Here is a 140961-nt window from a genome sequence, read left to right on the forward strand (position 1 = left end):
GGCTTGATTGCCTGCGGAAGGCTTAAGGATCTAAGTCACGCCCTGAATCAACATGAAGGGTTTTTAATCGTAAACTTGGTGACATAAAGACAAATGTCGAAATCTCAGGACCAAATTATGTCTAATTGCTGTTCGACGGGAGACGCGCCACTGAACTGCCAATTTGCATATGGGGGGAGGGACACATGCTGCATTGTTTTAAACAAGTTTACCAAACATATCATTAGCGGCAAGCACCAGGAACCCTTTTCTTTTTGTTTTGTTTTTAATTCTTAATTAGAGCTCCACTCAGCGTTGAACGGGCCAACTTCATCCTCTTCCAGTAAGTGCTTCTTTATCAGAAGATTATATTGAGCACACCGTCCACAGGGGGTAAAGATCAAATGTAAGTGAAGGCAGCCAGTTAGGGCAGAAGGGATGGAAATCAGAGAAAATGAAGTTGGAAGCCTCTGCTTATGAATCCCCAACAACGTTTAAAGGCCCGGGAACTAGAAGGGAGCGGACTACCCCGAGCCAAATTTGCATCTCTGGTGTTTTAAGAGATCTGGAGGGCTGGAAACGAAATCTTTCCTAACCTGGCAAAGCAATCCTTGCGTGTGCTTTGTAGTCTGCAGTGGGGATGAAAGAGTTCACCAGCCCCCAAATCATGTTCAGTTATTGTTGCTTTCGTTTGCTCTGTCTTGCGTTCCGCTCCGGGTCAACTTGAAGCTTAGACAGAAGTTCTAAAGCTGATTCCAAGATTTGCAACATCCCCATCAGCGTTCAGTTCCTATCAGTCCTTCCAGTACAAACTATGGTTTTCTCCTGCTTGGACTACTGCGATGCACTCTCCGTGGGGCTACCTTTGAAGGTGACTCGGAAACTACAACTAATCCAGAATGCGGCTGCTGGACTGGTGACTGGGAGCGGCCGCCGAGACCACATAACACCAGACCTAAGGGATCTACACTGTACATTCCCAAGCATAATTCAAAGTGTTGGTGCTGACCTTTAAAGCCCTAAACTGCCTCAGCCCAGTATACCCGAAGGAGCATCTCCACCTCCATTGGTCAGCCCAGACACTGAGCTCCAGCACTGAGGGCTTTCTGGAGGTTCCCTCCCTGCGAGAAGTGAGGTTACAGGGAACCAGGCAGAGGGCCTTCTTGGTAGTGGCGCCTGCCCTGCGGAACGCCCTCCCATCAGATGTCAAGTAAATAAACAGGTATATGACTTTTAGAAGACATCTGAAGGCAACTCTGTATAGGGAAACTTTTTAGTGTTCAATGTTTTATTAAGTTTTTGTATATACTGGAAGCCACCTAGAGTGGCTGTTGGGTCAGCCCAGTTAGATGGGTATTATTATTATTATTATTATTATTATTATTATTATTATTATTATTCCCTACCTCCGGGTTATAGGTGCATAAAAACTCTCTGCAAAAATGCCAATCTGCTTGGGATAATCAGTATGATCTTTTCTGTGTGCTCCTGGATATTCTGTTATTGCAATGCATTATAATAATAATAATAATAATAATAATAATAATAATAATAATAATAATAATTTATTATTTATACCCCGCCCATCTGGCTGGGTTTCCCCAGCCACTCTGGGCGGCTTCCAAAAGAATATTAAAATACTGTGATACATCAAACATTAAAAGCTTCCCTAAAGAGGGCTGCCTTCAGATGTCTTCTAAAAGTCTGGTAGTTGTTGTTCTCTTTGACATCTGGTGGGAGGGCGTTCCACAGGGCGGGTGCCACTACCGAGAAGGCCCTCTGCCTGGTTCCCTGTAACTTGGCTTCTCGCAGGGAGGGAATCGCCAGAAGGCCTCAGCGCTGGACCTCAGTGTCCGGGCAGAACGATGGGGGTGGAGACGCTCCTTCAGGTCTACTGGGCCGAGGCCGTTTAGGGCTTTAAAGGTCAGCACCAACACTTTGAATGGTGCTCGGAAACGTACTGGGAGCCAATGTAGGTCTTTCAAGACCAGTGTTATGTGGTCTCGGCGGCCGCTCCCAGTCACCAGTCTGGCTGCTGCATTCTGGATTAGTTGTAGTTTCCGGGTCACCTTCAAAGGTAGCCCCACGTAGAGCACATTGAAGTAGTCCAAGCGGGAGATAACTAGAGCATGCACCACTCTGGCGAGACAGTCCGCGGGCAGGTAGGGTCTCAGCCTACATGGGGCTTCCCTTAGGCCTGGTCTGGAAACTTCAACTGGTGCAAAACACTACGGCTAAATTGTTGATGGGGACACACTAATGCCAGCCCATAACTCTGATGCTTGCCCTGGCTACCTGCATGTTCCCAGGCCAAGTTCTTCTATTCATTTACAAGGCTCTTAACCCTTTTGGTCCAGGATACGATGAGGACAGCTTGATTCCTTATATCCCTGCCAGATCACTAAGGTCTTTGCGGGAGTCTCTGTTAGTGGTCACCCATTGCTCAGAGTCCCAGATCACACCGACCGGCTGCAGCTGCGCATTCACTATTGTGGCCCCCAACTCCCTCCTGCCTGAAATATGGAAGGTTCTTTTCCTGATGAATCATAGAATCATAGAATCATAGAATCATAGAGTTGGAAGAGACCACAAGGGCCATCGAGTCCAACCCCCTGCCAAGCAGGAAACACCATCAGAGCACTCCTGACATATGGTTGTCAAGCCTCTGCTTAAAGACCTCCAAAGTAGGAGACTCCACCACACTCCTTGGCAGCAAATTCCACTGTCGAACAGCTCTTACTGTCAGGAAGTTCTTCCTAATGTTTAGGTGGAATCTTCTTTCTTGTAGTTTGGATCCATTGCTCGTGTCCGCTTCTCCGGAGCAGCAGAAAACAACCTTTCTCCCTCCTCTATGTGACATCCTTTTATATATTTGAACATGGCTATCATATCACCCCTTAACCTCCTCTTCTCCAGGATAAACATGCCCAGCTCCCTTAGCCGTTCCTCATAAGGCATCGTTTCCAGGCCTTTGACCATTTTGGTTGCCCTCCTCTGGACACGTTCCAGTTTGTCAGTGTCCTTCTTGAACTGTGGTGCCCAGAACTGGACACAGTACTCCAGGTGAGGTCTGACCAGAGCAGAATACAGTGGCACTATTACTTCCCTTGATCTAGATGCTATACTCCTATTGATGCAGCCTAGAATTGCATTGGCTTTTTTAGCTGCCACGTCACACTGTTGGCTCATGTCAAGTTTGTGGTCAACCAAGACTCCTAGATCCTTTTCACATGTACTGCTCTCAAGCCAGGTGTCCCCCATCTTGTATTTGTGCCTCTCATTTTTTTTGCCCAAGTGCAATACTTTACATTTCTCCCTATTAAAATTCATCTTGTTTGTTTTTGCCCAGTTCTCTAATCTGTCAAGGTCGTTTTGAAGTGTGATCCTGTCCTCTGGGGTGTTAGCCACCCCTCCCAGTTTGGTGTCATCTGCAAATTTGATCAGGATGCCCTTGAGTCCATCATCCAAGTAGTTGATAAAGATGTTGAATAAGACCGGGCCCAAGACAGAACCCTGTGGCACCCCACTAGTCACTCTTCTCCAGGATGAACTTCAGGCACCCCGTTTAAGAACAATTCAGCAGGGATTTTAAGTTGGCATTTCTTGTTCAAATTGTTTTCGCTTGTGCATCTCTTCTGTAGCCTCATTGTGCGCTGCTTAGAAACCAGCAGCGTTAAGCAGCACGTTAAGTTGTCGAAATAAATTAATACTGGTAAAACCCTATTCGGAAAACCTACAGAAATCTAATTGAAAAAGCAAAACGAGACAGATGCTAAAAGACAGATGGGAGCATCTCACAAGAGCCCAAAGTGAGTCTAGTGAACCAAGTTAAATTTCTAGTTCTCAGACGCGGCTGTTTCAGTTTGTACAATTCATCGATCTTTCAGGGGTAGATTCCCTCCCCACATTTTATATTACTGGTTATGCCCCATGGCTGCTGTTATGTGTGTGGAACTTCAGCATATTTGAAGGGAGGAAGGAGAGAGCCAGGAATGGAGGTCAGGAGGGATGGAGGAAGGAGCAAAACTGTGGGCTGAATACACTAATCAGAAATTAATCAGAATTGTGCCCTGTAAATAAAAGGAAGTGTTCAGCACTGATAGCATTGTTGTAGACATTCTACATCCACCTCTTTATTCAGGCAGGGAGGTCAGCTGATTTTATTCACAATAAGTCACTTGTGTCTGGGATGCTATTTCGCTGAGACATTTAATTAAATGATCCCAAACCTTCTATTGAGATACTGTAATATTATGGTTAATCAGTTGATGAATCAATTGATCGGTTCTAAGCCAGGCAGAAAATGACATCCAACCGGGCAGGGGAGGGGGAGGGGGTGGAACAACCCAACCCTTTATCTGGTTGACTGTCCCAGAAAGGAGGAAGACTTGTAACCTGAAATGGCTTCACCCTTCTGTTTTTGCAGCTGGAAAAAAAGAGAGAAGCAAGGTAGATAAAATGTCATCTCATAATTGGCCGTTGAAGCAAGGGATGTCCACCTGAGTACAGTGGAAGTTGAAGACACTTGAACTCAGGACGCAAGGGAGAAACGGGCTAGGAGGAAGGCACGCTTGGCAAATCCACACTGTGATCGACTCCCGCCTGGAAACCCATGTCCCCACTGTGGAAGGACGTGTGGATCCAGAATTGGCCTCCACAGTCACTTATGGACTCATTGTTAAAACCGTGTTTATGGAACACAATCTTACTCAGCTGTGAGTGATCGCCAAAGAAGAAGAAGAAGAAGAAAGCAAAGAAATGAATGGTCCTTTTGTACCAGCATTATGTCAGGGCCTGGTAGAATGGAATAGAGAAAGCTTGTTGTTGTTGTTGTTTAGTCGTGTCCGACTCTTCGTGACCCCATGGACCAGAGCACGCCAGGCACTCCTGTCTTCCACTGCCACCGCAGTTTGGTCAAACTCATGCTGGTAGCTTCGAGAACACTGTCCAACCATCTCATCCCCTTCTCCTTGTGCCCTCCATCTTTCCCAACACCAGGGTCTTTTCCAGGGAGTCTTCTCTTCTCATGAGGTGGCCAAAGTCTTGGAGCCTCAGCTTCAGGATCTGTCCTTCCAGTGAGCACTCAGGGCTGATTTCCTTCAGAATGGAGAGGTTTGATCTTCTTGCAGTCCATGGGACTCTCAAGAGTCTCCTCCAGCACCATAATTCAAAAGCATCAATTCTTCGGCGATCAGCCTTCTTTATGATCCAGCTCTCACTTCCATACATCCCTACTGGGAAACTTCAATGAATTGGCTGCAGTTAATTGAACTGCATCTAGCCCATCGCCATCTTCCAAGCACTGGATGAAGTTTGTTGTGGCAAGAGCAGTGAAAAGTCAGGCTTTTGACTGGGCCTATACATTCCCTGCCATTTCTCAGCAGTGATCATGTGTCCTGGGGAAATCGCTTCTGTGTGCTGGCAAAATCTCTCCTTAAATACACAGCTCAAGTCCTTATTAGCTAGGCACAAGAAGTGGAGAGAGAGAGAGAGAGAGGCAATAAAGCAGGGAGCTGTTTAGCAATTATTCTAAGACAATCAGCCTTCTTGGCGTATCTTGAACTCTCTTCAAGATATAAATCTGAAACTCGTGCTGCCCTCTTCATGAGACTCAAATGCATGTGAATCTTGGAAGTGACTCTCGGCCGACTGATATTTTTATTCACCTCACACTCCCAGGAGCTCACTGACTGGAATTCAATAGAAACTGTTCTCTGTGTGAAAGTAATTTCAGAAAGTAATCTAGTTTATGGAAATGAAAGGCATCAAAACACAGGGCCAAAAAAAGAAGAAGGGAGGGGGAGCCCACTCTTTCTGTAGAAGTGTTCCGGCTTCAAATATTTGACATGGAAATTTATCTAATCCCTCTGGGGCACGCAGGTTTCACAAGTGTTAACGTCTTTCGAAATGAATTTCACAAATGTTTATTTGGGATTCCCGGGCATACAAATAATTGAGAATATCAAGGCACCTCGCGGAATCAGCCTTAATGATAGAGATCTCGGTGGGTTAAAGGGTATGAATTCTAATCGGGGAGGAGCGATTCCCCCCCCCAAACACACACACACCAATCGTTCAACATGAACACAGAGGGTAAATATGTCTTGGCACTTCTGAGTCCCAGCTGCCATTTTACTCCAGTACTTCAAGATGAGACCGGCGCATTTGTCACATTTTAGGAAAGGGGGCAGGCTGCAGACAGAGCAGGTCTAGCTCACGGGGGGAAGAGCACATTAAGAAAGCGTTGACAGAAAGGCAGAAAAGGGATCCATGTGGCTGAAGAGAGAAAGAGAGGCAGTCTTTCTTGGGATTAGGGCCTCCTTCCCCATTCTGCCCAGTATCTATCGCATGCAGGAGTGTTTCCATTCTTCTGCATTTCACCCTTCCACTGAAAACCACATAATTTGTCTCACTGTCTGCTGCGGCAAAATAACATAACTAACCTAATTAATTAGGACGCGGGTGGCGCTGTGGGTTAAACCACAGAGCCTAGGGCTTGCCGATCACAAGGTCGGCGGTTCGAATCCCCGCGACAGGGCGAGCTCCCGTTGCTCGGTCCCTGCTCCTGCCAACCTAGCAGTTCGAAAGCATGCCAGTGCAAGTAGATAAATAGGTACCACTCTGGCGGGAAGGTAAACGGCGTTTCCGTGCACTGCTCTGGTTCGCCAGAAGCGGCTTAGTCATGCTGGCCACATGACCCGGAAGCTGTACGCCGGCTCCCTCAGCCAATAAAGCAAGATGAGCGCCGCAACCCCAGAGTCGTCTGCGACTGGACCTAATAGTGAGGGGTCCCTTTATCTTTACCTTTACCTAACCCAATTAATTAGAGAAATTACATTGGTGTTACATTATTGCACCCCATCCATTTCAATGCAAACTGAATGCAATGCAAATTGAGTGGGGAGGGGACATAATCAATAAAGTATAATTTGTGGACGGAAAGGAACAGGAACTGCCCACTGACTTCCATTCTGTACAGTGAACAGATTAGCAAACACAGCAATTTCTGCCCCCATTCCTGTTTTTTGTAGGGATTCTCCAAGATCTTGACTTGGGAGGCAGGCTAGGCTTGGTTTATTCTTCAGGAACACAGTGGACACTCGGGTCGCGAACGTGACCCATGCGGGATGCACGTTCACAACCTGCAGCGTTCGCAACCTGCATCTGCGCATGCACGGATTGTGATTCGGTCTTCTGCACATGCGCAAAGTGCGATTTAGTGCTTCTGCGCATGCGTGACCGCCGAAACCCGGAAGTAACCCGTTCCTTTACTTCCGGGTTTCGGCGGTCCGTAGCCCAAAAAAACACAACCTGGAGTGGCTGTAACCCGAGGTATGACTGTATCCAGAAGCACTTCTGAATCGATCCAAGTCTGGCCTGCGAGTGGTTGCAGACCAGATCCAGTCACTTTGGGAAGAAATTGATTTTCTGGGTCCATTTCAATCAGGGTTTTATGCCCAGTTTGGGAGAGGGCTGTCGATGGCTACTTGTCAGGATAGCGACGCTCTACCTCCAGGGTTGCAGAGAGCAATGTTTCTGAATCCCAGTTGCTGGAAATGGCAGGAGGGGAGAGGCTCTGGTGCACAGGTCCTGAATTATTATTATTATTATTATTATTATTATTATTATTATTATTATTATTAATACCCCACCCTCCCCGGCCAGAGCTGGGCTCAGGACAGCTAACACCAGTAAAATTACAATAAGAACATAATGGGGGGGGGACACAATTTAAAATACGGGTTAAAAAAGAGTTTGGGTGTAATCTTCGATACCTCCCTCTCTATGGAGGCGCAGATTGCAGCTATAACAAAGGCGGCATTTTTTCATCTCCGCCAAGCTAAGCAGTTGGCCCCTTATCTCTCTCGCCCTGACCTAGCCACTGTGATCCACGCTACGGTCACCTCCAGACTGGATTATTGTAACTCGCTCTACGTGGGGCTGCCCTTGAGACTGACCCAGAAACTCCAGCGGGTGCAGAATGCCGCAGCGAGACTCCTTACGGGGTCTTCGCTGCGGGATCACATTCATCCGGTGCTATACCAGCTGCACTGGCTCCCGGTGGAGTACAGGGTCAGGTTTAAGGTGCTGGTTTTAACCTTTAAAGCCCTACACGGCCTAGGACCCTCGTATCTACGGGACCGCCTCTCCTGGTATGCCCCACAGAGGAACTTACGGTCCTCTAATAAAAACATCTTGAAGGTCCCAGGCCACAGAGAGGTTAGGCTGGCCTCAACTAGAGCCAGGGCTTTTTCGGCTGCGGCTCCAACCTGGTGGAACGCTCTGTCACAAGAGACAAGGGCCCTGCAGGACTTGGCATCTTTCCGCAGGGCCTGCAAGACAGAGCTGTTCCACCAGGCCTTTGGTCAGGGCACAGCCTGACTCCCTCCTTCAGCAATCTTTACAATACTTTAGTTTATGGTTGCCATTAATTTTGATTTTAATTAATTCTTATGATGTTTTTATATTGTTGCACTTTTTTAGTGTTGTTAGCCGCCCTGAGCCCGGCTTCGGCTGGGGAGGGCGGGATATAAATAAAAATTTATTATTATTATTATTATTATTATTATTATTATTATTATTATTATTAAAATGCAAAATGCAGCCTCATTTTAAAAGTAGCTCATAGATCAAAACCATAAGGGGAGGGAAACATAAGGCTCAGACTGATATTCAGTGGTACCTCGGGTTACAGACCCTTCAGGTTGCAGACGCTTCAGGTTGCAGACTCCGCTACCCCAGAAATAGTACCTCGGGTTAAGAACTTTGCTTCAGGATGAGAACAGAAATTGCGTGACAGCGGTGCGGCGCCACCAGGAGGCCCCATTAGCTAAAGTGGTACTTCAGGTTAAGAACAGTTTCAGGTTAAGAACGGACCTCCGGAACGAATCAAGTACTTAACCCAAGGTACCACTGTATATGACATTGAAATGGGAACAGTTTTGATATTGCATTTTCAGGTATCTTCATGTTTTGTGTGTGGTTTATTACCAATTCCCCCCCCCTTTTTTGGGGGGGGGGATAGCAAAGCCTCCGAGAAAAGAACTGTTTTGTCCCGCAATAAAAAGTGCACTGGCTGCTTCCCGGCTTCGGCTGGGGAGGGCGGGATATTAATATATATATATATATTATTTATTATTATTTTATTGTGTTTCTTGCATGTGAAGCTGTTGCTGACGGCCACATTGAGATAGACAGGCGACTGTGCAAGTACAGAAGTAGATAAAAAGGGCACCTGCCACTCCCAGGATTATTTTATATAAAAATCCCCACCCGTCTCCCTTTGGGTCCAGCATCAATTCCCCAGCCTGAAACACCTGCCACTGGCCTCCTTTCTGCCAAGGCCTGGAGCTCACATCTCCGAACTCATCCCTGCGACATCTGGGGCCGGCTGGCGGCCGGAGACACTCCTCCCTCATTACCAGATCCAGCGGGGAATACAAGACCCCTGTTTCCCTTCACTCTCCCTTTATGGATGGGTTGTCGGGGCGGGAGGAACACTTGATGGGCAGGCGGGGGAGGCAGGAAGAGGAGGCGTCCCACCCAGAGCATCATTTTCTCAATGGAGGGTTGAAAAGGCCTGCAGGCTGCTATTCATCCCGACTCTTGTCTCGTCCCCTCCCCATTCTTTAGGGCTGCCATTCCAGCTGTTATTGCTCTCTAACCCCGCTGACCTCTGGTGTGTCCTCAACCATGGGAGGAACTCGGCCGAGGGAGAGGGGAGTCTGCTCCTCCTACCGTTTCAATGCCAGTCTTATTCGCTACCCATCGGTTTGGCTGCCCAGGGTTCTGTCCTGACCCACAGTTTGGTGGCGGTGCTCAGGGTGGCTTGGCCATGGGTGCCCGGCCAGTCTGTGAAGTCTGGTTGCAACCGTGATGGATGGGTTGATTTGGGGGGGGGGGCGATAAATCTATTTGCTTATTTAAAGGCACAGTGGTACCTCAAGTTACATACGCTTCAGGTTACAGACTCCGCTAACCCAGAAATAGTGCTTCAGGTTAATAACTTTGCTTCAGGATGAGAACAGAAATCGTGCTCCGGCGGCACGGCGGCAGCAGGAGGCCCCATTAGCTAAAGTGGTGCTTCAGGTTAAGAACAGTTTCAGGTTAAGAACGGACCTCTGGAACGAATTAAGTACCTAACCCGAGGTACCACTGAAAAGGTAAAGGGGCCCCTGACCATTAGGTCCAGTCGTGGCCAACTCTGGGGTTGCAGCGCTGATCTCGCTTTATTGGCCGAGGGAGCCGGTGTACAGCTTCCGGGTCATGTGGCCAGCATGACTAAGCCCGTTTCTTGCGATCCAGAGCAGCGCACGGAAATGCTGTTTACCTTCCCGCCGGAGCGGTACCTATTTATCTACTTGCACTTTGACATGCTTTCAAACTGCTAGGTTGGCAGGAGCAGGGATCGAGCAACGAGAGCTCACCCCGTTGCGGGGATTCGAACCGCCGACCTTCTGATCAGCAAGTCCTAGGTTCTGTAGTTTAACCCACAGCGCCACTCACGTCCCTATTTGCTTATTTACATGTGCACAAATCTCCCTTTGTGTACTTTGTGTCTCAAGGAGATTCACCAGTGTTGAAGCAATGATTCTTCAACATCAACTTCATTGGACTGGTCATGTTGTGCACATGCCTGATTATCGTCTTCCAAAGCAACTGCTCTATTCCGAACTTAAAAATGGAAAACGTACGGCTGGTGGTCAACAAAAGAGGTTTAAAGACTCTCTCAAGGCAAATCTTAAAAAATTGTAGTATAAACACCAACAATTGGGAAACACTTGCCTGCAAGCGCTCCAATTGGAGGACAGCCTTGACCAAAGGTGTCATGGGCTTTGAAGACACTCGAACTCAGAACGCAAGGGAGAAATGTGCTAGGAGGAAGGCACGCTTGGCAAATCCACACGGTGATCAACTCCCACCTGGAAACCTCTGTCCCCACTGTGGAAGGAGGTGTGGATCCAGAATTGGCATCCACAGTCACATGGACTCACTGTTAAGACAGTGTTTGTGGAAGACAATCTTACTCAGCCACAAGTGATCGCCAAAGAGAGAAGAGAGACAAATGTACCGTAAAAAAATAATAATACCACTAATAAAGCGTGAACTCCATCTTTGGACTGGCAAGCTCCTGTGACAGCTGGGTCCATCTAGCTTACTATCTGTGAACTTCCCTGAGACCTGCGGGCATAGGATGGTATACAAATTTTAATAATAATAATAATAATAATAATAATAATAATAATAATAATAATAATGGGTCCACACTGATGGGCAGCAGCTCTCAGACCTACCTGGAGAAACCAGGGATTGAACATGGAGCCTTCCTCATACAAAGCAGGTATTCTACCACTGAGCTAGGGTTCTTCTCTTGCATAGAAGGGATGTGTACTTTGTCTGGGGGCTGGGCTGGGGGGGCTGGGGGCAGGGCAGGGGCTGGAGAAGGTCAGGAGACCCTCTAGGGAAATAGCTTGGGTAGGTTCTGATCTCTCAGCACCAACAATTCCTAGCCGTGGTGGAATACCTGATCCAAGGCCACAGGGAATTCAATTCAGGGGCCTTATTTCCCTCTTTTAACAATTTGACATTATCATTGTTTTTTTTGTTTTCCCCCAAAGCAATATTTTAACTCCAAAGTTCACCTGCTAATCCTTAAAGCTGCTGAGACACCAGAATCAATAGGATGGGATTTTGCGATTCTCATTATTGTTATGTATTGTTCTTGCTGAGCATTCTGTATTAATATTTATAAATGCTTGGGAAGTCATATATATGAAATTTATATGAATAGAAATGAGAGGGGGGGCGGCTTCCTTTCTACAGAGAACTATTGCATCCAATATACTTGATTACCTTTTCGGACAATGGCAAGGAAATGAAATGATTTGCTAAACAATCCACTTAATGCTAGACGGGGGTTGCTGAAGCGGGAATGTCTTTGGGTGCGGAGGAAGTGAATCAAAAAGCTTCAGGTAGGTTGATATGATAAGTAGAGACCTGTAGCCCAGTTAGGGTGACTATGTATGCATCACCCAAAGCAAAGGCAAGGCACATTTTCATAACATTTAGATATGCTAATTTCTGCAAACTGATTTCTGTAATTTAACTGGGTGGGGATCTCACCCTACTGGGGAGCGAGACTCTGCTCAGGAGATCTGTGCGTGCCTTCTCAGCCTGTAGTTCAGGTGCTCACAAGTTGATCGGCAACTTGAATAGCTCCTGCGGGTCTCTAATAATAACAACAACAATAATTTATTTATACCCTGCCCTTCCCGGTTCAAAAACCAGGCTCAGGGAGGCTAACAACAAATTTAAGTTACAGATAGGTAGCCGTGTTGGTCTGCCATAGTCAAAATAAAAAAAGAAAATCTCATAGTCAAAATAATAATAATAAAAAGAAATAGACTGGAAAGAGAAGCTGCTGAATTGCAACTCATTACCAAACTTAAAACCATGGAGAGACCTGGTCTGAACAAAGACATTGGATTCTTATCTCATTATACATGACTAAGCCATTTTTCACCTTCTCACCCCTTGCCTTTTCCTGTAAGACCTATTGCAGTCGTTAAGAGTCGTCAACAGGCTCATCTCAGCTATCTGCCAATCTCCCATTCCCACCACCCTTCTGAGTAATACCCCTCCCCACCTTCTCACTATATAGAAGGATCTGGCAACTTCTGTTTCAGTGTATCTGAAGAAGTGTGCATGCACACGAAAGCTCATACCAAGAACTAACTTAGTTGGTCTTTAAGGTGCCACTGGAAGGAATTTTTTTTATTTTAACAAATTTAAAACACTTTAAAACACTTAATTATAAAAGCAGCATAAAATACAGTATACAAACATGAATAACAATAAAATTCAAAATTCAAAATCAGATAATCCCCAGGGCTGGCTGGCTGAATTGGTCCTACTTAGGCCAGCGAGGAGGCCAAGGGAGAATTAGCTGTGGGGTCTCAGAGCGGGTGATCTTCATAAAAGGGGGAGGGGGAGGGAAGAAAAGGGAAATAAAAGATCAGTCTGAATTCAAATTAAAGGCCAAGCAGAATAGCTCTGTCTTACAGGGCCAACGGAAGGAGGTTAAATCCTGCAGGGCCCTGGTCTCATGGGACAGAGCATTCCGCCAGGTCGGAGCCATCACTGAGAAGGCCCTGGTCCTGGTGGAGGATAGTCTGACCTCCTTAGGGCCCGGGACCTCTAAACTATGGTTATTCATGGACCTTAAGGTCTTCTGTGGGGCATATATATTAGACTTGGACCAGGCAGCACTTCATATAGAGAACTGTCCTCAGTAAAGTGGAATATAGGACAAGCCTGTAGATGCACAGAAAAATCACCCTAACCACCATCCCCGTCACATCGGTTTGGCTTCCTTCTGCCACAATAAAACCAACCAAGAGACTAAACAGTGGGGCTGTGTCCCAGATATGGGCCGGATCCTGCACTCTGGGGCGGATTTGGGTAATATTTCATAATACGGCACCCTGCATGGCAAGGCAAAAAATTTAGATCTTATCAGTTATGGATCTTCTCAGTGTTGCACCCCCTCAGCTTGGCACCCTGTGTGGCAGAACTGCCCTCACTGACCTAAATCCTGTGCTGCATTTTCAGATCAACTCAGGATTTGGCCAGATCAGGTTGAGGCAGGGTCAGATCCCCCTGGGTCAGATTGCGTCCAATCTGGTGCCCTCTATATATTCTTGAACTATTGTTGTTGTTGCTGTTTAGTCATTTAGTTGTGTTTGACTCTTCGTGACCCCCTGAACCAGAACACGCCAGGCACTCCTGTCTTCCACTGCCTCCCGCAGTTTGGTCAAACTCATGCTGGTAGCTTCGAGAACACTGTCCCACCATCTCGTCCTCTGTCGTCCCCTTCTCCTTGTGCCCTCCATCTTTCCCAGCATCAGGGTCTTTTCCAGGGAGTCTTCTCTTCTCATGAGGTGGTCAAAGTATTGGAGTCTCAGCTTCAGGATCTGTCCTTCCAGTGAGCCCTCATTGCTGATTTCCTTAAGAATGGAGAGGTTTGATCTTCTTGCAGTCCATGGGACTCTCCAGAGTCTCCTCCAGCACCAGAATTCAAAAGCATCAATTCTTCGGCGATCAGCCTTCTTTATGGTCCAGCTTTCACTTCCATACATCTTGAACTATAATTCCCATCAATCCCAGTCATTGGGCATTTTGGCTGCAAGTGATGGGAATGGGATTCTGACAGCATTCGGAAGACACCAGTATTGCCTAGCCTGGCCAATGCAGTTTGCATGAACAAATCGAAAGACTTACTGCTGCATTTTGTTGATTCTGGCTTCCGTTACCCACCCCAAGCCTTTGGGGGTGGGAGGGCTACCAATCTAAACAAATAAATCCCGAGCCACCTAAGCCTATGTGGAACGATGGCCTCTTTATGAATATCTGGAAAGCGACCAAGTCCTTTCCGTTGCGGCTACTTCTGCAAATAAATAATAATTAGAAAAGAGATTGAATTTCTGCCGCGAGCACCTTCGCAGTACACGCAAGAAAGAGAATACCTGAATAGTTTAAGCAATAACACACAAGATGGGCTTCGTTTTACAGTTTTGCCGCCACCGCAGGGGCTGCTAATCTGAAATGATTTTATCCGGAGGAAAATGGGGTTTACCAATGGCTTTGGCCAAGAGCCTGCGATAGCAAATGCCACTCCTCTGGATGGTGGAACAACAAAAGGGGCGGTGGAATTAACTGCCCAAGTGTGTTTTTGTTCTCTTCCATCAACACATTTCCCGTGTTGTCCCTTTTTTTCAGAGGGAAAATTATATAAAACAAAGAAAACACTCTAAAGGAGCCCTTCGTGTTCAAGCTACTTATTTGTTGGGCATACGGCGGCACCGTCAAAGTGATGTTTTCTTTTTTCCCAAACCTTTGTGCTTTTCTCCTCTGGTTCAGCGCAGGTAGAGCTTTCCTGCTCACTGAGTCAGAAAACTGGGTAATCAAACCTGGAGTCTTGCCCTGAAGCACTAACCAATACCTGATACTTTAAGCACATTCGTTTCCCAATAACAGCGCCCAGTGATGAGGTCTCTCAGTGGGAGCATCGGTTTACCCCCTGAAGCCAAGGGGCTTGATTGCCTTCATTATCGGACTTTGGCGAACTGCAAAAACATTGTTCCTGGCCACCAATGAACCCAGACCTGCTTTCAAGCCAAATCATCCTCGTTTTGTCTTGAAAGCTGAGTTGTATTGGCTTTCGAGGCGGAGATAACAGACACTCAAATGGGCAGCATCGTGCAATGAACTTTTTTAAAAAAAATAATGTTTATTTTGTGGGCGAGGGAGGATTAGCTGTGCTGGAATTCTAAATGGATATTCAACTTGTAAGTTGCATCATTAAATATATATACCGTATTTTTCTCCCTATAGGACGCACTTTTCCCCCTCCAAAAATGAAGGGGAAATGTGTGTGCGTCCTATGGGGCGAATGCAGGCTTTCGCTGAAAGCTGGAGAGCGAGAGGGGTTGGTGCGCACCGACCCCTCTCGCTCTCCAGGCTTCAGGAAGCTATCCGCAAGCCTTGCAAGCCCGGGGGGAGATCCCGCGGGCTCGCAAGGCATGCGGGCAGAAGCCTGCAGCCCACAAGCTCAGGGGACAGCGGGGAGGCGCAGCGCCGCCACCCCGCTATTCCCCGACCTGATCTGGAGGCTGGCGGGGGGGGGGAGAGAAGCAAGCTTGCTTCTCCCCATCAGCAGCCCCACAAGCTCGGGGGACAGCGGGGCAAGCCGCTGCCCCACGGAGGCTAGAGAGGCTGTCCCTGAAGGCAGAAGAGGGAGACGGAGCGCTCTGTCTCCCTCTTCTAGCTTGGGGATGGCTGCGCAAACCTGGGGGGGAAATAATTTTTTTTCCCTTGATTTCCCCCCCAAAAAAACTAGGTGCGTCCTATGGGCCGGTGCGTCCTATAGGGCGAAAAATACGGTATATCAACCCACCCTATTCCCTTTATGACATCAAAGCTGGGGGGGGGGACTACTTTGGAAAGAGAGCATCATGCCCAATACTTTTTCTTCTTCTTCTTTTTTTGGCTGTGGTGATCTTTGTTTACATGTGTGAGTGGGGTGGATGGGTGTTTTGGATCAGGTTAGCGATATTGATTTGTATGCTGTTGGTGGATTATTGTCGTTGTCTTGCTGGGCTGTGTATGTGATAAAGGGGAGCCATACCGGGGTGAAGGCGTCTTCTTCTGTTTGTCCCCATGTCAGTTTCAGTTTATTGGTTAATTTTTCTAGTAGGGCTGTTTCCCATGCTATTTGGTACCATTGGTCCATGCTTACTCTTGACAGGTCTCTCCAGTGTCTGGTTATGGTGTTTCTGGCTGCTGAAAGTTGGTGGGTTATGAGTTCTTTGTGGTGTAAATGGCATAGGCGCCGACACCATGGGGCTTGAGGGGGCCCGAGCCCCCTAAAAAATTCGTTTGGGGGGGCTCCGCCCCCCCAATAATCTCCGGCGCCCCTCCAGCAGAGCGCCATCGCTGCCGCTCCTCCCCCAGCCCAAAATGCACAGGGTCGGGCTGCATGCCTCCTGCCCTCCCTCCCGAGCAAAAGCTCCACCCAATTTCCTTCGGAGCTGATTAATAGGCGCAGCACGCTCTCCCCTATTCGCTCACGAGGAGGAGGCGCCACTTTATTTGCATATTCATGAGCTTATTTATTATTCATGAGCTTTCCCGGGCCCCCCCAATATTTTTTATAAGTCCACGTCCCTGGTAAATGGGCATTGTTGTCTTGGAAGATGCTTAGTAGGGCCAATTCTGGGGTGATGTCTAATACTTGCTTAGTTATTTTACATATTTCTCGTGTGGCTGTTGTCCAGAATAGTTGGATTTGGGGGCACTCCCACCACATGTGGAGGTATGGGCCTGTGGAGGTGCACCCTCTCCAGCATTTTGGTGAGGTTCCTGGGTGTTTTAGCGCTAGTTTTCTTGGTGTTAGGTACCACCTGTAGGTGAGTTTCAGAGTGAGTTCTTTTCTTTTCATTGATATGGATTTAAGGGGGGGGGGTTAGACCACATTCTGGTCCATTGAGTGGGGTTAATCTCATAGCCTATGTCATTCTCCCATTGTTTTTTGATTGCGTCTAGGGGGTTTGTGGGATTTTGGAGTAGTATTATGTATATTGCGGATACCGTCCCTTTACCGTTTCCCTTTGTTGTTAGGAGGAGGTTTTCGAAGGTTGTCAGGGGCTTACACACAGATGTGCTTGGGACAAAGTAGGCTTTGAAAAGCTAATATTTAAGAGTTGGTATGTACAGGCAAACACTCTCCACATGGTAGCACCTGACACCACCTCCTTCTTTTTAAAAATATTTTTATTAGTTTTTTAACATATCATTTTCAAGAATAATTAAACATACTTTTATATCTTATACAATTTTTTTATGCCTTCCATCAATCACATCTGAAAATTTTCCAATCTTTTCACTTAATTTACATTTCTTACTTTCACTATTACACATTTAAGTCTCATAACTAATATCTCTCTTCTTTCTCTACTTTGCAAGTTTTCATATATTCCTCCTTACAAAGCATATTGTAGTCCTACTAGCCTAATTTTTTGATTACAGTTGCTCTTCAAATAATTTGCATATTTATTCCAATCTTCTATAAATCTCTGGTCCCGCAGGTTTCGAATCCTTCCTGCCATTTTATCCAATTCTGCGTAGTCCATTAGTTTTGTCTGCCATTCTTCTTTCGTCGGTATTTCTTCTTGTTTCCATTTTTGGGCTAAAATTACTCTTGCTGCTGTTGTTGCATATAGAAATAATTTAACATCTTGTCTCTTAATATCCTCACCTATAATACAAAGTAAAAACATTTCTGGTTTTTTAAAAAAAATGTATATTTCAACATCTTTTTCATCTCATTATATATTGTTTCCCAGATGTTTTTGACACCACCCTCCTTCTTATGGGCACCCCAGTGCCTGAGCTTAGCATCGCGCACACCCTTTGTTCTTCCAGGATTTTTCCTGAGCTCCCTCCAAGCCCCCCCATGTCCTGGGACCTCCTGACTCAGCTCAGGCCACTGCTACACTCGAACTAATGGTAGGGCCGGCATCACGGTTTGAAACCATTGATAGCACCTTGTATTCTGGATCTGTTCTTCTGATATCACCTTTCAAAATGGCTTTTGTTACTCTTTGAGAACCGTTACAGGTGAAAAACAGAATGTGATAAGAAATCTCCATCGGGGAAAAAGGAACGGTCCCAGAGATTACAGATCAGCAGATACTCATGTTAGAATATCTACAATTAGCAAAACTGACGGGAAGCAACTAGAGAATGGATTATATTTAAGAATTACGTAAAACTTTATTGCACAAATGACTCCACATTAGCAGAAATTGTGTGATATTTGGAAAGAAAAAGATCAAAGGAATGTATACAAAGCAGAAAGAAATGATATTATATAATGTAAACCTGTGAAAAAAGGAATGTTATATCAAACAGTATAATGAGAAGGATGGGAAGGATTGTGCCAATGAGTACTTTTACTATGGAAATAATTTTGTCTTTTTTATTTCTTTGTTTCTTATCTTTGCTACTACTTTATTTTTTATTTCTTTATAAATTTTCTATTTTATATAGTTTTCTTTTTTAAAACCTGTTAAGAGATAGTACATAATGTTTGTATAGACATGCATTTTTTAATCAATAAAGAATATTAATAATAATAAAAAAGAAATCTCCAGACATCTCACAGAATTACAGAATCGCAGAGTTGTGAGGGAGCCCCAAGAGTCATCTAGTCTGACCCTTTCCAATGCAGGAATCTCAGCTAAAGCATCCACGACAGATGGCCATCCAACCTCTGCTTAAAAACCTCCAAGGAAGGAGAACTTCTCTAGTGCAACTTCTGTGCATCACAGTCGCTTCTGAGGGGAATGTCCTTCTGAGGCCCTCCTTCGTTTGCCTCTTCCTCAAGAGGTCCAGAAGGTGGAGACACAAGAACGGGGCCTTCTCTCCAGTGGCTCCCTGTCTGTGGAATGCTTTCCCCAGGGAAGTTCTCCTGGCACCTTCATTATACACCTTTAGGTGCCAGGCAAAAAGGTTCCTTTTTAACCAGGCCTTTGGTTGGTCTTATTGACATCCAACACCCTTTTAGAATGTGGCTTTGGGGGGAAGGTTATTGGGTTATTGTTTTTGGTTTGATTTTATATGTTGTCTTGTTGTGAACTGCCCTGAGACCTCCAGGTATAGGGTGGTGTATAAGTTGAATTATTATTATTATTAATAATAATAATAATAATAATAATAATAATAATAATAAAGGCAATGCTCACCTCACACAAGAGAGTGAGAAAAGCTACTGAACTTAGCAGTTGGTCTCTGAATATCGAGGAAAAGTTCTGGTGGCTAAACTATAGAAATCGCAGGAGTGACGTCACATACACAAGGCCGGCCAGTATATGGACACTGGCATCAGTTCCTTGGGATGCGGGAGGCGCTGTGACTTAAACCACAGAGCCTAGGACTTGCTGATCAGAAGGTTGGTGGTTCGAATCCCCGTGACGGGGTGAGCTCCCATTGCTCAGTCCCTGCTCCTGCCAACCTAGCAGTTCGAAAGCACGTCAAAGTGCAAGTAGATAAATAGGTACCGCTCCGGCGGGAAGGTAAACGGCGTTTCCGTGCGCTGCTCTGGTTCGCCAGAAGCGGCTTAGTCATGCTGGCCACATGACCTGGAAGCTGTACGCCAGCTCCATCGGCCAATAAAGCGAGATGAGCGCCGCAACCCCAGAGTTGGCCACGACTGGACCTAATAGTCAGGGGTCCCTTTACCTTTTATCAGTTCCTTAGTAAGTGAGTCAAGAAAGTCCATCCATCAAGAATGAGGAAATGGCCTTTGCCATTTTGGTTGCCCGCTGCGCCCTGGGGCTATAATTTGCCAAGTAATTTCCCTTGAACATCTGCCAATGCTCTGTGTGGTAAGCAACAGTTAGCCAGCTAGGGATGTTCCACCATACTGGCACATCCCAGTCTACGAGAGGAGCATTTTTTCTCCTCCTCCTCCTCCTCTTCTCTTTCAGTGCTCCTCACATCTAAAATGAGCTTGTGGTAAATCCTGTCAACTCAACACCTGACAAAAGCGCTTCGACGTCAGATGTAAAGAATGCCACCTACGGCTTAATGTCTGGCTTTAGAAAATACAACTGAGAGAGAGAGAGAGAGAGATTCAGAGCGGGGATGGGGGGGAGAGACTATCAAACCACTCCCGAACGTTGCAAACAATGAGTCCTTTTGTCTTCCTCAAGCCCAGTTAAGTCAACCGAGTGGAAATGCTACTTCCATCCTTAATCGACAAATGAAATTAAAGTTGTTGAAAGATGCCTGTGAAACCAGGAAGGCCTCGCTTCTTGCTGAGAGCAGAAGAAAAGCTGAAACCCACCAAATATTTTAGCAGCTTTATTAAATTTCCAATTATATCTGGGATCGTTGCTAAGCGCATGCTTGCAGACGCACCGCGAGCATGAGACGCGCAGGTTGGCTCGCAGGAGGGAGATTTAGAGGTTTAAAGGTTTCTTCGGTGCAAAGAAAAAGAAAAAGAAAAAGGAGTGTTAATGAAGGAGGCTTGACAATCCGTGACGTTTGTGCAGAGCCAAGGAAGTCAGAGCGGTGTTTCCATGCGGTTAGAGGAGGAGATCCCAGGTCCCCAGCAGTGGAAAGAGATGACAGAACTGGTTGGCACATTGCAGTCTGCAGCAGGAGGGAGTCACATATACACCAGGCAAGCAAGGGGCCCTTAGCTATATTTGGCACCAAAGTCTGCCTGCAATCGCCTTTCAGCCAAGAAGGGGGGAATGAATAATAATAATAATAACAACAACAACAATAATAATTTATTTATACCCCACCCATCTGGCTGCGTTTCCCCAGCCAGCTCCCAATCAAGTGTTAAAAACAATACAGCATTAAATACTAAAAACTTCCCTAAACAGGGCTGCCTTCAGATGTCTTTTAAAGAGAAGATAGCTGCTTATTTCCTTCACATCTGAAGGGAGGGCGTTCCACAGGGCGGGTGCCACTACCAAGAAGGCCCTCTGCCTGGTTCCCTGTGACCTCACTTCTCGCAATGAGGGAACCACCAGAAGGCCCTCGGCGCTGGACCTCAGTGTCCGGGCTGAACGATGGGGGTGGAGACGCTCCTTCAGGTATACTGGACCGAGGCCGTTTAGGGCTTTAAAGGTCAGCACCAACACTTTGAATTGTGCTCAGAAACGTACTGAGAGCCAATGCAGATCTCTCAGAATTGATGTTATGTGGTCCCGGCGGCCATGTGGGATGTAATGTCCCACGTGGCAAAGGTTATATCTTAAGTAGTGAATCTTCAGAGCGCTGGCTTGTTCTCATGAGAAACTGGGACAGAGTTGGTTTGGGGCAGGTGGGACAGAGGACTGAGACAAAAAGGGAAAAAGCAGATTCTGATAACAACAACAGCAAGGATTCTTTATGCACAAAAATGGAAGGAAGAAGAAGTTTCCACCGAAGAAGAATGGATAAACAAGGTAATGGGCTGTGCAGAATTGGCAAAGTTAGAGAACCTAAATGATGAGAGTTTTGTGGAAGGGTGGAAAGATCCTGGTTTCACAGGCATCTTTCAACAACTTTAATTTCATCTGTTGATTAAGGATGGAAGTAGCATTTCCACTCAGTTGACTCACTGGGCTTGAGGAAGACAAAAGGACTCGTTCAGATGACATAAAGAAATAACTACAGTATGATGAATTCGCAAGCAGGATTTGAACTACGAGCAGCAGAAGGAATTAGAGATTATTGTAATGGTGTAAGAGACAGCAAAGGGGGAGAAATAAAAAAACACCGTGGAAAACGGGGTGGGAAGTCAACAAAACGAAAGAAAAAATTATTGTGGATTGGAGTGTATATGTGAAACTTTTGAAATTTAATAAAATATAACTAAAAAGAAAAACTAGATTCCCCTTTACATTTGTTGAGAGGTGGTTTCTTCATAAAGGCATGTTGTTTGCAAAGGACCACTGTGTCTATTGTCCAGATTGCCCTTCTGTTGCTATAAAAATTGTCCTGTGAGCATCACTGCCATATTTTGGAGAAGGCCTACGACATCAGCGCCTTGACATCAAATGGAACCCCCTTCGTCCTTCGTCCATGCAAGGTTTTTTTGTTTGTTTGTTTGCTGTTATCTGACAGGGAGCCTGCATTTCCAAAATTCAAAGTTGGCATTCCTGCCCCCACCTGCCTCAGGTGTCTCTGAAGGAAATGTGGTCAAGGCTGGACCCAGACATTTAGCTGGTTGAGGCCAAGGAGAAGATTGTACCCACTTCCCCATTTAAGAAGATAATTCTATGATTCTATGGGCGATAAAAGGTCTGGACTCCAAGGCTTTCGGGGAACAGTTGAGGGGGGTGGTATTTAGCCCAGAGAAGAGACGACTTGAGAGGTGATTTGAGAGTCATCTTCTCAAATATCTGAAGGGCTGCTCCATGGAAGAAGCTTGTTTTCTGCTTCTGCCAGGGGGTAGGACCCCAACAAGTGGGTTCAAATGACAAGAAAGGAGATTTCGACCAAACTTTCTGATGGCAAGAGCTGTTCAACAGTGGAAAGGGCTCCCATGAGGAGTTGTGAACTCTCCTTCCTTGGAGGTTTCTAAGGAGAGGTTAGATGGCCAACTGCTAAGGATGCTTTAGTTGAGATTCCTACATTGTAGGCGGTTGGGCCAAAAGACCCTCGGGATCGCACTGTGCAACTTGATAATTCTATGAGCTTTCTGGATGAGGCCATCTAGTCCAGCATCCTGTTCTTACACTGAGCCGAGACCTGCAGGAAGCCCACAAACCAGACATGAGCACAGCAACCTTTGATCACCAGTGGCTGGCATTCAGAAGTATGCTGCATCTGATACTGAAAGTGGGACATAGCCAGGGCCGGATTTAGGTTTGATGCGGCCCTCAGTTACTGAAGGTAATGGGGCCCCTGATGTGTCCAGCTGTCCTTTGTCAACAACAAATTGTCCCTGTTTTTGTGTAATGAATATATGCTATATCGTAATTTATGGACCTAATAGGTATCTAAAGCCATTTGCACATGTTGCCATGCGACCAGTCCATGCGGAATGTAGGCACCCTTTATATAAAAATGAGCAAACCAGTGAAATTTTAGGGAGCAGGCTAGCAGGTGGGGCCCATGACTTACATGGACTGTCTCGCCAAAGTGGTGCATGCTCTAGTTAGATCCCGCTTGGACTACTGCAATGCGCTCTACAGGGAGCTAGCTTTGAAGGTGACCCGGAAACTACAACTAATCCAGAATGCAGCAGCTAGACTGGTGACTGGGGGCAGCCGCCAAGACCACATAACATGGGTCTTGAAAGACCTACACTGGCTCCCAGTATGTTTCTGAGCACAATTCAAAGTGTTGGTGCTGACCTTTAAAGCCCTAAACGGCCTCGGTCCAGTATACCTGAAAGAGCGTCTCCACCCCCATCGTTCAGCCCGGACACTGAAGTCCAGCTCTGAGGGCCTTCTGGCGGTTCCCTCACTGCAAGAAGCAAAGCTACAGGGAACCAGACAGAGGGCCATATTGGTAGTGGCGCCTGCCCTGTGGAATGCCCTCCCATCAGATGTCAAAGACATAAACAACTCCTGACATTTAGAAGACATCTGAAGGCAGCCCTGTTCAGGGAAGCTTTTAATGTGTGACATTTTGATGTATTTTTAATCTTTGTTGGAAACCACCCAGAGTGGCTGGGAAAACCAAATATATTATTATTATTATTATTATTATTATTATTATTATTATTATTATTATTACATCATAGGAGCCTACACAACACCAAACACTGTTGCTGTATATAGGTTTTATTTTATTTGTTTTTCATCTTATATTTTGGAAATGTACATCTAGTTTTTTTTTCCTTTAGATTTTTTGGGGTGCCCCAAGAGAGTGGGGCCCTGAGCTATAGCTTGTTTAGCTTATACGTAAATCCAGCACTGGTCATAGCCATGGTGGCTTGTAGCTATTGGTAGCCCTGCCCAAAAGGAATCATCACAGAAAGAGAAAACTGACTGCTCTGGCAGTCCAAGTTGACTTCAGCACTGCTGGATAGGACAGCATCCCCACCAGCAAAAACTGAGGGCAGCAGGGAGAGGAAGCGCAGCACACAAAGCTCTGCTTCTCAGGAGGATCATAGAATCATAGAATCATAGAGTTGGAAGAGACCACAAGGGCCATCGAGTCCAACCCCCTGCCAAGCAGGAAACACCATCAGAGCACTCCTGACATATGGTTGTCAAGCCTCTGCTTAAAGACCTCCAAAGAAGGAGACTCCACCACACTCCTTGGCAGCAAATTCCACTGTCCAACAGCTCTTACTGTCAGGAAGTTCTTCCTAATGTTTAATCATTGCAGAGGCAGCAGAGGCTGTTGCCATTACCCCAGTGCCACCCCAGCTGCCTCGCTCTGCTTCATGCAGGGGTTTAAGTTTAAGATCTTACACCAAGACTTATACAACAGAAACTGCTATTTAGAATCTATTGGACTCCCTTAAAAAGGTAAAGGGGGACACGGGTGGTGCTGTGGGTTAAACCACAGAGCCTAGGACTTGCCGATCAGAAGGTCAGCAGTTCGAATCCCTGCAACGGGGTGAGCTCCCATTGCTCGGTCCCTGCTCCTGCCAACCTAGCAGTTTGAAAGCACATCAAAGTGCAAGTAGATCAATAGGTTGAGGCCAGCCTAACCTCCCTGTGGCCCGGGATCTCCAATATGTTTTTATTTGAAGACCGTAAGGTCCTCCAAGGGACATACCAGGAGAGGTGGTCCCATACGTACGAGGGTCCTAGGCCTAACCTGACACCCTAACCACTGCACCTCACTCTATCTTTAGAATACAGGTGTTTAGTTTGTTCATCCGCATTGCCTGAAGACTGACAAGAATGACACAATAGCCCTGTAAGGTCAGTCCGCATTAGCCTGGAGATTGCTTCTCCCTTTTAGAGCTGAAGGCGTTTTGAAAGAAATGTTCTTGCTTGCAGTGTGTGGACTCATTCTACTTTTGCCTCTATTTAGTCAAAGTTTTGTGCAATTCAAAAACCAGCGATTTCCACTTTCCTGAAAGTCACAGCAAGACTGCAGTGTACATTCATGCAAAGTACCACTTTCAATTCTTTTGAAAGAAATTACGTGTTTCTTATTATCCCCATGTTACAGATGGTGTGGGGACGACTGAGGCTGAGAGATAACATAGGCCTCTGCCGAGTTTGTGACGGAAGTGAGATTTGAGTTGGGGATCATTCACAAAGGACCCTGGGCTTGCCCAGAATGCCAAGCCATTGTGGGAACAAACCACCGGTTCCTCGGCCAGCCACAAACCATGGCTTCGGACCACAGCTTAACCCTGGACAGCAGCCAATAAACCGTGAGTTCATCTTAGCCGGCTTTGCCTCTTTCATTTCACAAATGTTTTGTGTCACTGAGAAGGCGGGAATTCTGTACTGATTTGCTATGGATGTTTGTATGTGATGCCAATAAAAGGTTTGATGATGATGATGAATAAACCGTGAGACAATCAATCAAATTATTTGCTTCGAATTCCCAGTCCACAGAGCCACTCCAGGAGGATACAATTGCCAATGGTATCTAAAGCTGTTGAAAGACCAGAGAGGACCAACAATGGCCACATCCTAACCTGACCTACCTCACAGGGGGGGGTGTTGTGGCCTGTGGAGAAGGGGTTTGGCTGGGGAGAGTCCCAGGATCCAGGCTGAGAGGCCCAGGAGGCTGAATTCAGCTGCTAGGAATGAGGTTCATCATCAACGAAAGAAAAAAAAGTGAGTGAGAATGACAAAAGGGGGGGACTGCCCCCCTTACCATACATGTGTATATTCTGATTATCCTAATAATACACATATAATTGCCAATAACCTAATGTGTAAACTCATTCCAAATATCATTGCATTTATCCAAAGAAAGTTTGTGTCTATAAGCTGTTGCCAATGTTGTCATGATGTCAAGCCATCAATGAAGGGGAATCATCTCTCTATTCTTCCAATTTGTCAGTTTCAGCCTCAGCACACAGAATCCATTTTCACTGCCCTGCTGTCAATTTCCATACAATGGGTATGTAGTTCAAGAGCATATTCACCTCTGAAAATCTTAATTTTTCCCTATAAACTGCTAGGTTGGCAGGAGCAGGGACCGAGCAACGGGAGCTCACCCCGTCGCAGGGATTCGAACCGCTGACCTTCTGGTCAGCAAGCCCTAGGCTCTGTGGTTTAACCCACAGCACCACCCGCGTCCCTCCATCGGAGCCTACACAACACCAAAAACACTGTTGCTGTATGTAGGTTATATTTTATTTGTTTTTTTCATCTTATATTTTGGAAATGTACATCCAGTTTTTTCACCTTTAATTTTTTGGGGAGCCCCTAAGAGAGTGGGGCCTTAAGCTTTAGCTTGTTTTAGCTTATACGTAAATCCACCCCTGAGTTGGGTATTTGATAAAAACCAAGGAACTACCTTGAGAGTCCCATGGACTGCAAGAAGAACAAACCTGTCCATTCTTCAGGAAATCAGCCCTGAGTGTTCACTGGAAGGACAGATCCTGAAGCTGAGGCTCCAAGACTTTGGCCACCTCATGAGAAGAGAAGACTCCCTGGAAAAGACCCTGATGTTGGGAAAGATGGAGGGCAAAGGAGAAGGGGACGACAGAGGATGAGATGGTGGGACAGTGTTCTCGAAGCTACCAGCATGAGTTTGACCAAACTGCGGGAGGCAGTGGAAGACAGGAGTGCCTGGCGTGCTCTGGTCCAGGGGGTCACGAAGAGTCGGACACGACTAAACGACTAAACAACAACAACAACAACAAAGGAACTACCGGTGTGTGTGTGTGTGTGTGTGTGTGTGTGGATTGACATTTCTGCTTCCCCTCTCCTCCCTGGGTCTTTAAAAGGTGGCATATTTTCCACCTTGGAAGAATGGCAGGTGAAGGTGATAGACTATATGGGACTGGCAGAAATGACTGGCAGAATCCAAGACCAGGGAAGAGAGACAGCGGAAGAAGATTGGAAGAAATTTAAGGACTATCTTAGGAAACATTGCAAAATTATCGAATGTTAGAATGACGTTGGTTTAGAAATTATGTGGTTTCTAGCTGTAATGATTAAGTAAAAGGAAAAGAAAGGTTAAAAATTTAAATGGAAAATAAGGGAGAGGATTTGCTGAATTAATAATTGGAAATTGGAATACAGAAAGGGGAGGTATGAGGAAGTCGGGGAAGTAAGTTACAAGAAAATAGGGGATTGAAACTATACTTGTTTTTGTTTTTTGTCTGTTTGTATTATTGTTTTGTCTTGTTTTTATAAAATCTTTGAAACTTTAATAAAAATCTTTTAAAAAATAAATAAATAAAAGGTGGCATATTTCCTTTTCCCCCTTCTCACCATTAGAAAAAGAAAAATAGGGTGAAGAAGAAAAAGAGGAAGGAGATGCAAGGGCTCGTTCTAGTGTGACAATTAAATCCAACCATTTAGCAACTTGCATCTGTAAACAGAGGAGAGCGCGCCTCAAAAGGCGTCTCCAGCCTGCCGGCGAGGAGAAGGGAAGTTTTAAATCTGACGCCCGCATTCTGAAACACATTCCAAAATGTAAATACGCACACGCAAGCATGCGGCTACATATTTTGAAGGAAACAATTGCAAGGCTGCCTCTGTCAAAGATGCCCCCCCCTTTTTATTTTTATTTTTGCAAACGGAGAGATGCTCCCCAGGTCTTCTCTGGCCTGCCCTCTGCTGGAGAGAAGCCGCAAGCGCAGGCCACGCTGCCTCCAATTAAAATTTGGCAGCTTCCGCTCGCATCTGCTTTAGGAATCCAAAGCGTGAAATTTGGAGTAGCAGGTTTAATATTTGATCCAGCCAAATAAATTTTGCTACAAGGACTTACCTATGGTAGGGGTTTTTGTGGGGGGGGGCGAGGGGGAGTTATTATTCTTGGTTCTCTGCGGTTTTTTTTGTTTTTTGCTTTTTTGTTCCCTTGCCACCCAGCCTGTCCAAACTCAAAAAAAAAATCTGTCACCAAAGTAAATACGTGGCAGGCATAATTTCATGGCTGTGCAAAAATTTGTTTAATTTCCCATCCGGTACAAATAATTACTTAGCATAATACCACTTAAAATGTGGTCTCTTATCAGGAAACCGCTGATGGCACATTAGAAAAAGAGAGAGAAAAGAAACAAAAAATATATAACTTGAGAAATAATTATGGTATCTTGGGGGGGGGGTGAGGTTTGCACTGATCTCCTACAGCGAGGGTCAACCTGACAGCGGACACCAGGTAATATGCAGCTAGAACGGCGGCCCAGGTTTGACCAAAACATCCATGGAGTCATAGAATTGTAGATAGTTGGAAGGGACCCCCAAAGGCCATTTAGTCCAACCCTCTGCAGTGCAGGAATCACAGCTAGATGGCCATCCAGTTTCTGTTTAGGAAACTCCAGCGGAGGAGAGTTCCGAGGCGATCCGTTCCACTGTCAAACTGCTCTTGCTGTCAGAAAGATCTTCCTAATCTCTTTTCTTGTCATTTGAATCCTTTTGATTCAGGTCCTGCTCTCTGCAGCAGTTGAAAACAAGCATGCTCCGTCACCCGTGTCCTTCAGATATTTGAAGAGAGCTATCACAGCTCCTCTTTTCCAGGCTAAACATACCCAGCTCCTTCAACCGTTCATCATATGGCTTGGTTTCCAGACCCTGGATCATCTTGGTCGCCCTCCTCTGCACACGTTCCAGCTTGTCAATATCCTTCTTAAATTGCGGCACCTAGAACTGGACACAGGATTCCAGGTGTGGTCTGACCAAGGCAGAATAAAAAGGTAAAGGGACCCGTTAGGTCCAGTCGCAGACGACTCTGGGGTTGTGGAGCTCATCTCACTTTATTGGCCAAGGGGGCCGGCGTACAGCTTCCGGGTCATGTGGCCAGCATGACTAAGCCACTTCTGGCAAACCAGAGCAGCGCATGGAAACGCCGTTTACCTTCCCGTCAGAGTGGTACCTATTTATCTACTTGCACTTTGATGTGCTTTCGAACAGCTAGGTTGGCAGGAGCAGGGACCGAGCAACAGGAGCTCACCCTGTTGCAGGGATTAGAACCGCCAACCTTCTGATCGGCAAGCCCTAGGCTCTGTGGTTTAACCCACAGCGCCACCCGCGTGGCAGAATAGAGTGGTGCTATTACTTCCCTTGATGGGGACGCTATACTTCTGTTGATGCTGCCTAGAAGAGCATTAGCTTTCTTTTGCTGCTGCATCACACTCTTGACTCGAGTTAAGCTTGTGATCTGCTAGGACACCCTCCGGGATCCTTTTTCACATTGTGTTCAACCCACATCTGATGGTCTCCAGCTATTGAGCGTTTGCCTGGTTGTTGTTTGAGCATGTGGTTGCTCACTGCTTTGAGCCATGGGGAAGATATTGGGTAGGATCCAGACAAAGGCTGCAATCCTAACCCCACTTACCGTGGAGGAAGCCCTATTGAATTGAATAAAGCTTACTTCTGAGTAGAATCGCACTGTACGTTGCTTCCACTGAGGTCCCACTGAAATCAATGGGGACTGAGGTAGATTCACGACTGACTTGTCCCATTGTTATATAATAATAATAATAATAATAATAATAATAATAATAATAATAATAATAATAATAATAATTTATTATTTATACCCCGCCCATCTGGCTGGGCCTCCCCAGCCACTCTGGGCGGCTTCCATAGAAACCAAAAATAGAGTAAAATATCACACGTTAAAAACTTCCCTGAACAGGGCTGCCTGAAGATGTCTTCTGAATGTCAGGTAGTTGTTTATCGCTTTGACATCTGCTGGAAGGGCGTTCCACAGGGCGGGCGCCACTACCGAGAAGGCCCTCTGCCTGGTTCCCTGTAGCTTTGCTTCTCGCAATGAGGGAACCGCCAGAAGGCCCTCGGCGCTGGACCTCAGCGTCCAGGCAGAATGATGTAAGAAGTCCGTAGTTCAAGAAAGTTTGGGTCTAGCTCATGGCAAATGGATAAATGCTACAGTCTAAAGAGCCCTGTGGGAAAAGACTGTAGCTGCCAGTCAGTCTACTTTGACGCTGCATAAATTTCTCCAATCAGATATTATTTCCAGGTCCTGCTATTCAAGATCTTTCCACCTGGAGACACTGGGGAACAAACCAGTGATCTCCTCCATGTTGGCTGGTACCCAGGGGAACTGGTAGGGCAGGAGGCAGGGAGCCCAACAGCAGGGGGCGCCAGAGCCGATGGCAGGCTGAGTCAGCTGTTTCTAGCTTTGTCCCCATCCGTGTCATGGACTGGTTGGGTGCAGAGGAATGGTGGGAGGAACCAGCTGGTGAACCCGAAAGGAAAGACAGCTCAGCGTGGTGGTGGGACAATGATGAACGGTCAGAAGGAGAATACTGGGAAGAGGAGGAGTCAGAAGCAGAAGATGTAACAGGGCTTAGTGAGCAAGGAGAATCGATGGCAGAGAGAAGTTCAGAATCAGAGGCAGAAGCTGAAGCAGGAGAGGAGGGAGGCCAAGAGGCAGAGATGAGTCAGGCTGGTGAAGAGGCACAGGTGTCTCCCCCTCCTGCTGCGACAGGCTCCCCGTCCCCGGTCTCCCCAGGACCAGAAGAGGCATGAAGAGAGCAGAGAAACGTCGGAGGAGTCTCAGATTGCTTGGGAAGGACCAGGTGGAGCAGGAGGCTTAGGCAGTGGACCTTTAGTCTTGGCAACTGCTTCATAGGGTCAAGGCCTGAGTTGCAGCGTTGATTAGGCCTGACAGATCCTGATTTGCTCATGAAGGACTCCTACCCACTGACTAAAGGGAGCTGCCTTATAAGAGTTGGGCCTTTTCCTTTTAGACATTGCCTGTGTATGGGTTATTGGCATGGGCTCTCGCCCAACCAAGTACATAAGAAGAACCTGCTGCCCATCAGTGGAAGCTCTTAAGTTGGAGCTGAACGCAACAGCCCTCTCCCTTCCCTCCTATTTCCTGCAACTGGTACTCAGTCTTGTCCAGTCTCAGATAGTGCTGGCAGAACATATACGTTGTGGCTGCCAGCCACTGCTGGTCTCATTCTCCTCCAAGGATCTCCTCCAGTTCTAAAGTCATCCAAGTTGGTGACCATTCCATAGTCATGGTGAAGAAGTCCTTCCTTTTTTGTCCCGGGTCTTCCAACGTTCAACTTCCTTGGATTCCCCCTGAGTTCTGATATTATGGACAGGAAGAAAAACTTTTTTTCTGTTCACTTTTCCCACATACCATGAATAATAATTTTATACACCTCTGTCACATCGCGTTGATTTAGCAGGAGGCAGGTGTAAACCTTTCTCCTAAGGCATCCTTTCATCTATCAAGCAGTCTGCTTTTCGAATGCTGTCGCTGGAGATTTTACTTTGGCTCGATAAGCAGTTGAAAAATATCTTAAATAGAAAGATCAGTGAGAATTTAAGTGCAAATACTTTTTTTACACACGTGCACACACACTTATGATCTAGATGCCAGAATTGTGACTGTACTGTCATAATTATGTACGCTAAGGATAAACTATTAAGACATTGTGTGTATTATATTATATATTTATACTCTCAATGTAAAATAGTTTTTAAACATTTGAAGATAATGTTTTATACGGCAGGCCTTATATTGTCTAATTAGTTTAACAAGATAATAAAGTTGATGAGACTTTTTTACGCAGATGTTTACATTATATACTATGTTTTAGAATAGTATTCTATTACAAAGAAAAATGAGCAAAATAATCTAACAGCTTGCCCAGCGGTGAGCTTATATGCGGAATATTGAAAAATGTGACAACAGTACTTTTACGTAGAGCAGATTTTCACAGCATCCTGAAAAATCACAGAGATTGGTGGTTCTTAATTGTACTCGGAAAAAGCGCAAGACATTTTGGCAGGAGGGAAATGAACATACTTCTCTTGGTGCCAGATTTATTTTTGTTCCATTTCCATAAAAGAAGGGCACCCGTTTTTATCTTCTGAAGCAATATTGGGTGCTAAAATGGCCACCCCAGCATGCTTACTTGCGAGCATGTCTGCCCAAACTCCTTGGGACTGAGCAACTGTGAAAGCTGTGGAGCAGCACCGCTGCCTTTTAAAAGTAGGTGCCTTTAAAGGCGAACAAACGGTTGCTTAACTTCGCATTTTTTTCAATTTTTTTATTACCAAGTACTAAGCAAGCTCTCTCTCTCTCTCTCTCTCTCTCTCTCTCTTTCTCTCTCTCTCCCCCCCTCAGATAATGCTTTTGTAGACAAGAGCGAAGGGGTGGGGAAGAGGAACGACTTGTGATTTCTTCTTGGCCCCTTCCCATGGAGAAGTTACTTTCAAGTCAGCGAAAGTCCTTAGCCTATGATTAAAAGTCTTTGCCAATTAGCGCTCGACAACTCCTATTCATCCCCTCCCGGTTCAAGATGAGTAGGAGACTAATAAGGCCGTGTGATAAAAGGGCAAAAGGCACCGAGACAGCCAAAAAAAGGTCTTAATGAGCCCTCCTTCGTTTATTTGTCCCCCTAACAGCTGAACTGTTGCACCCATTGATGCTGTTCAAAAGGCCGTGCTCTGAGCCCGGCAGGCTCCAGTGGGCATCTTCAAACCGCCGGAGAAAGGGAGCGCAGGAGTGTCTCCCTTGGTGTCACGCCAAGACCAATAAAGCCCTGGCCGATCAGTCAGCGAAACTCCAGCCCCCACCATTAGCCCCACTGCCACCACCCTCTCCCAGCCCGCCCCCCTCCCCTCTCATCCATCGCCCTTTGAGATTTATTTCCTGGCTGCAGCGGACAAGGAGGCAGATGGAGGGTTCGGGGATTGTGCAGTAGTCAAGACCTCGTCAACGGCTGTCACAGGAACCCTTGTTGTAGAGCAAACTCGGTGACGGGCACCTCTTCGTCTCAAGAAAAAAGCTCTCCATCCCATCATACAAACCCAACTCCCTGCCCTCAACGGCTTATGACATCACAAAGGACACTCGAAAACAGGGGCCCGCAATGGCATCCTGTAGCACTTTTAAAAGAGAATTAGTGGTTTTAATTATGGCCGTCGTCTGAAAGGGAGCCCAGTGGAGTTCACCAGGAGGCCTTTTTGATCAAGGACCTTGGCTAGAACAATGGTGCGGAACTGTGACTACGTACGGAGGAATAGTCGGGCTGGGGTGGGGGTGCGGGGGCTCTCTCCCCCCCCTCCGCCCCTGAATAGCTCGCCAGTGATCTTTGAATGCCAAGCGAGCTCCTAAAACCTCCCCTCTTCATTAAGCGGACATTTCTATACAGGGCCCTGTGTAAGTGCTCTGGAGTCTAGCAGCTACACAATTGGAGCAGGGTGCAGGGGGGCTGAGAATCCCTACAGATTCTGGCTACTACTTACCCAAGTGCTGAAGGGCCCTGAGTGACTTAATTCATTAAAACAGGTTGCTATTAATTAACTGTCATAATCAAATAAAGAGCCATTATTTGCATTTCTTAACGCCGTTCCCTTTTAGTCCGCAAGCGAGGAGGCGGTGCGTGGAGTGGGGAGGGATTATTTTAACACAAAAAAATATATATTAGGGGGGGGTTTAAAAAAAACCCCAGCACACGCACACAAGAGAGAGAGGAAAAAAGAGGGTGAAAAGAAAAACACTCTCCCCCTATTCGCTTTCCACAAATGCTCCCTTTCAACATGTAAGCAGCGGGACCGGCAGCTAATCACAAGGACCAGATCGGCAAAAGGAACAAACAGGGGAGGCAAAACGCAAATAGGAAAGTAATTAGGAAAATGCAGAAATGTGTTTACTTGGCAACCGGTTTGTGCAACTGAGACGAAGGGAACAAGGACGGCCCCTGGTTGTTTGAGAAACTCGGGGAGGCTGGTGGCCCCAGGAGGACCGCCGGAATTAAACTTGCCCGTTGGCTTCCTTCGAGCACCGCGGCCGCTGCAAGGAATGAGAAGGCCTCACTCCGGACGCGCTGGGTGGATGTTTGGTGGCAAGCGGAGCTTGCTTTCCAGAGGGCAAGCAGGGTCGGGCAATCAGTTCGGTAACGAAATAAGGGTTGGGGTTACTGGGAGACAGTGGCGTAGCGTGGGGGGTGCAGGGGGGCCGGCTGCGCAACACCTGGGGGTTAGGGTTAGGGGGCGCAAATCCACGGGTTAGGGAGCGCAAATCCACGGGTTAGGGGGCGCAAATTACTTGCCTTGCCCCGGGTGCTGACAACCCACGCTACGCCACTGCTGGGAGACTCAGGCACCTGGTGACATTCTACAGGGAACCAGAGAGAGGGTCTTCTCGGTAGTGGCACCTGCCTTGCAGAACACCCTTCTGTCAGATGTCAAACAGATAAACAACTACAGTCATACCTCGGGTTACAAATGCTTCAGGCTGCATTTTTTTCGGGTTACGGACCGCCGAAACCCAGAAGTATCAGAATGGGTTAATTCCGGGTTTCAGCAGCCGCGCATGCACAGAAGTGCTAAATCGTGCTTTGCGCATACACGCCGAATCGCAACCTGTGCGTGTGCAGACGCATTGCTGCGGGTTGTGAAAGTGCATCCCACAGAGATCATGTTTGCAACCTGAGCATCCACTGTATTTGACTTTTAGGAGACACCTGAAGGCAGCCCTGTTCAAGGAAGTTTTTAATGGCTGGTGTTTTACTGTGGTTTTAAGATTTTGTTGGGAGCTGCCCCAGAGTGGCTGGGGCAACCCAGTCATAAGGGGGGGGGCATATTATTATTATTATTATTATTATTATTAACCCTGTTTCAAGAGACTCTGGCCCTTTCCCTGCAGGCAGTGCTTTGGGAGCAGGACAGCACAGAGTTTCCAGGTGTGGGTAAGAGGGCGAGGGGCTGTTCAGGTGGGCCTTTTGTCCTTGCACCAGAATTGTCCCTGGACTCCCAACTCGCATCAGCTCCAGCATGCATGGGCAACAGACAGGGACAAAGATGGCGGTCATTCCTCCTCTGGTCACTGCTATGGAGAAACAACCTGACTGTTTGCAGGCACTGCAACTGTCTTTTCACTCTCAGCGATTTTGCAGTGGCAAGAGGATGCCACAAAACAGGCAGGAAAACAGGGTAATTTATCTGTTTATTCGATGAACGATCGTGCACCCACAGGTTTAAAAAAACCACAGAGCAGCTAATTCAACGAAAAACGAAAACAAAAATGAAATATACACATAAAAAAAAAGCAAATGTAGAGGAGCATTAGAAAACTGCCCTTCCAAGAGAATGAGGGAGGTGTTCACAGTAAGATCCAGCACCTCTTTTTCTGGAAAAATAACACCGGGTTCAACTAATTCGAGTTCTTGTCTCCATCCTCCTCCCTGCTGAGTTCCACAAGGGCAACTCTGAGATTAAGGAGGAGGAAGCTAACAGGCACTGGAGGTGGATGTAAGAGACAAATCAGACAGGTTGGGGAGTCAAAAACAGCACCCTGAATTAGCCCACTTACCCACCAACCCAAAAGAGATGGGGAGCTAGTAAGCTGTCTTAAAACAGCCAAAAAGCACCCAGTCCCAGTTAGCAACCTAGCGGGTGCGTTTTGTACTAACCACGGTTTCCAAACTCAACAACAGCTCCACATTCAGTGCATTATGAGCATATGAAGCTGCCTTCTACAGAGTTAGATTATTTGTTCATCTAGCCCAGTATTGCCTTCTCTGGCTGGCAGTAGCCATCACCATAAGGATAATGAATTTTGCATTGATGGTGAGTAATCCTGATTGAAGACCGAAGGCCAGAATTCAGAGGAAGATATAAGCTGCTTTATACCATACCAATGGTCCATCTAGTTCAGTATTGTCTGCACTGACTGGCAGCAGCTCTCCAGGGTTTCAGGCAGGGGGCATTCCCAGCCCAACCGACAGATGCTGGGGATTAAACCCAGGACCTTTTGCATGCAAAGTGGGCGCTCAACCACTAGATTTATGGTCCCACCCCTTTGGATAATTACAACAATCGTGGGATGCCACCAGAGAATTTGTAACTTTTGTTCGGAGGCTGCAAATGGTGCACGGAAAGGAGCGCTGTGCCGATGAGGCTGCTTGGCTCTCCAAATAATGGGCTGTACTTAGTAGCCCTCAAGAGGCTCCGTTGAAAGTTCCTATCGACTCGTTTGCAGGGGACTTATTTGGCAATGAGCACAGCTCCTCCGATCGCTCCTGATCTGGCCGAGGGGTGTTGGCACATCTTCTCGTCAAGTCTTTCCTTCACTTCTCAATGCATTTTCCTGTTGCTCTTCTGACTGCAAAAAGGCTGTTCCTTTCTGAAAGTGGATTTGTTGCACTTGGGCCACAGAACACTTCCATCTGTTTTAAACACCTGCCCTTCAATTAGTGCACAAACTACTGATAGCATTGGATGACTAAAGGTTTCAGTAAGGTAAAGGTAAAGGGACCTCTGACCATTAGGTCCAGTCGTGGTCGACTCTGGGGTTGCAGCGCTCATCTCGCTTTACTGGCCGAGGGAGCCGGCATACAGCTTCCGGGTCATGTGGCTAGCAGGACTAAGCCGCTTCTGGCGAACCAGAGCAGTGCACGGAAATGCCGTTTACCTTCCCACCGGAGTGGTACCTATTTATCTGCTTGCACTTTGACGTGCTTTCGAACTGCTAGGTGGGCAGGAGCAGGGACCAATCAACGGGAGCTCACCCCGTCACGGGGATTCGAACCGCCGACCTTCTGATCGGCAAGCCCTAGGCTCTGTGGTTTAACCCACAGCACCACCAGTACTATCAGCAAAAAGAGAAATGCTTCTTTGTCTACTTTCCCAGCTTGCACATTGTTTTGGTTTGTTTGATGCCATTTCATAAAGCCTCTATCATTTCACCCCTTTCTTAGACCCTCCCCCAGTGCCAGATTTATGGATAAGCTAGCAGTTCGAAAGCACGTCAAAGTCCAAGCAGATAAATAGGTACTGCTCCAGCGGGAAGGTAAACGGCGTTTCCGTGCGCTGCTCTGGTTCCACATGACCTGGAAGCTGTACGCTGGCTCCCTCGGCCAATAAAGTGAGATGAGCGCCGCAACCCCAGAGTCATCCACGACTGGACCTAACGGTCAGGGGTTCCTTTACCTTTAAACAAGCTATAGCTTAGGGCCCCACTCTCTTGGGGCCCCAAAACAAAATTTAAAGGGGAAAAAATTGGATGCACTTTCCCAAAATATAAGATAAAAAACCAATAAAATAAAACCTACATACAGCAGCAGTGCTTTGTATTGTGTAGGCTCCTATGATGTAAGTCACGGGCCTCGCCTGCTAGCCTGCTCCCTAAAATATCACTGGTTTGCCCATTTCTGTATCAATTACTTTGATAAAACACATATTTTTTTCGTATGTGCAAATGGCTTTAGATACCTATTAGGTCCATCAATTACCATATAGCATATATTCAACATAAAAAACAGCGACCATTTGTTGTTGACAAAGGACAGCTGGACATATAAAGGGCCCCATTACCTTTAGTAGCTTAGGGCCTCATCAATCCTAAATCTCTCCCCATTTTTTTTAAGCAACCCAGAGCTTGGCTTCACTTCCACCCATAGACCGCTCAACTTACATTATCTTCTTATATTTCATCATTTCCCCAAGAGTTATTTTCTATGTGTTGTCCACAGCTCCTTCATTTTGTGCCTTGCTGAAAAGTCTCCCTGCCCTTTTTCATTTGTCTCAACCCCCGAAGTTCCTTCTTCAGGTGTTTCACGGCTTGCAAGATGCTGCCCTGCTGGGGCTCGTCTTCCGCTTTCTCCCTGTAAAGGAGGAAGTGCTTGATGGCTTCTGACAGCAGCAGTTCTGGGTCTTCCCTTCCCGGCTGAAGGTGCAACATCCTCTCACAGGCAATTGCGTAGTTCTTGTGCCAGTTGACCGGGTGCACTTTGTGGGTGCTGACGATCTCCCTGTACAGCTAGGGACAACGGGGGAGAACTCAGTTTTGAAGGCTCTTCCGAACAGGATGGATCTGATTTAAGTCACTAGTCAAATATTTACAACCAGATGAAGGTTTCATTTTGGGAATAATAAATTTTCAGAGTAGTTTTTACAATTACAGTGGCACCTCTGGTTACGTACTTCATTCGTTCCGGAGGTCTGTTCTTAACCTGAAACTGTTCTTAACCTGAGGTATCACTTTAGCTAATGGGGCCTCCTGCTGCCGCCGCCGCCGCCGCGCAATTGCTCTTCTCATCCTGAAGCAAAGTTCTTAACCCGGGGTACTATTTCTGGGTTAGCGGAGTCTGTAACCCGAAGCGTCTGTAACCCGAGGTACCACTGTATATCAAAAATTACTGATTTTGTTATACTGTTAGAAATACATAGACCGATCATTATGAAATTATTGTGAGGTTTAGTAAGTTACCGTATACAGTGGTACCTCGGGTTACTTACGCTTCAGGTTACATACGCTTCAGGTTACACACTCCACTAAGCCAGAAATAGTGCTCCAGGTTAAGAACTTTGCTTCATGATGAGAACAGAAATTGTGCGGCGGTGGCAGCAGCGGGAGGCCCCATTAGCTAAAGTGGTGCTTCAGGTTAAGAACAGTTTCAGGTTAAGAACGGGCCTCCGGAACGAATTAAGTATTTAACCCGAGGTACCACTGTATATCCGAGTGTAAGCCAACTTTTTCAGCACATTTTTTATGCTGAAAAAGCCCCCCTCGGCTTATACTCAAGTGTGGCGGGCGGCTGCTGCTGCGCTGTGCCCCTCCTATGCCTGCTCTTGCGAGTGGCAGAGGCAGCGGCAGAGGGACAAGTGGCCCAAAAGCAAGTCCTTTTGGGCTGCTTGTTCCTCCTCCGCTGCTGTCGCCACCACCCATAGCTGTCAACATTTCCCTTTTTTTAAGGGAAATTCCCTTATTCCGAATAGGATTCCTTGCAAGAAAAGGGAAAAGTTGACACCTATGCCACCACCAAGTTTGTGGCGTGGTGAACCGGCTTATACTCGAGTCAATAAGTTTTCCCAGTTTTTTGTGCTAAAATTAGATGCCTCTGCTTATATTCAGGTCAGTTTATACTCAAGCATACACGGTAACTGTTTATATTTGGACAACTTTTCCACTGCACTTTATTAGAAGGAGAAAAATAATAATTTCCTTAATAACAATTCAAACAATCTATTTAACTAAAACAATAACATTATATAGCATATGTATGCACGTTTGTTGACTAATGTGGTCAAACTTTTTTATAAAAAAAACTTAGACTGAGTTTTAGCACACATGAAAAACTTAAAACAAATTCTTATTTCCTGATGAATAGCCTTTGGACAATAATGTAACTTAAATAGAAAACTATCCGTAGAAATATTTTTCCTCCAAAAGCATTTTATTTTAAAAATCCAATTTAAATTTAAAAAAATTGATTTAAATAGAAAAAAATCTGATTTAAATTTAAAAACTTTTTTAAAAAATATTTTTTGAAAAAAACATTGATTTATATCCACCCTGCTTCCAAAACATTTTCAGAAAACCCGCAGAAATGTCGCATGTTCATACCACGCCCTCATTCTTCTCAAATTTTAAACTAACACTCACTTAGGGGTTTTTTTTAAAGGTCATGCTTGATGCACCAAAAATCCATAAAAAATAAGTTAAGTATTCGTTCAAAACAGCAGAAAAGTAGTACATGTTCAACAAACACACATTGTAAGACACAGCTCAATCTGATGCATATCTATGCAGAGGGAAGTCCCGCTGAATTCAACAGGACTTACTCCCAGGTAAGTGTGCACAGGATTGAAACCTCTGAGGTTTTGTGCCCGCAGCTGACAAAGCCTCAGGCAGTAATTGGCTGTGCTGCTGTGATGCCACAGGAAGACTGGTCCAGCAGAGCGAAAGGAAGGGAAAGGAGAGAGCTTTGGAAAGGAAGATGCTAGGGAAGGGAGCGAAGAATGGAAGTTTCCTTGGGGGTCCAGGTCAGAAAGCAGGACAGCACTCCATCATACACACTAAGCCTCCCTCTCTGCTTCTTTAAGTTAAAGAATACAAGGTACCTACCTTGTAAGCGAATGTATAAAGCTGGGCTTTCACATCCGTAGACACACGAGCCGTTTCCGCTAGGTCAAAAATGAAGAAGGCTGTCTTCATCCTGCAAAAAAGTGGAAGCTGTTAGGAGCTTGTCCTACACTCGAGTAGGACCCTGGCAGAGACACATGCCCGACTGGCATGTTCTCTCCCTCCTGGTCGATCGTTCGGGAGCTTCAAAAGCTTTCTTCAGCCCGAACATCACAGCGACTGATGCCAACCGACATAGGCACACTTAGGGATCCGCAGAGTTTGCGCATAATGAGTAACAGACCTCAGCAACTCAGCATTTGGGCTTTTTTAAGTTGTAATCATTCAACTTGTTTTTATTATTGCTTGTTAGCCGCCGTGAGCCTGGCCTTGGCTGGGGAGGGCGAGGTATAAATAAAAATTATTATTATTATTATTATTATTATTATTATTATTATTATTATTATTCTACTTTATTTACATATGAACACACACGGAGCACTGCAACATGGCTCCCTCTCTCTCTAGCATCAGACAACAAAGAGAAAGAACAAAGGACAAAAGTCCCACTTCACAGAACGCAGTAACACAAACATCCTGTCTCCGTCACTTCCCACTCTGTGGAGTCAAAATATATACCGTCATGTGATAGACAATAATCCCATGACTGCAATCACAGAGCAGGAATTCTAACAGAAGCACATGACTGTCAGGGTTAAAGGTTCTTTAAATACCAGTTGGTGCCCATGAACCAGGGTTGGCTGAGGACACAGAGCCAGAGAAACTATGCCAGAGGTGTGGTGCCCAAGATGGTGGCAGTATAGAATAATAAAATTCTAGAGTTGGAAGGGAACTCCAGGGTCATCTAGTCCAACCCACTGCAATGCTGGAACCTCAACATGCAGAGGGGCCCATCCAATTTGAAACCGTACAGGACCCTGCTTAGCTTTGCCAACAGGCTAGCAGTTGTACTGCTGTATTATTGCTGGGTTGGGGCTAAGCAAAGGAGGCTTCCAAGCAGCCTTCCTCTGCTTGACGGTGTTGGACTACAACTCCCATCATCCCTAGCTAGCAGGACCAGTGGTCAGGGATGATGGGAGTTGTAGTCAAAAAAACAGCTGGAGACCCAAGGTTGAGAAACACTGCTTGAAATTATTTGCATTCACAAAGGTTCACGCAGACACTATTTGCATCTGACTGCAGGTCACCAAATGCTGCTTCCTATATTTCTCCAATGCCTTCATTGTGTCACCTGCTTATTAATTACAGAAATGCAATTGCAGAGTTGGAGGGGACCCCAGGGTCATCTAGTCCAACCCCTGCATTACCGGAATCTCAACACCCAGTTCCCCCATCCAATTTGAAACCACTGCTTAGCTTTGCAAACGCAAAAGGAGTTTTACTGCTGCAGCTTCTGGCGCAATTACCGTATTTTTCGCTCTATAACACGCAGATTTTTTCTCCTAAAAAGGAAGGGGAAATGTCTGTGCGTGTTATGCAGCGAATGTGTGGTCCCTGGAGCCGAAAAATAAGGCAAAAATCAAACCGCGCTTCAGGGAGAAGGGAAGCCTGAAGGGAGGAAGTGGCAGGTTTCCTGCATTCTGCCTCAGGGTCTTACTGCCCGCCCTCTCTGTTTCCTTGCTGTGTTTGCTCAAACGGAACAAAGAGCAGGGGAAGCCCCTCCCCTCCAGGCAAGTAGAGGGGGAAGCAGAGCGTCCGTCCTTCTATCCTCTCCCTGCTCCGGAGGAACAATGTTTGTGAAGGGAAGAGAGATTACAGGTTCGGCTTAAAATTCTGATTTGACTTCCTGCTTTTTGTTTTTGGAGACACACAGCATTCAAATATGCTTTCTTCCATTTAAAGAGAGAGAGAGAGAGCACGCTGGCTGGCTTGTGTGGGTGGGTGGGGGGAAACTTTTGCCTTCCTTTCCTCACGTTATAGCCCTCTCCTGCATTCTTAGCCTTCTGTGTTTTTCCTTCCCTCCCCACTTAAAATGTGGTTACAAAGCATGGATCCACATGGATCCTCAGGATCTTTGCATTGGGTCAGCCAAAATTCACCATCAGAGCACATAGCATGTCCATGACTACAGCCTGTCCCCCCCAAAAAAAATCACGCACCCACTGTTGCCTGGGGCTGCAATGGTGCAAAAACGTGGTTAAAAAGTATGGGTCCACATGGATCCTCAGGATCTTTGCATTGGGTCAGCCAAAATTCACCATCAGAGCACATAGCATGTCCATGGCTACAGCCTGCCCCCCCCCAAAAAAAATCACGCACCCACTGTTGCCTGGGGCTGCAATGGTGCAAAAACGTGGTTACAAAGCATGGATCCACAGGGATTCTCAGGATTTTTGCATTGGGTCACCCCAAATTCACCATCAGATCACATGTCTGTGGCCACAGCATGAAGCAAAAAAATGATACGTCCACTGTTTCATTCAGAATATTTTTTCCCTTGTTTTCCTCCTCTAAAAACGATGTGCGTGTTATGGTCAGGTGCGTGTTATAGAGCGAAAAATACGGTATCACAGGAAGGTAGGAAGCTGCCTTATGGCTGGACCACTGCCCCACCTAGCTCAGTATGGTCTACACTGAACGGCAGCAGCTCTCCAGAGTTTTAGGACAGGGGATCTGGAGATGCAGAGGATCGGAGCTGGAACCTTCTGTGTGCTGCACCACTGAGCCATGGCCCTCTCCTTAAAGGAAGCAACCTTACACTGCGTTGGGCCATTGGTCAATCTAGCTCAGGATCGCTGTCGCTGATTCGTGGTGGTTCTTGGGGGGTTTCAGGAAGGAGCACTCTCAGTCCTACCTAGAGATGCTATCAGGGACTGAATCAAAGACCTTCTGCAGGGGCTCTTCCACTGAGCTATAGCGATTCTTCAACATCAACTTCATTGGACTGGTAATGTTGTTCGGATGCCTGATTATCGTCTTCCAAAGCAACTACAGTCATACCTCGGGTTACAGACACTTCAGGATGCATTTTTTCAAGTTACGGACCCACCGAAACCCGGAAATACCAGAACGGGTTACTTCTGGGTTTCAGGGGTCACGCACGTGCAGACGCGCTAAATCACAACCCACGCGTGCGCAGACACGGCACTGCAGGTTGTGAATGCTGCAGGTTGCGAACGTGCATCCAGCACGGATCACGTTCACAACCCGAGCGTCCACTGTACTCTACTTAAAAATGGACTGCTTAAAAACTACTTAAAAATGGAAAGCGTAATGCTGGTGGTCAACAAAAGAGGTTTAAAACTCTAATCTAAAAAAAAATGTAGTATAAGCACTGACAACTGGGAAACACTGGCCTGCGAGCGCTGTAACTGGAGAACAGCCTTCGCCAAAGGTGTCATGGACTTTGAAGACGCTCGAACTCAGGACGCAAGGGAGAAACATGCTAGGTGGAAGATACGCTTGGCAAATCTACACCGTGATCAACTCCCACCTGGAAACCCATGTCCCCACTGTGGAAGGACGTGTGGATCCAGAATTGGCCTCCACGGTCACTTACGGACTCAATGCTAAAACCCTGTTTTGGAAGACAATCTTACTCGGCTATGAGGGATCGCAGAAGAAGAAGAAGAAGAAGAAGAAGAAGAAGAAGAAGAAGAAGAAGAAGAAGTCGTTTCCCAAATGAAGGCCCGTGTGGACACCATGGTGTCTCCCTTCCTTTTAGAACCCATTCAGAAGGGGAAATGTGGGGGGTGGGTGCATTGGGGGCTCTCACCTGGCTTGCCACATCTCTTCGTTTGCCACCAACTCCCATGAAGATGAATCGAACCTTTAAGAAGTGAACAACAGGAGCTGATTAACTGGATCATCAGACATGAAAAGGTCACAGAGAGACTGAGAATATTAAACAGGGTCACGCTGTACAAACACTGGAATCTGGCGCTCAAAGACATTCTGCGTCGGGGACAGCAGAATTCTGTGGGGCGCCTGAACTGTGGGATGTCGAGCACATTTGCACACCATGTCTCATTCTGCAAAGCATTCTGGTTATGATGGAAGAGCAAAGAGCAATACGGGACAAAAAAACACCCCTCCCTCTAATTCTTATTTAGTTGCCACTCCAGCTCCTGAGATTTCAGAAAGCACAATCCACGTGCCCACAGACATATCTTCACAATTAGAAGGACTAGAAGCTTGATTTTTAAAAACACCTTTAATGTTTTGCCCGTAACCTAGCCCTATGGATGCTGCTGGGCTACAATTTCCATCACTCTTGACCACTGGACCATGCTCGCTGGGGCTGATGGGAATTGTAGTCCAAAGCTCCCGGGGAAGTCTGGTGTAACGCACCGTATTTTTTGCTCCATAAGACGCTCCTGACCATAAGACGCACCTAGTTTTTAGAGGAGGAAAGGGGGAAAGCCCCATTTTGGGGAGCTCTGCTCGCAGTTGTGCAGCTTCTTTTGCAAAGGGGGAAAGCCCCCCTTTTTAAGGATCAGCTCACAGTTGTTGAGCTTACTTTGCAAAGGGGAAAAATCCTGTTTTTATGGGGTTCAACTCACAGTTCTGCAACTTCTTTAGGGAAGGAAAGGGAGCTGTTTCTACAGTTTCCAGACAGATAATCTAATCAGCCAGTCACATGTTGCTGGGGAAACATACAGCCTCCGTCTGCAGAACATTCAACAGTGGAGGCCTGGGCCGGAAAGGGAGCCAGCGACAGACCACACATTCACTCCATAAGACGCACAGACATTTCCCCTTACTTTTTAGGAGGAAAAAAGTGTGTCTTGTGGAGCGAAAAATACGGTATAAGCCACCCCATCCCCCATTTCTGAGGCCAACACAATGGCTCAAGAGCTAAGGTTGCCAAGGAAGATTGGGGGCAACTAGGCCAGATGTAACTGCACCCAAGTTCCTCATCCAGGTTTGCGAACTTTCAAACCCTGCCACCAGTTCTGCTGTTCTCACCTCCCATATTCCTCGCTCCAGTTATAGAGGTTTCTGGTTCTCTCAATCCACTCTCCGGGGTCGAAGGGAGTTTCCGAAGGCACCAGCTTCTCGCAAGAGCCCCACGGCCAAAGGGAGTGGCTTTTCTTCCAGGTGGGGTCACCTTCGTGGAGCCCAATGCAGACAAAGGTTTCTTTGCTGTTGCAAACAAGCCACACAAAAAACAAAAAAAACAAAATACAAATGGGAAACTATTTAAAAAAAAAGATTTTTATTGATACAGCAAGAAAAAAAAACACAAATACCAAATTACACACTAGAATAACCATAGACACATAATTTTCTTAGCAAACAATAAAACATATATTGGTCTTAACACTAAAGACCCAACCTCCCATCTATTCCATATTTCGATTTCATATTACTTATTGCCAATACACGCTTTTATCATAATTAAACTTACTCTTAATATATCTAATTTCTTATATCTACCTTGCAACTATTACTGAAGTTCCTCGAATGCTGCAACAGAATTTAAACCACTATATTTATTTTTCAGATATTCTTTGAAAACCTCCCATTTTGAAACAAATCCCTGTTTTGATTTATTCTTTATTTTTTCTGATAGACCATGGGAAATGGGAAACTAGAGCTGCAAAAAAAATCACCACCACCAATATTATTTATTTATTTGCATTCAAGATTGGATTTACTGCAATGCACTCTGTTAAAGCAGCAATTAAAACATTCACAGCAGGGGGTTAAAGTTAAGAGAACAGGCAGAACGCTCATCTAAACATGGGTCCTTTAAGAACCGGCAGAATGCCAATACTGATGGAGGCCTCTCGTATGTCAACAATGTAGCTTGGTTCTGGGTAACAAGGAAACCACCACATGCAGAAGGCAGAGTTTAACAATTAAAACTGTTAAGAGAGTGATTAATTAGGCTAGACTTCCCACAGCAATTTAGAATCTGTGGAGAAGAAGTTGCTGGACTAGAGAAATCTGTGGTCTGCTCTCACCATAAAATTAAAGACTCAGAGGACCTTGCAGGTCATGTGTTCCAGCACTGTACACAACTGACACCCACCTTCCTGTAACTCACGGTCACTCTGGAGCAACACAGAACATATATTTTGCCTTCTGCTGTGCAATAAAAAGGTGTACCATCTCAGGATCACCGGGGAATGAGGAGTGGGTAGCGAGACGATTTGCAAGGTACTCTGGTCACATCCTGGCTTCAACGGCCAAAACTCAAAACTTTGAACTGAGCTCAGAAAAAGACTGGTAACCAATATGTACACAGCCCTCCACAGAAAACCAATAATTGCAAGGATATAGCTATTCTTATTAACAGACTAAACATACGGAATAACTTTCTGACAGTAAGAGCTGTTTGACGGTGGAAGTTGTGGACTCTGTGTCCTTGGAGGTTTTTAAGCAGAGGTTGGACGGCGATCTGCCATGGATGCTTTAGCTGAGATTCCTACATTGCAGTGGGTTGGTCTGGATGACATTTGGGGGCCCCTTCCAACACTATGATCATGTTAAGACTTCTTAGTTCTTTGTTATGCAAGTGTCTCCAAGCAACTGACAACACACTTAGAAAACATGGCCAGAAATACATTACACCAACAAAAGAATTTGTACGAAGTACCCACAACTCATTATTTTTAAGGACCCACCTTATTTCTGAAATATTAACTTGTTTTAAACTGTTTTCAATACTCCCAGTACATTTCCGAGCACAATTCAAAGTGTTGGTGCTGACCTTTAGAGCCCTAAATGGCCTCAGCCCAGTAGATCTGAAGGAGCGTCTCCACCCCCACCGTTCAGCCCGGACACTGAGGTCCAGTGCCGAGGGCCTTCTGGCGGTTCCCTCATTGCAAGAAGCCAAGTTACAGGGAACTAGGCAGAGGGCCTTCCTGGTAATGGCACCCTCCCTCTGGAACACCCTCCCATCAGATGTCAAGGAAACAAACAACTGACATTTAGAAGACATCTGAAGGCAGCCCTGTTTAGGGAAGTTTTAATGTATTTTTAATGTTTTAATGTATTTTTAACATTCTGTTGGAAGCCGCCCAGAGTGACTGGGGAGACCCAGATGGATGGGCAGAGTAGAAATAATAAATTATTATTATTATTATTATTATTATTATTATTATTATTATTATTATTTCAATAGTTTTGCTGTAACCCACCCTGGGACATCATTAGGGTGAAGGTAGGTAATGAATTATACGGTAATCACAAGAAAAACGTGTGTGTGCTCAACATATATACATACACACAACACACACCTATACCCATTCTTGATGTAAACATGAGTGTTCAGGAGGAAAGCTGTATTTTGGATTGCAGCTTCAGACACTATAGAAAGCAAGGGTTGTTAAATTTATTTTTTAATGAACCCAGGAAGAATCAGAGCTTTATGTGTGGTGACACCAGAAGCCTACTTTGTATTTTAAAAAAAAATATTTTGTTGCCGCTATCAAACTTGGGGTGGGCGAGTAGTTTTTGGGGACACAGAAAAACGCTTAGACGATCCCAATAAGGGCCCCAGGTGGGAGATTAGCCTCCCCTAACACAGAGCAATTTGAGAATGCAACTGATGCAATTTTATGAGAAAAAGGAATGCCATTATGTGAACAGGAATGCTTACTGTTTATTTACTTTGAGAAAGTGATGGAGATTAAATGTGGTCGTCCCATCGGGCAGTGTCCCTTCCAGAGGATTCCACCGGTTCCCAGGAAAAATGACGCCAGGCAAATGTTTTGACATCTTCAGTAAGTACCAGTGGTAAGTCATCATCTAGCGCAGGCAAGACGAGATGAAATTAAAGACGAGGCCTGTGGGCTTCTCCAACCCGAAGCACCATCGATGTAAATAAACATACCTAAAACCTGACACTAAGGCTGCTGTGATGGCCTGGGATTCAGACTCGGAGGCTGAACCTGAGGGATCCCCGCCTGCACAGGAGTCCCCGCCTCCAGAACCCGCTGAGCCGGGGCTGGGGCTTGAGCCTGAAGGGTCCTCACCTGTGCTGGATCCTCAGGTGCAGGCATCAGCTGAGTCTGCTCTGGCCCCTGAGGTGATGGAGGACCCATTGCCTGCAGGTGCTCCACTCTCAGCCCCGTCAGGGGAAGGTGAGGTTGCCTCTGGGTCTGGTAACCCTCCAGCCTCTCCTGAGCTGCAGAGGCTCAGGCAAGAGAGACAGAGGGAGCTAAGTTCCCGCAGGAGGAGTGCTCGCCTCCAGGCCAGGAGAGGTGAGTCACCAGAGGATCGGGGCCACCCTATGCCTCAGAGGAGATAAAAGGCGGCCAGCCCCAGTCCCAAGTTGTGGGAGCAACATTGTTGATTGCCAGTTCCAATACATTCAGGACTGGCACTGTCCATAAGAAATCCAGTTGCAGCAGACTTAACTTAAACTTACAATAAGACCAAACCTTAACACTATCTATGTACAGAACACAACACCAGAAGGGAAAGCGACAGAAAGCGAAAGTGAAACCCAGACTCCTTCTGGCCTATTATAATACAGTGGTGCCTTGCAAGACGAAATTACCGTATTTTTTTGCACCATAACACTCACTTTTTTCCTCCTAAAAAGTAAGGGGAAATGTCTGTGTGTGTTATGGAGGGAATGCCTACGGGTGGCGTGCCTACGGATTTTCCTCCTCTAAAAACTACGTACGTGTTATGGTCGGGTGCGTGTTATAGAGCGGAAAATACGGTAATCCGTTCCGCGAGTCTCTTCGTCTTGTGGTTTTTTCGTCTTGCGAAGCACGGCTATTAGCAGCTTAGCGGCTATTAGCGGCTTAGCGACTATTAACGGCTTAGCGGCTATTAACGGCTTAGCAGCTATTAGTGGCTTAGCGGCTTAGCGGCTATTAACGGCTTAGCGGCTTAAAGAAAAAGGAAACAAACTCGCAAGAACTCGCAAGACGTTTCGTCTTGCGAAGCAAGCCCATAGGGAAATTCGTCTTGCGGAACGACTCAAAAAACGGAAAACTCTTTCGTCTTGCGCGTTTTTCGTCTTGCGAGGCATTCGTCTTGCGAGGTACCACTGTAGTCAGAATGACCTTGACAGAAGAGATAACAGAACCAGTTTAACCTAGCTGTACTCAGCTTCTCTGAAGGAATAACCCAAACATCATGAAACTTCTGCTTGTTTCTTTCACATAGAGAAGCTTCCAGAAGCCTCTTGAATTAAGTAGATTAGGAAAGATCTCTACACACCAGATCAATACTTTCTGCACTAAGAAATGCAAACTGACAGAGTTGGGAGCAGTGCCGGATTTACATATAAGCTAAACAAGCTATAGCTTAGGGCCCCACTCTCTTGGGGAGCCCCCCAAAAAATTTAAAGGGGAAAAAACTGGATGTACATTTCCAAAATATAAGATAAAAAAACAAATAAAATAAAACCTACATACAGGAACAGTGTTTTGTGTTGTGTAGGCTCCTATGATGTAAGTAATGGGCCCCGCCAGCTAGCCTGCTCCCTCAAATATCACTGGTTTGCTCATGTCTATATACGGTGGTACCTTGGTTCTCAAACTTAATCCATTCCGGAAGTCCGTTCCAAAACCAAAGCATTCCAAAAACAAGACATGCTTTCCCATAGAAAGTAATGCAAAACAGATTAATCCGTTGCAGACTTTTAAAAACAACCCCTAAAACATTGTATCTCACTATTAATATACTTCTTCTTAATTGTATTTCAGTTCAACAATTACAGTGGTACCTCGCAAGACGAATGCCTCGCAAGACGGAAAACCCGCAAGACGAAAGGGTTTTCCGTTTGCGAGTTGCTTCGCAAGACGAATTTCCCTACAGGCTTGCTTCGCAAGAAGAAAGCCCATAGGGAAATCTCCGGGGACCTCTTTTAAATGCTGGCGGTGGGGAGCAAAGCCTCCCCTCCCCTCCGGCCTTCAGAAGAGGTCCAGGAAGGCCGGCGGGGGCCGAAAGTCTTTGTCCCCCCTGCCTGCCTTCCCAGAGGCTTTTAAATTGCCCTGGACAGCGGAGAAGTCCTCCGCTGTCCTGGGGCGATTTTAAAATGCCGCCCGCCAGCATTTTAAGATCGCCCCGGACAGCGGAGAAGTCCTCCGCTGTCCCGGGGTTTTTTAAAATTCTGGGGGTGGGAAGAAAAGCCCTTGTCCCCCCCCCCAGCCTTCAGAAGAGGTTGGGGGACAGACTGTCCCCGGACCTGGTCTGAAGGCGGTTTCCATAGGAACGCATTGATTGATTTTCAATGCATTCCTATGGGAAACCGTGCTTCGCAAGACGAAAAACTCGCAAGAAGAAAAAACTTGCTGTCAGCGGCTGCCTCAGGTCTCAGCTCACAAAAGACCAACACCAAGCTCTTCTTATATACAAGGATGTTTATTGCAGTTCATTCTTGGTTCCACAACCGAGGCGCGCAGCCCCTAGTCTCTAACGTCAGACATTTGAAGTCCCCTCTGAATCGGTCCCGCCTCTACACCAACTTAAGAGGCTTGTGCTAGACCACCTCTTCCTGTCTTTCCTTTTCCGCAGGGTCTTTCTGCCCCCCTGGGTTCCTTCCCTCCTGCTCTCTCCTGAAGCGGATTCCTGAGATGCCTGTTCCCCCCTCCTTCGTGCTTTGGGGCTGGGCTCCTCCTCCGGGCTTTCTCCATTTCCGCGCGCCTCCAAATTTGAACTTGGCGCGCGCTCGCTACCCCTGACCTTCCTTTTGACACTTACACTACTCCCTGTACTACTCTCCGCCTCTTCCGGCAGGACGTTCTCCCCCGATCTCCTTCCCCTGTCTCTTTCCTGCTCCGCTCCGTGTGTCACACTGGGAACCCCCCTCTCTTCCCTTCGTTCCTGCTGGGAAGCCGGCCCCGATCTCCCACTCCCGCTCGGGGTTTCCCTGCTGCTTCCCTGCTCCTGGCAGGTCCCCCCTGTGACCCCCCTTGTCCTGACTAGGGGCGCCCCCTCCTGAGAATCCTCCGATTCACTTGAGAGACTCATGGAAGATCTCAAGTCATTGTCATCCTCTTCCTCACTGTCCTGGGATTCTTCCTCGTCGCTCTCCGTCTCCTCCCTCACCTGTGCCTCTGTCTCTGAACCCCTGACACTTGCGGAACGAATTAATTTCGTCTTGCGAGGCACCACTGTACTTTGATAAAATACACTTTTTTGTTACGTCCAAATGGCTTTAGATACCTATTAGGTCCTTGAATTACCATATAGCATATATTCAACACAAAATATATAGCATATATTACCGTATAGCATATATTCAACACAAAAACCAGTGGCAATTTGTTGTTGACAAAGGACAGCTGGACATATCAAGGGCCCCAATACCTACAGGAGCTGAGGGCCTCATCAAACCTAAATCTGGCCCTGGCCAGGAGTGTCACCTGCCTGACCTGAAACTCTGGTTTAAATTGCTCTCGGCATCAGCAAGACTGAGCTACATGGACCAATGTCTGGCCAGCACAGCAGCTTCTCATGCCTTGCAAGTAACTGTCATCCCGCACTCTGTAATGTATGCAAACCTCGCTTTCCACCTACTTCTTGGTCCACCAAGGTAACGTCAGGTCTCACTCCCTCACAATAATGGAGGTAACGGAGAGAATTGCCGGGCAAGTCCCCTCTCAGCAGGACGATGGCATCCAGAGGCATGGAAGACAAAAGGTTCCTCCCAAAGCGATCGACAACGTAGTTCCGGCTTTGGTCGCAGACGCTGGCCGGAAAGAGATAATGGGAAAGAAAAGGGAAAGCTGTTTTGTGTTGCTTTTAGTCCATCCCCAAGTAGCTCAGCTAGATAAACAGGAGAGAGAGAGAGAGAGACAGCGCGGCTTTGAATCCCAGGATTTGTAGCATTTGCAAACCCTTCCAAAAGCAATGACAGGCCACCGGGCAGCGTAGTGTTTGTTTATTAAGGACCTGACATTCTCTACATTCAATGCAACAACAACAACAACAACAGCAGCAACAACAACAATAATAATAATAATATTTTTTTATTTATAATCTGCCCCTTCCCGGTTCAAAAACCGGGCTCAGTGCGCCTAACAACAAATTTAAAACATTTAATTGTAAAAGCAGCATGAAATATGGTATAAAAACATGAATAACAATAAAATTCAAAAATCAAAAATCAGATAATCCCCCAGACTAGCTGGATGAATTAGTCCTACTTGGGCCAGCGAGGAGGCCAGGGGAGAATTAGCTGTGGGGTCTCAGAGCAGGTGATCTTCATAAAAGGGGAGGGGAAGGGAAGAAAAAGGAAATAAAAGATCAGGCTGAGTTCAAATTAAAGGCCAGGCGGAATAGCTCTGTCTTACAGGCCCGGTGGAAGGAGGTTAAATCCTGCAGGGCCCTGGTCTCGTGGGACAGAGCGTTCCACCAGGTCAGAGCCATCACTGAGAAGGCCCTGGCCCTGGTGGAGGATAGTCTGACTTCCTTAGGGCCCGGGACCTCTAAACTATGGTTCTTCATGGACCTTAACGTCCTCTGCGGGGCAGACCAGGAGAGGCGGTCCCGTAGAAAAATGACACAGGCCCTGCCCTCAGGCGTATTATCTGTAAGAGGCAAGAAAAAAGGAGTGCGGAGGGCAGAGGAAGGCAAGAGAAATTTCCAAAACTTCCCTGACATTAATTTCCATAAGAATATATATACAGTGGTACCTCAGGTTACATACGCTTCAGGTTACAGACTCCGCTAACCCAGAAACAGTAGCTCGGGTTAAGAAGTTTGCTTCAGGATGAGAACAGAAATTGCTTGGTGGTGGCGCAGCAGCAGCAGGAGGCCCCATTAGCTAAAGTGGTGCTTCAGGTTAAGAACAGTTTCAGGTTAAGAATGGACCTCCGGAACGAATTAAGTACTTAACCCGAGGTACCACTGTAGAGTCTGAAGTATCAGGTCAATGGCCCCATCTAGTCCAGCATCCTGTTCCCACAATGGCTGAACAGTTGCCTGTGTGAAACCAGGAGGCAGGATTCGAACTCAAAAGCAGCACTCTTCCCTCCTGTGGTCTCCAGGAATTGGCATTCAGAATCATTGCTGCCTCCAACAGGCATCATGGCTGGTACCCATCAACAGCCCTCTCCTCCATGAATTTGTCTAGCCCTGGTGATCATCTAATGTTTATTGGAAGGATTTCCCCCCTAAATTGATTTTTGAATTCTGAATTTATTCTTATTCACGTTTTATACTGTATTTTATGCTGTTTTTTGTTGCATCAATTAAGTGTTTTAAATTTGTTGTTGGCTGCCCTGAGCCTGGTTTTCTGAACCGGGAAGGGCGGGGTATAAATAAAAATTATTATTATTATTATTATTATTATTATTATTATTATTATTATTAAAGCTAAGCATATTGGTGGGCATCACTACTGAATTAATTGTGGGGTGTATCTTAATTTATTGATCTCTTGTTTTATGCATTGTCTTACTTGTATGATGTTAGCTGCTCTGAGCTCTGGCAAAGGAGTTTGCAAAAGAACAAGGCTCCACATCCCTTCAGCAGACAGAGATGAACTCGACCAGAGATGGAGGACTTGTTGGAGTCAATCTCGCAGCAGGTCCAGCCAGCATCTGATGTTGGGAGTTGCATTTAAAACATAGGGAGGGGCAAAGATTCCCTGGCCTAAATAGAGCCAATCATCTCATTCAGCAGATGGCAGCTTTGGATGGTCAATGGCAGAACTAGTATTGAAGCCCTGATGCAAGGCTGGATTTAGGTTTGATGAGGCCCTAAGCTACTGAAGGTAATGGGGCCCTTGATATGTCCAGCTGTCCTTTGTCAGCAACAAATTGTTACTGTTTTTCTGTGTTGAATATTTGCTATATGGTAATTTATGGGCCTAATGGGTATCTCAAGCCATTTGCACATAACAAAATATGTATTTTATCAAAGTAATTCTTGAACTGAAATACAATTAAGAAGTATATTAATAGTGGACGGATGCGGGTGGCGCTGTTAAACCACTGAGATTTGGGCTTGCCGATCAAGGGCCTTCTGGTGGTTCCCTCACTGCGAGACATGAAGCTACTGGGAACCAGGCAGAGGGCCTTCTCAGTAGTGGCTCCCACCCTGTGGAACGCCCTCCCATCGGATGTCAAAGAGATAAACAACAATATGACTTTTAGAAGACATCTGAAGGCAGCTCTCTGTACAGTATAGGGAAGTTTTTAATGGTTGATGTTTCATTCTGAATACCGTGGTACCTCGGGTTACATACGCTTCAGGTTACAGACTCCGCTAACCCAGAAATAGTACCTCGGGTTAAGAACTTTGCTTCACGATGAGAACAGAAATCATGCTCTGGCGGTGCGGTGGCAGCAGGAGGCCCCATTAGCTAAAGTGGTGCTTTTGGTTAAGAACCGTTTCAGGTTAAGAACGGACCTCCGGAACGAATTAAGTAGTTAACTCGAGGTACCACTGTATTTTGTTGGGAGCTGACTAGAGTGGCTGGGTACGAATAAAAGAATTAAAAAAACTAGTAATAGTAGTAGTAGTAGTAATAGTAATAGTAATAAGTAGGCCAATTGCTATCTTTCAGCCTAACCTATTTGGCAGGGGTGTTGTGAGTAGGGACATCAGACAATTTCAATGGAAATGGAAATGGAAGGGGAAATGGCTGATGTTTGCTTACACGTCCCATGTCCTGAACGGAAATCAAACCAGTTCGGGATTTGTTGTTGTTCCAGCTCCTTCTGATATGTAACCGATTACGTCTCCCTCCCTGTTTGCATTCTCTTTCCTTTGCACAGGGTGGAATGACATGTAGCAGCAGGGCAGCGAGATGAATAACGTAGCATTTGGCGGAAGGCGAACTGCAGTGGAATGGAAGCGGCGCTGCCTGCGATGGATACAAGGCAGAACAGAAGACGGTGCCTCCTTACAACACAAGTTGCGTGGCTAAATAAGGAAGCGAGAAGCAGGTGTGGCTGCCCTGAACCACTTGAGGGAAGAGTGGGAAATGAACACGACGCTAATTGGACTTTTAAGCCCACCCTGCAAAGCTGAACCCACTGTGCTCTTTCTTGCAGTTACCTGTAATTAGAGTAGATTTGCCCGGTAACCAGAACGGCAGCAAGAAGCCATTCCAGGCAGCAAAGCACTCGCCTGTTTCCAGCTACCCCCTCTGCAAAAGCGAAAAGCGAGGAGAAACCGAGGCCGGCTAGAACAGCAACCACCGCATTGCTCTGCATCCAGAATCGCTCGACCTGCGGAAGGACAGGCAGACAGTGTTTCCCCAACTGCGTAGAAATGTGATGGGTATTAGACTCATAGAAATGCAGAGTTGGAAGGGGACTACGGGGGTCATCTAGTCCAACCCCCTGAAATGCAGGAATCTTTTGCCCAACGTGGAGCTCATGCTCCACCAACTGAGCTATCCTAGGTATCATAGTAAGGATATATTAATTATAACTGATTCTCTAGAGACCCGTGTGTTTGGATTAACACAAAATGGCTTGTGCCTGTTTTTAAAATGCAGGGCTTGCACCTAAAGAGACCCAGTACTGGAGTTTAAAAATCACTGTTAGGCAGATTTACTGACGCCTAAGAATAGGTTTTTAAACCTTTTTAATACATCCCAGCTCTTAAGGCACCTTGCCCTAAGACCACAGACTGCAAGGTAAGTTTAAAATGTTTTACTTACAGTCACTAGGTCTCAGAGTTGAATTTTCCTTAGTAGCAACAATAAAATGCAGGTAAATGTGCTTAGATGAAATATATACAGCAAAGCAGCCTCAGATACATATGAGAGGCAGAGAACAAAGTTGATGTATTTCTTGCTTGCAGCGTGATAGAGAGACAGAGAAAGGATGTGACATCACAGAGGCTACTCTAGTAATTGAGAACTCTGTGGTCCTTAACCCCTTCACATACTAACTAGCACTGTTAGGTTTGACTGCAAATCTCCCACTCAATGCATGTTTGCAAAACGCTGCATGGAGTTCAGCTTTGGTGAATATAGACCTGGGAGATTGTCTTTCAATTTTCCGAAATCTAGAAGAAGGGCCACAGCTCACTGGCAGAGCATGTGCAGAAAGCCCTAGGTTAAATCCCTAGCATCACCAGTAAAGAAGGTAATCTGCCTGGGAGAGGTGGAATTTTCAGGTTTAAATTTTAGTTGCATGTAATTTTAGTTACAACCTGGCATCTTCTTTCATTTTGCCAGTTTATAAGGAGCAGGTATAAAACAACAGAAACAAGGGAACACATCAACATTATAGAAAAAAGAGAAAAGTATAAGGTATGCTGAAAATTATTAGGTTTTCTCCAGTCCTCAACAAAGTCAAGCGGAGATACAGGACTCATGTCCATAACATGTTTTCTGCGAAAAAGGGAAGGAACCAAGAGTTGATGAATACTATAAATTTAATCAGTCTCATTATCTGAGATATCACTATCAGTTTCTCTTTTGGCTTCTTCGTATTTGTCACCGTATCTATCACAGACTGTCTAAAAGCCGAAAGTTTGCCCAGATTGAAACAAACTTCTACAGCCTTTCACATGTCACAGTGCTTTTCCTTTTTCATTCTTTTCCAGAAACAACCCCTCCCCCCTCCAAAGAAATGGGCTTTGGGGGGAAATGGAAAAATACTTTCTTCCCCCTGAACTTTTCTCTCCTTCCCCCAGAGATTCATCTCTCTGCTCAGATATCGCAGAGCAATTTCTAAATCCTGAAATAAGCTTTAAATTAAATTAAAACCATGTATTTTGGGGTTTGTTTTTTTTTAAAAAAATAGCAACCTTGAAAGCAAACATACCACTCCTTTAAACAGCGGCTTTGAAATATCCAGATTTGCTCTCCAAGCAAAGAAAAACGAATAGGCGAGGAGCATTGAAGTGAACAGCCAGACTAAATTTGGCTTCTCCACCTTGGGCCTAGGAGAGGGGAGAGAGACTGTGATTAAGAGAGCGATTAAGGTGGAAAAATGCAAAAGACAAAACTGTGTTTTAATTGAAGAACGGCAGAAGATGCAGCACACACAACTAACATCGTGAAAGGTACAACAGAGATGTGATTCCAAAGAGGGCCAGGCGAAAGGTGGTTGCCGTTGGCTTAAATCATTATTTTTAATGTGATTGTTAAAACTACGCTTCAAACAAGGTTCCCAGGGTGGAATACAAAGACTGCAGTGAAATAAAATAAATCAGCTACACAGCCATAAAATCATTTAGCAATGCACAACGGAGGAGGATACGAGAACAACTTTTTGAAGAGTAAACCCACGAACAAAAACCGGCCGCTACCTCACTGCTGCACACAAACACGCGATGATAGCAAGGGCTTGGGTGATGGCGGAGAGCTCCGTCCTCATGTCAGTCACTTGGAAACTGCAAAGGCATCAAAAGTCAAAATATAAGTGGTGCAATAGCTAAAAGCAGATGTTGCAAAAGCCGTCAGATCAATGCATCCACAAATCACAGCAGTACAACTGCTGGCAGAAAAATCACAGGGTCTCAGGAGCCATAGAGTGGAAGCCATGATGCCCTATTCAGACAATTGGGAAGACTAAGTTGGGGCCCTGCATGGCCCACAGTTGACACCTGCCCTGGGTCACCCTTTAAAGACGTATTTTGCCTGAGGTTCCAATGAATACTTGGCCGCTGGTTCCCATGGTGTTTCAGGGTGAAGAGACGCAGCCTGCGTCAAATTCAACTGTGGTTTCCCAGACGTCTACACCGTCCAATTGCCATATTCATCTGCACATTAAAGGTAAAGGGACCCCTGACCATTAGGTCCAGTCGCAGACGACTCTGAGGTTGCGGCGCTCATCTCACTTTATTGGCTGAGGGAGCCGGCGTACAGCTTCCGGGTCATGTGGCCAGCATGACTAAGACGCTTCTGGCGAACCAGAGCAGCGCACGGAAATGCCGTTTACCTTCCCGCCGGAATGGTACCTATTTATCTACTTGCACTTTCATGTGCTTTCGAAATGCTAGGTTGGCAGGAGCAGGGACCGAGCAATGGGAGCTCACCCCGTTGCGGGGATCTGAACCGCCGACCTTCTGATCGTCAAGTCCTAGGCGCTGTGGTTTAACCCACAGCGCCACCCACGTCCCCATCTGTACATTAATCCTCTCAAAAATGTGTTTAAAGATTGTTAAACTCATTTTTTTTGAAAAGCATCTTCTTTCAAAACATGCATGTCCAACGTTACATCAGTATTTTCATTTTTAAATACAGTGGACGCTCGGGTTGCCAACACGATCCGTGCGGGATGCATGTTCGCAACCTGCAGAGGCGCATCTGCGCACGTGAGGGTTGCGATTCGGTGCTTCTGCGCATGCACAAAGCGCGATTTAGCACTTCTGCGCATGCATGACCGCCGGAACCCGGAAGTAACCCATTCCAGTACTTGTGGGTTTTGGTGGGTCCGTAACCTGAAAAAACGCAACCTGAAGTGTCTGTAACCTGAGGTATGACTGTACATTCTGACATGTCAAAATGTTTGGGAAGTGCAAGAGACCCGTGGACAATGAAGTTCCAATCTGCACATTGGTTCCAGGAGGTATGAAGGTGGTCAGCTGTGTGAGAATTCACGGAGATCAACCCCCCTGAGCATCCCTGCCCTGGAACAATGTTATTACATCAGTGGTATTGTGGGAAGTCAAAATGCTGCTGCCTGATGCAGCCAAATAATCCCCAGGGCCTTCTGTGTGGCTGCTCCAAAAATTTGGAACTCTCTCCCTAGAGAAGCCAGCCTGGCTCCCTCCTTGTTATCCTTCTGCCAGCAGATGGGAGACCTTTTTATTCCAATGTGCTTTGGGGAACGGACCATTTTTCATGAAAGGGTTGGTGTGCCGTGCTGCTTTTATTAAAATTATTTGTATGATGTGTGTGTGTGTGTGTGTATAATTTTTTCAATGTTTAATTGGATTTTAAATGATTTTCCCTCTGTTTTTAGCAGCTCCTATTTTTATCAATTGCCTTGAGTCCCTAGCAGTGAAAAAAGAAGGATATACATATAACACACATAATAATAATAATAATAATAATAATAATAATAATAATAATAATAATTTATTATTTATACCCCGCCCACTCTGGGCGGCTTCCAACAGAATATTAAAATACAATATTAAACATTAAAAGCTTCCCTAAACAGGGCTGCCTTCAGATGTCTTCTAAAAGTCTGGTAGTCGTTTTTCTCTTTGACAAAGAAGAAGAAAAAGAAGAGGTCACCAGTGTAGGGTTTTGTTATGAGCCCTCCCAGACCAAGAAAGAAATTAAACGATTCACTTACAGCAATATATCAGCCATACTCGATCCATTCTCTAATTTTGCCTACACAGGAAAGAAAAACACTCAAGAAATGCTGCAATAGGTTCCTGCCCTCTTTTTCCAGAGGTTAACCCCAGGATTTTTACATATTGTCAGAGCCAACTCCATGGGCGGAAGTACACTTTATTTTCCCTGTCCTGAATTTGCCAACATTCAGCCTTTGTCGGAGGGTCCCAAGTTCTAGAAAAGAAGAGAGGGGGAAAAATCCCCATGCACTTTCTCCAGGCATAAATTTTTGCACCACTGCCATGTCCTCCCTTATCGCGGACTTTCCTCAGAGTCACTTGCCGCTGGTCCCGGTAACGTAAGGAGAGCCTACAGGATCAGGCCAACAGCCCATCTCATCCAGCGTCCTGTTCTCACAGTGGGCAACCAGATGCCTGTGGGAAACCAGGGAGCAGGATTCGAACACAGGAGCCCTCTCCCCTCCTGCTGTTTCCAGACAATGCTCAGAAGCATTGCTGCCTTCAACCGTGGAGGCAGGGCAGAGCCATCTTGGCTCATAGCCCTTGATAGATTTATCCTCATTTTCTGAACCGCATCCACTACCTTTTCGGAAACTGCTAGCAGCTGGATATCAGTTGGGCACCCCTTGCCCAGGGCACCTCCAATCATAGCTGTCAACTTACAGATTTGAAAAGAAGGGACCAGCCGCCTCGAAAATAAGGGATCAGCGGCCAAAATAAGGGATTTTGCGACCACAGGTATGCTCAACTTCCGAGCCCCTCCAAACCAAAGGCAGAAAGCCCAGCCAGCGGCCAAACGAAGCCTCAAGCGGTGGTTCCCACAGCGCAGCGACCCGGCAAAGGGGATGCAGCAAGGGAAACCACCGTCACCTCTCCGCTGGGAAGCGCTGAGCAAAGGAGAGTCCCCAGGCCAATATGATCGGCACAAGGCATGCAAGCTCCACCCCCCAGTCGTTCTTAGACTCCTTATTGGGTGAGCAACACAGCCAAGCAACACAGTTGGAGACTTCCTCCTCCGTGGCCGGCAGGGAGGGAGGGAGAGGAGCTGCTTCCTTTGAAACCCAGGAAATTTAAGGGACTTCATCAATAAGGGACAGCAGCGGGACACGGCGCTGGGATAAGGGACTTTCCCGCTAAATAAGGGACGGTTGACAGCTATGCCTCCAATTCATTGCATATGTTCAGCCTTCCCCTTCCACTGACACGAGCAAAGCACAGTGTCACACCACAGCTGTGACGGCCTCACCGGCCTGCTCATTTTCCCTTCGGAACAAAATAACTACGATTAAGCGGCACGAGGGAGATCGCATTTATTTCTCTAGCTACCAAGTGGTTTAGCCACCCCAAAGAAGAAGCACAGGGGCTACGAAACCGCTATTTGAGAAATAACAATTTTTACAGCTCTTCTGCCACTAGGATCCCAGGCTGTGCGTCTAAAAGATTCGGAGCCACGCGGACTCCAGATACATAAGAGAAATCTTGTTCTCTGGAAGAGAGCCCCTCTCCACCCCCGCAACCCCCGGTTTACCAAATTGAAGGTTCCGTATTCCTCCCTGAGAAGATGGGTCGTAAATCCCTTAAGGGTCGTCTGGTCTCCCCAGGTCCAGCGAGCTTCGTTGAGGTAGGAAGAGGCAGGCAGGTAGAGATACGGCAGGCAGCCAGCCAGGAAGCAGAAAGTCAACTTTAGCATGTGGCCTAGGGTCAATTCCTGCACCAATATAATAAAATAAAATAAAATGTCAAATTGCACCACGGTGATTATTTCGGTGGTGTCGTGCCGGAACTTTGCCATCGGACATCAAGGGTTGGGGAGGAAAGGCAAAGGAAATATGTGGAGATATATATATTGACACACACAGAACTGATCTCTCAATTTGCACGTTAAGTCCCTGCGAAAAGGCGATGTTGAAAATGGCACCATCTCCGTGGATTACTCGGGGGAAATGACATCGCTCTGATCTCTTCTGCTTGGCAGGATGAATTTTTAAAGTGAAGCGAATAATATTAGAGGCTCCCCGAAAGATCATGTTTGTGGCGCGTTTCGCCACTGAAACTGTGCCATGGTTGGTGGGAAACGCTGCAATGCGGAGATAAACCACTTTGCGATGATCAGAGTTGGCTGGTTTTCCACCTGCAACCCCCTTCGCCCATAATTAAATTAAATAACTAAGGCTTGCCCCCACACACAACATGCTCTTCGTCAATAACTTGATCCCATTTATTTTTCTAGCTCTGGAGTGCCAGGACACAGCCACACAGGATTCAGAAGAGAACGGGTGTATGTCTAACTGTAAAAGACAACGGTTCTGTTTGCATGTCACAGTAAACCATGGTTAACGGTTTACAGATTGTCCTCTCCACTGGATGAGAGGAACCACAAACCATGGCCTGCGGCTTAGCGTTTAGTCTGAAGCACTGACTATCATTTCTTTTGCTCACATCACAATTAGTAAGTAAAGAGCAAATCTTGGCTTTACATTACGGCTTTTTGGGGAGCAGAGGAACCCACAATCCCTGGTTCAGACATCCCACTAAGCCTAACACTGGCAAACCACAGTTTACTGTGACAGGAAAACGCAGCTAACAGGGCAACTGAAAGGATTATTGCATTCTTACTGAGGCTAAAGTTAGACAAGCTCTTGAAGGAAGATGTTTATCAATAACTACTAGCAAAGCAAAACCTCCATGTTCATGCACTTTAATACATAACAAGCAACCCATTCTAGATTGTAAAGTCCTTGGGAACAGAGACCTATTTTTTGCTGTCTGAAATGATAATGGGGATGATGATGATGATGATGATGATTTTATTATTTGTCCCCTGTCCATCTGACTGGGTTGTCCCAGCCACTCTGGACAGCTTCCAACAGATATAAAAACATAAGGGCTGTATTTTTATATATGGTTTTAATATGTTAAAAAAAAACCTTTCCAAGCAATGTACAGAAAACTAAAACAACAAATAATGTTACAAAAACACAGAATAAAACCATTAATACTAACAAATACTGACTATTCCCAGTTCTTTCTCCTTCTGAGACACCTGCCAGCTTCCTGGCTCTCACCCAACACTCCACGCATCTACCTTGGCTCTCTCCCAGGACAGAAAAATAATTCACATAACCACCCCCTCCTCACAATAATGGGGGTTCCTGGAACCAACTGGCAAACCCCCTAACCCTTCACTGTAGGCTTGCTTTTATGCGCAGGTCCCAAGGGGAATAGCACTTCCTCAAACCACCCAGAGATGTCTTCCATTTTGCACTCGGTCAGTTGCACTGCAAGGGACCAGTTCAAAGTTACCTCCTCCAAGCTATTAGAATCTCCCTGCTGCAACTTTGGGTGGCAAGTTCTGCCCCTTTCTGCATGCCCAGGTAAAAGGCAAAGGACCCTGGGACAGTCAAGTCCAGTCAAAGGCGACTCTGGGGTTACAGCACTCATCTTGCTTTCAGGCCAAGGGAGCTAGCGTTTGTCCACAGACAGCTTTCCGGGCCATGTGGCCAGTAGGACTAAACCACTTCTGGCACAATGAAACACTGTGACGGAAACCAGAGTGCATGGAAATGCTGTTTACTTTCCCACTGGAGTGGTACCTATTTATCTACTTGCACTGGCATGCTTTCAAATTGCTAGGTTGGCAAGGGCTGGGTCAGAGCAACAGGAGCTCACTCCATCGCGGGGATTCGAACCACCGACCTTCCGATCGGGAGGCCCAAGAGGCTCAGTGGTTTAGACCACAGCGCCACAGAGAGAAGCCTGCGAAGAGTGTCTGGCCACGCTCATCCCTGGACTCTCTCAGCCACCCAAGTCTTCTTTCCAAAGTGCACTAGTGGGTACTCACCCTCTCCCTGAGCAAGCAGGCGAAAACCCACAGAGCGACACAAATCACATAGACGACAATGGTGTGCTGGTTGCACAAGCTGAGGCCGCAGCAGAAGGCGCCCACTTTGCAGATCTGCAAAAAGGAAACGAAACGAGCATCTATTTTTTTAAAAAAAAAAATTATTGCAAATTTCAAACAAAGAAAAATCACCAAACATATACAATCCCTTCACCAAAAACAAAACAAAACAAACAAATAAAAACATACACAAACAAAAACATAAGTCTAAAATAGAGAAATCATAACTGTTCATAACACATTTTTTCATACCTAACTGGACTTCCTCACATCTCCCTTCTCTGCGTTCTCAATAATAAAGTTATAAACAGCAATTTATTACCTTGTTTCAGTTCTTAATTTCTACTTCTCAAATATTATGTCTCAAACTTCAAATAATTTTTGTCCAATACTTATCAGCTTAATTCAAACATAATATTGCTTCAGATTTCATCTTTTTCTTATTCATCACTTAGTCTCATATGTCTTTCAGCTAAGTTGCTGGTACCCTGTTCTTTTCAATCATACAGTTTCTTAACATTCATACAATTTGTGCTGTTTTTGTAAATAGTCCTTAAATTTTTTCCAGTCCTCTTCCATTGTCTCTTCTCCCAAGTCTCGGATTGTGCCGGTCATTTCAGCCAGCTCCATATAGTCTATCAGTTGCGTCTGCCATTCTTCCAATGTGGGCAAATCTTGTGTCTTCCAATATTTTGCGATCAGTATTCTTGCTGCTGTTGTTGCATACATAAAAAAGTTCTATCCTTCTTTAACACTTTCTGGCCGACAATACCCAAGAGGAAGGCCTCTGGTTTCTTGGGGAAGGTATACTTGAATACCTTTTTTAACTCATTATAAATCATTTCCCAGAAGGCCTTCACTTTTGGACAAGTCCACCAGAGGTGAAAGAATGTCCCTTCAGTCTCCTTACATTTCCAGCATTTATTATCATGCAAATGGTATATCTTTGCAAGCTTGACTGGGGTCATGTACCACCTGTATATCATTTTCATAATATTTTCTTTCAAGGCATTACATGCCGTAAACTTCACACCGGTGGTCCATAACCGTTCCCAGTCAGCAAACATAATGTTGTACCCAATGTCCTGAGCCCATTTTATCATAGCTGATTTAACCTCCTTGATCTGAGCGTAGTGTAACCAGTCTCACACTTTATCCTTTATTTTCTCCAAACTCTGCAACCTCCAAGTGTCTCCAACCTTTTCTATTATTTCCCAATACTTCGGCCATACGGCCTCCAACGAGCATCTAATCGTCGCTTTTTAAATTGTTTTTTCAGAACATAAGAAGAACGTGCTAGATCTGGCTAGTCCAATTTCCTGCTCCCACGGTGACCTACCAGATGCTTGTGGGAATATTTTATATAGAAATATAATAATCAGATGGATGGGCTATAAATAAATTGCTGTATTCTTATTAGTAGTAGTATTGTTATTATTATTTCTGAAAAGACATTTCCTAATACAATGCATTTCTAACTCCCCTCCCCCTCACTAATCTGTGCATTTTTATACACACTTCAGTCCAATATATGCATTTTTGTGCACACTATGCTTTGCTGGAGAATTGCATTGCACATTTCAGAGAAGTGCAAATTTCAAAGGATCACTGTGTTTTGGTAACCAGAGTCCAGGGACGTCCAACTCCCAAGGGACTGCGATCAACTCACAGAAAAAAAATATGGCAGTGATCAGAGTTGTTGATATTTGGTCAAAGTTGTTGACCTTTTGGGGGGAGGAAAGTCAATGTTGTTCACCTTTTTTTAGAGGGGCAGGTATAAAATGTTGAGCTTTCTTTAGGGGGGGAAAGGGAAAAGTCGCTCACCAAATTATCAATCGTGAAACAAACAGCCTCGCAGCGAAAACTCCGTCTTCCAATCATGTGTAAATGGAGGACAGCGCAAGGCGGCTGGGCTGGATCCTCTTTTTCGCCACCGATCGACTGTGATCGACTCTAACATCCTGGGAATCGACCAGTCGATCGCGGTTGACCGGTTGGACAGCCCTGCCATAGTGTTTCTGAAAGTGTGAATTAGGTAAAATCTCTTTCAGAGGTGAACTGAATTGAATTTTGCCCCCATCCCTAATAACCAGGGACTGAGGTTAAATGGGATTAACAGGGAGAAGACTGTTGTTTTTACTGGTTGACCACTGAGGGAAATAAGACTAAATGGACCTTTGGCATGAATATTTCAAAAATTAAAAACGAGGGCAGCCTGAAAGTTGTTGAGATTTTTGTTACAAAAATACAAAAAAATGTAATTTTTTGATTGACTTGCCTAAGATCCAGGACAAAGCGCCACCTTTCAGAAATTCTTACATGCTTAAGTCTCTTCTCTCAACTGTGAGACAGGCTACAGAAACTGTTGGGGCAGTAGCATCTCAACTCATGCACCACATTTTTCATTAAAAAAATAAAAACCCCACCCACCGCATTTTCTCTATACAGTGGTGCCCCGCAAGACGAACGCCTTGCGAGACGAAAAACTCGCAAGACGAAAGGTTTTTTCGTTTTCGAGTTGCTTCGCAAGACGAATTTCCCTATGGGCTTGCTTCGCAAAACGAAGCTTGCCCCCGCACCCCGGACCTCTTTTGAAGCAAGGGGCGGCGGGAAGAAGATCGCTTCTCCCCGTTGCCAGCCCCGCAATCTCCAGGGACAGTCTCTCTCCCCGGACCCCTTTTGAACCAAGGGGCGGCAACGGGGAGAAGCGATTCTCCCCACTGCCCCTTCCCTTGCTTTAAAACAGGTCCGGGAACAGAGGGGAAGGCCCGCGGCGCTTCCCCTCTGTCCCCGGACGATCTCCATAGGAACGCATTGATTGATTTTCAATGCATTCCTATGGGAAACCGTGCTTCGCAAGACGAAAAACTCGCAAGAAGAAAAAACTTGCGGAGCGAATTAATTTCGTCTTGCGAGGCACCACTGTAATCAGAGAAATTAATTAGAAAGAGAGAGAGAGAATGCCTCTCATTGGGGCAGCACATATATTATCATTTATTAATTTATATTCCGCTTATATGCGAAAATGGCTTCTACACGGTTTACAGCTATAAAATAAATTCATATTTAAAACACACATTAAAAAGATAATTAAAATAAACAATGAATCATTAAAAAAAAACGCATAACAAGCAAAACAAGTGAAAATAAAACAAACAGCTGAAAAATAAAACAAGAAATTCTGCTCAAGGGAATGCTTGCGTCTTCAGGAGCCGGCGGAATGCCGACACTGATGGGAGTCTCTCCTATTTCATCAGGGAGGGAATTCTACAGCACTGGTGCCACCTTCCAGCCATCTATGGGTTTAGAAAGAGGTTGTGGAAGTCTCTGGGAATAAGAGCAGGGATGATGGGCTAGGTGGGCTTTTGGCCTGATCCGGCAGCCGAGCTCTTCTCATGTTCACAGGAGTTGCTGCCTGTCCGAGCGGACTATACTGGGCTAGATGGACAAGCAGTCTTAGGCAGTAGGAAGAAGTCTCCCGCGTTCCTACAGGAACAAATCCGGGTTTAGTGGAAGAGCATCTGTTTTAAATGCAGACGGCCCCAAGTTCAAAACTTGGCAGCACCTCCAGGTAGGTCGACCTGAACCTCAGGAGTGCTGCTGCCAGTCAGGGCAGGTAATATTCAGCTAGACGTCCAATGGTCTGACTCAGTAGCAGACAGTTTTGTCTGTTCCAGGTGTCTTAAACCATCATGTGCCATTCGGCCCAAGATAAACCTTCCCAGACTCAGCTTCTTCCAGATGTTTCGGACTACAACTCCCATCATCCCCAGCCGTCACGGCCATGCGCTGATGGGATCTGTAGTCCAAAACATCTGGGAAGGCTGAAATCCAGAACGCGGCAGCCAGACTGGTGACTGGGAGTGGCCGCCGAGACCTTGTAACACCAGTCTTGAAAGACCTACATTGGCTCCCAGTACGTTTCTGAGCACAATTCAAAGTGTTGGTGCTGACCTTTAAAGCCCTAAACAGCCTCGGTCCAGTATATCTGAAGGAGCGTCTCCACCCCCATCATTCTGCCCAGACACTGAGGTCCCGCTCCGAGGGCCTTCTGGCGGTTCCCTCCCTGCGAGAAGCCAAGTTACAGGGAACCAGGCAGAGGGCCTTCTCGGTAGTGGCACCCGCCCTATGGAACGCCCTCCCAACAGATGTCAAAGAGAACAACAACTACCAGACTTTAGAAGACATCTGAAGGCAGCCCTCTTTAGGGAAGCTTTTAATGTTTGGTGTATTACAGTAGTTTAATATTTTTTTGGAAGCCGCCCAGAGTGGCTGGGGAAGCCCAGCCAGATGGGTGGGGTAGAAATAATAAATTATTATTATTATTATTATTATTATTATTATTATTATTATTTGTAGGCTCGGGTTGCTTCCATTAATGGTGTAGGTGGGGAGGGAAATAATCTATCGTGATGGCTTTTGATCGTGAGCGGTCTACCTTTGATCTCTCCTTGGCGGTCGCAGCCTCCCGGAAGCGCACGCAGAGAGCCATCAGCAGCCCCACAAACAGATTGTTTAAGCTGAAAACCTCTGCCGTGATGGACCACTGCCATGTGAGGCGAGAAAACGAAAACATCCCCACAGCAAAGATTCCTGCAGCATGCTTGCCAGAAAGCCTGCAAACACAGATAACAAGAAAATGTACCGTCTCATCCAACAACTCTTAGTACACACCCCACCCCTCACACGGAAAAACAAAATTGAAGAAGCCTTCGTTGTCCTTCTGGGCTGACGCCCCCACCCATCTGGAAACCCAAAACAGCAGCAGCAGAATACAACTTTCTGGGGGGACGCACCCACTGCAAGGCTTTTCTTGTTTGGGTTTGGGGTCTTTTTAAAAGCATGCCTTAATCTGGACTTCTGGATCAGTTCTTGATTACAAACGTTCAGCTCTGAAATGCTTGGGGGGAAGCAGGACGCATTGGTTGAGAGTTCAGAGACAGCAAGTGAGGGCTGGAGACTCTGTACATGCACAGGAGTGCTCTCTCTCGCTCTCGCTCTCTCTCTCTCACGCGCGCACACAAAAACACCCGTTGCAATAGCTTTCACATCAGTTTCCAAGCATCCTGCAGCAGCCCCGGGTTCAGCAGAAGTGTCGTTGAGGGGACCAAAGATGAAACGACTGCGGTTCTAGATTCAGGTAGGTAGCCGTGTTGGTCTGACGCAGTCAAAATAAATTAAAAAATTGTCCACTAGCATTGTAGAGACCAACCAAGTTTGTTCTGCATGCTCCCTTGTTCAGATACGAACTGTGGTGATGGTGATTGGGGGGGATCTCCCATTTGCACAGTTGAATACCATAAACATAGGGGCCTCAATTTCCACCAGGACTGCTGAGCGAACAAAGGTTTAAAGTGCTCTCAGAGTATATTATTTTTGAAGCCATTATGTACCTTAACCTTCTCGTACGCTAGATAGGCGTGCCATCCATACCTATTGTCAAAACTTTCTAGATTTAAAATACTAGTGTTTTCCAATATAATCCATTCTTTTAGCCACGCCAGACATTCTGCTTCATAGTATAATTTTAGATTTGGTAATGCCAGTCCTCCTCTCTCCCTTCTATCTGTTAATAGTTTATACTTTATGCGTGGAAGGGAAGTAGAGGGTGGTGGGTTTTATAATTAAGTGTATAATTATGCAGCTGTTGTAATTTAGATATTATATTTCATGTGAGTGAATCATTGGGAATTTTGGTTATTATGTATATATGTTAAGTTTCAATAAAGATCTTTGGGGGAATTTTTTTTAAAAAGTTTAAACTGCTCTCACCACGATCTTGGTCCATCTCAGACCCTCCCAATGCAATGTCTTATTTTTATTTTTCAAAACAAAAAATAAAAAACCCTTACACCTTAAGGTTGCATTCAAACATGACTTGACAGGCCTGCACAAACTGTTAATGATAGTTTATTGGTATTTTTATAAGAGAGACCAGGGTCTTGGGGTTATTTTTCCGCCATGGGCTGGCTGGCTCTGTGCCAAAAACCAGCCCTGTGGTCCTGTTCGCAGGCTGTCAGGTGTAGTGTTTCGGTGTTTTCCAAGGACGAAATTCACGACCCCTCTCGGCTACGCTAACGCAGCTTCCTCCTGAGGAATATTCTGAGAGAAACAAAATGGCGGACTGCCACGCCAACAGGGAGCCAGTTGATAGCGTGTCCACATGTGGCTTCCTTCTGAAGCGTTCCAGAACGGCAGCCAACCGCTGAAATGTTAGTGATTGTTGCTCTCTGCCCCCTCCCTGCACAAAAAAAATGACGTAAAGCACTTTCCTTGCACCGCACTTCCTCCCCTCAAATATTAGCCAAAGGTTTTGCTTTTTAAAGAAAAGCAATCCCAAAACTTTTGACCCAGGCACACATTAATGCTGCTGTTCAAACAATCATGGACAAAAAAAATTGGGGGTCAGCTATGAGACTGTGTTGCCCCCCACCTTTTTAAGGCCTGGACTACACAACAGCACACACAACAGCAACCACAGATATCTGACCGGGAGGCTCAGTTTAATGGACTTTGGCACAGGTAGGTAAGGAAAGGTAAAGGACCTCTGGACGGTTAAGTCCAGTCAGTCCGTCTCCACATCTGGGATGGGGAAAAATAAGGAAGGGTGGTGGGCAATGCTTACTTCATTTTGCTTCATTTAGTCAACTACCTAATTTATATACCGCTTCATGGCAAAAAAGGACTTCTAAGCAGTTTAAAAGTATGCAAACACAGGCATTAAAATATAAAAGACCTGTAATCAAAATATGTAATTAAAAATACACAGTAAAACAGCAACAGCCATTGATTGAAATATGTGATAAAGCAATGTAATATGTTGTAATTTTTCTGTGCTCTTCCCAGGGAGCCAGCTCAAGGTCTTATTTATAAAAATATTTGCAAATCGCTACGTCATAAAATATATCAAAGGGGTTTACAACAATGTCTATATGTAATAAGCACACGTTGAAAAAATAAAAAATCACGTTCCAACATTATAGCCACTACAACACGCCAGTGGCGCCTTTTGCCCCCATCCCTAAAAAACACAAAAGCCCTATGCATAGACAACATCCCTCTAGATCAGTCACCAATTCTAGCCTGATCCTGAAAAGTCTTACAATCAGTTACCAATAAGGACACTGTGAGGGGAGAGACTCCATCAGGCAAGTCCTTCTTCCACCTGCCTTGCTCCACCCTCTAGTCTTTGCTTCTCAATTTGTATTGTATTATTTTATGTACTGTGCCGTTGTTATATCGATTATAGTTTAGAAATTATTTACTGTAACTGTTGAGTGGATTTCTCTTTAACTTTTATATGTTGATACTATTATTTTGTACTATTCTAATAATTGCTGAATGTTACTTTATTTGATCTGGGTTGCTTATTTTAAAGTTTTGTTTTATTATCACATTTTTGTATTGTGTTAGATTGTTATAAGGTGTACATTTTTGTTTCTTCTGCTTGTAAACCACCTTGAGTATTGTAAGATAGAAAGACGGTATACAGTCGTACCTCGGGTTGAAGTTGCTTCAGGCTGAGCACTTTCAGGTTGCGCTCCACGGCGACCTGGAAGTAACAGAACGCGTTACTTCCGGGTTTCGCCACTCGCGCATGCGCAGATGCTCAAAATGACGTCACGTGCATGCGCGAAAGCGGCAAAACACGACCCGTGCACGCGTAGTCGCATGTTAAGTTTACTTCAGGATGCGAACAGGGCTCCAGAACGGATTCCGTTCGTATCCAGAGGTACCACTGTATACAAATAAAAAATGATGATGATGATGATGAAGAAGAAGACACTCTGCTGCATCAGGCCAGTGGTCTCTCTGGTCCAGCCTCCTGTTCTTGCAGTGGGAAACCAGATGTTGTGTGGCAAACCTACAATCAGGATTCGAACACAAGAGACTTCTCCCCTCCCGCAGTTTCCAGCATCTGGTATTGGAAAGCATTGCTGACTCCAACTGTGGAGGACAGAGTGTAGCCATCCTGGAAAAAAGCCATCAATGGCTTCTCCTTCTCCATGCATTTGTCTAATCCTCTTTTAAAGCCGTCTAGATCTGAGGACATCACTACCATCTTAGGTGAGAGAGTTCCACAGTTTAACTAGGTGCTGTTCGATGAAGTCCTTTTTTTATCTTTCCTTCTCACCTAAAAGTGAACAATGATTAGCACCTGTACGAATAAAACAAACAAACCAACAAGAATTGGGGGCTCTCCCGCTATTTAAAAGAAATTCTTTCAGAAGTCTAAAATGAGCAGTAGTGGGGAAACATTTCTCAAGAGCTACGAAGCGCTGTGGGCCAATGTGTGAGATGGCTCCAGAATCACATTTATTTATTTGTTTTGTTTTGGAAGATTTATTCAACCACTCAATCAAAAAACTTTCTAAGTAGCCACACAGAGAATAAAACTGCAGATCAAACACAGGTGAAACCTACATGCAAAAATAATGATCGTGAAAAGACACAGATCAAAATTGGTAGAAATTGGGTTAAAATAAATATGGGTGCCTAAAATTGCATGCCTGGACAAGCTTGCCGAAATAAAATGTTTATCGCTATTTGCAAAGCTGACACCATTTATTTAATACAGTGGTTCACAATTAACTAAGTACAGTGGTGCCTCGCAAGACGAAAAGAATCCGTTCTGTGATTCTCTTCGTCTAGCGGTTTTTTCGTCTTGCGAAGCAAGCCCATTGACGGATTAGCGGATTAGCGCTATTAGCGGCTTTTATCGGCTTATCGGATCAGCTGATAAGCGGCTTAGCGGCTTAGAAAAGGGGGGGGAGGAAAAACCCCCGCAGGAACTCGCAAGACATTGTCGTCTTGCGAAGCAAGCCCATAGGAGATTTGTTTTGCGAAGCACCTCCAAAACGGAAAACTCTTTCGTCTAGCGACTTTTCCGTCTTGTGAGGCATTCGTCTTGCGGGGCACCACTGTACTGTTTTTCAAAAGCCAAGCCACGGACCCCCTACTTTTGAAAAGTTTGATATCTGTTTGGTTGTTTTTGTTATGTGAACGGTGCCACGGACCCCCTCGGCTGACCAGCAATCGGGAATCATTGATTTAATGTATTACTAATTTATTTATTCTATATATTTATATCCTGCCCAATAACAAAAGTTTTCAGGAGAATTCACAACTACCCTGAGAGGTGAGTTAGGGTAAGTATGATTGACCCAGTCAGCTTCATAGCCGAGCGAAGATTCGAGCCAAGGTCTACATTTTCTCACTTGTTGAATTGGGCCCAAACCTTTAAAATTTGGTGGGGCTATCAAGTAAAATTCCCTTGGGGGCTGTTGCATTTGCGCAGTGAGGTCACGAAGCTACTCCATACTGAGTTGGACCACTGGTCAGCATCAGCCGATGTCACCCACTCTGACAGGCAACAACTCCCCAGGGTTTCTGGCACAGAAGTATTCCCAGTCACCTGTCATCTGAGATCCCTTTAAAAATGGAGGTGCTGTGTGGATAGAAACATGCATTCACAACATGTGCTCTACTGTAAAGTTATGGGCCCTCTGATGGGCTAACAGGTGGACACCTCTGAACTTCAGATCTTCAACTATCTGAAGGGTGAGAAGGTGAGAAATGGTCCCTTGCATTTTCCTGTAAGACCTATTAGAGTCGTTAAGAGTCGTCAACAGGCTCATCTCAGCTATCTGCCAATCTCCCATTCCCACCACCCTTCTGAGTAATACCCCTCCCCACCTTCTCACTATATAGAAGGATCTGGCAACTTCTGTTTCAGTGTATCTGAAGAAGTGTGCATGCACACGAAAGCTCATACCAAGAACTAACTTAGTTGGTCTTTAAGGTGCTACTGGAAGGAATTTTTTTATTTTGACTATGGCAGACCAACACGGCTACCTATCTGTAACTGGTGTCAGAAAGGTACAAAACACACACCTGGTGCTGCCTTGGTGATGGCGAGCCAGACAGGAAGCTGGAGGAGGAAGAGGAGGAGCACTTCACCCACTGAACTTTGACCTTTCCCAGAAGGGGCGACTGGGATGACTGGGCAATGATGAAATACTCCTCTGCGAAATTTTCCCTGCCAGATTTTGCTTTCTCAAAAAGCCTTGTACACACTTAAAAGCACTTTTCCTCACCCCAGAGATTGCTGGAAACTATCGTTTGCTCCTCACAGCGCTACAATCCCCAGCAGCTGTAACAAACTACAGTTCCCAGGATTCTTGGGGGAGAGGGAAGCAACGTGCTTTAAATGCATTTTAAATGCATGATGTGTGACAGGCCAAAATATGCTTCCTGCCCACTTTATGTAGGACCAGCTTAGAACCCTTTAGGATTGGGGCACCGGGGGCAGGAGGAGAAGGCGGGTGGTGAACTGGTCACCCAAGCACTGATCGTTCACTGGTGACAGCATGTCAGAGGACAATTTACATTTCAGAATAAGAAATAAGTCTGGGAATTATCCCTGAGGGAAAGCAGCCTTCCCTCCCATTAGTGATTCCCCACCTGGGTTTTCGACTCCTCCCTTTGGAGACCCTAAGGCAGCGGTTCTCAACCTGTGGGTCCCCAGATGTTGTTGGACTACAACTCCCATCATCCCTGAGCTCTGGCCTTGCTAGCTAGGGGTGATGGGAGTTGTAGTTCAACAACATCTGGGGACCCACAGGTTGAGAAAGGCTGCCTTAAGGCAACTGAAAACCTGAAACTTTAGGTCAGACCTTGGGATCTAGCCCCATAAAGATGCCTAGCTAGCAGAAGCAGTGGTCAGGGATGATGGGAACTGTAGTCCAAAACCAGCTGGAGACCCAAGTCTGGGGATCCCTGCCTTAGACCAAGAGGTCTAAATATCCCACCCACTTCTAAAAGGCCACAGAGAGTTAAAGGCCAAAGGCTTGGTTACAGAGGGACGTTTTTGCCTGGCACCTAAAGATATGTAATGAAAACACCAGGCGAGCCTCCCTGGGGGAGCGTTCCACAAATGGGGAGCCACTGCAGAAAAGGCCCCGTTCTCATGATGCCACCCTCCAGGCCTCTCACGGAGGAGGCACACAAAGAAGAGCCTCAGGTGATGATTGCAGAGTCTGGGTATGTTCATATGGGGAGAGGTGGTCCCTGTTTAAGGCTTTATAGGTCAAAAACAGCACTTTGTATTGGCCCCAGAAACTAATTAGCAACTAGTACAGTCGGGCCAGGTTCAGTGCTCAATCCATCTTGTGTTGGTGAGCAACCAGGCCACTGAATTCTCCACCGCTTGAAGTTTCCGAACCATCTTCAGAACCAGCCCTGTGTGTATGTGTGTGTCTGTGTGTGTGTGTGTGTGCGTGTGCGTGCGTGCGAACTGCAATACTAACTTAATTAATGCATTATCTGACAAAGCCTAACTGAACGAGGACACGATCCAGAAGCTTACAGAATCACGGTGCTGTAGAGTTGGAAGGGACCCTGAGGGTCATGCTGTCCAACCCCCTGGAATGAAGGGATTTCAACTAAAGCATCCATGATAGATGACCATCCAACCTCTTGTGCTAACTATGAAAACTTGGCTGAGAATTGTGGGCAGTTGCCGTCACCACGGCCCCACCCATTTACATGGGGAAGTAATGGGCGGGTTGTTGATGTTTAGTCATTTAGTCGTGTCCGACTCTTCGTGACCCCATGGACCAGAGCACGCAAGGCAATCCTGTCTTCCACTGCCTCCCGCAGTTTGGTCAAACTCATGCTGGTAGCTTTGAGAAGATTGTCCAACCATCTTGTCCTCTGTCGTCCCCTTCTCCTTGTGCCCTCCATCTTCCCCAACATCAGGGTCTTTTCCAGGGAGTCTTCTCTTCTCATGAGGTGGCCAAAGTCTTGGAGCCTCAGCTTCAGGATCTGTCCTTCCAGTGAGCACTCAGGGCTGATTTCCTACAGAATGGAGAGGTTGGAGCTTCTAAAGGTCCATGGGACTCTCTAGAGTCTCCTCCAGCACCATCATTCAAAAGCCTCAATTCTTCGGCGATCAGCCTTCTTTATGGTCCAGCTCTCACTTCCATACATCACTACTGGGAAAACCATAGCTTTAACTATATGGACCTTTGTTGGCAAGGTGATGTCTCTGCTTTTTAAGATGCTGTCTAGGTTTGGGCGGGTTACAAAGGAGAATTTCTGGTGCCCCAATCAAAGGCTCGATCCTATTTAACAGGTCAAGTCTCTTCCTCTTTTCCAATTCTACCAATGAAACCTGGGCGGAAGTTCAGCAGGTCCAGTGATTAGAAAACACTTGCTCTGGAGTGACGGTTCTGAGGAACGTTTGAAGAAGGTGGAGCTCCTACGATTTCTCTCGCACGAGAAGTATTACGTGAAAGCAGCCGCACAGTGCAAACACACTCCAAAGGGCACTTTCCCCCAGAAGTTGCAAAAATGGTGTCATCAGAAGTTGCTCCTAACTCTACGGCGGGCGGCTATCTCCTTAAGGCAGCCAGGGCTGACGTTACGACCCAATCACGCTTTTTTCCAAAAAATCTCTCTAGATACATACTTTTTTAAAAAAAAACCCAACCTGCACTTTATTACAGCTTCAACTGGTGTAGTTTAAGCAGAGATGCCCGGATGCCAAGTGGGGGAACGGAAAGTTAGGGGTATGGGGGAGGTTAGAGGGGGGAGGAAGGAAGGGAAAGAAAAGAGGAAACTCTGCAGGAAACAGATTTAAGCAATTTAAATGTTTTATAAGTTTTTTTGTAATTGAGGAAACTTTTCATAATCTGACATTTGTTAAAAAAAAAAGAGCCCACTTATTAGAAATTATGCAGCAGAGAGGGCTGTGGAAATATGAGCTCGCTTCACAATTATGAAGGCAGGCTAGGAAGCCCTCCTCTATTGTGTGAAGTGGCATAAACCCCACAGAGGGGCCTATCAGCTCACTAACAGGCGGGGGGCTGCGCCTTTCAAAGTGAGAGATACAAGCTTCAGGGCAAAAACCTGCCAGCTCCCTTCTGACCCCGCAATCCCCTACTGGTGACAGATCCAAGCTCCATAGCAAATTAGACCTTCTAACATTACAATTGCAGAAGACAGATTCCATTAGCGGTATCTGAAATTGAGTGGAGAGCAGCCGCGTTATCAGACCTGACTCATAAGCGGTGCTATTAATCAGAGCTATGATAGCATTTATATATTTCAAGCTATCTGCCTCGGCTGTGATATTCGGCTACAAAGGGTTGATGGGACTTAGGGACGGGGACAATGGAGCTTTCTTGGAAAAGCAGAGTAAATCAAGAAAGTCTATGACTTCCGCACATTCTGAAGGGATTGCGGTTTACATAAATTTTCTCCCAATTGGAGATTGAGCTCTTCCCCATCTTACACATGGGATTTAGTTGTCACTCAATGGGAACAGCTGTGAAAAGGTGAAGCAGCCCACCGTTCAGAATACTGCCTCCGCTTTTAAAGCAATTAACCCGTGAACAGGAGGATACCTGGCGATATCAAGAGGATTAGGCCAGGCAGCGCTTTATTAACATTTCCTTGAACTAATTCTAACTCTGACTAGCTGTCACGAAAGACTCCCTTTTTTGGGGGGGGGAGAAAATTAAGGGTGGGAGGGGTTGCGCTGGCCTGCTTTTTTCTTTCCAACACCCCCCTCCTGGTTCCCAAAAATGAAGCATGGATCCTTGAGTCTAAGAAAAAAATCAACAACCCCAGCATGTGCTAATTTTTTTTTTTAAAGCAAATGCAAATGAGGGAAATCGGTTAAGGTCCCTATAAAGTCTAATTCAATGCAACTTTGCTGCAAGTGAGAGAGAGGGGAGAAATATCTCCCCGTGTGTGTGAGAGAGAGAGAGATCAATTAGCCAAGGGGTCACGGTAGATAGTCTCCTAAAAGGGAAATTAATACAAGAGCTTTCTACAGCCTATTATTCCACACCCCCACTTTGCTAAAACTTAGAAGCTACTTGTTACTTAAGTATTAGCTGCTCCCGAAATTATAAAGAGCCTTGCAAGAACCTCAGACAAAGGGGAATAGTCTAATCTGGGAGAAATGTACCCAAATATACCTTAAATCGGAAGATTCCGCGCTCCCTTTTCAAAGCGCGGCGTTTTAATTTTCTGCTCGTCGCTGAATGGGATGATGGTCAGAGATACAATGTTTGAAGAGAATAAGCTCTGGGCTTAAAGAGTAAAGTCTCCATTTGCTCCAGGCTGGCATATGAAAGCAAGGGAGACACCCGGGAAGGTGGAAAATCTGATCAATTAATTTGCCTGACAGTAGGCAGGTAAGGATTCTTTCGGGATTGGGGGGGGGGGGAATTGATACAGCGGCCTCACCAGGCCATAGAAGGAAGGAGTCAAAACTGCATGGTCAAACAAAGGCAAGCACCCTCAAATTCTGCGAAGAAAGCCGAACAATTCCTCAAACGAGCCACAAGTTTATAAAAGACCGAGAGGTGGCTGGGAAAGGGAATATAAATCCAAATTGGGAGTCAGCTCGTCCCATTTAAACTCAGGATCCGAGAGCTGCAAAATGGGTGCATTGCAAACTCGCAGCAAAGAGCTAGCCTTTCACTTTAGCAGACTGTGACTTGAAACCAAATTTACCTTCTGATTTCCACAGTTCTGGCTTAACTTTGGAGAAGCCGCCTTCGCCCCCACCCCCTCCATGGCATATTTAAGATTCCTTTCACTTCAGGGTAAGGGGGGGGAATGTCAGTGCTGTACTGTGACTTTCGGCTGTGGGTGCAAACTGGCAGGAGCATCGATGTGGCTCGTCAGCTGCCCTGTGGACGCCTTGCTTTTATTTTAGATGAGCCATAAGTCGTGGCTTCCGCTTCAAGAGTTTCCACACGCCAAGAATGAAAGCTAAAAATTAAGGGAAAGGGGGCAAAGTTTCCTCTTGCTACGTATTTCTACCTAGGAAAAAATGTAAACGTCTCCTGCCATAATATAAACGAAAGAGAATTTTGTAGTGATTTCGCCCTTCACACACACAAGCAAAAAGTTAACGTTTGCTTTTAATTTGTGCTTTTGTCCTCTCCTGAATACACACACAGGCAAAACAAACATGAGGGTGGCCTTATAGCCTAACACCCATCTTGCAGTTTCAAACCTGGATGGAATGAATTATAACTTTCCACTTTGGGAATGCTGGTTAATGTGAATTTATTTCTTTTCGGCAGCCTTGGGAGAACGCAACATTCTCCAGTACAGTTGCAAAACCTTAGGAAGAGGCATTTTGTAAAAAAGAATTACATCCCAGGTCTGCAGATTTCTGCTTTTTTTCCTTTCTTCCTCCATGTGCAAAGCAGAACATGTTTCACAACTGCTAAAATGTGTATTGCTAAACACCCTATAACTCCATCCCTGCTTAATGGAAAGAATGTAAGGGTTTCACTTAGGAGAAAGAATAAGCAAATATTATGGCTCATCTAAGATTCTATAGAACTTTTGCTTTCAATGATGTTGGAACTCACAGGTAGATTACCACTTTTGTCTTTCCACTTCTTTGTTATTTGCAAAGGGAATCCTGGTATGAGTCAATACTTTACTTATTCTTTTGGAGTTGTGCTATTATTTTGTACTTTTCCCCTTCCACTTTATGTTTTACGTTTCTGATTCCTTGCTTACTTTATTTTCGTTGTTTGCACTTCCTGACAAATAAATAAAAATATTCTTAAAAATAAATAAATAAAATAAGCAAGAGAATGAATGCATCTGGATTGTCTTGAACAACCACTGCAACATTTGTTGAAACATGAAATGCTGAAACGTTAGCATACAAAACATAAAAAGGTGCCCCCTCCTCAAAAGGAAAAAGGAGATGGGGAACCAACCCACCCATGCAAACCAATTCTGTCAAAAAGATATCTAAAAAAATTAAACTGGCATTAAAAAAACACACCAAAAAGTTAAAAGATGGAAATTTCAGGAGCCGAGTCGTTTTAAACCTAATCAGTAACAGCTGTTAAAAACAGTGGTTTTCATATCAAATCTGCTCACGCAGAAATCGAAGTGATAAAAATTAAGGAGATGACTAAAAGAGATTTTTCTGGGAGGGAATTCCTATTTCAGGCAAGAAGTATAGATGGAAACTGGAAGGCGGTTGTTGTTTTTTCGTTCACAGAAAAAGTGGGGGGGGGAGGGAGTCCTAAATACCTGGCAGAATTCAAACCATGATTAGAAGAACAAAGTGTCAGAATACAGTTAACACTAATCCCGCGTGTAGAACAATGTCCTCTTAAGTGGGAATGAATGAAACTATTGTACGAATCAAAAAGCCTCCTTCAATTAAGCATTAAAATGAAACTATCTTGACCCGAAAACGAAGAGGAAAACTTGGGGAAGATGCCTCAAAACACAACGCTGGACAAAGGACCAGAATCTGTTAAGAGAACTGATTTACATAGCATATACAGAGAGGAAATTGTGGAAAGTGATGGCTGGGGGGGGAGATGGTTCGTTGGTTGGTTATAAAACAACAGAACCAAATTAAAATAATACACACAAAAAACAAACAAAAAATGCTAGCGAGAAGCCAAGCAACGATTCTTTACTGTACTCAACTGTCAGCGCCGCAAACAGCCTCCGTGCGCTTATATGCACACGGAAGGAAAAAGGTTTCCAGAAGGTTAAGTTCAGGTCAGGCAACAAATGAAATTGTTAACAACCCCAACTGACACTGTATAATGTCTTCTTCTGCCAAATCAATAGGCCGCTCTCGGCTCCAGATTACCATAGAGATGGTCTGCTCCTTTCTGAAGGGTGCCTATTGTCTGAGGGGGGAAACAGATTTGCCACTTGAACTGCCGTTGTTCCCTGGAGGATCTGCACTTCATTAATTATTTGCTGCCTTAAAAAAAAAGGAAAAAAAGAAAAGCGACAGACTTTCCATATATTTGCAAGCACCTATTGGGTCACAGAAGGAATTTGAGATATATATTTTTCTTGTTTCTGAGCCCCACCACCCAAAAGAAATCCCGGAAGACTTTTTTAAAGGTCATTCTGCAATATGCAAATATTGATATCGTATTTGGAAACACCTCGGGGGCATCTAGAAGTCAGTTGCTCCCACTCCCCTGAAATGACGTACCTTGGAATTTCTGCAACCTGGTGCACGGCCAGATGTTTTGGACTGATGGGAGTTGCATTCCAAAACATCTGCAAGGTACCAGGTCAGGAAAAGCTGCAGTAACTATTTCCTGAATCTCTTTGGGTAGAAGAGCAGAAGGCAAACGCTTTAGGCACTTAAAATAAATTTAAAAAGCAAGAATGTCCCAAAGGGACTTCAAGCATTCCTGTGGCTGTTCTACAGCGAGTCATTTAGACTTAATTTCACGTAAAAAAAAAAAGAGTTTATCACCGGGAGGGGGTGGGGAAATGCGTATAAACGACAGCTGAGGTGCGTGTGGTCTGCAACCCACAGTGACAGCGCAACATCACAGCGTACAACGTCCCGCAAACATTGCTGGAGTGGAACACTTCTGTGGCTTATTGTCAGAGCTGGCTGTACAAATGTTCTGCGCTGGAGGTTGCAATCTATGTCTGCCTTTAGTGTTCAAAGCCCATTAATGTGGCAGGAAAGCTCTGTCCTCAAATTGTAAAACTCCAGAGAAGGCCTACTAGCTGCAGCGAGCTGGGACAGAGTGGGTGATGTATAAGAAGTTGCGACTGCACCCCTCCACTGCTGTTCCAATAAAAGTGCATTACCGGTGGGTTTTATAGTGGACAGTCCAAGCACCGTTCTGAGTTAACAGTTGCTCTGTAATGCTTCCCAGGGGAAGCGGGTGGCGCTGTGGGTTAAACCACATAGCCTAGCACTTGCCAATCAGAAGGTCGGCGGTTTGAATCCCTGCGACGGGGTGAGCTCCCATTGCTCGGTCCCAGCTCCTGCCAACCTAGCAGTTCGAAAGCACGTCAAAGTGCAAGTAGATGAATAGGTACCGCTCCGGCGGGAAGATAAACGGCGTAAGCGGCTTAGTCCTGCTGGCCACATGACCCGGAAGCTGTACGCCGGCTCCCTCGGCCAATAAAGCGAGATGAGCGCCACAACCCGAGTCGGTCACGACTGGACCTAATGGTCAGGGGTCCCTTTACCTTTACAGCACGATTGATGTCTAGAGCGGCACCCTTGCGCTGGAGCGCAAAGAAGGTGGTCCAAAAAAAAAAAATTAAAAACCTGGAGCATTCGTGGTTCATTCTGCAGGAAACTACAGGACACACACGGATTGGAAACGAAACACTTGGATTTATTGGGTATATGAATAATCATTGTAAAAGTGTGAAGACACTAGCAGGACTGATATAAACTCTGTGAAGAAAAATCGTAAATTCTAAAACCTTTTGACCAAAGAGACAGAGTTGACTATAAGGATATAAAGGTCAGATGTGGAGGATATAAAGTGTGAAACAAAGACTTGAAAATAAAAAACCTGTTGAAGGGAGGGTGGGAAGTCACAAGCTCAGTAGAGCAAAGAATTTATTTGCTTTGTTATTGGTATGTTGAAATATTGTGTTAAAAAGAAATTAATATAAATTGTATTTTTTAAAAGGGAAATGAAACAGTTGGTCTGCCCCAAAACGTTTTAACAAAACAGTGATTGCCCCAAATACTGTCATAAGCAGAAATCATCATGAATGCACACTAAAAAGGACAGTTAAAAGAGCCTTATTGACATGTTCCTATAAGACTGGGTTTGTGGATGTGGTGTGTAAAACAAAAAAATGGTCTTCAAGATATTTGAATGACATATTTGGCCACTCTTTTCCAGTAAATACACCCCCTAATATTATACAGAGTTTCAAATGCCTGGTGTCTGAGGCATGAATTGTTAATGCCCTAAAAAAGATTTTTTTTAAAAAAAACCTCCCAAAATTAGCTTGCCACTGCGATTTTATTTTCAATTTACCTGTTTATTATTTTTCTCTTTCTGCTGTAGGACAACAACAACCACAAAAAACCCGCACGCAAATGTAATTCCTTTGTAAGGCTTCATCCTGTGATGTTTAGAATAAACAGAGGATGAGGTCGTATCCTTACAAAGAGAGGCATTACTAGGAATGCATTAGAGATTAATATAAAATAAAATGTATAGACGCGGGGATTTCTGCCCCCTCGCCCCCCTGCGCCACCACTAATGGAACTTGGGAGTATTATTATTTATTCTTCTCCAACATTAGGCTCAACGCTGCTCCCAGCCGATATGACAAAAGCACTCTTTGCCTTGAGAATTCGCGCTTTATATATTTCCTTCCGAAAAGCTTTGGGGCCCTTTCCCCATATTATTGCTATTAACCCTACTCCTTTAACGACGCTGAAAATTAGTTAAGGATGAATTATCTGATAGGGGAAGCCGCTATTCATGAAATATTAGAGAGGTGTACTTAAGCAAATAAGGCACTGTCTGCCAGAAGGCACACAGTATGTAAAACATTTATCACAGCCTAGGAGCAGCCAGCCAGCCAGCGAGAGCGCCGAGTCCACCAGGCGCTTTTCCCTGAACAGCCTTGCATCTCTTTCAAGGAAGCCTGGCAGGAGTGCTTGGCGGAGCAGGTCTGGGTTTCAAGCAATGTTAATTCTTATTTGGTAGAAAAGAAAATGTGTAATGAGGATCTTCAAAAGAGGCTGCCTGCTCCCCTCTCTGCTTGCAGGAGGCTGCTCACGCACAAGCCCCGCAAAGTTCCCTTTCCCTTGAAATTTCACTCGTAAGGAATTAAAGGGTGGCTGATCTAAGGTGCCCGGTCTGCCTCCGAAACAAGTCGTCTGCAGAAAGCGGCGTTTGGCATTTCCCTAGGAAAGCCCCAGAGCCATAAGAACGAGCATGGCTACACTGCTGGCATGTGGATGTGGGCGGCTTGGGTTCAGCGCATCACCCAGCCGTGAAATTTTTCATTGAATATCCCGGGGGCAACTTGGTATCGGTTGGCCTCAGTTCCACGCCCATTAAACGGGATTATTAAGGGTGGGTGGTTTCCGCCCCCGAAAAATGAATGGAATAAGGATTGTCAAAGCACTCCTGAGCTCTGAAAGCAATATAGGAATGGTTAATAATGAATAACGGGGGTTCGAAATAAAAGGAGCCACCTTTGACAAAGCCTGCCCATGGGCAGTTGGGTAAGGCCAACGCATTGCCATCGAACTAAATAATTTGCTAGCATAATAGGGTTGGGGAGCCGGGAGAGAATGTTATGCTTTATTTGAAGTATCTTCGAAACTGCCCCTGTACAGAAATACTCATAAACCTTCAGTTTCAGTTGGAAAAATGATTGGTTTACCTGCACACCCATACCAGTCCAAGAAACCTCTCTTGGCAGAGTGCTATCGGTTATAGCCAAAACAAAAACCGCATTTTGATGTGGGTGAGACAGCCTTTGCCGATTTGGCACAGTCCCAAGGCAGGGTTTCTTAAAAATTGCCTTGACACTGGTCTTGTTCGCATGTAACACTAAGCCATGGTTTGTTTAAGAAATCACATCCCACAGATGATCAAACAAATGAACGCTGGTGTCTCCAAAAATCTGGTTTGTTTCCCAGCTGCTCTTGCATCAGTGAGGGTTGAGGTGGAAAAATGATCAGTGGTTAAGGGAAGGATTCCACACAGCGGCCAAGCCACGGTTAGAACAAACCAAAGTTCATTGGCACCAAAAAATCACTGTGCCAACAACAAACCATGGTTTCAGGCAGGAAACAAACTATTGTTAAGTGGCTAGGCAGGATTAATACAAAATGCTAGGCATGTGCAAAACAGGCTGCTCTCCTCTGCAAAGTCATACAAAAATAGATCACCAAAGCAACTACTCCAGAGTAAGGACTGTGGACAAGCAAACAAATAAATCACATTTATTTCTGCAATTTATTTGTTTGCTTGTCCACACTCCTTACTCTGGAGTAGTTGCTTTGGTGATCTAGTTTGGTATGACTTTGCAGTGTGCCAGTATACCACTGGCCTGTATATTGTTTGTTGAAATGCTCTCCTTTGCAGTATTTATCTCCCTTATACTGTTATCCCCAAGTCATTAAACAAGCCCTATTTCTCTGACCCTTGTCACACATAACAATCCTTCCACAAGAACAGTTCGACAGTGGAATTTGCTGCCAAGGAGCCTCCTTCTTTGGAGGTCTTTAAGCAGAGGCTTGACAACCATATGTCAGGAGTGCTCTGATGGTGTTTCCTGCTTGGCAGGGGGTTGGACTCGATGGCCCTTGTGGTCTCTTCCAGCTCTATGATTCTATGATTCTATAAGAAGCCACAGAGGTGTGGATGCTGCTTCTCCTGTGTCTACATTATGCATGTGACTGCCCAGGTGTGTGAGGCCTATCATTTGGGTTTTCCCCACCCGGCTGATGCCCAACTGAGAGAATGGGTGAGAGGAAAGACTGTTAGGACTGGCCTTGGGCCCTAACACTGTGGTCAGTGTGGCTGCATATTGCAGCTACAAATCGGGAAGTCACCAGTTCGAATTCTCTCATTAACTCAACAGGTGGCCTTAGACAAGCATGCCCTTACACAGAAAAATAGACAGATACCCCTCAGGCCTTCCACCTGTAGCATGGGCGATGTTGACTTATCTTACAGGGTTGCTGGAAGACTTACAAGTAGATAGTGCTCTCAAAGCGCTTTGAGCACTTGAAAAAATGGTATTAATTGTAATAACAAGAGGATAATAAGATTAGAAAGGGAAACTGTGTTAAGGCAGGAGATACAGTGATACCTCGGGATGCGAACGGGATCCATTCCGGAGCCTCGTTCGCATCCCGAACAGAACCTAAGACGCGACAGCGCGTCTGTGTGCACGCGGGTCGCGTTTCGCCACTTCCGCGCATGACGTCATTTTGACCTTGAAGTAATGCGCTCTGTTACTTCCGGGTCACCGCGGAGCGCAACCCGAAAGCGCTCAACCCGAAGCATATTTATCCCGAGGTATGACTGTATAAGCATCCTGAATAGGAACACCACCACGCTGCAACATTTTGCTGCAGCGCCAATTTGTTAACAGCGTATGTAACAGGGGCCACTCGCAGTCTTACGCCGGACATTTGGGAAAGACCCACATGGTTGCCCTTCCTAAATATATCACAATTGCCTGGGATCACAGTAGGGAGGGAGAAGGGGGCAGTCTCCCACCCTGCTGGAAGCGAGGGTGAAGAGGGCCTCAGGTAGCCGGCACCAATTCAGGTATCCACCAGATTCTGGAATCCTCTCCAGGGGAACACAGCTGGCATCTCCAGTGACAGCTTTTAGATGCCAGGCAAAAAACCTTCCATCCACCCAGGCCTTCTGTGGTTAAGTTAGCCCAGGGGTCAGCAACCATTTTCAGCTGTTGGCCGGTCCACCGTCCCTCAGACCTTGGGGGGGGCGGACTATATTTTTTTGGTGGGGGGGGGGAATGAATAAATTCCTATGCCCCACAAATAACCCAGAGATGCATTTTAAATAAAAGCACACATTCTACTCATGTAAAAACACCAGGGCAGCCCCACAAATAACCCAGAGAAGCATTTTAAATAAAAGGACACGTTCTACTCATGGAAAAACACGCTGATTCCTGGACCATCCGCAGGCCAGATTTAGAAGGTGATTGGGCCGCATCCAGCCCCCGGGCCTTAGGTTTCCTACCCCTGAGCTAGCCTCTACAGCTGTGGTCATCTTTGAGCAGAGTCAGGTAAGGCTTGTCCTTACTGTGTTGTTGGCTGAGGATTTGGGGAAATGTGCGTTGTACGTCATTGGTTACATTTCTGGCTTCTCGACGAGTTTATCGGGTTGTATGTTATCTTCTTGAGTCACCCTGAGACTGAAAGAATTAATATAAACTCCTGTGAGTCCCTGACAGCACAGGCAGCGCAGTCTGAACTCTCTGGAGGCCACTGGGCTGGCCAAAGCCGGCCCAAAAAGATGGTTTGAACCGTCCAAAATACCATTTCTCACCTGTGAGTTAGGATACAGAAAGATGGGGGGGGGGAGCTAATGTACGGTAATACCATTATTTAAATGTAATTTTGAATTACTGTAGCAGCTGCCACCTTGGGCTCCTTTGGAAGGAAGGACAAGGGTATAAATTTAACAAATAACCAAGCCAGGCCACCCCAAAATGCTTTCTCTTTCGCACATGGTTAGAAGCAGAGAATCCTGCAATGCAAAAAAAGGGAAAGATTGTTCATATTTTCTTGCAAGTCGGTACAACCTGAAAATTTCCCGACACACACTTCCAACTGACGATCTCCCATTTCCACTGCAGCCCCTGGCAGTCCAAGCTGCATCTCAATATTATTTGGTCAGTACAGTATTCCAAGTCACTGTACTGTACACACAGGTGGAATAACGCAAATGACGCCATCAGCAGGCAGCTGCCTCCCCTTCGTAACGCCAGCAATTAAAAGTTTGCCAGTGCAGTTGATGCATGTATTGTTAACTTATTAAAAAAAAAGACATCTGTGTCTTTTTGTAATGACAAACATTGTTACTTCTGGTTAGATAAACCTGATCAGCATCAACAAGACTGAACAATGTTGCCACTCTTTTGAAATAAATTAGTTGGGGTTTTTTCCGGCGGGGGGGGGGGGAATGTTGTCTGTGCATGTGTTTTTAACTTTTGTGAAGACTCCGAGGCCCGATACAAAATTTAAATTATATAAACAGTAGCCAGATGAATCAATTAGCAGTTTGCAGCAAGCGCTGGGGTGGAAACTGACAATTCAGCAGCCGTGACGATTCAGCTGAATGTTGTTTTTGACTTTAATGTAGAGTTGTACAGCTAAACCAAAGAAGGGAAGGGATTTTAGTATATAGCGGATATTTCCTTGTGGGCGCCGTTTGTTTAAAGCAAAACAGTTCACGGAATGTATCCCAATGAATTTAGATTGATTGCAGATATTATTGTTGTTTAGGAAGACAATTTATGAACGACGTTTTCCCACTAAGGATATGACTACGAACGATAATAAGGTTAAGAGAAAGGGAGAAAGAGGAAGTGGGTATAGAAGGGAGGGAAGCAGAAACAAGCAGGAAATTGAGAGGGGAAAGGAAGGGGATACAAGATTAATAACTAGATCAGCTGCTTACTTCTAAAATCAGGGGGAAGGGCCGTAGCTCAGAGGCAAAACATCTGCTTTGCATTCAGAAGGTACCAGGCTCATTCCCAGGCTTCTACAGGTAGGAAATGCTGGAGAGCTGCTGCCAGCCAGGGTTGACAATACTAAGCTAGATGGACTCAGCAGAAGGCAGCAGCCTATGTTCCTAAGATCATGTCCCAACACCCCCAGAAATTCAGTCCGGGGTACGCTCTTGCAGGGATGTTTGAAAACGAAATGCTTTATGCTTGGGGATTTGTGGGGCCAGCACATGCACATGCCTTGGCTAAATGCACATCCAGGGTGCATGCTGAGCTCTGCTGGCCCCCAAAGACTCCCCTCCTTCACAGGCAGGCGGTGCCAGCTCTGCTTACGCAAATGGAACACGCCACAGAGAAGCAGTCTGAGTACAGGGACTCCAGATTCAGGCAAAGGGTCCTCTGCCCATTTCCCCACAGGTGAGAGTGGCAACCAGGATCAGTGCAAAAGCTGTACAATCTGCATGGCATACTTTGCCCTCTGATACATGGGCTGGGCGATATCCAGTTTCCAACATCGTGATATATCACCAGCTAAACACCGTGATAAATCACAGTGTCTGAAATAAGGAAGGAGCTACGCAGAGGCATCGGCTGGCGTCAGGGTTTTTCCTACATTGTGATTTCTGCGTGGCAGACACACCCACACACCACGGTTCACAATATACTGCCAGGTCAAAAACGAACGCCCATCACGATTCGCGATATCTTGCTGGGTCCAAAACGATGGACTTCAAAAACCGGTTTGGGGACGATATATCAATACAGAGCTTCCCAAGCCTTGCATGTTGGTGATGTCCTTTTTAGACATGCATCCTTTCGCGGCACAGCAATTCAGTTTGGCTAGCAAACCACCGGGCCGCTCGCTCCCTTTCCAGCCCCGGGGAGAGCGCAGGGAACATTTGAACGACACACCTACACACTGCAGCCGACACACAAACATGTCGTGACGCATCGTTTGGAAAGCTCTGTGTCAATAGACTGCCCAGCCCTACTGATACGGTGGATTTCCATTTCCCAAAGTGTCTGGTTTGTTCCGTAACCCCAAGCAGGCAGCTTCCACGAGGGAGCATCCGCCAGCTTCCGCTTCTGGAATGGAGCCGAGATGCATTAGGGCAGACCGAAGTTAGTTCTCTGATGCTCTGTAGTTTTTTCCACAATCGACTGAGCTTGGGATCCAAAGGCCAGCTTAGACTCATGCAAGGGAGCTCCGCTAGCCCTGCACAATTTCTGACATCCCTTGTCCCCGCCGCTTTCCCAAAACTGAATCCCCAAAACACCCATGTTACAAACTGTTCTTGAAACTCCTTGAGTGTTTCAGAAGCCATTTGCCGCTCCAGGAAAGCAAGGAGATGGGGGGGTGAGGAGTCCTCCCTTGGACTCACACAGAGCTAGCGCCATGTCCTGTCAAGCCCGGCCTTCACCCAGAAAATTATGCATTTTGTTCGGTTCTGCATGCACAGCCTGTCACGGACAGCAGCCACTGCCGCCGCCGCCACTGCTTTTGTGTCGGGGAGAAGCTGATCTCCACAATTAAAGATCCCACCCAGTAACTGCAGATCCCGGAAAAGAAGGGGGGAAATATATACCAGCAGCATCTACTTTACCTGGCCACGGTGTAAAAGAAAAACGGCGCTGCGGCGGCTCCAAGCACAGCGCAGAGCAGGTTCACGCGGAAAGCGACCGAGCCAAAAGGGAGCAGCTCAATTGCCAGTTTAGCCAAAAGAGTGAAAAGAGGATAGCCCGGGGGGTGAGCAACCTAGGAGGGAAAAAGAAACAGAGAAGGATTTGCAGTGAAGATGTCACACAAGGGCTGTCTGATGGAGAAATAAGTGCCTTATCAGCCTCATAATAAACACACAAGTCAGAGCACAGTCCCTTTAAAAAAAAAAGCAGATTTTTTTCCCCCACCCCTTCTCATCTCATCTCGTCTCTCTAAAGTGCCAATTCTAAACTTTGCAGAAATATCTGCCTTAGTGGATTTGCTACACTCATCAAGGAGATGAATGCGCCACTTAAGAGATGCGGTGGGACTCGTCGCCATTGTCCTTTAAATGGCTTGAAGTTTGGGTTCATAGTATATTAAGGTCATTCAAAAGGCTGGGATTCCAAATATATACACATATACATATACAATTCGACCAAAATAGAGAGAAAGAACAGATTCTGAACTATTTTATTGGTTAGCAAGCTGAAAGACCACACTGCTATCGGATTACCACCGCGATGACAGTCCTAAGGTCTCGCCTAAAGGGGATCACACGCCGTAATAAAAGTTTATTAAATAACAAAAGTTATTAAAATTGTTAACCCGATTTATTTTATTCTCCCCAGCTTATACAAAATTTGGGTTGATAATAAGCCAACTACTGTATATACAGTAAAGCCTTTGCTTTATAATTTAGTTTAATTGGATTTAAAACTTGGGAGTAAATTGTCGCGTGCTGTACTTATAAGTTAGCAAAAACTGTGGTTTGAAAATAAATTAATCTACTTTAACTCCATGCTTAATTAAACTTCCTTAATTCCTAAAACTGTTAATGAGAGCATTGATTAAACAATAAAACTAATACTTACTCCAAGCTCATAGGCGGCTGTGATCAGCTCCCCTGTGAAAAAATAATGTAAAACCAATAATTACTATTAGGGAACGACACTCCTCCCAAGTTTTGAAAATCCAAACCCTTGCGTTGGGGGTTTTGCATTAATTTGACTGGATAAAAGTGTAAATCTGTAGAGATTTAACAGCATGAAATTTTTCCAAGAATATTTTCTTCCCCCACTGATGTCGTTGCACAAAATATCTTTTGTTGTGTGTTTCTTTCGGCACTTCTATCAGCAGATAAATGAAGGTGCATTGTAATAATAATAATAATAATAATAATAATAATAATAATAATAATAATAATAATAATAATAATGGAACTATTTGGGTTACGCAAACAGTATTGCAGGAGGGGATGTGAAATAACCATGAAAACTGCATTTCCACAGCAGCTCAGCTCATTACCGATTTACCGATATTGTTCCTTGTCTCCCAAAGTATCTGCAGCTTCGCATTTTGAAGCCGGGGGACTGCCCTAACATGGCCATATACCTGTGGCAGTGTATTCCCAAGGGACTTGTGAATTCTCTGCTGCGTTGCCATTATATTTGGCCTCAGTTTATTGTGTACGAAAAGCCCTGTTTTGAATTACCCGTATTTTTCGCTCTATAACACACACCAGACCATAACACGCACGTAGTTTTTAGAGGAGGAAAACAAGAAAAAAATATTCTAAACGAAATAGTGGATATATGATTTTTGTGGTTCATGCTGTGACCACAGACATGTGATCTGACAGTGAGTTTGGAGTAGCCCAATGCAAAAATCCTGAGGATCCATGTGGATCCATGCTTTGTAACCACGGAGGACGGAAGGAAGGGGAACCATGGATCCTCTGCTCACGACTGCAGCAGATCCCCCCCGCCACCCGCAGGCATTCCCTCCATAACACGCACAGACATTTCCCCTTACTTTCTAGGAGGAAAAAAGTGAGTGTTATGGTGCAAAAAATACGGTATTTTTCCACCTTTTTTGCAATTTCTTTTAAAAAAATGAATGAAAAGAGTGGTGTCAAGGATGTTTGTTGAGAACTTCCTTCAGCCAGTTGCATCTTCAAAGCACCGTCCATGGGATCAGATGCACTGTAAGATAAGTCAGGTTGCATTAGCCAAATCTATTTCACATTACTGTTGGAAGGATAGTACTTTGGGGCAGGTCTGAATTAATCATGAGCGTCCAAACCAAGGCACTCCCATTGGCTCCAGCGCCCAGCACCAATAAATATTTGGAGGTGCACCTGACATATTATTTAGGTGGTTTTCATCATATGCCTGAAGACACACCTGTACCATGGCTTCTGAAACATGAGATACGTTTTAGGACCAACCCTGGGCTCTCTCGATTGTCATTTGTTGTAAACCAATCTTAACTTTAAAAAAAAAAATTGTTGCAAACCGCCCTGGGAACTTACTGGGAATAGCGGCAAGAAATCAGATTATCTACTTATCGAGCTAACTGGCTGTGAAATGGATACCAATCCTAGCACTGAAGGAATTTTTGCTTCGTGCTACGTTGAATGAAACCCCTGGAGTCCAACAGTATCTGGAGGGAATCAAGCCAGCTATTTATAAAACCATACAGTTGAAAATAAAATAAAAGCAAACTTGAAAGGTTTAAAGGCACTTAAAAAGCACCAAGAACGTTAAAAGCAGTGGCGAATTTCAAGGTTGCCAGGGCCAGTATCTACCAGCCATCGAATGCCTGGGTAAGCAAGGACGCCTTTATAAATTTCCGCTGGGAGCCAATAATGAGGGAGACAGATGCAGCTCACTGGGGAGGGCAGGGAACAAACATGGAGCCACCACCAAGAAGGCCCTGTCATGGGTCAATGCCAACTGGGCAGTAGCAGGAGGCACCACCACCACTGGGTCTCCCTTGGCCAACTGTAGGGCCCAAGATGGTTGTTACTGGGAAAGTCGCTATTTTAGGTACTTGAGTCTCACACTATTTAGGGCTTTTTAGGTACTTGAGTCTCACACTATTTAGGGCTTTTTAGGTACTTGAGTCTCACACTATTTAGGGCTTTTTACTCTAGCACTGACACCTTGGGCTCAGTAGCTCAGTGGCAGCCATTGCAGGGCTGCAGCGTCCGGACCAATTTCAAGGGCAGCCCCGCAAAGAGCACACTGCAGTAGTCTAGGTGGGAGGTCACAACAGCATGGGCAACTGAGGTCACGCTATCCCAGTCCAGGGGCATCCACAGCTGGCAAACCGGCCTAAGCTGGGCATAAATACTCCTGGCCACAGACACCAAATAATAATAAATAAATAAACAAACAAACAAATATATTATTATTATTAATATCCCACCCATCTGGCTGGGTTTCCCCAGTCACTCTGGGTGGCTTCCAACAAAATACTAAAAATACAATAAAACATCAAACATTACAAACTTCCTAAAAGAGGGCTGCCTTCAGATATCTTCTAAAAGTCAGATAGTTGTTTACAGTATTTGCTTGACATCTGGTGGGAGGGCATTCCACAGGGCAGGTGCCACTACCGAGAAGGCCCTCTGCCTGGTTCCCTGTAGCCTCACTTCTCGCAGGGAGGGAACCGCCAGAAGGCCCTCGGAGCTGGATCTCAGTGTCCGGGCTGAACGATGGGGGTGGAGACGCTCCTTCAGGTATACTGGACAGAGGCTGTTTAGGGCTTTAAAGGTCAACACCAACACTTTGAACTGTGCTCGGAAACGTACTGGGAGCCAATATAGGTCTTTCAGGACCAGTGTTATGTGGTCCCAGCAGCCACTCCCAGTCACCAGTCTAGCTGCCGCATTCTGGATTAGTTGCAGTTTCTGGGTCACCTTCAAAGATAGCCCCCTGCAGAGCGCATTGCAGTAGTCCAAGCGGGAGTAGCCACCCACAGTTCCCCACTGCTTCCAGGGACTGGTCTAACGCCTTCACAGCCTCTCCTGATTCAGAGGGAACGGAGAGATAATAGCTGCTTGTCCACAGCATATAGTTGACATCATGCTCCAAATCCCCAAATGACAGCTCCCAAGGGGTTCCTATAGATGTTGAACAGCACAGGGGACAGAATGGACTAATTTTCAGGACCCACAACTCAAACGCCATGGGGCCAAGCAACAATCTCCTAGGACTAATTTCTGATCCTATTGGCTTCCAAATATATTCCAGGCAAGACTACCTGAGAGACTGTCTGTCATACATTTCTACACTTGGGGGATAATTTGCTTAAAATACCGCTCCATCTTGATTGTACTGTACGTGCAAATCACAAAACGTTGCTACTGTAGAGTGCAACTGCATTTTCAGGGTGGGACTGAACTGAGAAAAACAATTGCAAATTATATTTTTGGTATTTGCCGAATCCACACTCTGCAACAGCGACGTAACGCTAAACTATCTCAGCAGCCTAAACTGCAGTGCTATAAAGGCAGTAAGCACCACTGAACCTATAAGTTTGTTATCTGGTTAGTGAGGAGAGCGCCAAACCATAAATCCTGTTCGGGCGACACTCTGAGACAAACCTTGGTTTAGCTTAGCAAGGCACGGCAGTGGAAAGGACCAGGGAGGAGCAAAGTTCTGCTAAGGGAGACTGGCGTTTGCACAGTCCCAGTAACAACCCTGACGGATGAATGGCTGGCACTTGCAAATATAGCATTAGGCAATCTGAGCAGTTTCAAAATTTCTTTGTTTACTAAGCATGAGCGAAGCAAACATGCTAAACTATTACCACTCTCCAATGCAGCGGGGAATTTTCCTGGTGCAAACTGAAAAAATTCTGATGTACGGGGGGGGGGGGAGAGAGAGAGAATCTGATTCAAACTTTTCCCAGGAAATCCATACTTGGCAATGCCGCAGTGATGTGCCGAATGCAGAAAACAGGGAGCACCTCCTTTTTTCCAATACCCACTTCTCCCATCCTATGGCATGCAAGATCAGTACTGCTGCAAAGGAGTAGGTATCAGCCGGCTTAGTTGAATCCCAAGGTCAGATTTAAGGTAAAGGTAAAGGGACCCCTGACCATTAGGTCCAGCTGTGGCCGACTCTGGGGTTGCGGCGCTCATCTCTCTTTACTGGCCGAGGGAGGCAGCGTACAGCTTCCGGCTCATGTGGCCAGCATGACTAAACTGCTTCTGGCGAACCAGAGCAGCGCACGGAAACGCCGTTTACCTTTCTGCCGGAGTGGTACCTATTTATCTACTTGCACTGGTGTGATTTCAAACTGCTAGGTTGGCAGGAGCAGGGACCGAGCAACAGGAGCTCACCCCATCGCAGGGATTCAAACCGCCGACCTTCCAATCAGCAAGCCCTAGGCACCTTGGTTTAGACCACAGAACCACCCGTGGCTCATCTACTCCGGTAGGCTCACAGTGGCTGACCACCAAAAGCAGGATTCGAACATAGGAGCCCTCTCCCCTTCTGCAATTTCCAGCGACTGGTATTCCAGAAGCAATGCTGTCTCCAAAAGTGAAGGCAGAGCACAGTCATCATGGCTAGGAGTCGTGGAAAGCTCTCTCCTCCCTGAAGGTCTAATCATCCAAGCCATGGTTAGGCAAACTAAGGCCCGGGGGCCGGATGCGGCCCAATCGCCTTCTAAATCCAGCCCGCGGACAGTCTGGGAATCAAGAGTGTTTTTACATGAGTAGAATGTGTCCTTTTATTTAAAATGCATCTCTGGGAACTCCTACTTGGGGACTTCCCTGGCTTTTTTTCTGGCCCACGTAGGACCAGTCTGGATAGTTAGCCCTGGTGAAGACTTGACATTTTCACCCCCCTAAAAGTTTGTGAGTTTCTGCTGAAATGAGGCTGCATTTTAATGTTGTATTTTAATCTTGTTTTTCAAGTTGTATTTCAATCAATTGTTTTATATCTGGTGTTAGCTGCCCTGAGCCCGGTCTTGGCTGGGGAAGGCAGGGTATAAATAAAATTATTTATTATTATTATTATTATTATTATTATTATTATTACTACTACTACTACTACTACTATTGGTTATTTGTGGGGCCTGCCTGGTGTTTACATGAGTAGAATGTGTGCTTTTATTTAAAATGCATCTCTGGGTTATTTGGGGGGCATAGGAATTTGTTCTTTTCCCCCCAAAATACAGTCTGGCCCCCCACAAGGTCTGAGGGACGGTGGACCGGCCCCCTGCTGAAAATGTCTGCTGACCCCTGGACTCTAATCATCCAAGCCATCTGAGTTGGTGGCCCCACTGCCTACTGTGGAAGGGAGTTCCACAGTTCAACTATGTCCTGCATGAAGGGCTTTCTCTCATCTACCCTTAATCTTTCAACATCCAGCTTCGTTGAAAGCCCAGAAGCTCTAGTGCTATGAAAGGAGAAAAACTTTTGTCTATCCAATTTCTCAATGCCATGCAAATTTTGTAAACGTCCATCAGGCACTGCGCTACACAGGGAGACTTTCTTGAGGAGCGGCTTTCCTCTGCCCTTTAGAAGCTCGCGGGGCCTTCTCTGTCGTAGCCCCAAAGTTGCGGCACTCCCTCCCCACAGACGTGCTTCTGGCACTTTCCTTATAAATTCACCCTGGCTTTTGACACACGAGGTGTATAATTTTAGAACTCACCCTTTTTCCATGGCTGTTTTAAAGTGTTTTTAACATGTTTAATTTCTTGCAACTCTGAGAGCTGGAAGTCAGGTGATAATAATAATAATAATAATAATAATAATAATAATAATATAAAGTGCTTTAAATGTATATTGTGGATGTGAGTTTTGAACCTACCAAATGGGCAGTAACAGTGACCTCCTTAAAAAGCTTTAAAGTAGGGCTGAGAATTCTTGATTTAATTGTTTTATCTTTTTGTAAAATGCCTTGGAGGGTTTTTTGTTTTTTACAATCAAGCAATGTATAAATTTTATGAAAGTAAAGAAAAACCCATGTATTTAACTGTTTTTCAAAACATTTGAATATGCAGCATTCTGCCATCCTGTCTTGCTGTCCAAGAAGCCAAAGCTTAAACCCATCGCTGTCACTTGCCATAGTCTTGGCCAGCGCAACCTGCCTGCTTTGAACATGCATGCGCTGCGCATGACGGCTGCAACATCTAGAGATGGGTGTACAATGTGGCCCATGGCCGACTCACCTCGGCTTAGCTCAACGCTTTTCAGAGGAGGAGCTACCAATACAGACGTTCAACTGCCAAAGTGAAGTGCAAAGAAACAATGGAAGGACCTCTCTGGGCATCTGTATTGGGCATTAGAAGTCCTCACAACAACTGCTACAACAGCAGCAAGAATACTAATCGCTAAGTATTGGAAGACACAAGATCTACCCACTCTGGAAGAATGGTAGATGAAGGTGATCGACTACATGGAATTGGCTGAGGTGACTGGCAGAATCCGAGACCAGGGAGAAGAGTCGGTGAAAGAAGACTGGAAGAAATTTAAAGACTACTTAAAGAAATATTGTAAAATTAATGAATGTTAGAAAGGTGTTGGATAGAAATTAAGCGGTTTCCAGCTGTAATGCTTTAGGAGATATGAAAAAAAGGACTATAAATGGGTAAAAAATTTATGGTAAGGATTTGCTGAACTAACAAACTGAACTGGAATACAAAGAAGGGAAGTATGAGGAGGTGGGAGGAAATAAGAGTATGGAAGTTATGTTATTGAAAATTAATGTGTGTTTTTAACTGCTTATTATTTTGTATGTTTATTTTTTATTTTTCCTTATATTTAAATTTTTTTCTCAATAAATATCTTTTTTAAAAAAATAAAAATGAAGTCCTCACAACAACAGCCCTCTGAGGCAGGCTAAGCTGAGAAGAAGAGAAAGGGTGGGTTTTTGAACTGGCAGGGTCAACTCCAATCCATATCGCCATCGTTGCTCTTTTGAACCTCAGAATCATAGAATTGTAGAATTGGAAGGGACCGTCGCAAGAAGTAATCCAAAAGCTTCTTCTTAAAATAGTAATAATAATAACCATGCAATTATACATAGAGAGAGAGAGCACCCACCATTGCCCAGCAAAAGCAGAGCTCCACTTAGCAATGTCAGGTGTATGAGTTTTTAGTCTATTCTACTGCGGTTTTAACTTTCTATGTTTCAATTCAATTTAATTTGTTGTTTTTTGTGATACTTTTATTGCTTTATATTTTTGTAAAACCACTCTGAGGCGCGTATTTCCCCCCACCTACAATTTTCACATTTTTATTGCATAAAATTAATACGCTGCTTTTATAAAAAAAGGGGGGCATTACTAAAAGGTAACGTAGCAATAACTTGAGTGTGGGGTGGGGGAAAATCACAACCCTACTTTTAAACCTATTTTTAAACCTAAAGTACTGAAACAGATTAAGGTCCCCTCCGCTTCCTAAGAACCTGGGTAAGCAAGGCTTGTCTGAAGAGGAATATTTTTAGCTGACGCCCTCAAGAGGCAGGGAGTTCCACAGTTGAGATGCATAAATTTTATGAAACCAATAAATATATAATAAAATATGTAATACATAATAAACAGAGGGAGAAGGAGAAAGGGGGGGGGACAACCCGCACAAACCAAGGAGGCTCCATATTAACATAAATTAGAATATGCAAATATATGCAAATTAGGCCAAGAGGGTACCGCCTCCCTCGCCCCGCGGTGCATCATGGGGGTAGGAGGAGGGGGACGGGTACGTTACCAGAGTCTCCCCCGGGCACGGAGAGGGGCAGGGCCGCCACGTACAAGGCCGCCACCCCCGCGCCCACCGCGCCGGCCCCACTCAGCGGCCCCATGGATCGGAGCCGCGCATGCGCGCGCCCAGCCGGTCTCGCCGCCCGCTCGCCCGCTGGCTTCCGGGTTGTGGGCGCGGCCAACGCCGGCCTGTTCCATTCCCCGAGGGCGCGGAGGAGGGAAGCTTCCTGCACCCCCTTCGCGGTGGTTGCGCCCACGCCGGAGCGCTCACCGCTTGCCTGGCCTGGCTGCGGCGACGCGCTCCCCCGCCCGGCAGGCAGCGGTACTGCAGGCACGAGGGGACCCGGGAGATTGCGGGGAAACGGGGTCGCTAAGATGGGGAGTCTTTGCGGAGGCGTGTAGTTCTTTGAGGGGTTCCTTGAGGCCCCAGATCGCCGCATCGAGGGCAGACCTCCTGCACAATTTTCTCTTCTTGTGCCCAATCTACTGAAAATCAGCTTTCTATATTTACCTGAGTTGCATCAGAGATGGAGGAGGGGTGGAAATCTCAGGTAATACTCCCCCAGTAATATTAATGAGCATTTCAAATATCTCAAAACAGTTCATGTGTGTTGTCTAGTTCAATGTGATGCTCTCCAGGGTTTACTGAACTACAGCTCCCCTCATCACTGTAAAAGACAATATGATATTATACCCATTTGGCAGATGGGAGGACTGAGGCTGAGAGACTGACTTGCCTAAGGAACCCTTTTGAGTTCATAGCACAGATGAGATTTGAAACACAAGACTTGCACTAAGCACCCAAGAGCAGATCTAATGTGACTTCTGAGTGCAAACAAGCTGGAATTTGTGAAGGATTGCTTGGAAGGGAACATTAAAATAATAATAATAATAATAATAATAATAATAATAATAATAATAATAATAATAATACAGTTATGACATCTTCCGGGAGAATTAACAAGCCTTGAAAGTGCACAAAATAATGCTAAAAAAGTAAATTCAGCAGGAAGTAAATTCAGGCAAATTGGGGGGTGGGAGGTTAGGGAGACAGAGAGAAGGAGCAGAAAGTAAAGGGCTAGAGTGAGATGTTCAATATCCAAATTCTGTAGGAGGCAGTGATGGCCGTTAACCTAGATGGCTCAGAAGATGATTAGACAAATTCATGGAGGAGAGGGCTGTCAATGGCTGTTAGAATTCCTGCTCCATGATTGCAGTCATGGGATTGTTGTCTTTCACATGACGGTGTATGTTTTGACTCCACAAAGTGGGAAGTGACGGAGACAGGATGTTTGTGTTATTGTGTTCCGTGAAGTGGGACTATTGTCCTTTGTTCTTTCTCTTTGCTGTCTGATGCTAGAGAGAGAGAAAGCCATGTCGCAGTGCTCCATGTGTGTTTATATGTAAATAAAGTAGATTAGCCAAAATGCTGAGTTGCTGAGGTCTGTCACGAAAGGTCACAAACTCTGCAGATCCGTAAGTGTGCCGGTGTCGGTTGGCTTCGGTCGCTGTGATGTTCAGGCAGAAGAAAGCTTTTGAAGCTCCCGAACGATCGACCAGGAGGGAGGGAACATGCCAGTCGGGCATGTGTCTCTGCCAGGGTCCTACTCGAGCGTAGGCTGAACTCCTGACATGCTAGCCATGGTGGCTGCGCTCTGCCTCCACGGATGTTTCTGAAAACCAGTCAGTGGAAACCACAGGAAGAGCAATGGCTCTTGTGTTTGGGTCTTGCCTTCAAGCTTCCCCATGGAACATCTGGTTGGCCCCAGTGAGAACAGGATGCTAGACTTAGATGGGCCATTGGCCTCATCCAACAGGCTGTTGGGAATCTGAATACGTGCAGCTACCCACACAGAGTCAATTAGGGTTTGGCCGGCAGCCAAGGCAATGTGAAGGAGTAAGTCTGCCTGGTGATACAGAGGCATGGAGACAGCTCCATGATTGGTCAAGCTCTCTCACGGGAATAATGATTAATGGCCTACTAACTGGAATGTATGAGTTTGAGTGTCAGTTCAGTGTAGGAGTTGTGAGTTGTGTGAGAGAGAGTTAGTCAAAAATCCGTGTTCTGTTCTGTTCTTGTAAATGTTGTTGTTGTTTAGTCGTTTAGTCATGTCCGACTCTTCGTGACCCCCTGGACCAGAGCACACCAGGCACTCCTGTCTTCCACTGCCTCCCACAGTTTGGTCAAACTCATGCTGGTAGCTTCGAGAACACTGTCCAACCATCTCGTCCTCCGTCATCCCCTTCTCCTTGTGCCCTCCATCTTTCCCAACATCAGGGTCTTTTCCAGGGAGTCTTCTCTTCTCATGAGGTGGCCAAAGTCTTGGAGCCTCAGCTTCAGGATCTGTCCTTCCACTGAGCACTCAGGGCTGATTTCCTTAAGAATGGATACGTTTGATCTTCTTGCACTCCATGGGACTCTCAAGAGTCTCCTCCAGCACAATAATTCAAAAGCATCAATTATTCGGCAATCAGCCTTCTTTATGGTCCAGCTCTCACTTCCATACATCACTACTGGGAAAACCATAACTATACAGACCTTTGTTGGCAAGGTGATGTCTCTGCTTTTTAAGATGCTGTCTAGGTTTGTCATTGCTTTTCTCCCAAGAAGCAGGCGTCTTTTAATTTTGTGACTGCTGTCAGCATCTGCAGTGATCATGGAGCCCAAGAAAGTAAAATCTCTCACTGCCTCCATTTCTTCCCCTTCCTGTAAATAGGCCAACTGTATATAATAAACACCTAACTACAAGTTCCTGGTTCCTGCCTCATCCATCCTGTCTGCAGCCAAGTTGCCAATTGCTTCCGTGAACTCTGGGTTTTCTCTGCTAGGCCTGGTTAAGGTCCTGCAACTAGTCAGAAAGTTGCGAAACACCAACAGGTTTTGCCAATGATCCTTAGGTTCTTTTGACTAAAGTTAGTGAATACACTGCTTCATTTTCTGTAATGTACCAGCTTCCACTTCTTGCAGAATTGTCCTGCAGCTAAGCCCCTGATCCCTTGCAGCAAGGACAACATATGCATGTGATTTATATGTAAAAACTGTTGGGGGGTTGTGTGTGTGTTCCTCTCACCTGAATTCCCATTTTCAGACACTGGACTTAGTGCATCATACGGAGCATGCTTGTATGCCAAACAGAAGGATATCCAAGAAAAAACACACAGAGAGAGAGACGCAAATCTGGCCAAGGATTGCAGTAAAGGATATTTTTTTATTTAAAAAAAAACAGTAGTTCAACGCGTGGCAGTAGTTTAGAAAGCAAATAGAGTACAGGGAAGTATTGATAGAAGAATAAAACACACATTCACAGAAATCATTATGGGATTGTAACAAAAGACTAGAGAAGCTGTACCTGGAGTACTGGAGGAGATTAAAGAAAGGGTTTTGAATACAAATGGAGGGGGGGGGCTTGAGAGATATAGCGGAACACATAACCGGGATGATAAAACAGTCATGTGGATTAAATCTAAGCAGAGACGTTTGGGAAATTAGGTTTGCATTTCATTTATTATTATTTTTTAAGGAAAGGGGGGAGTGGAAAAAGAGAGGAGATTAAGGGATGGCTTGATTGAAATGTTGCGTATCAAATTCTGAGCAGGTGGGCGATCGTGGACTATCTAAGGTAGCCACCCCGGTTCAGAGGTCTGGGTGTGCCCAGGTGCTCATGTGTGGTGTGTGTGTCCCCCTCCCACACACACCTTTTCAATACACATAATGTTGCTCCGTATAGTTAAAGCCATGGCTTTCCCAGTAGTGATGTGTGGAAGTGAGAGCTGGACCATAAAGAAGGCTGATCGCTGAAGAATTGATGCTTTTGAATGATGGTGCTGGAGGAGACTCTTGAGAGTCCCATGGACTGCAAGAAGATCAAACCTCTCCATTCTGAAGGAAATCAGTCCTGAGTGCTCACTGGAAGGACAGATCCTGAAGCTGAGGCTCCAAGACTTTGACCACCTCATGAGAAGAGAAGACTCCCTGGAAAAGACCCTGACGTTGGGAAAGATGGAGGGCACAAGGAGAAGGGGACGACAGAGGATGAGATGGTGGGACAGTGTTCTCAAAGCTACCAGCATGAGTTTGACCAAACTGCAGGAGGCAGTGAAAGACAGGAGTGCCTCGCGTGCTCTGGTCCATGGGGTCACGAAGAGTCGGACACGATTAAACAACTAAACAACAACAAATGTTGCTCCCTCCATTGAAATGAATGGAAGTGCTGGCGGGGGGGGGGGTCAGATTCAAGCTGGATGGTCAGTGATTTGTGTTTTCCAGGAAATGTTGGACTTGAACAATTTTCAGTGCAAGTCAGGTCATTTGCATGGGGTAATTGACAGTTTGCAAAAGGAATTCTGATGCTGTAGAGAGTGATCTAATTCACCGTGTTTTCCTTGCATTTAGGAAACGATGGTAGAAACTTTTTTTGGGGGGGTAACAAATGTTTATTCACTTTCAGTATCTAACATGGCAACAGATATGTTTACAGTAATTCCTTCTCCCCCACCCAGCCAGCCATTTAGCAGACCAGATTAATAAATTTTGTGAGAGTCTTTTGTGACAATCTTTAAGGGTTATCATCAGAAAACTTTATGAAAGGATAAACAAAGTTAGAAACTTTGAAAATGTCAGTCTTGCCCGGTGTTGTATTTGCAACTTGCATCCATTCATTGTTACTAACAGTCTTACGAAAGGGACATTTTTATGTGGAAAAATAAGCACTTCAAGTTTTTCGGGAAAATCTTTCATTCTTGGAAATTTAAGACACACATGCGCACAGACACCACTGGGGAGGAGTGAGACAGAAGCGATCTGGCTAGATCCACTAGCATTCTGCTCTAGTCTATGATTTATTATACCAAATTTCTTGTCTCACAAATAATCAGTGCCTGTGAAACTGGCGCCCTCCAGGAGATTTTGGACTACAATTCCCATCAGCCCCAACACCACAGTGTTGCACTGGATGATGGGAGTTGTAGTCCAAAGGTTCTGAAGGACACCCAGTAAGTAAAGCCTAAGTCTGCATTTAGCGGGTTTTTGGAAAATGAGATGGACATGACATTTTCAGAGGTGTGCTTTTTTGTTAACCTTATTTGATTCAATTAATATATTTTGCTGTAGGTGTGGATTGGTGTTTTCTGTAATTTTCTATAATTAAAGCGTTTTTTGTTTTTTTAAAAAAAAAAGCTGAAGAAAAAACAGGAAAATACTTTCCGCTTCTAGGTATAGAGCTAGTTCTGAGATTAAGCTTTAAGTTTCTAACACTTCACCTTGCGCTGTAACTCTAAAACTTGTGACACTTGAGCATACTCTAGTGGCGAGTCAGCGAAACAGAACTGGAGGAATCTGGGGGGGGGGGGAAGGACCAGTTTAAGGAACGGCCAAAGCTACCACCCTGAACAAGTCAAGAAAAAGTCAAGTATCTTTAAGAAAGTCGGCAAGAGATGCAAGGAGGGACTCGAGAGCATCAGAAATGGGGAAATGCAACAGCAGGAAGAAAATGAGGTGGTGAGGGGCGAAGAGCTGGGCCTGAAAGCAAGGAAGCCCAGTATAAACTCAAAATCGTGATATGCCTAATGCACGTCGCATTGCACAGTGGAGTGTAATAGATTTAGAAAACCTTTCCTCGCCGCTATCGGTTAGCCAGAAAGTGTTTTCTTCCCCCCCCCCTTTTTTGAATAATTTTTATTAAGAATTTCAACATAACAATTTATCAAAAACATATCATCTTCTTCCCCCCAATTCCCCCCAAAAGAAATCCACCCACATGTTATTCTCTGCATATTATAAAATTGTAAAGATCCTTAAATTATCTGTCTATATGTTACCAATAATAAATTTGTGTTTGTTTATTTAAAACCTGCCAAGAAGTCCAGTTCGTTTTGTTGTTTCTTTAAGTACTTTGTAAAAGGTCCCCATTCTTCTTTAAAGTCACAGTTGTCCTTATCAATAGAGTTTGTGCGTCAATTTCGCCAGTTCCACGCCGGAAAGCATTCTTTAGCTCTGGGGAAACTGATATATCAGCCGGGCAGTGGGAAAGCCATGTGGTTCATTCATACCCCCAAACATCCTGGCACAGGCAAACGAAAGGTGGTCTTTGAGACCATGTGCATAAGCCGTAAGATGGCACAAGATTGGATAGCTTGGTGCTGATAACAGCAAGGTTGAAGGTTCAATGCCCGTGGGGTACGGCTGCATATTTCTGCATCGCAGGGAGCTGGACTCAATGAATCTTACAACCCTACAATTCTGTCATTCTATGACTGTTCCATGTAGTCCGCACACAATCTAGACCTCACTGAATCAGGTTGATCAGCTTCGCAGGGTTAATTAAACGGAATAGTTTTAACTGAATTTCGGTGAAACGTGCAATTCATTGTTACTGTTTGGAACTTTGTGATGTTATTTTGCTCCTTAACAGGCCGTGCAAACCGCTGTTTTGAATAATGCTTTCATAGGGTAGCATACCCTCCAACATTTCTCTGATGAAAATAGGGACTTCCCTATTATTACTACAGCCGCCCATCTGATTGGGTTGCCCCAGCCACTCTGGGCAGCTTCCAACATATATAAAAACATAATGAAACATTAAATATTCAGCAAACTTCCCTATACAGGGCTGCCTTCAGATATATTCTAAAGGTTGTATAGTTACTTGTATACTTGGATCATGGGTTGCATAACTCCAACATCTCTCCTATGAAAATGGGGACATCCTAAGGAAAAGCGGGACATTCCGGGATCAGATCAGAAACAGGGATGCTTTCTGCAAATCAGAGATTGTCCCTGGAAAATAGGGCCGGATTTAGGTCTGATGAGGCCCTAAGCTACTGAAGGTAATGGGGCCCTTGATATGTCCAGCTGTCCTTTGTCAACAACAAATTGTCGCTGTTTTTGTGTAATGAATATATGCTATATCGTAATTTATGAACCTAATACAGTGATGGCCAAACCTGGCCCTCCAGCTGTTTTTTTGGGACTACAACTCCCATCATCCCTAGCTAACAGGACCAGTGGTCAGGGATGATGGGAATTGTAGTCCCAAAACAGCTGGCGGGCTAAGTTTGGCCATCACTGACCTAATAGGTATGTATCTAAAGCCATTTGCACATGTTGCCATGCGACCAGTCCATGCAGAATGTAGGCACCCTTTATATAAAAATGAGCAAACCAGTGATATTTGAGGGATCAGGCTAGCAGGCGGGGCCCATGACTTACAGCATAGGAGCCTACACAACACAAAACACTGTTGCTGTATGTAGGTTTTATTTTATTTGTTTTCTTATCTTATATTTTGGAAATGTACATCCAGTTGTTCTTTTTCCTTTACATTTTTTGGGGGCCCCCAAGAGAGTGGGGCTCTAAACTATAGCTTGTTTAGCTTATACATAAATCCAGCACTGGGATGAGGCAGCGGGGATGAGTTGATCTACAGTATGGGAATGTCGGTCCTGGATATGAAGACTTGCTTAACCCTTAGAAAGTCCATCGCACACGGGCAAAATTTGAATCTGGGACTTCCTGCTTTATGGCACCGCCTCTCTCTCTGTACGATGCCCAACTCTCTCTCTCTCGCTCTTTTGCCTCTTTTCCCCTTCCTGCTCTGTATTAGCAAGTACACAAGGTGGAAAGAGAGCAGGGGGAAAAATAAACAAGATATTTGTAAAGCAATCTCAAACGCAGCTGGAGCAGGCATCTCCAAAACCAACCGAAGCTGTGTGTACTCAGCGAGGTGCCTCTCCTGCCGGGGTCTGTTGCAGCTTTTCTCCTGAGAGGCCTAGTTTAGAGGAGAGGCAGGAGATAACAGAAGGGAGAGAGAATAATACTTAGAGCAAATTCTCTTCACCCATGGCATTGTCATTACAAACTCCAATGAGCACAGTTATTGCAAATAAATAAAAACAATGGACCAGAACCAGTTTTACATAAGAAAATACAGAAATTCCATCCAATTAGGCCTAAGCTTCCGTTAAACCTTTTCTTTCGCCCATCAGGTGATAAGGTTAATAGGAAAACACTCAGAGGCACTTTTTGGGGTGGGGGTGGGGGGCAGGAGACAGGCGAGTCATTAAAAAGAACTAACAGGCTGATCATAAGACAAAACAGCATTCACACACTTAAACTGGTTTAAGAGTTAGGGTGGCCATGTTTCTGACTCTGCAGAGGACACTCCTCTATTTGGAGAAATAAGAACATATGAAGAGACCCGCTGGATCAAGCCAATGGCCATCTGGTCCTGTGGGAAGCAGCAAACAGGTTGTCTAATTGCAACCCCCCACAATGCAGAAATCTTGCATTGCAAGAATCTTTTTGCCCGACGTGGGGCTCAAACCTGCAACCCTGAGATTAAGAGTTTCATGCTCTACTGACAGAGCTCTCCCTCATCTTCCGACGTGATCTATGCCGCCATCTTCCCATAACGCCCTTCTCCACGAACCATACTGTCAGTTACAAGCTTGATCAGGAGAGATGGTGGGTTTCTAATCTCTGATAGCTTGCTCAGTGACCCAAGTTGTCCTCTGACATTACAGTGACTGAGCAGCGCCTATATTTACACAGCTATTGAATGCATTTAACAGGACCAGGGTTCACTGGTGGAGCCTCTTTTCCCCCTTCACGAGGTCTCAGCTTGAAATCCCCAGCGTCTGAAGTTCCGGGAGAATGTTTAGCACTTTGTCAAATGACAATACCCAGGATTCTTTAAAGGACGCCAGGACAGAAAAAGGGATATAAAATCAACCACTCAGCAGGGCAGAATATCGTTGTCATGTTATGCTGCTGCTGGAAAAATTTGCAATAGCTGCCAACTAACCACTGGTCTCAGTTGAAGGTGGACACATACCTTGCTCTCCAGTTGAGAAGATGGTTGTGACGTTGTCAGTTCCTAGGCCCATCTTCTTCCCATCTGACAACATCTCGTAAGGCTATCTCTGCGAAAATGCCAGTAGTAACTGGGCAATGGTGAAGTTTGCAGCTGGAAAGATTCCCAAAGGTCCACATTCCTATTGTGCACTGGCTGGATGAAGAAGAATGGAGGCAGGCAATAGCTGGGCTCAGTGGGAGAAGACTGGAAGGAGGTGTCAGAAGCTGAAGTGGCAACAGGTTGTAGTGAGCAGGGAGAGTCTGTAGCAGAGAGCAGTCCAGACTCAGAGGCAGAAGCAGAGGCAGGAGAAGAGGGGGGCCAAGAAGCAGAGATGAAGCAGGCTGGTGAGGAAGCCAGGTTCTCTCCCCTTCCTGCTGCAACCAGCTCCCTTCCCCACTGGTCTCCCAGGACCAGAAGAGGTATGAAGAGGGCAAAGCAGAGACAGATAGGGAGACAGAATCTCAGATTGCTTAGAAAGCACCTGGGAGAGGAGGAGACATAGGGAGCTGTGGGAAAGTGGAGACCTTCAGCCTACACAACTGCCTCATTGGGGCAAGATCTGGGAAGAGTTGCTGTGCTCACTAGGCCTGACCTCCTGAGCTGTCTTGTTTCTTTGACTAACGAGTTAACTTCACGGACGCCATGTGAGTTATTACTGATCCTCTCCTGGCACCTGCCCCTGACCATTCCTTTTTGGGCAACATTTTGGGGACCACGTGCCAGTGATGGGCAGTGCAAGAGGCAAAGGTGGGCAAAGCAACGAGTGCTAATTTTACCTTTCTAAAGCAGGTTCGTTTCTACATACACACCAGTGTGTATGTAGCCAGTGTGGTGTAGTGGTTAAGAGCAGTAGACTCGTAATCTGGTGAACCAGGTTCGTGTCTCCGCTCCTCCACCTGCAGCTGCTGGGTGACCTTGGGCCAGTCACACTTCTCTGAAGTCTCTCAGGACCACTCACCTCACAGAGTGTTTGTTGTGGGGAAGGGAGGGAAAAGGAGAATGTTAGCCGCTTTGAGACTCCTTAGGGTAGTGTTAAAGCGGGATATCAAATCCAAACTCTTCTTCTACCTCTCTATCCTCTACCCAGGAAGGCAAGAGGTGTGATCAGAGTTCAAGGATACATTCTAGCCTGGTACTTAAGGAGGGTGAGGAGCGGGACAGGTAAGTGGAGGTAAGCTGGCTGCAGGGGAGATGTGGTTTGGCCAAGGGCCACACGGAGATCCCCAAAGGGCCGCGCTTGGGTTTCCCCACCCCGAGCCAAATTTTGGTCCTCCAGTCGTAGCCACGGCCTCCCTGCCCACCAGTCATGAACTGGCTCTGTAATCCGTTTCTCCACAATCAGTTTCATAATGGCTCTCAAATCTTTCTTTCTCCACTAATTGGAGGGGGGGGAGCAGAAGGGAAGTGATGTTCGGAGCGTAATCTAGTCTCCTCCGTTGATCTCCACGTACTCGGCTGGTCCCCTTTCGCTAATGCATTGTTTCGTAAACATATGTTTTGTCGCCAAAGAGAAAAGGGGGACGCTGCGGCCCTCTCACGCTCTGTGCCAGTTACAGGGACTAATGCCTTAAATATCACTTTTAATACTAATGTCAGATTATTAAAAACATAATCCATTCTGCTGATTGGAACTGGCGAAAGCGAAAGGATAAGAGGGGTTCTATCCGTGCATTAACACATTTCATGGAGTGCAAAGCTACTTTCTTCCGACTGAAACATAAGGTTGTGAACTAATAGATTCTGCACTTTGAGAAGAGTTAAAACAAAAAACAAAAACATAACCCAAACACATATACGCACACATATGCAGTTTAGTGGAAATCTTAATCTATTGCAATTTATTGTGCCGCTGAGCTGCGTTGTAAACAAGACTCAAATGGGGCACGTCTCCAGTTCGCTCTTAGGCAGCCCACCCCCCCTGCTCCACCCCCCCAATGTGCTTTTAAAAACATTTTTATATGTTTAAATAGAAACAGAAAAGGAGACTAAGAAGCACTCAGCCCAAAGCAGCTTTGCAGAAATGTGTTGGAAGAGACTAAAATAAAAAGTAAGCTACCAAATCTCTCAAAGATGGGCAGATAAAAGGAAGAGGGGGGATCCAGATGTTTTGCCCCCCACTCACCTCCCCCCGCCTCCCCAAAAAACACGGGCACTTTCCCAAGGATGAGATTGGTTCCAGAGCAAGATGATGTCTTGGTCCCTTTGTCCTGAGAGTTTGGAGCACTTCTGAACAGGAGCAGGTGCATCGTCCCTGAACCTTTGCATTGTCCCTGAACATCAGACACTGCTTTATAGTGAATCGGACCATTGCTCCATCTAGCTCAGTATTGCCTACACGGACTGCCAGCAGCTCTCTGGGGTTTTATGCAGGAGACATTGCCATGGGGGACTGAACCCGGGACCTTCTGCAGGAAAACAGAGGGGAGAGCACTGAGCTTCCACTCTTCTGTGTAGTTTTCTTCTGCCAGCCCTGAGGGGAGAATGACCAGGGGCCACAGCCCAGACGGAGTGGGAGGAGCTGGGGGTGAGAGGCAGGGACAGGAGACCCAGACCAGCTGGGCACCTGTCCAGAGCTGGGTCCGTAGGGATAGGCATTGTCCACTGGTTCTGAAAGGGTGTGGCGGCAAGATTCGTGGACAATCAAGGAAACGTTTGAACAAGGCATGAGACTCTTAATCTCCTAGCCCCAACTTGGGCAAAAGATTCCTGCATTGCAGGGAGTTGGACTAGAAAACTCTCGTGGTCCCTTCCAACTCAATAATAATAATAATAATAATAATAATAATAATAATAATAATAATAATAATAATTTATTATTTATACCCAGCCCATCTGGCTGGGCCTCCCCAGCCACTCTGGGCGGCTTCCACAAAAACCAAAAATACAATAAAATATCACACGTTAAAAACTTCCCTGAACAGGGCTGCCTTAAGATGTCTCCTGAATGTCAGGTAGTTGTTTATTGCCTTGACACCTGGTGGGAGGGCGTTCCACAGGGCGGGTGCCACCACCGAGAAGGCCCTCTGCCTGGTTCCCTGTAGCTTTGCTTCTCGCAATGAGGGAACCGCCAGAAGGCCCTCGGCGCTGGACCTCAGCGTCCGGGCAGACTGATGGGGGTGGAGACGCTCCTTCAGGTATCCTGGGCCGAGGCCGTTTAGGGCTTTAAAGGTCAGCACCAACACTTTGAATTGTGCTCGGAAACGTACTGGGAGCCAATGCAGGTCTTTCAAGACCGGTGCAGGTCTTTCAAGACTCTACAATTCCATGATTCTATTATTTCAGTGTAGTGTAGAAGAAGAAGAGGAGGAGGAGGAGGAGTTTGGATTTGATATCCCGCTTTATCACTACCCGAAGGAGTCTCAAAGCAGCTAACATTCTCCTTTCCCTTCGTCCCCCACAACAAACACTCTGTGAGGTGAGTGGGGCTGAGAGACTTCAGAGAAGTGTGACTAGCCCAAGGTCACCCAGCAGCTGCAGGTGGAGGAGTGGGGAAGCGAACCTGGTTCACCAGATTACGAGACTACCGCTCTTAACCACTACACCACAATGGCTCTATACTCTATACTCACTGTAAAGGTAAAAGTAAAGGGACCCCTGGCCATTAAGTTGTGACTGACTCTGGGGTTGCGGCGCTCATCTCGCTTTATTGGCCGAGGGAGCCGGCGTACAGCTTCCCGGTCATGTGGCCAGCATGACTAAGCTGCTTCTGGCGAACAAGAGCAGCGCACGGAAACGCCGTGTGGTGTAGTGGTTAAGAGCGGTAGTCTCGTAATCTGGGGAACTGGGTTCGCGTCTCCGCTCCTCCACATGCAGCTGCTGGGTGACCTTGGGCCAGTCACACTTCTGTGAAGTCTCTCAGCCCCACTCACCTCACAGAGTGTTTGTTGTGGGGGAGGAAGGGAAAGGAGAATGTTAGCCGCTTTGAGACTCCTTAGGGTAGTGATAAAGCGGGATATCAAATCCAAACTCTTCTTCTTCTCTTCCCACCAGAGCGGTACCTATTGATCTACTTGCACTTTGTGCTTTTGAACTGCTAGGTTGGCAGGAGCAGGGACTGAGCAACGGGAGCTCACCCAGTTGCGGGGATTCGAACGGCCGACCTTCTGATTGGCAAGCCCTAGGCTCTGTGGTTTAGACCACAGCGCCACCCGCGTCCCCTATACTCACTGTAGTATAGCATCAAAATAATTTGGGGGGATGTACCACCAAAAACATGATCCCTGCCTCCCTTCGAGGGTGTTGGCTATTCCAGTGTTCCCCAACCTTGGGCCTCCAGCTGTTTTTGTTTTTGTTTTTTTTTAATATTTTTTATTGCTTTTTTCCAGGGTCAGTAACATAAACGGTATCTCAACAAAAGCAGCTTTACAGAAAGAAAAAAGAAGAAAGTAAAGAAAAAAGAAGAAAAACATATTCATATTTTCCATACAATTTTTCATAATCCACTGGACTTCCCCACATCCTCCGCCCCCTGCATTCTTTACAATAAAAATAACAGCAAATTGTTACCTTGTTTCATGCGTTTTTCTTTTTTCGTCTAATTATATTTAGATTTAGAGTACTTATTGTTAATTCATTTTTTCCCATCATTGGTCTTAAAATAAAGACATTACTCTAAACTTTGGTTCTTTCATAGTTATAACCTTATTTCCACCATTCTCAAATTTAATTACTGAAGCTAATTTCACCAAAACTTAGCAAATTTTCAACATTCATATAACTTATGATGTTTTTGTAGGTAGGGCCTCCAGCTGTTTTTGGACTACAACTCCCATCATCCCTCGGTAGCAAGACCAGTGGTCAAGGATGATGGGAATTGTAGTCCAAAAACAGCTGGAGGCCCAAGGTTGGGGAACACTGGGCTATTCTTCTGCAGTTCTCCACAACATATTGTTGTGAGCAGCGCTTTTCAAGTCTGACAAATATGAAAGATTGGGAGAGAGAAAGGCTTCTTTGTGTTGATGAGGAACTGAGAGGGTTTTTTGTCTCAAATTAGATCTGATATAAATGAGGTTGCCCGACAAAAGCAAGTTCACACCTTTCATTGAGTTTGTGTACATACTTAAAGTACAAATGTAAGAGGCTCGTTTATTTTGGAAATTATTGGTGTTCTCTTATAGCTGCTTTATACTTTCTGGATATCCTGCGATCGTATTATAAAGTAATTGTGTTCTGCGTTATAAATCAAGCACTGCTAGGTGGTGTTTCTTCTTGTTTCCCATTGTATTCCTTATCAATAAAAAATTCGGTGTGGCGAGAGCAAATTTTTATTCTGAAAGTGTGGCCCAGAGGAAAAAACCCTTGGAGAACCCCTGGCATAATCTACAGCTAGACTGGCTCCTCCTTGTCCTTCCGCCAGCAAGTGAAGACTGTTTTATTCTGCCAGGCCTTTGGGAACTGACTGTTTTCTTAAGAATTTTGCTTCAATAGTGCCATGCTTTTCTTTTGATCTGTATTTCAATACATTTGTTTTTATATTGTTTTGATTCTATTAGAGTTTAATTACTTTTTGATGAGTCTCTTTTATAAGTGTTTAGCTTTTTGCATTTTACCGGTGTTGCTTTAATTTTTGCAAGCAGCTTTGAGTCCCAGTCTGGGGAAAAGGTGGAAAATAAATTGTTGTTGGCGGCATCCGTCTGTCTCAGGAGTCAATAGAGGAGTGACTAAATATAATAATCATAATAAATCTATATACCCATGAAGGGTTTTGAGCAGGAACTCGGGGGAACTAAGTTCCCTTACCTTTTTAAAATTAAATAATTGTTTTTTTGTTGGGGGCTGGAACAGATGTACACCCAAAGCTGATTATCGTCTTCCAAAGCAACTACTCTATTCCAAACTTAAGAATGGAAACCGCAATGCTGGTCGTCAACAAAAGAGGTTTAAAGACTCTCTCCAGGCAAATCTTAAAGGAATGTAGTATAAACACTGGCAATTGGGAAACACTGGCATGCGAGAGCTCCAATGGGAAAATAGTCTCTACCAAAAGTGTCATGGACTTTGAAGAAGCATGAACTCAGGATGAAAGGGAGAAAGGTGTTAAAAGGAAAGCACATTTGGCAAACCCTCAAACCCAAACCTATGTCCCCACTGTGGAAGGGCATGTGGATCCAGAATTGGCCTCCACGGTCACTTAGGGACTCACTGTTAAGACTGTGTTCATGGAAGACAACGAGTGATTGCCAAAGAAGAAAGAAGAAGTAGTAGTGTTAGTGTAACACTCAGGTATCTGATCTTCTGTTGTCGGCCTTTGATGAAAAAATTAGAATGGCCACTACTGCTAAGCGTATTTAGAAAGCCATTTATTTAGAAATATCAGCTCGTTTGCTTAAGCACGGCAGTTCTCTTCGTTGTGTTCAGGGATGGTCTCTAGAAAACCTCACCAACTTCAGAAATCCAGAATACAGGGAGCAAGAGACAAGGACCACTTGGCAGCATCACCCAACCACCTCTGCCAGCTTCTGCCAATCTCCTTCCTGCCAACTTCCCCAGGTCTGTCTCACTATAGGGCAGCTTCCCACAACCCTATGTCTCTTGACCCTCAATCTTTGTTGTTGTTTAGTCGTTTAGTCATGTCCACCTCTTCGTGACCCCATGGACCAGAGCACGCCAGGCACTCCTGTCTTCCACTGCCTCCCGCAGTTTGGTTAAACTCATGTTCGTAGCTTCGAGAACACTGTCCAACCATCTCGTCCTCTGTCGTCCCCTTCTCCTCGTGCCCTCAATCTTTCCCAGCATCAGGGTCTTTTCCAGGGAGTCTTCTCTTCTCATGAGGTGGCCAAAGTATTGGAGCCTCAGCTTCAGGATCTGTCCTTCCAGTGAGCACTCAGGGCTGATTTTCCTAAGAATGGATAGGCTTGATCTTCTTGCAGTCCATGGGACTCTCCAGAGTCTCTAATCTTACCAGACCCTCAGTCTCAGGAGTTTCCAGTGCCAACATCAAATTTGTTAGGTTTATTGCAACGGCATGAAGTTCCAGAAGTGGAGAGACAGGTATCAGGAAGTGGGTGGGTGGGTTTGGTTACAGAAGAGTGATAGAAGACAGAAGGGATCTTGTTGCAAACTTGGTGGGAGAGCCCCCCCCCCCGTCATATTTGAAAGCGGATACTCTTTAGCAGATCAGGGAATTTTGAAAAGAAAGGGGTCCAAAAGCTAATTATATGGAAACATTTCTATTTGCACATTACACTGGAAGGCAGAGTGGAGTGGGCAACTAATATCTGCACAACTGACAAGAATATTAAGTTCCCCATCCCTTTTCACCCAGTCTGCCTTACCTTCCGCAGCAGGGATTCTGTCCTAGTTCCTATTAAGGTGAGCCCAGATTCAAACTCATTAATGGGCTGCATTTTAGATATGATAAGAATTTAGTGGCTGGTGTTAATTAAACTACAAAACAACTCCTCTCGCTGTGATTTGCATTCCAAGTTGGAGCAATTAATTCGCTCACTTAAACTGATCAAGATTTAATTACCATCACTCTGTGCAATTACTCCATAATTAAAGTAATTTGCTTCTTTCCACTCGCTGACACTGTCATTGAACAGCCATTCAGGGTACCCAAAGAAGTGATAATTAACTTAAAGAACAGCTCAAGGCAGTTTTCTTCCACAGATATTTTCTTTCTCTCTGTGTAACTCAAGGCTCTTTCTAAAGTCTTCTTTGGCACCGCAAAGCCAGGGGCAATGGCGGGGGGGGGGGGAGATGATGTCAGCAACTCTCTGTAGGGCCTCACTCACATTGAGGTGGGGAAACCTGTGTCTGGGATGCAGCACCTGCAGGCACACAGAATTAAAGCATCCTCCTTTTCAAAATATCCTTCCATCTCAGGGAGGTGCTTTCTGCTAGTTTTCTGTGATTTCTGGAAGGGCACCAGTTCAGTGGGAGAGCATCTGCTTTGCATACAGAATGTCCTAGATTCCATCCCCTTCGCCAGGCAGAGCTGGGAGGGACATCCTGGACTCTGGAGAGTCACTGCCAGGCAGGGTATACCGTACAGAGCCTGCTGGATCAATGGTCTGGCTCCATACAAGGCAGCCGCCTATGTGTCAGAAGCAAGCCAGCAGTAAACCACACAAAGTGAAAACTCTTCATTAGAAGAAACAGGATCTGCTGGGGGGGGCAGGCCTAATGAGCACAGCAACTCTTCTGCAATTAGTCTTGCCCCTCTGAGGCAGCTGCAGAGTCTGAAGGTCCTTGACTTCCCACAGCTGCTGAAGGTTCCACCTCTCCTGGGACTTTCCCAAGCTATCGAAGACTATGCCGGTATGCCTGCCTTTGCTCTTCCCACTTCATGCCTCTCCTGGTCCTGGGAGACTGGGGGAGGGAGAGCTTGCTACCGGGAGGTGGGGCAGGGGGAGAGACATCTGAGACTCTTCACCAGCCTGACTCACCTCTTCCTCTTGGCCTCCCCCCTTGCCTGCTTCAGCTTTGGATTCTGGGCTGCTCTCTGCCACAGACTCTTCCTGCTCACTAAACCCTGTTACATCGTCAGCTGCCAACAACTCCTCTTCCCAGTCTTTTCCCTCTGACCGCTCATCATTGTCCCACCACCATTCCCCAGGCTCTGAGCCTTCTTACCTTGGGGGTTCCCCAGCTGGTTCCTCCCACCCTGTGTCCATGGCACCATGTTCCTTATTTGTCATACAGATGGATTATCTATCATCTTCTATATCTATCATCTATCTATCTATCTATCTATCTATCTATCTATCTATCTATTTATCATCAATTTCTCAACCCGTGGGTCCCCAGATGTTGTTGGACTACAACTCCCATCACCCCTAGCTAACAAGGCCAGAGCTCACGGATGATGGGAGTTGTAGTCCAACAACATCTGGGGACTCACAGGTTGAGAACCGCTGAATCATCTCTATCATCTATCTATCTATCTATCTATCTATCTATCTATCTATCTATCATCTATCTCTATCATCATCTATCTCGTATACTGCTTTATACCTTTTAATGCATACCTCAACAAAAATCAACAGATATTACTTAAATTCCACATTCAGTGCAGCTGCTCTTCTTTGAAACCCAGGGTCAAAAATCACAGCAGAGCAGCCAGTGTCTGTAAGAGCAAGAGAACACAAGAAGCGCTCTTCTGGATCAGGCCAGTGTCCTATCTAGTTCCTTTCTCACAGTGGCTGACCACTGGGGGAAGCTTGCAAGCTCAGACATGACTTTCTCCCCCTCTCACCCCCTGGGCACTCCATGCCACCCCCAAATCTGCTCTGGAGGGCTGGGGGAAAATCAGAACAAATTGAGGGGACACGCAGGGGGAGGAGAGTGGGGAAGGAAGTTCTGTTGCTCAGGTGGGCATATTATTCTGCTGTGATTAGCAGTTCTGAGATGCTTCTGCAATGTTGCCATATTAGTGCCACCTACTGGGGCACTCTTGCCTTCCGCTGGCATCCGTCTGTCTCGAGATGGAAGAGTGTGCCTTCAGGGGTGAAGTCAAACAGTTGCAGAGTTACAGCACCAGCTATAGAGACCAGTATGGGAGAGACATGTTTTGTTGCAGCCGGAACAGATGAATCATAGAATCATAGAATCATAGAGTTGGAAGAGACCACAAGGGCCATCGAGTCCAACCCCCTGCCAAGCAGGAAACGCCATCAGAGCACTCCAGACATATGGTTGTCAAGCCTCTGCTTAAAGAAGATGGAGGCCTCCAGTTTTGCTGCTCTGCAGGCATTTCTTCTCTCTGCGCTCCTCCCAGCGGTCATTCCTCCTCTGGTCACTGCTGTGGACACACGACTTAGCCTGGAGAAGAGGAGGTTAAGGGGTGATATGATAGCCATGTTCAAATATCTAAAAGGATGTCACATAGAGGAGGGAGAAAGGTTGTTTTCTGCTGCTCCAGAGAAGCGGACACGGAGCAATGGATCCAAACTACAAGAAAGAAGATTCCACCTAAACATTAGGAAGAACTTCCTGACAGTAAGAGCTGTTCGACAGTGGAATTTGCTGCCAAGGAGTGTGGTGGAGTCTCCTCCTTTGGAGGTCTTTAAGCAGAGGCTTGACAACCATATGTCAGGAGTGCTCTGATGGTGTTTCCTGCTTGGCAGGGGGTTGAACTCGATGGCCCTTGTGGTCTCTTCCAACTCTAGGATTCTATGACTTCTATGACTTCTATGACTTGACTGCCTGCCTCCAAGCACTGCAAGAGATTTCTACCAGGCTGGTGTTGCCAGGCTTCATGCCACATTGGCAGACAACTTTATAACGCACAGTTAATCTGCCAAGGGGCCTGGTGCCTGAAGCCAGCCACCTATAGATCACATCTATATATAAAATAATAATAATAATAATAATAATAATAGTAATAATAATAATAATAATAATTTATTTACATCCCGCACTCCCCAGCCAAAGCCGGGCTCAGAGTGGCTAACAACAATAAAAGTAACACAGCATTCTAAAATCAATTCATTCTAAAATCAATTCAAAATCAAATTAATGGCATCAATCTATCTATCATCTATCTATCTATCTATCTATCTATCTATCTATCTATCATCTATCATCTATCTATCTATCTATCTATCTATCTATCTATCTATCTATGTTTTTACATAAATTTTCTAAACAAAACAAATCATCTCATCTCATCTTATACATCATTTTGGCTAATTTAGCCTGAGACTTCCATCAACCATGCCCAACGATTTTCCAACCTCCTCTCTCAATTTTGCATTTGTTATCATAACTATTACTTTTAATAATCAATAACTTAAAATCTATTCTCATAATTCTTTTCTTCAATATTTCATATAGTACAAAACTTCTTGTAGTCCTACAAGCGTAGTCAGTTGATTACAATTGTCTTTCAAATAACTTGCATATTTACTCCAATCCTTCAAGAATTTCTGGTCCCGCTGGTTTTGAATTCTCCCTGTCATCTTACCCAAATCTGCATAGTCCATCAATTTCATCTGCCATTCCTCTTTCATCAGTAATTCTTCCTGCTTCCATTTCTGTTCCAATAGTACTCTAGCTCCCATAGATCACATCCTTGCGGATCCTGCCATCTTCCATTCTGTGGACGTGACCAAGCCAGTAGTGACATTGCTGAGACAGCAGTGTGACCACGCTGGGGATTTGGGCTTGGGAGAGCACCCCTGTGTTTGAGAATCCACCCCAAAATCTTCCCGGCACAGTGCATATGGAATAACAACAACAACAACAACAACAACAACAACTTATTATTTATACCCTGCCCATCTGGCTGGGCTTCCCCAGCCACAGCTTCCAACAAAATATTAAAATACAATAGTCCATCAAACATTAAAAGCTTCCCTAGACAGGGCTGCCTTCAGATGTCTTCTGAAAGTCTGGTAGTTGTTTTTCTCTTTGACATCTGATGGGAGGGCGTTCCACAGGGCGGGCGCAACCACCGAGAAGGCCCTCTGCCTGGTTCCCTGTAACTTGGCTTCTTGCAGTGAGGGAACCACCACAAGGCCCTCCGAGCTGGATCTCAGGGTCCGGGCAGAATGATGGGGGTGGAGACGCTCCTTCAGTGAACAAAAGTGGGACTAGGACACACATACCCAGGAACATTTTTGGTTTGGAAAGTTGCAGGATTCAAGGACATGCACAATTTGAAAACAAGGATGTTTGTCTGCTCTGAGCATTTTGCGGGTGCAAACAATATTTAAAGCTGGATCAGATATAGCCACCCTGATAGCTTCAGGAGCACAAATCAACATGGATGCATGTAGAAGGGCGTCTACAGAGGCCTGCTGTTTGACTGCAGAACTTTGGCAACTTTTTGAAATGGTTTCATGGCAGCGGGGGAGGCAGAGATCAGTTTGGACTTCTCTGCTCCTCCCATCAAAATTCAGGAAATGGTTCTCTGCCACTGGGGGGGGGGGCACGTCTAAAGCGTTGCCTCCCTGCACCCCCCCAAAGGCAAACGGAACAGCTCCTTCCCTACTTGGAGCAGCCTGGCCATGTGCTTCCCTTGCACTCATGTTAATCCCTCGTTAATGGACACTTTCTCCTAAGCCAGCAGAGATCCAAGTCACTTTGCAGCCAACTTCCGGCAGATTGCATTACTTGCATCGCCTTGTTTTCGTTATTTGGAGATTTGAGGATTTGGTCAGTTACATTTAGATGGATTCTCTCTGAGGCTGGACTTGTGAGATTGATCTGGAAACAGCAGCCTTTTCAAGCTGCGCCAGCGGGGGCAGGAAGCTGGGGAAGGGCTGTGGCGCAGTGGTAGAGAGCGTCTGCCTTGCATGCAGAAAGTCGCGGGTTCAAGCCCCGGGATTTCCAGGCAGGGCTGCTGCCAGTCAGTGTAGACAATACTGAGTAAGATGTCTGACTCAGTATATGCTAGGGCTGGGCGATATTGTTGCATATTTAGCAGATTAACTGCGGTGCAGAGAGCGTGCCGGGGAGACCACACGTTCAGGAAACAATGAAGAAACGCAAAAGTATCTTTTGCTTGGCTTTAATTACAAAACCAAAAACTCCTCTTACATTACAGTGGTACCTCGGGTTACATACGCTTCAGGTTACAGACTCCGCTAACCCAGAAATAGTGCTTCAGGTTAAGAACTTTGCTTCAGGATGAGAACAGAAATCTTGCTCCGGCGGCACAGTAGCAGCAGGAGGCCCCATTAGCTAAAGTGGTGCTTCAGGTTAAGAACAGTTTCAGGTTAAGTACGGACCTCCGGAACGAATTAAGTACTTAACCCGAGGTACCACTGTAAATCTATAAGTATGACCCATCCATTCACCAGGGTACTGAGAGAGCTACACGCTGCTCTTTATATACTATACCCATTTGCTGACACAGCTTAATTAACACAACTTAACAGCACCTGCTATACTGCTTCACAGTTGTAAAACTAGGTCATGTTATTTGCTCTGGCCTTTAAAGAGATACACATAAGGTAAAGGTAAAGGGACCCCTGACCATTAGGTCCAGTCGTGACCAACTCTGGGGTTGCTGCGCTCATCTCGCTTTACTGGCCGAGGGAGCTTCTGGATCATGTGGCCAGCATGACTAAGCCACTTCTGGCGAACCAGAGCAGTGCATGGAAAAGCCGTTTAGCTTCCTGCCGGAGCGGTACCTATTTATCTACTTGCACTTTGACGTGCTTTCATACTGCTAGGTTGGCAGGAGCAGGGACCGAGCAACGGGAGCTCACCCCATCGCGGGGATTCAAACCGCCGACCTTCTGATTGGCAAGCTCTAGGCTCTGTGATTTAACCCATAGTCCTGTTGGGATGTATTTTGGCTTGCCTGCTGCTGAAAGTAGCCATGAGGTGATTGATAATATCATTTTTCAGTTTTAGATCTTTAAGTAGTAGCAGTTGCCAGGACATTGTCCTGTTCACCTCTGCGTAGTTCCTTCCTTTAGCTGGTGATATATATTGAAAACCAGATATCACCCAGCCCTAGTACAGTATATGCCAGCTTCCTGTGTCTCTTGCACATTCCTAATGCGCATGCCAGATTCCAACTTTGGACCGAGGTGGGGAAATCTCTTCAGCAGTGTGTTGTGCAAACGCTCCCCCCTCTCTTCCTGGAAAGGGGCTAGTTTAACCTCTGTTTTGCAGGAAGCAAGAATTGCTGGAAGTGTGGGGTGAAAGAAGGTGGTTTTTTCCACAAGTGGTGGTCATACGATAAGGTAAAAACTTTTTGGGAAAGTATATACAATGAATTAAATAAGATCTTTAGGTACACATTTCTGAAAAAAACAGAGGCATTCTTGTTGGGAATCGTGGGAAAGGATATTGATAAGAAGGATCAGAAATTGTTCCTATACACAACAACAGCGGCGAGATTACTGCTGGCTCAGGTGTGGAAACAACAACAATTGCCAGCAGTAGAAGAGTGGCAGCACAAGGTCATGGAATGTGTGGAAATAGCCAAATTAATGGGGAAAATTTGACCACAGGGCGATGAAACATTTCAAAAAGAATGGGGAAACTATGTTATACATAGGTTAAGGTGCGGATAAAGTTGAAAGAAGAACAACAATATACAAAATTGATAAAGACAATGCGAAAAACTTAGAGACAACATAAAAAAGCCGGAAGAAGGAAGGAGGGAAGTCAACTCTTAGGAGTAAATGTAAATGCAATGTCTATATGTATAGTATGTAATCATAAAATCAATAAAGATTATCTTTAAAAAAAAGAGTTTAACCTCTGTTTTGCTAGTAAAACTGAATTACTATGTCATGAAATGATGCACGGGTAAAAGGTGTGTCACCATCGTGAAGTTTGCCTATGCCGTGGTTAAAGAAGTTATTTTATCTGTCCCGAATCCCGTAACAGTTATTGGAGTTACTTTTTTCTGTAGATGACAATCTTTCTGTACATGATTATTGGTTGTGTGTTTTGCAGAACTGAAAATTGCGGGGAGTGATATGGCGGGTGCAATGAGAATGCGGTTGTTGAGCACTTGTGGGTGTCAGCACAGCTTCTGAATTCCTGGCTGTATTACATGCTATCCTATGGGGGGGCACCATTTATGAGATTATGCTGTAATTACCTTGCATTCTGACGCTGCTGCTGTGTTTTGATGTTTGGTGTATTATTTGCCTCTGTGCTTTTTATTTATTTATGTCCTTCTGTACATTGTTTCGAGATTTATTGTTGTGCAATTATGTTACTTAAAATGTGGGAATAATTATCCCCCTCGCCATTGGTGCAGCAATAAAATTGACAGCACGGTTGCAAAGCTAAGTAGTGTCTGGTATGGTTTCAAATGAGATGGGGAACTGTTTGTTGAGATTCCTGCATTGCAAAGGTTTGGACTAGATAATCGTTGGGATCCCTTCCATGACTTTAGAATCATCATTGTTAGTACTAGCACTGAATGCGTAATTTGTATTGTTTTATTTTTGTTGATTTTCCCAGTAGTGATGTATGGAAGTGAGAGCTGGACCATAAAGAAGTCTGATCGCCGAAGAATTGATGCTTTTGAATTATGCTGCTGGAGGAGACTCTTGAGAGTCCCATGGACTGCAAGAAGATCAAACCTCTCCATTCTGAAGGAAATCAGCCCTGAGTGCTCACTGGAAGGACAGATCCTGAAGCTGAGGCTCCAAGACTTTGGCCACCTCATGAGAAGAGAAGACTCCCTGGAAAAGACCCTGATGTTGGGAAAGATGGAGGGCACAAGGAGAAGGGAACGACAGAGGACGAGATGGTGGGACAGTGTTCTTGAAGCTACCAGCATGAGTTTGACCAAACTGCGGGAGGCAGTGGAAGACAGGAGAGCCTGGCGTGCTCTGGTCCAGGGGGTCACAAAGAGTCGGACACGACTAAACGACTAAACAACAACAATTTTTGTTGATATATGTAAATGGCTTAGAGATTTATGTTGAAATGCAAAGCTGTATACAAGCTGAACAAACAGACAGACAAACCGTTTGCCCCAGAAATCTCTTTTTCCTTTTGGTTCTGTGACTCTGCGCTTGCTGCTGAGCCAAATGTCACCATCTGGTTCCATCTAGTGGGGAAGGTTAGGCATTGCATGAAGTGTGGACCAAAGCATCCCTAAATAACTTGTAACCTACCGGGAAGAGATGATAGGAAAGTCCTTTGCCAAATCGAGCTTCTTGCAAACCCCTTTGGGTCAGGTGGAAAAGCAGGAAAAGGAGTGCAGATCAGGAGCAGAGCACATGCACTGTATGCAGAAGAAACCAGGTTCAATCTCAGGTTTATCTCCAAGAAGCGCTGGGAATGGCCCTAGGAGAGCAGCTGCCAGTCAGTGTGGGGCATAGTGAGCTAAATGGACCAATGGTCTAATTCAGGGGTCAGCCATTTTTTTCAGCAGGGGGCCAGTCCACTGTCCCTCAGACCTTGCAGGGGGCCGGACTATATTTTGAAACAAAAAATAAACGCATTCCTATGCCCCACAAATAACCCAGAGCTGCATTTTACATAAAAGCACACATTATGTAAAAACACCAGGCAGGCCCCACAAATAACCCAGAGATGCACTTTAAATAAAAGGACACATTCTTCTCACGTAAAAACATGCTGATTCCCGGACTGTCCGCTGGCTGGATTTAGAAGGCGATTGGGCTGGATCCGGCCCCTGAGCCTTAGTTTGCCTACCCATGGTCTAACTCTCTATAAAGTAGCTCCTTATGTTCCTGTGGGAATTTTCTGCCTTGGTATTAGGTAGCTTCCTAGATTTCCACCCTGAAAATTAAAGATAGTGGTGATTTTGAGTCCCTACTGGGGGCTTGGCGTGGTTTTAATTGTCGGCATATGGAGTCTGTATGCAACATCAGAACTTGAGTCGAGCTATGAATCCTTGCTTGCATCATGCTTTCTACCTGAAATTGATCACTTAAGAAAATGAGAAAGCTGCTGTTTACCCCAGGAAATACATATTGGGTAGTAAAGAATTCCTATTCTAACTAACCTAAGTTGGGGGACCTGCTTGCTGTTTGATTTCTGCAGGAGAAGGAGACAAGGGGAAGATGTCTCCTCTGTCTTTAGAAGGAGAAAGGAACAGGAAGTGAGGTCCGCATCTCTAAGATGCGGTTACAGGGAACCAGACAGAGGGCCTTCTCGGTAGTGGCGCCAGCCCTATGGAACGCCCTCCCTTCAGATGTGAAGGAAATAAGCAGCTATCTTCTTTTTAAAAGACATCTGAAGGCAGCCCTGTTTAGGGAAGTTTTAAATATTTAATGCTATATTGTTTTTAACACTTGATTGGAAGCCGCCCAGAGTGGCTGGGGAAACTCAGCCAGATGGGCGGGGTATAAATAAATTATTATTATTATTATTATTATTATTATTATTATTATTATTAAGAATACCCGTCTAGCAATTGCTGAGAGGTCTGCACAGAGATCAAGGGGCAGTGAGACCGTTCAGGAAGCTTGGCGGTTCCTCTCTCGATCCGTTTTCTCCCCATGCAAGCCCACCAGCCCTAATACAAGCCGAGTTGCATCCCAGCACTGCCAACACTGATTCCATTGTACTGAGCTTTGAGAGTGGGCAGGGGGCTGCAATCATGGGGAAGGGGCTTCAGCTCAGCAGTGGACACCTGATTTGCCTGCACACGGTCCCAGGTTCACCCTATAGCATAATCTCCCAGTAGGGCTAGGAAAAGACTCCCTTGCCTGAAACCCTGGAATGCTCCTGCCAGTCGGTGTATTTATTTATTACATTTACCGTATTTTTTGCTCTATATGACTCACTTTTCCCCTCCTAAAAAGTAAGGGGAAATGTGTGTGCGTCTTATGGAGCGAATGCAGGCTGCGCAGCTATCCCAGAAGCCAGAACAGCGAGAGGGATTGCTGCTGTCGCTGCGCAGCGATCCCTCTTGCTGTTCTGGCTTCTGAGATTCAGAATATTTTTTTTCTTGTTTTCCTCCTCCAAAAACTAGGTGCGTCTTGTGGTCTGGTGCGTCTTATAGAGCGAAAAATACGGTATATGCCACTTCTTCCTCCAAGGGACTTCAAGGTGGTGCACATGGTTCTCCAACTCCTCATTTTATCCCAGTGACATAGCATGGGGTGGGGGTTGACCTGGGTGCAAAACACCTAGTGCTACCTTGAAATAGCAGCACATTTCTGTCACTGGGCTCCGTTGAAAACGGCTTCTCCATGTGAACCAGGAAGTGACCTCTCCAGACAACGAAATTTCCTTATCTCTGCGGCTGCGATCTCCTGGGTGAAGCGGATGCGCATACGTACTCCATCCGTTCCCTCCCCACCCTGCTCTGAGTGGCCCCGGGAACTGGCAACCCATGCTACACCACTGTTTTATCTTCACAAGAACCCTGTGCAGGTTAGCCAGAGAGGCAAGGACAGGCCCAGGGTCACGCAGCTGAGTTTCATGGCCAAGGGGGGATTCGAACCCCCGGTCTCCCCGGTCCTAGTCAAACGCTCTAACCACTACCCCACAAAGGCTCATGCAACACTGTAGGACGTACTGAGCTAGGTAGAACAACACTGCAGAAAGTAAATTCCTCTGTTCTCATCATCTGTGCCGTGGTCAAGGGGGACAGTCCATGGGGCGTCCAGTCGCCTCGGCCGCTTCCGGCGCTTGTGACGCAGGTTGGCTGCCTACTGAAAGCGAAAGAAAGGTATATATTTCTGCGATATATAATCTGGAATATTGATACCAGAAAGACTTGTGGTTAAAAATAGGGTCTGTTTTCCAGATGCTGCCGTATTCCCAGATTGCCGGCGTGCGGCGAAGACTGAGCGCACTTAGGCCTTGATTCAGCAAAGCCCCAGAACGTGTGCTTAACTTCCAGCGCGGTAATCCTAATGGAATGCCTCCCTCGAGAGTCTGATTAAGAGCTTTGCGGGCTATATTTGGTAGGTGGAGCAGCAGGGACCTCCTGCTGCACGGCAGCGACCTCTGCTGGTCAGACTGCGGCACGACTATCTCCTGCACTGTTTTTCTGAGATGTGAGCTTGTCGCCTTTGCCATCCCTTTTATAAATCCTATATTCGTCACTGCTAACTTGGAAGAGGGAGATTTTCCCGAGATGCTACAGCAAAACACCTTTTTGTTTTGTTTTTTTGCTGAGGGCTGTATTTGGGGTTAATGGGGTCCAGGTGCGAGGAGAGACGGAGGCTCTAGAACAGAAATTTGCAGCCTTTCAGCCCTCCAAGGGTTGTCAGATGCCAGTCACTTCTGCCTCGAGGCCAGCAATGAAACATTAAAATGCAGACATTTCCACTGTCAAACAGCTCTCACCATCAGAATGTTCTTCCTGAAGTTTTGCAGGAATCTCCTTTCTTGCAACTTGAAGCCATGGGTTCGAGTCCTACCCTCCAGAACAGGAGAAAACAAGCTTGCTCCATCTTGCACGGGACAGCCCTTGAGATATTTGAAGATGGCTGCAGTATAAGGCATAGGGACGCGGGTGGCAATGTGGGTTAAACCACAGAGCCTAGGACTTGCCGATCGGAAGGTCGGCGGTTTGAATCCCCATGACGGGGTGAGTTCCTGTTGCTCGGTCCCTGCTCCTGCCAACCTAGCAGTTCCAAAGCACGTCAAAGTGCAAGTAGATAAATAGGTACCGCTCCCGCGGGAAGGTAAACGGCATTTCCGTGCGCTGCTCTGGTTCGCCAGAAGTGGCTTAGTCAGGCTGGCCACATGACCCGGAAGCTGTATGCCAGCTCCCTCGGCCAATAAAGCGAGATGAGCGCCACAACCCCAGAGTCGGCCACGACTGGACCTAATGGTCAGGGGTCCCTTTACCTTTACCTTTACAGTATAAGGCAGTTTCCTATGTTCCCACTTTCCTAATAATAAGAATACCTTTATTGTCATTGTACAACCTGTGTACAATGAAATTAAACAAGCCTCCCTCCCAAACACTCAATCTCTTATCAAACAACACACCACCTCGCAAGTCAATTTCGCTATGTTATTTTTCGTTCAACAGCCTAACAGCCCACGGACAGAAGCTATTTTTTAGCCTGTTGGTATGGCTGATTATAGTTCTTTATCTCCTGCCCGAGGGTAGAAGATTAAAGAGGTGATGGCCGGGGTGCGAGTCATCCCTGAGAATTTTTCTCTCTCTCCTAAGGCAACGATCCCTTGTGATGTCATCTAGCGGACTCAAGGGACAGCCCATGAGATCATGTGCTGTATTCACCACCCTCAGTAGAGACTTTCTGTCCGTGGCTGTCAGGTCAGCATACCACGCTGTGATACAATATGAAAGGACACTTTCTATTGTGGACCGGTAAAAGGAGTTCATCAGCTGTTGTTTAAGAAGAGGAGGAGGAGGAGGAGGAGGAGGAGGAGTTTGGATGTGATATCCCGCTTTATCACTACCCTAAGGAGTCTCAAAGCGGCTAACATTCTCCTTTCCCTTCCTCCCCCACAACAAACACCCTGTGAGGTGAGTGAGGCTGAGAGACTTCAGAGAAGTGTGACTGGCCCAAGGTCACCCAGCAGCTGCAGGTGGAGGAGCAGGGAATCGAACCCAGTTCACCAGATTATGAGTCCACTGCTCTTAACCACTACACCACATTATTCTTTTGCAAGACCCTGAGGAAATGGAGTCTCTGTTGTTCCTAATGCACATTCCAGAATTCAATGGGGAAAGCCAAGTTGAGTGGGGGATATCACATGCTCCTCTATTTAGCATGGACTTTCTGAATCCTCTGGGGGTTCACGGAACAGCCTGCCCCACCTAGAAGGAGGATATGTTGGGAAGAGCTGTAGCTCCATGGAAGAGCATGCACTCAGCAAGCAGAAGATCCCAGGTTCAATATATGCAATGAGGACTGTGCTCTGATTTCATGCAAATACAGGATTGTGATGAGGCACTACAGATCCTCCAGTGGGGGCTGTGTGATGACAGCCTTACATTTCTATGTATATAGGAAGATTAATACACAGCTTCTGTGTGCAACTGAGTGCCAGGGCCTTCTTGGTGGCTGTTCCCAGACACTGGAACGCCATCCCTGGAGAAACAGGACAGTGGCGTAGTGTGGGTTGTCAGCACCCGGGGCAAGGCAAGTAATTTGCGCCCCCTAACCCATGGATTTTAGCACTCGAGTGCGAGCGCCCCCCCAGATGTTGCGCCCGGCCCCCCTGCACTCCCCCACGCTATGCCACTGGGGCTGGGGGCGAGCGAAGGAGCCAAGGACCCCCCCCCAAAGGCTCAGCAGGAATTTATTAAATTTATTATTTGCGGAGCCCCCGCGGGCCGAGGTAGCCGAAGCCCCCTCCCCTCGGGCGCCTCCCCGCCCCCTCCTCTCCTTGGGCTGTAGGTGGAGCTCCAGATCCGGGCTTGGCGAGCGCCTCTCCTCCTCCCGGCCGTGTCCGGGGGCTTCCAGCCGTGCTCCGTCCTCCCCCCCCCCCGCGGCTGAGACTTGCGCTGAGAGCCGGAGCCAGCAGCGCCCCCTTCTGCCGGGAGACCCTCGCCCACCCACCGGCTTCCTCTCAGAGGGTTTTGGGGAGCGCAGGGCGCGGCGAGGCCCCTCAGAGCTCTGCTCCCTCCCAGTCGGCAGAAGCAGCTGCCGCCTGTGGCTGGGCCGAGGGGATGGAAGCGGCGTCGGGGTGCGGAGGCTGCCCGTGCCCGGCCAGGCGTCGGTGGCGGCGTTGGCACTGCTGCAGCGGCTGCTCCTCCTGCGAGCAGTGAGTGGAGCACAGCCGCAGCGGCGGCGTGGGGCGCGCGTGCGCTAGGGTGCAAGGCTGGCAGTGGCGGCGGGGAGCCCGGCGGAGGAAGGAACTTGTCCCTTCCCTCTGGACTCGCGCCCCCCCCAGATGTTGCGCCCGGTGCGGCCGGCACCCTTGGCACCCCCCACGCTACGCCATTGGAACAGGACTCGCTCCCTTTTTGCTGTGCTTCTGCCAGCAGAATTACGTTTTGTATGTTTTAAATTGATTTTATATATTTAAATAGTTCAATTGATTTGTAATGATTGTTTTTTCCCTATGTTTTTAGTGGTTCTTATTTTTGTTTATAAGCTGCCTTGAGTCCCATCAGGGGAAAAGGCAGCAAATAATAATAATAATAATAATAATACAGTAGTACCTCAGGTTAAGAACTTAATTCATTCTGGAGGTCCGTTCTTAACCTGAAACTATTCTTAATCTGAAGTACCACTTTAGCTAATGGGGCCTCCCGCCGCCACCGTGCGATTTCTGTTCTCATCCTGAAGCAAAGTTCTTAACACGAGGTACTATTTCTGGGTTAGTGGAGTCTGTAACCTGAAGCGTATGTAACCTGAAGTGTCTGTAACCCGAGGTACCACTGTAATAAGACTCTGCATAAAAATGATAATAGTTTAAAACATTCCAAGAAAACATTAAATCATCTGTAAGCTAAAAACAGATTAAAATGCATGACAACATTCTACAACATCAGGATAGGTTCGTTGACACAAAAATGCCTTAACCAGGCACCGAAAAAATGTACAGAAAAGGTGCCAGCCTGATGTCAATAGACGGGGAGTTCCAAAGTGAGGGAGCTGCCACACTAAAAGATTGGTTTCTTAAAAACGTGGAATGGGTGTTAAGTGTCACCCTTTTATAATGATACTCGCATCCTCACTGTTTTCTCTATCTAGCCGTATGCACACATCAGTATCAATATTTGTTGCGAATGTTAATGGTTGAATCTTCGATAATTCCTGAGAGGTCCCAGAGAATAACAACAGGGACATCAATTCATAATTAGAAGCCTTTTTTTCTTGCTGGTATTTTTGCACTACGCATCGAACCAACCTCCTCTTTCTGCTCCTGCTTTCCTTTATAATTCCGCCCCTGTGCTTCTATTGTTATTTACTCTTTACAGATAGCGGAAGATCTTAATAAACCACGGAGCACGTCAAAGTGGCCCTACTCTGCCCCCCAGGCTGTGACATTGTCTTTCTCCCCCCCCCCTTCTCATTCGTCCTTTGCGAGATATCATACTTCTTTTAAATAAAATAAATAAATAAGAAAGCATGTGTTAAACCTTGTGCAACAATCAATTCAAGCTATACAAGTTTGGCTATTCAAATTACTTTTTCCAAAAGTACTTTAAAATGCATTAAGTTATTAATTGCCTGCTGGTACTTTAATCAAATGGGGAAATTGACATAGCCAGAGGCATGTGTCTTTTCTGTGGAAAGGAAATTTATTTAAGAAGGAACAGCAGCTCTTACTGCTTAATTTAAACTGAGAAAACTGTGGAAAATCAACTGCTATGGAAAATTAATAAAACATTTCCAGCTGCAAACAGTGACTAATTGTACAAGACGAAGACTGTCTGGAATTAATAACTTGCAATCTTCTGTGTGAAGAACCCCCTACCAGTTCAATTTACTGGGAGATTAAATTACTTCTAAGTTTGCCATATTAAAACAGAACATGAATCAAATGTTACTGAAAGAACATCTATTATTTACTGTCTGTGATATGGATATAATTATTTCCAAACAACCACAATGTAACGTGACCGGTAATATTTAAATGACTCTCTGGCAAACGTCGCTCTCAACTCTGTGGGATCCTGGAAAATGACAGCTCTGGAGAGGCTGCCTCAGATTGGGCTCTCCTCTCCTGGCCCAGAGGATCATTTGCAAGTTTCAGGAATTTAGCAAGAGACAACTAGTCTCGCTTCTCCGTTTTTGCAGCAAGGGAGATACTGAAACACCCCCCAACGCCCCCCAAAGCAGAGACTCCATGTAGTCTCTGCTCATGTTGTCTAGTCTCATGTTGCCACTGTATTCTGCTCTGGTCAGACCTGCCACTGTATTCTGCTCTGCTCTGGTCAGACCACACCTGGAGTACTGTGTCCAGTTCTGGGCACCACAATTCAAGAAGGACACTGACAAACTGGAACGTGTCCAGAGGAGGGCAACCAAAATGGTCAAAGGCCTGGAAACGATGCCTTATGAGGAACGGCTAAGGGAGCTGGGCATGTTTAGCCTGGAGAAGAGGAGGTTAAGGGGTGATATGATAGCCATGTTCAAATATATAAAAGGATGTCACATAGAGGAGGGAGAAAGGTTGTTTTCTGCTGCTCCAGAGAAGCGGACACGGAGCAATGGATCCAAACTACAAGAAAGAAGATTCCACCTAAACATTAGGAAGAACTTCCTGACAGTAAGAGCTGTTCGACAGTGGAATTTGCTGCCAAGGAGTGTGGTGGAGTCTCCTACTTTGGAGGTCTTTAAGCAGAGGCTTGACAACCATATGTCAGGAGTGCTCTGATGGTGTTTCCTGCTTGGCAGGGGGTTGGACTCGATGGCCCTTGTGGTCTCTTCCAACTCTATGATTCTATGATTCTATGATTCTATGATTCTATAGTAACATGGCTAAGAATGGTTTTTTTAAAAAAAACAGTATCTAAGAAGCACCTCGCAGGGTCAACCAAGACTTACGTTTCCTGGAACATGGTTTTTATTTTATTTTTTAAATAAGTTTTATTCATTTTTAAGCATATTAATAATCGTACATACCACAAAATTTCACATCTCATACAATCTTTTTGGATTTCCATCAGCACCTCTGATGAGTCCCCCATTTTTATCATTTCTTCTGCATTTCTTAAATTCATATTGCCTTTAATTATCTTAACTAACATGGAATAGAATCACAGAATCATAGAATCATAGAGTTGGAAGAGACCACAAGGGCCATCGAGTCCAACCCCCTGCCAAGCAGGAAACACCATCAGAGCACTCCTGACATATGGATGTCAAGCCTCTGCTTAAAGACCTCCAAAGAAGGTCTTTAACATCTTCCTTTTTATCCAATTATGCAATAATTCAAATTATTCACCTCATCTTCCTTTTTAGTCAATTATGCAATAATTCAAATTATTCACCTCACAAAACTTCCTGCAAACCTACAAATGTAATCTGATCACCACAATTACGTTTCAAATAGTCCGTAAATTTACACCAGTCTTCTGTGAATCTCTGGTCCTGCCGGTTTCGAATTCTTCCTGTTAAGTTTGTCTAATTCTGCATAGTCCATCAGTTTCATCCTCCGATCTTCTTTCGTCGGTAATTCTTCTTGCTTCCATTTTTGTGCCAACAATATTCTTGCTGTCGTCATTGTGTACAAAAACAGCTTACAATCTTTTCTATTTATATCATCTCCTACAATGCACAGCAGAAATGCTTCTGGTTTCTTAATAAATGTATATATCCTGCCTGGGACATGGTTTTTAAATGTGTGCATCAGAAGGAACGCTTGTAAGGTTAGGGTATTTTTATTTCTGTGAAGAGGGAAGAAAGAGGTGGCAGGATAGAACTGTGTAAAATTATAAAATCATAGCATTTTGGAATTGGAAGGGACCACGGGGGGTCATCTAGTCCAACCCCCTGCAATGCAAATTATCTCAACTCAAGCATCCCTGACAGGTGGCCCTCCAACCTCTGTGTAATGTGTATGGGTTGCTCGTGCGTAAGTTGCCGCCTCTCCAGGCTTTGTTGCCTTGCTAAACCTTTCAGTCCGGGCAGCCCTTCACTTCGTGGCTGCCTCAGTCGCTAGCAGAATCCGTCAGTGGGCGTCTCTTAAATCTTTTCCAACATAAAAGTTGTTTGACACCCAGTCTCCTCCTACTCTCTCTGCGCGGAAGTCTTCTGCGCAGGGTGGGCGTGGGTAGCGGAGGACCCGTGCTCTCCCCGCTGGTGAAGAGTCCTGGAGCCCTCTCGCCGATTCCCCCATCAGCCCCTCTATATCCCTGGTGTTGTGCTGATTTGCTTCCCCATCTGCGGAGCTGCCTCTCTCCCTGCTGGGCCCTTCTCCAGCATCATTTGAGAGCCTTCCCTCTGCCTCTAGCTCCGATGTCAGTTCCCTGACACTCTGCTTAGAAACCTCCAAGGAAGGGGAGTCCTCCGCCTCTCGAGGGAGACCGTTCCACCGGTGTGTTTAAGGGTGACAAAAAGGTGGGATTTGACGACAAAAAAAAAAATCGAAATTTCAAATTGAAATATTAGAAAGCCAGTCCAAATTACTATCGAAAATGTACAATTTTTTGTTAGAATGGAACACAAAAGATGAACTGATAAAAGAGACAATGATAAAATGGGCAATAGATTTGGGGCATAATGTCGAGTACGATTCATGGGTGAAACTATGAAACGAGAATTTAAAATTCACATCATGCACTACTTTAAAAGAGAATGTAATGAAAATGATATACCGCTGGTACCCGACACCTGTCAAACTATCAAAAACGTATAGGATGAGTAGCAAAATTTGTTGGAAATGTAAAGAGAAGGATGGAGATTTTTATCATGTGGTGGACATGTGAAAAAATGAAAAAAAAAATGGGAATTGATCTACAACGAACTTAAAAAGATGCTTAAATAAACTGTCCCCAAAAAGTTTTTTTGCTAGGTTTGATGGGGGAGGATATTAAGAAGGATGACCAAAGATTGTTCATGTATGCCATGACTGCTGCTAGAATGTTGATAGCCCAAAAAATGGAAAGTACAGGAATTACCAACTGTAGAGGAGTGGCAGACGAAGATGGTTGACTATGCGGAATTAGCAAAACTGACCCAGAGGATCCACAACCTAGAGGAAACAAAGTTCCAAAGAGAATGGAGTAAATTTATGGACTATATAAGTGTGTACTGTAGAAATCTGAAGACGTTAGCAGGGTTGAAATAAATCTTATGACGTGGACTAGATATTATCAAGGAACGGTGGACTAGAGATTGGAGTAAGAAAACCTGCGGGAGGGAGGGAGGGAAGTCAGTGCTCAGTAGAGCGGGAAGAAAGATAGCTGTAAAAGGATGTGAAATATCAGTGTATTTTGTTTATATGAAATGAAAACCTAATAAAAAGTATATCAAAAGAGAGAGAGAGAGACCGTTCCACTGCCAGTCAGCTCTTACTGTCAGAAAGTTCTTCCTGAAGTTTTGCTGGAATCTCCTTTCTTGTAACTTGAAGCCATGGGTTCGAGTCCTGCCCTCCTGAGCAGGAGAAAACCAGCTTGTTCCATGTTCCATGTGACAGCCCTTTGAGATATGTGAAGATGGCTATCACATCTCCTCTTTTTCCAGGCTAAACATACCCAGCTCCTTCAAACGCTCCTCATCAGGCTTGGTTTATAGACACTTGATGGTCTCAGTCGCCCTCCTCTGCACATGTTCTAGCAGCAGTCATGGCATTTAACATCTATATGAAGCCGCTGGGAGAGATCATCAGGGGATTTGGACTGGGTGTCCTTCAATATGCAGATGATACCCAGCTCTACCTCTCTTTCAAATCAGAACCAGTGAAGGCGGTGAAGGTCCTGTGTGAGTGCCTGGAGGCGGTTGGAGGATGGATGGCGGCTAATGGATTGAAGTTGAATCCTGACAAGACAGAAGTACTGTTTTTGGGGGCCCCGCACCTGGGGGGGGGAAATAATCCCCCCCTTTATTTCCCCCCTAAAAAACTAGGTGCGCAGCGGCAAGAATACTCATCGCAAAGTATTGGAAGACACAGGATCTACCCACCTTGGAAGAATGGCAGATGAAGGTGATAGACTACATGGGACTGGCAGAAATGACTGGCAGAATCCGGGACCAGGGAAAAGAGATGGTGGAAGAAGATTGGAAGAAATTTAAGAATTATCTCAAGAAATATTGTAAAATTTATGAATTTTAGAATGATGTGGTTTTTAAAATCAAATGGAGTACAGCTGTAAAGATTAAGTGAAAGGAAAGTGAGGATAATAATTAGATAAAATTAAGGGAGAGGATTTGCTGAACTAAATTTTTGAAATGGGAATGCAGAAAGGGGAGGTATGAGGAGGTCGGTGAAATAAGTTTTAAGAAAATAAGGTATTGAAACTATACTTGTTTTTTCTTTTTATTTTATTTTTGTTTGTGTTTGTATGTATTGATATGTTTGTTATAATTTGTAAAACTTTAATAAATATTTTTTTTAAAAAAAACTAGGTGCGTCCTATGGGGCAGTGCGTCCTATGGGGCAAAAAATACGGTATATCCGCCTTACCAAAAAAAGACAATAAAATTACGTTGCACAAAACATCAGATGCTAGAAACCGATGCGTACAAAACCATGTATATTAGGGGGAAATTGCATTCCAGTGCTGATGAGTTTCCCTGAGGAAAAAGAATATTCACAAACCTGTGGGGAACTGAATTAAAAATTAAAAATGAGAAACCGAGGGGAATTGAAATGGACAGATTTGGCCCTGGCTGGAGCAGAGTCATCTGTCAGGCAAGGAGCAAGGAAATGAGCTCCTCGTATCTGTATTTTCTTTGGCTGATGTATTGGGCTCTCCGTTGCCTTGATGTTCTTCCTGGGAGGCCAGGGGTGCCATGTCCATGTGTCTCGTGGTCCCTTCGCATCGTCCCATGTGGTGGCCTCAAAGTGCTGCAAGGCTGGGGGGTGGGGTGTCAGCAGCTGACAACATTAGCCGCAGAGAAGCTGACGAACAGCCACAAAATTCAGAGCTGACAAGGTCCGCTTTTCCTTGTTGCCGTCAAGTTTGTGGCTAACGCCAACTCTAGGGAGGTGGGCCTGGGAGGATAGCTGAACACATTTCCCGTTAAAACGAGAAAGCTAATGAGGACAAACCGTGTCGTCCCAGAGCCTGAGCCTTTAAACCTAAAGTTCTTTCCCCTGGGAGATCTTTGGAGCTCAAAAGCCCAAACGAGCGTCCTGCTTCTTCATCCAACTTGAGCAAATTGAAAGCCACCAAGAGGCTTGCCCCCGGGCTGGGCTGGCAATCTACTTCTCTTTGTTTCAGCGAGAACAAAATCCGCCTTTTGAAGTCCCCCCCCCTCCACTTGTTACAAGGGGAATTTCTTCTGTTTAATCCACTCCAGCCTTTAATACCCGACCTGGATCAATCTCCTTGCTTAGATCATGATGGGGCTCACACCAGCATGGTGGTAGCCTAAAGGTAAGCCCCGCCTCGCTCCCCCCTCGCCCCCCCTAGTATTAATGGTCCCAGAGTCTCCAGAATTATCAGCATCTCAACTTCGAGGTCATCTTTCACTTTGAACCCATCACCTGCCCTTTTCCTGAAGAGAGAGGGCACCAAAAACCTGTCCAAATATCAAACAAGTTTAATCCGATTTCAGGAGTCTTAACCTTAAACGGGACTTTCTGTGTTCGGTTAAAATACCAAGAAAAGGTTCCGCATCTTTTACACGTAGTCTGAGACACTTCCTTTCTTTGTAAGCATTTTTTTAAAAAACAAAACCAATGCGTCAAACTACAAGCGAAATTCATGGATGTTGCTCTTTGTTCAGTGGCAAAATCTCCCACGTCAACACGGCACATATCAGTATATAAGCAATCGTATCCAGTTTATTTAGCAACACTAACCTTATCCGAAGGGACGCAGGTGGCGCTGTGGGTTAAACCACAGAGCCTAGGACTTGCTGATCAGAAGGTCGGCGGTTCGAATCCCCACAACGGGATGAGCTCCCGTTGCTCGGTCCCAGCTCCTGCCAACCTAGCAGTTCAAAAGCACATCAAGTGCAAGTAGATAAATAGGTACCGCTCCAGTGGGAAAGTAAACAGCATTTCCGTGCGTTGTTCTGGTTCGCCAGAAGCGGCTTAGTCATGCTGGCCACATGACCCGGAAGATGTACGCCGGCTCCCTCGGCCAATAAAGCGAGATGAGCGCCGCAACCCCAGAGTTGGCCACGACTGGACCTAATGGTCAGGGGTCCCTTTACCCTTTACCTTTAACCTTATCCGAAAGCTTGGTTGTATTGTGTGCTTGCACAACTACCAAGAAAAACACTTCCAGTGGGGTGTAGTTGTTAAGAGAGTCTGGCTAGAACCTAAGAGACCTGGGTTCAAATTCCTGCACAGCCAGGAAGCTCACTGGGTTGTTGCGCGGATTAATTGAGGAGGGCACTGAACCATGTACAGTACTTTGAGCTCCTTGGAGGAAAAGGGTGGGGTAGAAATGCAATAAATAAACAAATCATCATGTCCTCTGCATCTGAGTCCCAGTGCCACCCTGAGCAGGAATAGTATTTGGCAGAATCACAGGTCACCCCACTCAACATTGTCTTCCACCCCAGGAGTGGAGAAACTCAGGTACTTGGGCAGAATGCGGCCCTCAAACTCTCCCCAGGCCACACCCCTTCTCTGGAGACTACAGAGAAGTTGGTCCCTTACCTTACCTTTCCCGCCCCGACCTGGCCACAGTGATCCATGCGACGGTCACCTCCAGGCTTGACTACTGTAATTCGCTCTACACGGGGCTGCCCTTGAAGCTGTCCCAGAAACTCCAGCAGGTGCAGAATGCTGCAGCGAGGCTCCTCACGGGGTCTCTGCCATGGGAGCATATTCACCCAGTGCTTTTGAAGCTGCACTGGCTCCCGGTGGAGTACAGGGTCAGGTTGAAGGTGCTGCTTTTGACCTTTAAAGCCCTTCACAGCCTAGGACCCTCGTACCTACGGGACCGCCTCTCCTGGTATGCCCCACAGAGAGCCTCAAGGTCCATAAATAACAACACCCTAGTGGTCCCGGGCCCTAAGGAAGTTAGATTAGCTTCAACCAGAGCCAGGGCCTTTTCAACACTGGCTCCGGCCTAGTGGAATGCTCTGTCTCATGAGATCAGGGCCCTGCAGGATCTGATTTCTTTCCGCAGGGCCTGTAAGACAGAGCTGTTCCGCCTGGCCGTTGGCTTGGAGCCAATTTGATTCCCTCCCCCTCTTTCCTTTTTCCTTTTTCCTTTCTCCTCCTGTGATGAGGCTGCATTTTAATATTTTAATGTTTCAATATTTTAATGTTGTATTTTAATCTTGTTTTTAAGTTGTAATCATTCAACTTGTTTTTATTATTGCTTGTTAGCCGCCCTGAGCCCAGCCTTGGCAGGGGAGGGCGGGGTATAAATTATTATTATTATTATTATTATTATTATTATTATTATTATTATACACCTCAAGTGTATTTGTCCAACTGAAATGTAAACTCTGTTAAAGCCTCTCACTTGCTTGGATGAAGAGGGGTGTGTGAGAGAGTAGAACTAGCCAATTGTACAAACAAAAGTTTACACTTGTTGACCTGCCCTTTTGCCTCTGGTCCTGCCCGTCACTGATGTGAGGCTCTCTGAAGGTGGTGCAGAAGGCAAAGCATCCCTTCTGCTCAAAAAGCTTCCCATGCCAATCAGGACCCTGGACAGCTCCCCATGAGCCCTTTCGGCTGAGCTATGGAAGGTGTTGTCCCAGCAAAAGGCCAAAATTGTCTGAAGAATAGTGGAGTCTTCCCTTCTGTCCCTCTTGAGAGAGTCATTCAAGGCTCCATAGTGGATCCTACAGATTCTGTGAAGGTAGAGCAGGAGAAGCTATACCAGAGTAATCTGATGAGGGAGATGGTCTAGAACAGGATGTGACAACCCCTTCCATAGCGCCGCTTAAAGCTGTTCAGGGTGCTGATCTGCCATGCCTTGACCTGCCCTGATTCTGCAGAAATAGGCTCTGCTTGTAACTTCTGCTTTGCTTGTAAGTCCCAAAGATAGGAGCCAACTCCTAGAGGCCGAAGGGACCCCGCCCCCACTAAAATATTTGAGCGGGCCGAGACCCCCAAAAGGTTAATGGGCATTATTATTCAAATAGTGTGTGTGTTTCATAGCATGTGATCAATTTGGGGGGGGGCAATATTTTATTCATGTTGGAACCCCTGAACCCAGACCCAAACCCCTGAACCCAGACCCAAACATTCAATGCAAAAAAATATATAGATGGCTTGTTGAAGCCCACTTAAAGCAGAGTTAAGCTTTACAGGTCCCCAAATTGTTCTTCAGCTGGGGTTCAAATCCAAGTTGGAAAAGAATCTCTGGATTTGCAGGCTGGAAAAAAAGCTTGCCATTTGGCCTTCATTGGTCATGGTCCATGGTGGGGACTTGGGGACTCCCTGTGGGAGTTATGAAGCTAGGCTAAGCTGGCTTGGCAGCTGAAGGAAATCCGTTTTGAAAGATAGGTCAGTGTGCACCATCCCTGAGAGCCAAAGATGCCCATCTGGCCTCAGGCTAAAAACACATGGGAGCTGCCTCATAGCAAGCTAGACTCTTAGTAGGTCTAGCTCAATACCATAGAATCATAGAATAGAATCATAGAATCATAGAGTTGGAAGAGACCACAAGGGCCATCGAGTCCAATCCCCTGCCCAGCAGGAAACACCATCAGAGCACTCCTGACATATGGTTGTCAAGCCTCTGCTTAAAGACCTCCAAAGTAGGAGACTCCACCACACTCCTTGGCAGCAAATTCCACTGTCAAACAGCTCTTACTGTCAGAAAGTTCTTCCTAATGTTTAGGTGGAATCTTCTTACTTGTAGTTTGGATCCATTGCTCCGTGTCCGCTTCTCTGGAGCAGCAGAAAACAACATTTCTCCCTCCTCTATGTGACATCCTTTTATATATTTGAACATGGCTATCATATCACCCCTTAACCTCCTCTTCTCCAGGCTAAACATGCCCAGCTCCCTTAGCCGTTCCTCATAAGGCATCGTTTCCAGGCTTTTGACCATTTTGGTTGCCCTCCTCTGGACACGTTCCAGTTTGTCAGTGTCCTTCTTGAACTATGGTGCCCAGAACTGGACACAGTACTCCAGGTGAGGTCTGACCAGAGCAGAATACAGTGGCACTATTACTTCCCTTGATCTAGATGCTATACTCCTATTGATGCAGCCCAGAATTGCATTGGCTTTTTTAGCTGCCGCATCACCCTGTTGGCTCATGTCAAGTTTGTGGTCAACCAAGACTCCTAGATCCTTTTCACATGTACTGCTCTCAAGCCAGGTGTCCCCCATCTTGTATTTGTGCCTCTCATTTTTTTTGCCCAAGTGCAATACTTTACATTTCTCCCTGTTAAAGTTCATCTTGTTTGTTTTGGCCCAGTTCTCTAATCTGTCAAGGTCATTTTGAAGTGTGATCCTGTCCTCTGGGGTGTTAGCCACCCCTCCCAGTTTGGTGTCATCTGCAAATTTGATCAGGATGCCCTTGAGTCCATCATCCAAGTCGTTGATAAAGATGCCCAAGACAGAACCCTGTGGCACCCCACTAGTCACTCTTCTCCAGGATGAAGAGGAATCATTGATGAGCACCCTTTGGGTTCGGTCAGTCAGCCAGTTACAAATCCACTGAGTGGTAGCATAGTCAAGACCGCATTTTACCAGCTTCTTTGCAAGAATATCATGGGGCACCTAACATATAGTCTACACTGACTATATAGTCTACACTGAACATATAGTCTACACTGACTGAATATCATGGGGCACCTAACATATAGTCTACACTGACCGGCAGTGGGTTTCCAGGACAGGGGTCTTCCCCATACCTTCCTGGGCATGTTGGGGATTGAAGCCATGACCTTCTGCATGCAGAGCAGGTGCTCTATCACTAAGCTCTATCACCAGATCCCTAGAGATCTTCTGCTACCACTCTCAGGACTCATCTTCACTTTTGCTTGTCCATTCTTTGCAGGCACAGATGAGAGCGGTTTTCTGTTTGCCCCACTGTTTCCCCTGGGAAAACTCATTCTTTAGTGCTGAATCGGAGCAAACGTCTATCTGTGGAAAACCTGGTTGACGTTTGTGCCAATTCAGCGGTAAAGATTGGGTTGTCTGGGGGTGGGGAAGCAGTGGGACAATCAGAAGTCTGCATGAGCCCTTGGTGTTTGCCCCTGCAGCCTCTTATCCCTCACCAGGCCCACTTAATGTAAGAGGATGACATCCTCTTATACAGAGGAGCTCTGTGAGGTAAACCACAGAGCCTAGGACTTGCCGATCAGAAGGTCGGCGGTTCGAATCCCCGCGATGGGGTGAGCTCTCGTTGCTCGGTCCCAGCTCCTGCCAACCTAGCAGTTCAAAAGCACATCAAAGTGCAAGTAGATAAATAGGTACCTCTCCAGCGGGAAGGTAAACGGCGTTTCTGTGTGCTGCTCTGGTTCGCCCGAAGCGGCTTAGTCATGCTGGTCACATGACCCGGAAGCTGTACGCTGGCTCCCTCGGCCAATAAACCGAGATGAGCGCCTCAACCCCAGAGTCAGTCACGACTGGACCTAATGGTCAGGGGTCCCTTTAGCTTTACCTTTACAACAGGATATTGTGTGGGATTCACTTAACCAGCGCCATCAGCCGAAGCCCTGCACCAGGACTTCCATGTAAACAATGGGGCTTTCCCCCCTCTCCTTCCCCTGTGTGCCCCCCATGACCACCCTGGTAGCATGGGGGGGAGAATCAGAAAAGTGCGTGGGGGTGGAGAGAAGGGGGAATAATTCAACTCGGCAAACAGGAATGCTTGTGCAGACGGCTTGTTTGTTGCGGTTCGGTGGTCTGGCGTGATGGCTAGAGTGTTGGTCTTAGGACCTGGGAGACCAGGGTTCGAATCCCCGCTTGGCCACGGAGCTCACTGGGTGACCTTGGGACGCTTGCTGCCCAACCGTGTTGTTGTGAAGAGGGGGAGAAACCTGGACATGCCACCTTGAACCCCTTGGAAGAAAATCTGGGATAGAACTGCCATTAAATAAATAAATGACCCCACAGATCGGTCCGATTCTGCCCCTATTGGCATGCATCCCTCAGAAAGTTCCCTATGTGGCCCTTGGGTGAAGAAAGTTCCCCATCCCTTGCCCTAGATGTTTCTGTAGATGTGGGGAGTGCAGGGAAGTTAATAAACAGAGAGGTTAACAACGAGAAGATCCTTCTTTGGCCTATTGGCTTTTGCCCTTTCCCCTCCAATTCACAATCCTGACAGAGCTTCCTGTCAGCTGTTGCCGAAAGAAGACTTTTCTGGCCCCGGCTGTTTTGCCAAGCCTCTCCATTTGGCACGCAGGAGGCATTGGTAAGTAAATGAAGAAGCGCCTTCCGACGGCGTGAAATTAGTAACCCTCCATTAGCTCCAGAAATAAGTCTGCGATTCATGAGGGTCATTGCACCGCCATTTATCAAAATGAGCTTTTCCTCGAATTAGCTTCCCTGCGCCTCCTTGACAATTGGAACTCTCCTAAATATCGAAATAAATTCAGTAGCCACTCAGAACTCGGCATTGCTAATGCATCCTTCGGAACCCGCTGGCTGGTTTGAAACGCTCTTCCCCCCGTCCTCCTTATTCTTAACTAAATACCTATTATATTAATGTTTAAAATCCATTTAAGTTCATCAGGGGTGGCTTTGCCAAAGGACCATGACTTTACTTGGTGTAATTAGATGATGCATTGCCCCCTAGTGGTGGCTCACGCTTGCAGGGGAAGCTGTGACTTAAATTGGATGATCCTTTGGTGGGGAAGGCTGATTGCAAAACAGAAGGGGAATTACGGTTGCTGGTGGGGAGCTGCGAGATAGAGAGACGGAGATGTATATAGACCTGCAAGTTCGATGTAAACATGCCCAGGCTAAGTAGCAGCTGTTTCTTGTAGAAGGAAAAGCAGATTAAGGCCAGCCAGCAGAATAGCATCATTCA

The 140961-nt window shown here is 45.8% G+C and overlaps 1 protein-coding gene across 2 annotated transcripts; it reads right to left on the reverse strand.

Moving 5' to 3' along the window:
- Positions 1-35060: 35060 nt before the first annotated feature.
- On the reverse strand, positions 35061-97397 carry TMEM260 (transmembrane protein 260). 2 transcript variants are annotated; one of them, XM_082217802.1, is made up of 16 exons: positions 97267-97397; positions 89633-89664; positions 88663-88814; positions 67464-67641; positions 62966-63079; positions 60653-60832; positions 59121-59161; positions 57124-57207; positions 56637-56754; positions 54913-55085; positions 51424-51595; positions 47543-47691; positions 44902-45078; positions 43709-43762; positions 39976-40066; positions 35061-37887 (listed from the first exon to the last, which is right to left on the reverse strand). In XM_082217802.1, the coding sequence occupies exons 1-16, from the start codon at positions 97358-97360 to the stop codon at positions 37606-37608; spliced, it is 2091 nt and encodes a 696-aa protein (XP_082073928.1). In that variant the 5' UTR covers positions 97361-97397; the 3' UTR covers positions 35061-37605. The 2 variants fall into 2 exon arrangements, with proteins under 2 accessions (XP_082073928.1, XP_082073929.1); XM_082217803.1 differs by having other exon boundaries at positions 37837-37941.
- Positions 97398-140961: the final 43564 nt, after the last annotated feature.

The sequence above is a fragment of the Podarcis vaucheri genome (genome assembly GCF_965113315.1).
Source record: "Podarcis vaucheri genome assembly, chromosome: 1".
In the NCBI taxonomy this organism is placed as follows: domain Eukaryota; kingdom Metazoa; phylum Chordata; class Lepidosauria; order Squamata; family Lacertidae; genus Podarcis; species Podarcis vaucheri.

Coding starts and splice junctions, on each gene's coding strand:
- TMEM260 (XM_082217802.1), bottom strand. CDS start 97,360: ATGGGGCCGCTGAGTGGGGCCGGCGCGGTGGGCGCGGGGGTGGCGGCC. Junction 47,692..51,423: donor TTACCTTGGTGGACCAAGAA/GTAGGTGGAAAG, acceptor TGCCTGCGCTAG/ATGATGACTTACCACTGGTA. Junction 37,888..39,975: donor TTTATACATTCGCTTACAAG/GTAGGTACCTTG, acceptor CGTTGTCCCTAG/CTGTACAGGGAGATCGTCAG.